This window comes from Prionailurus bengalensis, chromosome C1 (assembly GCF_016509475.1).
Source record: "Prionailurus bengalensis isolate Pbe53 chromosome C1, Fcat_Pben_1.1_paternal_pri, whole genome shotgun sequence".
In the NCBI taxonomy this organism is placed as follows: Eukaryota; Metazoa; Chordata; class Mammalia; order Carnivora; family Felidae; genus Prionailurus; species Prionailurus bengalensis.
Window position 1 is genome coordinate 803,975 of NC_057345.1, and position 106,585 is coordinate 910,559.

General features: G+C 57.7%; 4 protein-coding genes and 2 long non-coding RNA genes across 8 annotated transcripts; 3 read left to right on the forward strand and 3 right to left on the reverse strand.

Annotated features, from left to right (window-relative positions):
* The first annotated feature begins 9,038 nt into the window (after window positions 1-9,038).
* On the forward strand, window positions 9,039-11,157 carry CALML6 (calmodulin like 6). Its single transcript, XM_043573565.1, has 5 exons — window positions 9,039-9,641; window positions 10,320-10,494; window positions 10,603-10,747; window positions 10,825-10,925; window positions 10,998-11,157. Exons 1-5 carry the CDS (start codon window positions 9,639-9,641, stop codon window positions 11,042-11,044), a joined length of 471 nt encoding a protein of 156 aa, XP_043429500.1. The 5' UTR covers window positions 9,039-9,638; the 3' UTR covers window positions 11,045-11,157.
* TMEM52 (transmembrane protein 52) lies at window positions 11,156-13,265 on the reverse strand. Of its 2 annotated transcripts, XM_043573563.1 has the most exons (5): window positions 13,144-13,265; window positions 13,015-13,058; window positions 12,862-12,921; window positions 12,121-12,299; window positions 11,156-12,041 (listed from the first exon to the last, which is right to left on the reverse strand). In XM_043573563.1, exons 1-5 carry the CDS (start codon window positions 13,207-13,209, stop codon window positions 11,866-11,868), a joined length of 525 nt encoding a protein of 174 aa, XP_043429498.1. In that variant the 5' UTR covers window positions 13,210-13,265; the 3' UTR covers window positions 11,156-11,865. The 2 variants fall into 2 exon arrangements, with proteins under 2 accessions (XP_043429498.1, XP_043429499.1); XM_043573564.1 differs by lacking the exon at window positions 11,156-12,041 and having other exon boundaries at window positions 12,186-12,631; window positions 13,015-13,262.
* A 2,503-nt stretch (window positions 13,266-15,768) lies between these two features.
* CFAP74 (cilia and flagella associated protein 74) lies at window positions 15,769-82,449 on the reverse strand. Its single transcript, XM_043573566.1, has 38 exons — window positions 82,353-82,449; window positions 72,961-73,046; window positions 70,721-70,808; window positions 70,460-70,597; window positions 68,523-68,621; window positions 66,768-66,872; window positions 61,404-61,577; window positions 60,880-60,990; window positions 60,396-60,498; window positions 59,410-59,567; window positions 58,024-58,228; window positions 56,479-56,640; window positions 55,821-55,994; window positions 55,211-55,329; window positions 52,720-52,786; window positions 52,264-52,353; window positions 44,635-44,799; window positions 43,301-43,463; window positions 36,481-36,557; window positions 35,818-35,940; window positions 29,843-29,964; window positions 27,377-27,505; window positions 27,105-27,192; window positions 26,403-26,576; window positions 25,495-25,628; window positions 23,397-23,673; window positions 22,344-22,442; window positions 21,161-21,297; window positions 20,107-20,360; window positions 19,943-19,998; window positions 19,692-19,811; window positions 19,300-19,455; window positions 18,302-18,434; window positions 17,481-17,635; window positions 17,118-17,250; window positions 16,761-16,891; window positions 16,417-16,551; window positions 15,769-16,272 (listed from the first exon to the last, which is right to left on the reverse strand). Exons 2-38 carry the CDS (start codon window positions 73,025-73,027, stop codon window positions 16,171-16,173), a joined length of 4,923 nt encoding a protein of 1,640 aa, XP_043429501.1. The 5' UTR covers window positions 73,028-73,046; window positions 82,353-82,449; the 3' UTR covers window positions 15,769-16,170.
* LOC122479812 lies at window positions 49,080-50,818 on the reverse strand. Its single transcript, XR_006296442.1, has 2 exons — window positions 50,564-50,818; window positions 49,080-50,397 (listed from the first exon to the last, which is right to left on the reverse strand). It is a non-coding gene; the product is annotated as an uncharacterized LOC122479812 (long non-coding RNA).
* Window positions 82,450-82,496: 47 nt separating the features above from the next.
* Window positions 82,497-92,254, forward strand: LOC122479811. Its single transcript, XR_006296441.1, has 2 exons — window positions 82,497-82,678; window positions 91,986-92,254. It is a non-coding gene; the product is annotated as an uncharacterized LOC122479811 (long non-coding RNA).
* A 4,075-nt stretch (window positions 92,255-96,329) lies between these two features.
* GABRD (gamma-aminobutyric acid type A receptor subunit delta) lies at window positions 96,330-105,726 on the forward strand. 2 transcript variants are annotated; one of them, XM_043573568.1, is made up of 9 exons: window positions 96,330-96,504; window positions 101,150-101,262; window positions 101,559-101,626; window positions 101,722-101,942; window positions 102,686-102,768; window positions 103,209-103,346; window positions 104,026-104,181; window positions 104,416-104,627; window positions 104,944-105,726. In XM_043573568.1, the coding sequence occupies exons 1-9, from the start codon at window positions 96,437-96,439 to the stop codon at window positions 105,241-105,243; spliced, it is 1,359 nt and encodes a 452-aa protein (XP_043429503.1). In that variant the 5' UTR covers window positions 96,330-96,436; the 3' UTR covers window positions 105,244-105,726. The 2 variants fall into 2 exon arrangements, with proteins under 2 accessions (XP_043429503.1, XP_043429502.1); XM_043573567.1 differs by lacking the exon at window positions 96,330-96,504 and having other exon boundaries at window positions 99,291-101,262.
* Window positions 105,727-106,585: the final 859 nt, after the last annotated feature.

Below are 106,585 nucleotides of genomic sequence, written 5' to 3' on the forward strand. Positions count from 1 at the left end.
CAGGGTGGGACCTGGGGGCCGCGTGGCCTGGAGAAGATGGTGTGCAAGGGCAGTGGTGCCAGAGACGGGGGGGCCTGGGGCCTGAGGAGGTGGAAGAGGAAGTGGGGGGCTGGGACCTCAAGCGGCAGGGGTGCTGACAGGAGTCAGGAGCACCGCGGGCCCTTGGGCTGCCCCTCCCGGGGAGGCTGGGCCTGCAGGCACCGGGTGTTTTGGAAACCAGCAGGTGTGGCTAGGCACGTGGGGCGGCTGCCTGGTGCCAGGGGCCCTGGAGCTCTCACTGTGACGTGTGTCGGGGACCTGCTGGGCCCCGCTATATTCCCCTGGGCATCGGCCCAAGTCCCATGCCCAGACCTGCTCTGGAGTGCCCTGGTGGGGGGAGTGGCTCAGTCTGCTGGATCCCACTCCTAAGGGCCTGTCTGTCCCCCCCCCCCGCCCCCCACTGCTCCTCCAGCAGCCCCTGGTGGCCCTGGGGCCCAGGCCTTGGGTAGGCACTTTGGTGCCCAGACTTCTGAGAGAGACAATGGGGAGGAAGCCCTTGAAGAGGGTGCAGGGTGAGGGGCTGTGGGTCACCCCCGACTGGGCACCACCTGCAACACGACTGAGGCCAGGGCCAGGGGTGCCCCACCGGCCATGGGTGCTGCCTTAGGCTAAGCGCCCCCCACCCCCCCAGGGGCTTTACCTGGAACCTGTTTCCCCTCAGTGCAGGGCAGACCTTCAGGCCGCTGCCCCCCTCTGGCTGCTGGGCCCATTGGGACTCTACGACAGAAGTCTGAGGCTTTACATATGTACACACATATACACATATTTCTATTTTGTAAATTTATTTATTTTTGTGAGAGAGAGCACAGGTAGGGGAAGGGCAGAGGGAAGGAAAGAGAGAACCCCAAGCAGACTCCGAGTGTCAGCGCAGAGCTGGTTGCAGGGCTCAGACTCACAAACCGTGAGATCATAATCGGACGCTTACCCCACTGAGCCACCCAGGCACCCCTTCAACATATATTTCTTAAAGTTTATTTTGAAAACAGCATGAGCAGGGAGGGGCAGGGGGAGAAAGAATCCCAAGCAGGCTCCACACTCAGCACGGAGCCCAACTCAGGATTCGATCCCACAAACTGTGAAATCAAGAGGCCGGTGCTCAACCAGCTGAGCCACCCAGGTGCCCCAGAGGCTCTTGATACATTTGAAACCTCTTTTAGCTTTGGACACCATGTCCTTGGTGTGTTCACGTGCAAACAAGACGGAAAGGGAGCAGGAAGAGTCTCAGAGGTGTGGGAGGAGCAGGGGTAGGGAGCACAGGACTTCCAGGCGCCAGCTGAACAACACGCCCCCCCCCCCCCCCCCCCCCCCCCCCCCCCCCCGCCGACAGCCAGGAGGGTCACACAGCAGCCAGGCCGTGTCCCAGGAGCCCAAGGCGGGGCGGGGCGTGTGTGCGTGTGGCTGTGGTCCCCCTGGCTCAAGGGCTTACCTGGGGGCCTGCACATGCGGGTCGGAGGTCAGCCCAAGACCGCCAAAGGCTCCACTTTCCCACAGCCTGTGCCCTTCCCCAAGGCCCGCCACCTGTGGGGTGAATGAAAAGGGATGTTTATGTCTATTTGTCTCCTGCCAACTGTCGAATCCAAAAGCGAGGCTTTGAAGACAAGACTTTGAGACGAGGGGTAGAGAGCGGCACGCACCAGCGGCCTAGGCGGCGACCTTGGCCCAGTTCCAACGCGGGGCCGTCCGACCCCAGACCCTAAATGACCTCTAGCGGGGAATCGCGGCCCGCCGGGCTCCGCACGGCTCACGAGCGCCGCCTGGTGCCCACGCGTGGAGACGCCGCCAGCCTCGCTGCTTCCGGGCGGGAGCCGAGGGCCGGCCGAGTGACGGGCCGGGGGCGGGACCGGGGGCGGGGCTGAGGCCGAGTGACGGGACAGGGTGCGGCCGGGGGCGGGGCCAGCGCCGAGAGACGGGCCTGGGGCCGGGGGTGGGGCCTTCTCTGAGTGACGGGGCAGGGTGCGGTCTGGGGCGGGGCCTGCGCCGAGTGACGGGCAAGGGGCGGGGCCTTGGCTGAGGGGCGGACCTGGGCTGAGAGAAGCCCCGCCTCGGACCTCGCGGGGGCTTTGGGCCCCGGGTCTGGCCTTCTCCAGGAAGAGATCGGCCGTGGCCGCTGATCTCTGGTTTGTTGCAAACTTGTGTCCCTCCCCCGCCCCCTCCCTTAGCAGAAACAGCCCCCTGCCACTCCTCTGGCTGTTTCCTCTCGTCTTGATTTCGAAATTAATCGGAGTCTCGGTAGTCAGCGGTCAGATTGCTGTCGATCTCCAATGTGGAGATTTCCTTGTGGATCAATAAGTGGTCGATGTTCAGACCCAGGGGGTGCTGAGGAAGGATGCTCTGGGGCTGCGCCCGCAGACTTAGCACGCGTGCGGAGCGCGGGGTGCGGAGGGGCTCCCCGCCCCAGACGCGCCCCCTGGAGGGGAGCTGCCGCCCCTGCAGCCTGGGTGCAGCCACCCGCCCTGCCCGCCTTCCTGCAACCTCTCTCTGAAGGTTGTGTCTGAGCAGAAAGCAGCTGGGGTCCGTTTTGATCGAGTCGGACAGACTTCGGTTTATGTGACGATTGTTTTAAATGAGTTCTTTTGATTATTGACGTATTTAGATTTTTTTTTAGATTTATTTTTTAAAATAAACTTTATTTGGGGGCACCTGGGTGGCTCAGTCGGTTAAGCGTCAGACTTCGGCTCAGGTCATGATCTCATGGTTTGTGGGTCCGAGCCCCCCCCCCCCACTCCCCCGGCGGGCTCTGTGCTGACAGCTGGGAGCCTGGAACCTGCTTCGGATTCTGTGTCTTCCTCTCTCTCTCTCTGCCCACCCCCGCTCGCGCTCTCTCTCAAAAATAAATAAACATTAAAAAAATAAACTTTATTTTTAGAACAGTTTTAGATTTACAGAAAAATTGCTGACAGTACAGAGTTCCCATGCACTTTACACTTCACACCTATGATAGGACTATCTTACTAGCATGATACATTTGACTTTGTCACCATCAACCAGTATTGACATACTATTCTTAACTAAAGTCCTTGCTTTATTCAGATTTCCTTGGTTTTTAACAAACGTCCTCCTTATGTCCCAGGATCCCACCCCGCATGAAGTCATCACATCTCCTTGGGCTCCTCTGGGCTGTGACAGTTTCTCAGACTTTCTCTTTATTTTAATGTCCTTGACAGTTTTCAAGAGCGCTGGTCAGGACACTTTGTAGAATGTGCCCCTCTTGGGATTTGTCCGGTGCTGTCTCATGATTAGACTGGGGGTGTGGGTTTCAGGAGGGCCACAGCGGGGGTGCAGTGCCCTCTCGTCACATCGTATTGGGGGTGACTCATCACTGCCATGTTGACCTTGATCACCTGAGGGGGGGCAGCCCCTGGTTCTCCGTTTCCATACTCTACTCTGTGGAGGGAAGTCACTGTTGGGGCCTGGGTTGTGTCCCCCCTCCGTGAGGCTAGAATAGCTACATGAATTATTTGGAATTCTGTACGGGAGAGGTGGCTCTTCTCCCCCATTTGTTTATGAATCACTTATACCAATATGGACTCATCAATATTTATGTTTATTGTAGTGGTAAAATATTAAAAAAATTTTTTTAACGTTTATTCATTTTTTGAGAGACAGAGAGAGACAGAACGTGAGTGGGGGAGGGACAGAGAGAGGGCAAGACACAGAATCCGAAGCAGCTCCAGACTCCGAACTGACAGCACAGAGCCCGACACGGGGCACGAACTCATGAACGTGAGACCACGACCTGAGCTGAAGTCAGAGGCTCAACCCACTGAGCCACCCGGGTGCCCCAACTGTGTTTTTGATTCTACCGTTCTGACAGGTGTGAGGTGACATCTCATTGTGGCTTTGATTTGCATTTCCCTGATGACTAATGATGTTGAGCATCTTTTCATTTGTCTGTTGGCCATCTGGATGTTCTCTTAGTATTTGTCCTTTGTGACTGGCTTGTTTCACTGAGTATAGTGTCTTCCAGGTGCGTCCGCGTTGTAGCAGTTGCCAGCATTTTCTTCCTTTTTATGGCTGAATAATTGCATCGTACATTCTATGCGGGTTCTCCAGAGAAACAGGACACACACGCACGCACGCACACATGCGCACGCACTCACATGCACACACGCACATATGCACGCACGTGCACGCACACACATGCGCATGCACGCACACACGCACACTGAGCTGAGGAGACTGATCACGGGAACTGATCCACGCAGCTGTGCAGGCCACGGCGTCCCACCCTCTGCCCTCTGCGGGCCGCGGACCCGGGAGAGCCCGTGGCGATTCAGTCTGCGTCCGAAGGCCAGAGAGGCAGGACGTTCCACGCAGGCAGAGAGCAAACTCACCCTTCCTCTGTCTTTTTCGTTCCGTTTGGGCCCTCACCAGACTGGACAAGGCCCACCTGGCTTGGTGAGGACAGTCAGCTTACAGAACCAAACGCTTATCTCTTCCAGAGACGCCCTCACAGACGCATCCAGAAATACCGCTTCGCCGCTGTCTGGGGGCCCTTAGCCCAGTGGAGCTGATGCATAATTTTTATTATCACATATGTATACACTATGTTTCGTTTCTCCATCCATCCCTCCCTTGGGGTGCTTTGGGTTGTCTCCACCTTTTACGTATCGTGAATAACGCTGCTGTGAACACAGGCGGACGTGGATCCCCTGCTCGCTGTTCTCTTAGGTACATACGTGGATCGCGTGGTCATCCTACGTCTGCTTTTCTGAGGATTCGCCAGACTTTTCCACGCAGCCATTTCGCATTCCCACCGTCTGCGCACAGGATCCCGATCTCTCCGCCTCTTCCCTAACCCTTGTCGCTCTCTGTTTTTTGAGAATAGCCATCCTACTGGGTGGGAAGGGATAAGTCACTGTGGTTTTGAGTTGCATTTTCCTAATGATTAGTGACGGTGAGCAGCTTTCCATGCGCTTCTTTGCCATGTGTGGATCTCCTGTTGGAAAAATGTCTATGCAAGTCCTTTGCCCATTTTTAATTGGGTTGTTTATTTCTGTTGTTGTTGAGGTGTAGGAATTCTTTTTTTTTTTTTAACGTATTTTCTTAAAGTAGACTCCATGCCCGATGTGGCGCTTGAACTCGTGACCCTGAGAGGAAGGGTCACTTGCTCTGCCGACTGAGCCAGCCAGGCGCCCCGAGTTGTAGGAATCCCTTACGTATCCTGGACACGAATCCCTCATCAGAGATGGGGTTTGTGGGTATTTTCTTCCGGTCTGTTGGTGGCATGCTTCCGTGCACAATGGATATATGCGGTTATAATCCGATCCTGCTTGATTCATTTCTTGATCTCAGTGTTCCAGCACTGGCCCCGGGAGCTCTGTCAGGTGGCTCGGTTTACTTGTATGACATTACTTTCTGCTTTCAAGTTATGCTGCTTTTCTCAGGCTTCTGTCTTCTGTCCTGCATTTTGTTAGGTTCATTACGTTTTCTTTATTCTTTTTTCCCTCCACAGATGTGGACTTGATGCAACTTATTTCTATTATTTTAGTGGTTACCTTAAAGTTTCACATTACATTAGCAAATTTTTAAAAACTGTTTGTTTTTGAGAGAGAGAGAGAGAGAGAGCGCGCGCACACAAACAGGGGTGGGGCAGAGAGAGGGAGACACAGAATCCGAAGCAGGCTCCAGGTTCGGAGCTGTCAGCCCAGAGCTGGACGTGGGGCTCGAACCCATGAACAGCGAGATCATGACCTGAGCTGAAGTCAGCCGCTCAGCTGACGGAGCACCGCCCCCCCCCCCCCACCCCGGCCCAGGCACCCCTCACATCACATTTTCACCTCAGTCGCCGGCGCTGGCCATTCCTGAACAGGACTGGGATCTTACACTTGCATTCCTGGCCACCTGCCACGGTTGATGGTCCGGGGCTGGCTTGTTTTTACTCCCCTGGTCCAGGCTCCCCTTGCGGACCCTGAAACAAAGACTCAAGACTAGGGCACGGAATTTTTCTTGGGCGTATGAGGTAAGAGGGGGTGGGGAGGGGGCGTTCCTGGGCAACCGTACTCAGCACACTGGGACCCGGGGGAGACGTGTCACGGGTGCACGCCGTTGCCGGTGGGCGAGGGGACTGGCTGCAGGCACCATGCAGCATGTGGGTTCCAGACTGTGGCCTGCCCTGTGCTGGCTCAGGAAGCCTCAGGCAGGAGCCGCAAGAAGAAGGGGGCCTTTGAGAACCCTTGGTATGTGTAGGGTCTCACACCTGCCTGGCTCGTGCTCCGGCCCCTCAGCGGAGCCGCTGGGGCCGCCCGTGTCCCCGGCTCCTGCCAACACAGCCCATCGGTCTCTTCGTCCTCCGCTGTCCTTGAGCTGTCAGACCCAGCTCATCCCCAGCCCGGTTATGCTGCAATTTAACCCTGGGTGTCAGCCCAGTGGCCAGGAGGGGAGGTGGATGTCCTGAAGGGGACAAATGTTGCCGGGGATTGGCAAGGGGGGGGGATGATGAGGCCTCCGCATTCTATTTCGGCTGGGGGCGGGGGTGCGGCTCTTCCCAGGGAGAGGTGAGCAAACCCTGCAGAGGCAGCATGTTCCGAAGGACACCCACCGGGATGTCCCCCACCCACACGGCGAGGTCCCAGCTTTCCCTGTCGAGGTTCTGACAACGGTCAGGGGCTGGGCAGCGGCCGCCTGGTCTCTGGCCCATCCTGCCCGATCGCCACAGTGACAGCTGGGGCGGGTGGGCCACTAGGGAGGCGTGTGTGTGTCCGACCCCAGCGGCACCTCGTTGCAGCCGGGCGGCGAGGAATCCATTTCCAGTACCCCTTCTAGTTGCGGCGTGGGCCCTCAGGAAGCCGACCCCGGGATGGGGTTTGCGTTCACGCTACGCACAGGGGTCAGTCCCAGAGGCAGGGAGGGGGCAGGATCGGGTGAGGGAAGTCGGCTGTGCAGCAGGAAGCCTCAGGCCAGCCATGCGGACTCGGGAGCGATAACCCCTTCCGAGGCTCCACCTGGGCCCCGCGGCGGCACAGCTGGTCCGCCCCTGAGGCTGCCCCAGAGGGGTGGGGGGCCTCGTGGCGTCTTCCCACCGGGGACCCCGGGGAAGTCTACGGGCTCCTCTCTTCCAGGAAGGGGTCACCGGGGAAGCACGTGCAGTCTTTCACCACACCCTGGCCTGGGTTTTCAGTCTGTGAGTTCAGCTGCTCCCTGCAGGTGCCTGAGCCTCCCTTCCGGACCTGCCTGGAGGAAACACCGTGTGCCCTGCAGTCGGAGGATGGCCCCGGGGGCACGTGCCCAGGTGCCCAGGTTCTTGGAACGCACTGCCCTCGATGGCCTTATCAGCCAGGGATCTCCAGAAAAACAGACCACTAGGGGTGGGTGGCAGGGAGAAAGTGAGGGACAGGGGTGATTTATTTTGAGGAATGGGCTCCAGTTGTGATGACTGTGGGGTTGGCGAGTGCAGCTGGAGACCCAGGAAGGAGCTGATGTTGCGGCTCGAACCCAGAGGCCCTCCGGGGCAGAATTCCCTCCTCCTCTGGGGAGCTCAGTCTTTTCTCTTAAGGCCTTCAACTGATCAGATGAGGCCCGCCCACATTACGAGGGTCATCTGCTGATTTAAATGTTAATCACACCTAGGAAAGCTTCGTGTTCTTTCTGTCCAGTGGAATGTTATTCCACCTTAAAAAGGAGGAAATGCTGGCACCTGCTTCAGCATGGATGGACCCTGAAGACATCATGCTTCGTGAAGTAAGCCCATCCGAAAGGACAAATCCTGAATGAGTCCACTTATATGAAGGGCCTGCAGGAGTCAGATCCATGGAGATAGGTCGATGGTGGGCGCCAGGGGCTGGGGGGTTAGTGTTTAATGGGGAGTTTCAGTTTGGGAAGATGGAAAGTTCTGGAGATGGACAGTGGGGATGGTTGCACAGCAGTGTGAATGTGCTCAATTTTCAATGCCCCTGAGCTGTGCACTCACAAACGGTTAGGATGGTAAATTCTTATGTGCGTGCTTGTGTGTACGTGTGTGGTTGCCACAAATTAAAAAAAAAAGATCGTGGTATGTGATAGATGTTTAATGAATGTCGGTTCCCCTTTCTGAGTGATATTTTACATTAGCTTCGCCACTGTAATCAATATATGTGGAAGAACCCTTCGCGGCAACACCTTACCAGTGTCTGGACAACTCTGGGCACCGCGGCCCTGGCGAGAGCCGTGAAATCAGCCGTCAGGCCGTCCTGTTCCTGGCACCCCGACTCTGTCTTGCTCTCGGTCCCCGCTGACTTCCTCACGCGTGGTTTGGGCTCATAGATGTGACTAGTGTCACGGAAGAGCTGTCGTACTTCGGACTCCTGTTCTGGTTTGACGTCTTCGAGGGAAGGGGTGGGAAAGTCTTTCCTCCTCATCACCAAGCCTGGAGCCAGCGGGCCGGAGCAAGCAGCCAGGGCAGAGGCGGGCCACCCCCCCCAGACCTGGGGCCAGCTTTTGCTGCGCCCCTGTCCCCGAGGCCCGCTGGTCTTGTGCCCGCCGGAGCCATCCCGTCCGTCAGCACAAATCTTGCGGCCTCAGCAGCTGGCCTGGGCCTCAGCGGGGTAAGTCCCGGAGGCTTCGGATACCCGGCCAGGCCCAGAGCCGAGCGGGCGGGGCCGGGCACACCCCACCTGCTCGGATCCGTCAGGCGGGCGTGTGCCCACGTGACTCCAGGGGCCGTGCACGGGGGGGGGGGGGGGGGGGGGGGGGGGGCAATTAGGTGGGAGCCCATCTGCGACCCTCCCCGGTGCAGGGGGGCCGGAGGCAGGGACGGGAGGCGCCCCTCAGCCCATGGGGCTCTGACCAGCACCTGCCAGCCTCCGAGCCCTGTGCCCACTGCCGGTGGGTGGGGGGAGCAGGGAGGCACTCGCTGGACGTGACGGGGTGTGTGTGAGGGCTCAGCACATGTACGCAGGTGTGTGTGCCGCTGAGACATCTTGTCACCGAACAGCCTGGCCACGAGGCTCCCCTGAGAGCCAGCTTTGCTGTTCTGAGTGGAAGGGAGGTCAGGTTTCTCGGAGAAACCCCAGAATAGCCTCTGGCCGCGCAGAGGAAACCTGGTCTGGCCTCCCGGGAGCCGGTGAAGCGCCCTGGTCCCGTCTGTCCCACCCCCTCTTGCCTCCACCCCATGGCCAGCTGTCTCCTCCCTGGGCTGTAGACCCCCAGCCCCTTCTGCGAGGGGTGGGGGTGGGGGTGCTCCGGCCTGGTGTGTTCTCCCCACCTGCCTTCAGAGAGTGCCTGCGAAGCATCTGGCCCGCGGGGATACGAGAGTGTCACCTGGCCAGGGTGGGCATCCCAAAGAACCCTCGCAACTGAAGCGATGACAGGCTGAGAGGGTTCTGAGGCAGAACGGCTGAGGCTGGGGCAGGGGCCTTACCTGAGACCTAGGATCCGAGGGGGAGCTTCGGGGTGAGGGGATGCCCAGGCCAGGGCAGGCCAGAAAGGGGCTTTGTGGGTCGGGACCAAACCTGCCCCCAAATAGGGCTGTGGGATCTCCTGGCCATACAAGGCTCTTGGAATCTGGACCCTGGGGACCCCAGGCAGCTGGGCCCAGCTAAAACGCTGCCGACACCCCATACCTCGTACCGTGTGCACAGCAGATCTGGTGCCGAGAGGCGTTCTCCCAGCCAGCCACAGACATGGTAAGCCTGGTCCCGGCACCCGGCGGAGCCACGGTGGGCTCCCGGGTGGTGGAACGGGAGCTGGGGGCAGGGCCCAGGGCGAGAGAGGACGGGTCAGTGCCTCCAGGCACCGGCACGGGCTAGAGGGAAGGGGCGGAGTGGGGGCTTCGCCGGCTGCTGACACCACCCTCGCGCTGGGGGCCGGGACAGAGCAGCCCTTTCTGAAGGCTGCGATGGCAGGGACAGGCAGGGCTGTCGGGGGCTAGACCACCCCTGGAAACGCCAGAACAGGCCGGGGTCCCCCACCCTGACCTGTGTCGTGCTCCCCCACGGTGCCCTTCGCCCGGTCTCCCCTGGTGTCCCCTGCCTTCGTCCCAGAGACTGGGCCTGGCCCAGCCGGTCCTCCCTCCCGTGGCTGGCCCGAGCCTCGGTGTCCCACACCTGGTCTCTGCCCCTCGTGCCCGTCCCTCTACCCTGCCTGGCGGACTCCCGCGCCCCCCTTGAGACCCGTCGCTTGTGCCACCTTATCCGGAAGCCGCTCTGGGCCGGGGGCCTCCTTTTGTAAGCACAGGCCTCGATGGGTTGCCGGACGGACGGACGGGGCGGGGTGCCTTGCGCCACATGTGCCGGGGCCTCCGAGCTCCCTCGGACGGAGGGGCAGAGGGGGGCCCTGGTGAAGCCGGGCGGCTGTCCCTGTAGACGGAGCGCCTGACGGCCGAGCAGATCAAGGAGTACAAGGGCGTCTTTGAGATGTTCGACGAGGAGGGCAACGGGGAGGTGAAGACGGCAGAGCTGGAGCGGCTCATGAGCCTGCTGGGCATCAACCCCACCAAGAGCGAGCTGGCTTCCATGGCCAAGGACGTGGACAGAGACAGTGAGGCCGGGCAGGGGGCAGGGCGGCTGGGGGCACCCGCGAGCGTGAGCGGGGAGGGCTGCAGCCGCCCGCCCTCACGCGGCCTGGCCCTCTGCTTGCTCCCTGCAGACAAAGGATTCTTCAACTGTGACAGCTTCCTGGCCCTGATGGGGATTTACTGGGAGAAGGCCCAGAACCAGGAGGGCGAGCTGAGGGCAGCCTTCCGTGTCTTCGACAAGGAGGGCAAGGGCTACATCGACTGGAACACGCTTAAGTAGGGCCTGGGGCCGGGCAGGGGGTGGGCGAGGGCCAGAAGCCTATGGGCTGTCACTCAGCGTGGGGGCCCCGCAGGTACGTGCTCATGAACGCAGGTGAGCCCCTCAATGAGGTAGAGGCCGAGCAGATGATGAAGGAGGCTGACAAGGACGGAGACGGAACCATTGACTACGAGGGTGAGTCGGGGACAGGCCTGGGAGCTAGGTGGCTGGGCCGGGCCGGTGGCTGACCTGTCCTCCTGCTCCCAGAGTTTGTGGCCATGATGACCGGAGAGTCCTTCAAGCTGGTCCAGTAGGAGCAGGTGCTATGGCCCTGGGAGGCCTGCCCGAAGAAGGCCACTGCCTGCTGCGGCCCACGCTGCTGCCCAGCCTGCCCCCACCCCACCTGCCAATAAACACTCCAGACAGACTCATGTGTGCTTTACTGTCCATAGCCCGGAAAGGAGGGGCTGACAGAGATGTGGGTCTGGAGAGAGGAGAGGGTTTTGTCCAGGCAGCCATGGCGCATGGCGCACGGCCCGTCCCTCCCGCTGCCCAGCTCTGGGCTCTGGACGGCAGCCTGAAGGCCAGGTTGGGGGCAGGGCGAAGACTACCGTTTGCCCTGCCTGCCTGCATGGGGGAGGGGGGTGACCACCCACAGGCCCCTCCCGGAGCCCCTACAGAGGGAGATCACTTAGGGACAAATTTTATTCTGTCTCCAAAAGCCGGGGTTGTCACGGCCAGCCTGAGGCTGAGGCCTGTGGGGTTAGGGCTGAATGCAGCAGTCTTCGTGTGCATGCCTGTGTGTGTGTGTGTGTGTGTGGCCAACACGAGGCCGGCTGGCTTGGCTGCCTGGCGTTACATAGCAACCAGGCCAGGGCTGCAGCAATGTGCTGGACAGCCAGCCTTCCCTGGGGAAGGATGGTAGGGGTGTGCTGGGGGGTCCCCGGCTGCAAGTGCCCTCGCACCGGGTCCCTCTGAGCACGGGGTGGCTGGCAGCACTGGGAGGTTCAAGAGGACCCTCCTCTGCCTTTGAGGGGCACCAGGGCTACAGCCAGGGGTGCTGGGCACTGGAGCCTGGCTCCCGGGGCCCTGCTGATGTCTCTAGGCCTCAGGCCCCAGGGAGAGGACTGGGTTACTAAGAGGAGGGTGGCTCTTCCTGTCTGGGTTTGGACATCTTGACAGCCTCTTCGTAGGAGGGTGGCAGCTCAGGGGCATACGGGCTGTAGGCAGGAGGGGTCATGGAGTCGAGGTCCAGCTCCCCAAAGGGCAGAGGCAGCCGCGCGCCCAGCGGATACTGCACAGAACTGTAAGCTGCGGGGAACCAGAGTGGGTTTGTGTGGGGATAAGTCTGGCTCTCACTCGCCCCCCCACTCCCCCTGCAGGCACTCACAAGTCACAGTGCTGTGCACCGGGCTGTCACTGTCTGTAGGGCTGACCGTCAGGCCACAAGGCTGAGGTGTTGCTGGCCGGTGTGGCTGGGTGTGTGCCCGCTTCCGGAGGCAGCAGAACCGGACACAGCTGGCTGTGACCCCGCACAGCAGCAGCAGAAGGACAGCGAGTAAGATAAGCCTGTGCAGGGAGGAGCGGGAGCCCACCACTGGACTGACCCCTGGCCACCAGGAGCCTGCTCCCCAGGGGCAGTCAGGGCCCGACTGCCCAAGACAGGACAACGGGCAGGATAAAAGAAAACCGGAGAATGAGTGTCTCTCCAGGCCAGAGACCTTTCACCAGGCCAGAGCTGGGCCTGAGGAGCTGGCCCCTCCTGGCCTCTTGCTGCTGGGCCTGTCCTGGCTGTCTCCAGGGCTGGCCACAAGTGCCTTGGGCTCACTCCCAGGACACACTGTCCCAGGCCATCTGCACAATCCTGTGCCCAGACCGATGACGGCGCTCAAGGGGGCCTCCTGCAGGGGTAAGGAAGGAGGGGGTGGGAAGCAAGCGATGAAAGGAAGTCCAGCCAAGGGCCTGTGTGCCCAGAGCTGTCCGGGATCGGGGCAGGGCCCACGTGGGAGGCTGGCTGCCCTGGTGCTGAGGGCAGGAGGTCCTGGCGACTCGGTCGAGAGGGTTCGGGGTCTGGTGGGCCCGGCCAGGGGAGAACCGTCGGACCCGGCTCGCCGCCGAGGCCTCCACTTACCCCACGTGCCACAGGCTGCTCCAGCGGGCCTGGGGCGGGCACCTGCGGGGACGGCGGCACCTGGAGCAGGTGGGGCACCAGCAGGGTCGAGTGCCCCGCCCGAGCCTCCCGACAGGGCGGGGCCAGGCCCCGGCTCCCACCCCCCTGACTTACAGGTCCGAGGGGTCGCAGCTGGCGTCTCCGAAGCCCAGCGCCACCTGTGGGGACAGGGGTGAGCCCGGGCCGGGGCGCGCCGAGCTCACACCCGCCCCGCGGTGCCCGCGCCGAGCGCCGCCGACCCACCTGCGGCAGCTGCAGGAGCGGCGACAGCAGCAGGAGCCCACGGGCGGCCGGCACCCCCACTACCATGCTCGGCACGGACAAGGAGCCTGAGCCCGCCCGCCGCGCCCCTTTATGGAGGCTCCGCCCCGCGCAGACCCCGCCCCACGACCGCCGAGCCGCTTCACGAGGCCCCGCCCCTGAAGGCTCCGCCCATCGGAGGCCAGGTCCCGTGGCCACACCCCGGAGCCCCAGACCTAGAGCCCCGCCCACTAGAGGCACCGCCCCTTGAAGCCGCGCCCAATATGGGTCCCGCCGCAAGGCCGCGACCGCCGGGTCTTCTCCTCCGCGTCTCAGAACCTCGGGTCGCGGGGTGGGGGAGGTTCTCGCCCTCCGCGCGGTGCAGAGCCCCCATCCCGGCCGGGCCAGGCCTGTCCTGCAGTCAGGCTCGGTGCGGACCGGGCCAGCCCTGTTGTGGCCAGGGCTGCACAGGGTGTGTGGCCTCGGAGGGTGGCGGCCAGGACACATGTGGGCCAACTCACACACCGCGGCGCTCAAGGTGAAGGGTTTCAACAGTCAAGACTCTGGGGGGTTCTAAGCGTGTTGTTCAACGGTATTTATTTTGGTGGCGCGCTGCGGGCGCTCACTGCCTGGGGCTGCCCGGGCCAAGCCCACCCGGATTCCAACCCTGGCTCCCGGACGTTGCGGTACCCTGGAAGCAAACCACGTTTCAGGCGTACTTCGCCTTGAAAGCCATGCTCAACCCAGGGAATGTGGCCTCTGTGGTGTCTGGGCCTGGCCGTGACAATGCCGCTGTCCATTCTTCTAGGAAAGACTGGGGGCCATTTCTGGCACCTCCCCGCTCTTCTCACCAGGCTGAGTGCGCTCGTCGGTTTCCTCTCCCCTCTGCTCCACCACGGGTGGTCACGCTAAGGGAGGAGGTCGGTACAGCAAGATGCAGGGTGGTCTGTCTTGTTTGGGGAGAGTGGGGGGGGGAACTACCTTTGACCTTTCTTTTCTTTTTCTTTTTTAAAGGTTATTTATTTTGAGAGAGAGAGAGCAGGGCAGGGGCAGAGAGAGAGGGAGAGAGAGAATCCCAGGCAGGCTCCATGCTGTCAGTGAAGAGCCTGATGGGGGGCTCGATCCCACAAGTTGTGAAATCTTGACTTGAGCTGAAACCAATAATCAGACACTCAACCGACTGAGCCACCCAGGCACTCCCCCCCCCCCCCCCCACTTTTGACCTGTCTTTCTTAATTGCACTCAAGACATACTCTACATGCATCTCCCCCATTGGGAGGGCCTCCTGGGCGTGGCTCTCCCACCTGGACCTGCCAGGCACCTGCTCTTTGATCTTGCTTGATCTTGACCTGGGCTTTACCTGGAAGCTGTCCCACACCTCCAGGCCGCCCCCCCCCCCCAAGGGCCCCCTTGCTCACCCTGCTGTAGCCAAGCTGGCTAAGTTTGGCTCTTGACCATCTTTCCTCCTCCTTCTTGCCTTCACTGCCTTGGGAGGCCCAACTCAGGATGGGAGGGAGAAGGATGGACAGAAGTCCAGCCAGTGCACAGGAGTTCAGACAGAGCCTTGGCCAGTGAGTACCAGGGCCTGTTAGCAGGAGAGCTAGGCCGGGGTTTACAAGACAGTGGCTTACCCCTCCTGCCCACTAGCCAGAGCAGGACACAAGGACCATGGCCAGCAGGGAGCAGGCCCTCCTGGAGCCTGGGTTTGGCCTGGGCTGCTGGACCTGCCTTCTCCTCTTACCTAGTGAGAAAGTGGCTTGGGCTATGGCTGGACAGCACTGGTGAGGGCACAGACAGAAGTCCTGCAAAACAGTACTTTAGGGTCACTGTCACTGGCCTGAGGTTAGGGAGATGGCAGGCTTCCGGGGATGAAGGGCACCAAGGAACTGGGGCTAGGGCAGGTGGCTCCAGGCTGGTATCCCGAAGCCTGTGCCCAGGATGGTCCCCAGATGCATCACACCCTCCACTCCTGCTCTCCTGGTGGCAGGTGCGAGACTAGGCTTGGTGGGTTGCGCATGCTGTGCATGGGGGCCAGACTGGATGTGCTCTGTGGGGTCGCTGTCCAACCAGCACTATCCAGAAGGCAGGGGCTGGGGTATGGGTACATTCTGAGCTCCAAAGAGTATTGTATGGCCTGTGGGGGCTTCTACCTTGAAGGACCTGTTGGAGCCCAGAAGGCTGAGCCTGGACTCGTTCCAGAAAAATGGAAAACCAAACTCATGTTCTGGGTCTCACCCTGGACCCCAGCTTAGCTCTGAAGGAGGACACGAGAATGAGTCCCCCACATTTTGGTCCCTCCTTGCTTAGGGTCACCAGGGAACCTGAAACTCGGGAGCAGCAGAGAAGCCTAAGGGGTCACCCTGGCTTTGAAGCCGCCTGTACCCTTCTCCCTCCTTGATGCGCCTCCTAGGTCTGGGCTTGTCTCAACTCCAGCCCTCTACCCCCAGCACCCTGTCCTGCTAGCTGTTCCCCCAGTGCTCCAGGCACCCACCCTCCAGAGGGGCAGAGTTCATCATATGGACTGATCTGTGTGCATGGTGGGGTGGGGTGGGGTAGAAGGCACGGAGCTGCCTCCCCAGGGCTCTGTCCCCATCTCTCATTCAGTGTGCATCCCACACTGCAGGCCTGTACGAAGCAGCTCAGAAGGTTTATTGGCAGACTTGTGGGGGCAGCTCTTCCCCGCACCAGGGCTTCTAAAGGCTGGGCAGGAGGGTACTGGTGGGGCTGGGGGCTCTGAGGGGCTCAGGGTAAGAGTACGTGTGGGTAGGACTGGCCTTGTTGCCTTGTTCTCGGTGGGGCCAGGGAGGGGTGCTCTTGGCCTCTAGACTTGCTGGGTCCAGGTCAGCAGGAAGCAGCCATGCCTGCAGGGCTGGGGTGCCCCGGCCATAGGGCCATGAAGAGGGCTGCACGTTTGAATTTGCCCAGCAGGGGATGCCCAGGTCCCAGGCCTGTGGGTGGCTTGGCCTGGTTTGCGGACCACAGGAAGGCTTCAAGAGAGAGCAGGAGGTGTGTGGAGAGACTCCTGTGGCCTCAGGGGCCGCTCACCACCTGGGCTACAAAGAAGACCTTGTAAGTCTCCTTCACATCCCCCTTGAGCTGCAGCAGGGCTGACACCACGAGTGGATGATCCAGCTGGAACGGGCGGGGAGGAAGGAAGGAGCCCCTCAGTCGACTGCCCACCTCACCTGCCCAAGGCCCGCCCAACAGCCCCCAACCTGGGTGGGGCGGGGGTATCATCCCTCCCAGCGCTCCCTGGCCAGAGTCTGTGGCACCTACGTCAAAGTCTGCAGGTGGCAGCCAGGAGATGCTGATGGTCTTGGTCTGGCCACGCTCCACGAAGCCTCTGGAGGGCTCAATGGTGAAGCCCTTGTGCTGCAGAGATGCGGCGCCGTCCAGGCTGAACTCGACGGTCTGCAGGGCACTGGCGTTACAGGTAGGCCGGCAGGCCGGGCACAGCGCCCAGGAAGCAGTGTGACAGGGGTTGAGGATGCCCGACTCCACCTGCCCTCTCAGCCCTGACCGGCAGGCTGCCCACCCACATCCACCAAGGGGCAAGGCCAGGAGGGACCAGGCTACCCAGGGCAGGGGACGCTGCAGAGGGGCCGGGTGGACCTGGTCACCTTCTTTGGAGACAGCTGGGTGGTCCGGATGCAGCCCACCTGCAGCTCTCGGGTGGCAGGAGGGGCTGGCATGTCTGTGTCCAGCTGGACGTAATCCAGGGTCACCAGGATGGGCTTCAGCTCCTCGGCTTCTGGAGAGAGAGGACCCGGCTGGGGGCCAGCGTGTGGGGGGCTGTGCCACCCGGGGCGTGAGGGAGGTGCCTAGGGGTTAGCTGGTCCTCAGGAAATCGCCCTCCGGGGGATGGGCCAGAATGCCCACCCCACCCTTCAGGCTTCCTACGGCTAAGGGTGCAGGCGGGCAGCTCCCCTACTGTCCTCACACCCCGCGAGGGGGCTCCCACACCTCAGAGAACACACCTTCTCTGTGCTCAGGGTCGCAGGTGGGGATCACGGTCAGGGACTCCACAGGCACGTCCAGGGGGTCTCCACCCTCTACGAACATCATGTGCTCACGGGCCGCGCCCTTCAGAAGAATCTGGTGGGAGAGTTTCTGGGGACAAGGACCATAGCAGTCTCGTTCCAAGTCCCCGTGATGGGGGTCTCCAGGAGGAAGGGGGCCCGTGGAACCGGGGACAGTGGGCTCTCCACTTGACGACACCCAGCCCGGCGTGGAGCCCTCAGGCACGGGCCAGGGTCTCCAAAGGGGGGCAGGCAGGGAAGGCCGGAAGGGCCCCGGACACGCGGGAAGGGGGGGTCGAGCCGAGGCTCGTGGAGCCGCACCTTTCCGAAGAGCACCACCTGCAGCCTGTCGGAGAAGTAACGGCTCTCGTGGTCCGGGCTAAAGGTCACGGTGAAGTCCTGCGTCTTGCCGGGGTCTATGACGCCCTCGACGGGGATCACGCTGAACACGCTCTGGCCGCTGTGGTTTTGGGTGCCTGCGGGAAGGTCGGCAACGCGCGGGTCCCTTGCTCCGCCTGCAGCGCCCCTCCCCAGCCCGACGCTCTGGCCCCCAACCAATCCACTGCCCACAGCGCCCCCCCCCCCCCCCCCCCCCCCGCCCCGCGCTCCCCCCTGCCCCGTCCCCGCCCCACCCGGGCCGCGCCCCACCCCCGCCCCAAGCTCCACCCCCGTCCCGCCCCCCATGCCACCCCTGCCCCGGGCCGCGCCCTCCCCAAGCTCCACCCCTCCCCTCCCCCCCCCACTCCTGCCCCGCCCTCCGCCCCACCCGGGCCGCGCCCCGCCCCAAGCTCCACCCCCGCCCCGTCCCCGCCCCACCCAGGCCGCGCCCTCCGCCCCAAGCTCCACCCCTGCCCCGCCCTCCACCCCACCCGGGCCGCGCCCCCTCGCCCCAAGTTCCACCCCTGCCCGCCCCCCCCCGAGCCCCACCCCTGCCTCCCGCTCAAGCTCCACCCCTCCCCCGCCCTCCGCCCCACCCGGGCCGCGCCTCGCCTCAAGCTCCACCCCTGCCTCGTCCTCGCCCACCTCACCACCCGGCCGCGCCCCCCGCCCCAAGTCCCACCCCTGCCCCGCCCCCAGGGCTCGCTCTCCGCTCGCACCTGCCCTCCCCAGCAGCCGCCCAGCGCCCCCGCCCGCCAGCTCACCCACGACTTCAGTCCTCTGGGCCGGAAAGGCGAGGAACTGCGGCAGCCGCTGCTGGCTTTTGCCCCTCCTGGAGCTGGAGAGGCTGTCCAGCTGCATGGAGAACCTGATGGGCAGCGCCGAGCTGTTCTGCAGCTGTGAGGACAGGGACCTTCAGCGCATTGCCGTCCACCGCCGGCGCGCGGGTCACTGCGAAGGGGTCTCAGCTCGCCCTCGCTGGGGGTCACGCCCTGCTGGCTGTCCAGCCGCCCTCCGGCCCAACCATTTTCGCCTTGCTCCCGGCACTTTCCTGGGCTGCTGGTCCATCTCACCCAGCCTCACGTTACCCCCCTTTCCCGGCCGGTGCGCCCAGCCCCCTCCACGCGCCTCGGGGAGGGAAACTCCGTGGTGGTGCGCCTTGGGCTCCACAGCGCCCCCCCTCTGCCAGGCTCAGGCTGGCCTTCAGCTGAACCAACACCCTCGCCCCATCTCTGAGAGTGCCCCTCCTCCATAAACACTTCAGGGAATCCCTGTCCTGGACCCGGTGCCAGGTCCCGACCTAAGCGGGTGGAGGAAGCAGTTGGCTGCTTGATCCCAAGGCTGGTGAGTCCCTCAGACATTGGAGAGACATGGGGAGCCAGGCCTGCCCTCCCACAGGGGGTGGGAGGCCACAGGGCAGTGCCACTTCACCAGGAAAGTCTGTAACCCCACCCCCACCCTCCACAGCAGTGCCCGAGCTGAGCTCCTCCTCATCCCAGGTGGGGTGGCTCCTGCAAAGGCCCTGAGGCAGGAAGACAGGGAGCACTAAGAGGCGGAGCTGGTGAGGCCTGGAGGGAGGGGCACTCAGCCTTCCCCCTGCTGGACTGGGCAGTGGAGGCGGCAGCTGCTGGAGGTAGGGGCTGGATGGGGGGGGCCTGCACCTCCATTAGCTCCCCTACCAAGGCGGGTCTGACCCCTCCCAGGGTGGAGCCCTCTCCTAGGAGGCCAGGGCAGGCACCAGGTCCCCCGTGACGTGTTTCACCTTGAAGCTTGAGGACACAGACTCTCCGGCAATCACGTAACCCATGTCGAGGACGTCCCCTTCAATGGAGCACGTGATCGTGGATGCCACGCCAGTGCCCACAAGGGTCAGAGACAGCGTGTCTCTCTTGGTGATGATGTCCAGTGTTTCTCGGGCCTGAGAAGACCATGTCCATTAGCATGGAGCAGACATCTGTCAGAGGCGTGTGCTGGGGCTCTGGGAGCAGCTGGGTCCGGGCAGACTGGAGTAGAGTGATCTGAGCTCCCTAGCCTCCTCCTGCTTGCCCGCCAGAGGTGAGGCCCGGCAGCGGGGGGGAGGGGGGGCGGTGCGGGGGACCCACTGCCTCCGGGGACCCAAGCGCACGGGCTGCAGCATGTGGGCCCGGGACTCACCAAGATGCTCTCCCGGGGAGAGAAGGACAGTGTCAGGACCTGGGTCTCGCCTGCAGGCAGCTTGCCGATGGGGGTCAGCAGGATGAAGGGGCCACTGGGGTTCAGCACAGAGAACTCCACCTGTGGCCCGGTGTCAAGGAGAGGTGGCAAGAGCAGGGCTGCAGCCCCCCCACCCCCCAGCTGCTCCCTCCCACCCCCGCGAGCCACCTGGGTCCCCGCGAGCTTCCCGGGCTGGGTGTGGACAAGGATACGGTGAGGTCCTCGGGGGAGATGTTCTGGATGGAGACCTTTTTTATGCCACGGTGTCCTGAAATGGGATGGTGGAGTCAGAGGCCCGGGGGTGGGGGGCGGGCACCCAGGCCTGGGCCCCCGGGGCGGGGGTGTGCCTGGGGGGCTGGGCCCAACTGGGGCTCACCTACAGCGATGTCACCGAAGTTGAAGATGGTTTTGCCTTTGTCGGAGGTCACCACGAGAGACGGTGCCACGGCTGGACACCACAGCTCCAGGTACAGGGTATTGTGGGGACTGGGGGTGGGGCAGGGTGCGCTGAGGGAGCTGTGCTCTGCACCCCGCCCTCGCCTGCCCGCTTCAGCCTCCGTGCCCTTCCCTCCGGGCCCCCAGAACTGGTTCGTAGCAGAGGATGGACAGCCACTTTCTGGAAGACACCCCCTCCCCCACCAGCGCACTGCACCTGAAGCTCAGGGGTTCCGTCCCCTTCCTGTCTTCAGTGTCACCACTGGCAACGACACAGGGAACCACAAACTTGTCAAACCTCCCCTGGAAAGATCTGGCCAGGGTGGCCTGGGCAGCCTGGTACTCGTCCGAACTGGAATTAAGCAGCAGCGCACACTCACGCCCCTGTACCCACACTGTCCCCAGACGCCCCGGGGGGCCCTGCCACACTCTCCCGGGGCCCGGGCCGGAGGGGTAAGGGGCAGCTTCCGGGGGGCTCTGCCCGGCTGTGGCCGTCCCAGGTATGTCTGACCAGCTGGCTTTCCCACCCTTCCCTGCTTGCTGGGGGGCCCTCCCCTACCCCAGGGTGCCGATCAGGCACCTAACCCGAGGGCCGCGTTCCTGGGGCCCCAGGCAAGGGTCCAGGGTGGGCAAGTGACTCGAGCCCGTCAGCGCTCTCCCAGCCTCACTCTGCACCCGGGGAGGCTGGGGTTGCTGAGCTGGGAATACAGGGGTCAGGGACAGCAGGGTCTCCCCCAGCCCGCGGCGTGAGGCTGTGCACAGGGACACCGGGCCCAGGAGAATGCGGTGGGCAGATGCCTCGGAAGCCAGAGCTTGAGGGGCCTCGAGGCGGTGCCCAGATTCAACTGTCTCAAGCCGGCCCAGCCCTGGACTTGTGGTCACATGGTTCAAAACAGCTCTGCTCCAGGCCGTCTGTGGGGAAAGTCTCCATGGGGGTCAGGGTGGGGTCTCATCAGACGGGCCCGGAGGGAGGTGTGGCCTTCTCTTGGGCCTACCTGGGCTTGAGGTCCAGTTTCTGCAGCTTGGCGGCCTGGGTGGTGGAGGCCTGGGGCGGGTGGTCCCGGCCCTGCAGCCGCAGCGTGGAGGACTGTCTCCTTAGGTCCTTCCTCTGGGTGACCGTGTCTTTGCAGGGCTGCGGGGTGGAGGCCAGCCCTGCTCAGCCCAGCAGGGGCTATGAGGGGGAGCTGTGGCCCCCGGCGGACTGACTCCTGCAGGAACCCCAGGGGCATGGGTTCGAAGGGGATGGGGACCCGAACACCAAGCGGCTTCATCAGGAAGACTGACTGCAGGTGCAACGGAGACAGGTGAGTGTCCAGAGGGAGACACAGGCTCCCAGTGCAGAGACCCCCGTGGGCCTGTGCACCAACTCGCGTTTGCCCTCAACAACAAGGGAACTGAGGCAAAAGAGGGGTAAAGGGTTGCCCAGGGCCCGGGGTCCTCCTTCCTGGTGCCTCTTCCCCTCGCTCACTGCAGGGAGGCAAGGGCTTCTTCCCCCCCGTGTGTGCTGGAGCAGCTCAAGGTGGCACGAGACGCTGGACGAGTGTGCGTCGCCAGGGCAGCAGTGGGCGGGCGTCGCTCTAGGCCATGTGACTGTACAGCTCTGTGGGTCCGTGGGACCCCCTCTCCTGGCAGGAGCCCACGTACTGCAACCTCTCTGGGGCTGGCTGGGGCAGCGGGGCCTGGCCCTCGGTGGGGTTTATCCCTGGGCTGATACTTTCAAGTTCACATTTTTGTGTGTGTTTATTTATTTGAGAGAGAGACAGCCAGGGGTGGGGGCGGGGGTGGGCAGAGTATCCAAAGCAGGATCCGAAGCAGGTGGATGCTGTCAGCACAGAGCCTGACACGGAGCTCGAACCCACGAACTGTGAGATCACGACCTGAGCTGAAGTCGGACGCTCAGCCCACCGAGCCCCCCGGGCGCCCCTCAAGTTTACATGTGTGAGGCTGTTTTCATGGGCTTTCCTTTCCGGTTGTAAGAAGCCACACCTGCCCATCAGCGTGCCCTGCCGTGGCTCGCCCTCCCGAAACTGCCCTCTGGGGACCCAGCAGTGCTGCCGGCAAGCTGGCCCGGGTCCGGGAGCCTCAAGTGGTGCTGGTGTTCGGCTGAAAGCCTTTGTGCAGGAAGCCTCAGCCCCCCAGCCTGTGCCCCACACCCTTCTCCTCCATGTCCCCACGTACCGACTTGACCTCCGCTTCTTTGGTCAGGGTCTGGAGGGCTTCCTGGAGGATCAGCTTGGTGGGGAGCACGGGCCGGAAGGCCACCTGGACCAGGCACCTCTGCAGAGAGAGGAGCCCGGAGCCCGGAGGGCGGAGCTGGCTCCCTCCGGTGCCCCGCCCTCCTCAGCTCCCGCCGTGCCCCTCCCCTGGGTGCCCCCAGGTCAGGCTCGCTGACACTCCTGTGGGGTTTCACTGGTGAAGGCCCTTTCCAGGGAGGTGCTCCCCGAGCACTGCGCCTGGGGGCTTGGGTAGCTTCCAGTGCCTGATCATCCAGTCCACTCTTACCATGTAGGGTGGGGGGGCCGGCGACGGAGACCCCGCCCACAGCTCACGAGGCCGAGTGGGAAAGGAAACCGTGTTCAGCTGTCCACCCTAACCTGTCTCTGTGGCTGGTGCAGCTGCGGGGCAGCCCCGGGCCCCACGGAAGCTCATCCTAGGTGTCCCCGTGCTCGGGACACCATACGGCAGAGCAGGTGGCATGGGTTGGGGGGAGAGAATAAAGGAAAGAGGGAGGGAGAGGAAGGGAGGGAGCACAGAAGCCAACTGCAACACCCGTTTTGGGGACCCATACTTAGGCAGTATTGGCTAAATTTAAGGAAACGCATTTTAAAGAACCACACTAATTGAAACCTGCCAGGGTCCAGGAGTCCCCAGCACCTTCACATGCCCCTCCTTACTTGGCCCTTGTGGCAGCCACCCCAAGCCCCAGGAGGCTGGGGTGGCCCTGGGACTGGCTGAGAGGAACCACTGCCTCCAGGCCCCCTAGCTCTGTCGGGCAGAGCAGAGGCAGGAGAGCCCTTCTCAATGGAGTGGACGGACACCCTGCCCTTCTGGTGACCAGGCCCTCTGTGCCCAGCTGCTGGGAGGTCCGGGGGTCTGTGTGCCCTCAGTCCCAACTGCCAGAGCCCCCAGGCAGGTGCTTTCGGGGTCAGCCGCCCGCGGGTGCCCCTGCCTCTGGGGCCGGGCCGGGCCTCCCCCGTCCCCGCCCGGCCCACCTGGGGGGCCCACACCTGCCTTTCCTGGCAGCACGGTCCCCACCAAGGGCGAGATGGTGATGGGCGAGTCGGGGGGCGGCAGGAACTCGAAGGTCGTGGGCCCCACGGGAGAGACGTCCTCAGAGCCGACTCGGGGAGCGGAGTGAGTCAGTGAGCTCATGCTCACGTGAGAGTTGATGACGTATAGCGTGGCCACGGATGTGTGGTACAGGGACGTGGCTGCAAACTTGACCTGGTAGTGGGACAGCCCCAGGGGCGGGCGGACGCCCACGGCTCGGCACGACAGCTTGAAGCACCTGGAAGAGCAGGTGTGGGTGGCTCAGAGGCAGTGCTGGCCGTGGGGCCGGGTGCTGTGGGAGGTGGCCTCCAACGGAGACGGTGGCTCAGGTTTTGCTATCTCATTGACGAATTTTACTATCTTTTGAAAATACCACAGACCCCTGCACACATTTAAAGTGGACAGTTAAAAATTTCATCCCAATTTGCTGAGGAGGGAATTTCTGGCTTATTTTTGTTAGACACTCACTGACACTTGAAAATAAAACGGATAGGGGCGCCTGGGTGGTTCAGGCTGTGATTGCACGGTTCGTGAGTCCGAGCCCCACGTCGGGCTCTGTGCTGACAGCTCGGAGCCTGGAGCCGCTTAGGATTCTGTGTCCGCCTCTCTCTCTGCCCCTCCGCTGCTCACGTTCTGTCTCTCTCTCTGTTTCTGTCTCTGTCTCTCTCAAAAAGAAACATTAAAACAATAAAACTGATAAACTGCTCTTTAAATACAAGCACAGGAATCTATAAACCCTAGTGAGTTCATTTCTGTCATTACCTGTCTCAAACAAAGACAGGTAGTCCACACACCTCCGTGGTGTGGGTGTGTTTGTTCGTGGGCGAGTGTTCTTGGACCACGTGTGATCAGACTGGGATATGAATAAAATAAGATAACGTATTAAAAAAAAAAAAAAAAGAACAGATATTTGTTACTTTAGCTGGTGGAATGTTTACACTCCAGATCTTCGAACCCTGATTGCTACTACGCTCTCCTCGTTAGATTTCATCCTAATTACGCATATTTTAATGCCTTAAAGGCTGATGTCGACACTGCTCTGTGATGGTAATGTTGCTCATATGTTGAAATATTGAAATGTATTTTTTGTGTCGTGTGACCACAGGCTCTAAATGTTAAAACAAATCCTTGTGGGTGGAGAGACACTGGGGTTATTGTTAGGGATGAAGTGCAGGACTCAGTACATACACAAACTCTGCACTTCACCCCCTCAACTCTTCCCACCCGTGGACTCATCCCTGCTCCCCCACGAGTCTGTCAGATGCCAGGTGGCCACTGCTCCTGCCCATGGTCACATGCCCGGGACCAGAAGACGGTTTGGCCCGCGGGCCCTGGCCAGCCCGACCCCACCTGGGGCCGCCCAGGCCCCCAGGCAGGGCCAGACAGGCTGGCACGCAGGTGGGGCAGGAGAAGAGAGTCAGGGTTAGAGGCGGGTGGGCGGCGCGGCTCTGTGGGGAGGTGGTCCAGCGCCCGGGTGGACACCCGCACAGGACAGTGAGGACGTTCCTCACTGGGGACTGATAGTCTCGGGCAGCAACAGGAACCGGCCCCTCATCCCGGACCACCCGGTCTGCACCCTGTTCGATTTCTCTCCCTACCACTTCCTCTGTCCCATCTGTCAGGGTGGGAACGGGAGGCTCAGGGAAGTCCAGGGTCTGTTCCCATCACACAGCATGTCAGCACAAGTGGGGCTCATGTCCAGGTCCTCCTGAGTGCAGAGAGGCAATCTACACACCACACACACTCGCACACGTGCATCCACACACAATGCACACACGTCCACACGTGTGTGCTCCCATGCTCTCATGCACATGTACTCACACACACACACACACACACAGGCACGCGCGCACGCACGCACACAGATGGGCGAGCTGGCCCGGCGTGCGCGGCGTGCGAGGCTCCGGATCCCAGGAGCCTGTGCCTGGGTCTGAAGTCCCTGCAGCCAGCGGTGTCTCAGCCCAGCCCCGCGGTCAACCCGGCCGCCAGCGCTGGAGGACGGAGCCAGCTGAACCTGCCGAACGGGGCCCTCTGCGCGCCCCTCGCCTGCCAGGCTCACCGGTTGATCTCCGACTTGCAGACGAGCTCGAAGTTGTACTCCTTGGCCTTGGTGGGCTGGAAGATCACGTCAAGTTGCAGCGTTTCCAGCGGCAGGATTGTCCCAAACCCGTCACTGGGCTGGACGTCCACAAACTGGCGGATGGAAAAACGTCGACGCCGAAGTGAGAACACGGTGATCTGGGGCTTATCGCGGGGGCTGCGTGGACACGCGTGGCAGGGGTGTGAGCGCATGTGTGTGCGCATGGGTGTGTAAGTGCGTCTGCGAGGATGTGAGTGTCTGTCTGTCCGGGCATGTGTAAGCATGTCTGTGTGTGGAGGAGCGACCGTAGACCGGCACGTGGTGTTTGTGAGCGCGTTCGTGTGTACGTGAGTGTCGGCATGTCTGGAGCACGTCTGTCACCACACGTGTGGTCACGGGTATATGCGAGCACGTCTATGTGCATGTGTGAGCGTGTGCGTGTACGTGAGCACACCCCTGTGAGTGTGATGTTCATGCACGCATATGTGTGTCTGCGTGCATGTAAGTGGAGGGTGGGTGGGGTGGGGGGGGCAGCCTGGTCGGAGCCCCATCCCGGCTGCCCTGCAGGGCCAGGCAGGCAGGAGTTCTGGAAGGAAGGGAGGGAGGGAGTCCCGAGTCCTGGCAGGGCAGCGGGCCAGAGAGGGAGGGAGAGGCTGGGACAGAGAGAGGTGAGGTGAGGCGGTGGTGCGGGCAGTGGGGATGAGGAGAGGGACGGGCAGGGGGAGACGCCAGGCCGAGGCTCTTGGCGTGGGCGTGGGGCCTGGGGAGGGGTGAGGCCACCTGGTGCTGGGTGCCCGGACCCTGGGGTGGCAGCTGCCCCGGTACGTCCCCAGAGCTTCCCGACTCTGTCCCCGCACCCTGTGCCCCTCCCCGACCGAGTGAGGTACCTTGGGGAGCCCGACGAACCCAAAACCCTGGGGCAGGAGGGAGAGGTTGCAGAGGCTGACTTGGGTTCTGACGGCCTCGTACACGGTGCAGTGGCCAAAGTCCACTGCCGAGGGGCTGAGCTCCAGGTCCGAGGTGGTGACCACTGCGTGCACTGTAAACCCCACCGGCTTGATCTGAAGCGCAAAGGGCGAGTGGGCGCCGGTCACTGCCCATCCGTCTCCGCAAGTGTTTCCACCGACAAGGAGGGCACAAGCATTGCGTCCACCTGGCAGCCGACGGTGTGCCCTTTCCCAGACACGAGACTCTCTGTCTCGGCCACTTCCCTGTGGTGCCTGACTTGGGAGGGCACGGAAGCAGGTGCCAAAGAAGAGGGGAGGAGCCTCAGGTGGGCGGGGCGCGGGAGGGAAGGAGTGCGCACGCGCGTGCACTGTGAGTGTGCACGTGCGGCCGTGAGCACACTCGGCGTGTGCACCGGGCACGTGTGGGCTCGGGTGCCAGGGGGACGCCCCGCTGGCCCTGCACAGCCCTCAGGTCTCTCCCTCCGATCCACAAGCCCCTCCTCGTCTCCACTGGCAGCAGCAGCCGGGGTGGGAGACAGAGCCGCGGGTCAGGTCATCGGAACCCGCCAGGGCCCTGCCTTTTGGGGGAGGCGCTCGGGTCCCCAAGAGTGGCGGCATTCCTGGGAAGTGTCCCATGCAGACCTGGTCAGCCACCCGGATTGTCATTGGGGCCTCCAGGACTCTGCTTTCCTTGTCGAAATACTTCCCTGCATCTTCTGGGAGGGACTGTCTGAAAGAGACAGGATGCGCTCAAAAGTACTTTTCTCCTTATTATTTGGAGAACGACCGTAGAGCTGACCTGCGAGCGTGTTTTAGGTCACACAGGAGCCACAAATGATAGGAAATACAAGAAATCTAAGAGCCGGGAGACGTGCTCCCCCCGCCTCCCAGCCCCGCGGCCTCCGGGCGCTCACCGCGGCAGGAACTTGAGCTGCACGGCGCAGGAGGACTGGGCCTGAATGTAGCCCGTCTCCGGCAGGAGCTCCATGTGGCCCCTCAGCTCCTCGCACACTTCAAACTTCAGACGCAGGGCCGCTTTCGACCTGCAGGACACGGAGGGACACCAAACAGACGCTGTGCGTCTGGCCCCGCGGGACAGGCACACCTCTCACGGGCCAGACATCCCACAGATGCACGGTGCCTGCCCTCACAAGGCAGAGGGCGAGTGGGTTTTCACAGCTCGCTTGCTAAGGGGCAGATCTCCTGATGAGGAACTTTTATTTATCTTGCATCTCCGAAAATTTTTTTAATTTATTTTTTAAATTGACTTCCAAGTCAGTTAGCATATAGTGCAACAATGATTTCAGGAGTAGATTCCTTGATGCCCCTCCCCCATTCAGCCCACCCCCCTCCCACAACCCCTTCAGTCACCCTCAGTTTGTTCTCCATATTTGTGAGTCTCTTCTGTTTTGTCCCCCTCCCTGTTTTTATATTACTTTTGTTTCCCTTTCCTTATGTTCATCTGTTTTGTCTCTTAAGGTCCTCATATGAGTGAAGTCATATGATTTTTGTCTTTCTCTGAGTAATTTCACTTAGCAGAACACCCTCCAGTTCCAGCCACGTAGTTGCAAATGGCAAGATTTCATTCTTTTTGATTGCTGAGTAATACTCCATTGTATGTATATACCACATCTTCTTGATCCATTCACCCGTCGATGGACATTTGGGCTCTTTCCATACTTTGGCTATTGTCGATAGGGCTGCTATAAACATTGGGGTGCCTGTGTCCCTTCGAAACGGCACACCTGTATCCCTTGGATAAATGCCTAGTAGTGCCATTGCTGGGTCTTAAGGTGGTTCTATTTTTAATTATTTGAGGAACCTCCGTACTGTTTTCCAGAGTGGCTGCACCAGTTCGCATTCCCACCAACAGTGCAAGAGGGTTCCCGTTTCTCCACATCCTCGCCAACATCTGTTGTTGCCTGAGTTGTTAATGTTAGCCTTTCTGACAGGTGTGAGGTGGTATCTCACCAATTGTGGTTTTGATTTGTATTTCCCTGGTGATGAGTGATGTTGAGCATTTTTTCCTGTGTCGGTTGGCCATCTGGATGTCTTCTTTGGAGAAGTGTCTATTCATGTTTTTTGCCCATTTCTTCACTGGATTATTTGTTTTTGGGTGTTGAGTTTGATAATTTCTTTAGATTTTGGGTGCCAACCCTTTATCTGTCGTTGGCAAATATCTTCTCCCATTCTGTAGGCTGTCTTTTAGTTTTGCTGATTGTTTCCTTCGCTGGCAGAAGCTTTTATCCTGATGGGGTCCCAATAGTTCCCTTTTTTTGTTCCCCTGGCCTCCAGAGACATGCCGAGGAAGAAGTTGCTGCGGAATTCTTACAAACAGAAACACTGCCACCGAAGTATGTCTCCAGGTGGTTCTCAGAAACCTGAGACTTTATTGGGAAGACCTTTGCCGGGCAGGCACCTGGTGCAAGGACCTGGAGGGGTGTGGGGGCAGAGGTGGACCCCCACCCACCTGGAGCTCTGCCTGCCTCCTGCCCAGGCCAAGGTTCTGGGGGAGGCTGGGCCCCACAGGCCCCAGGATGACCAGGCCTTGTGGCTTCTCTAGGTTTTGTCCGCCTCCGACTCCAGAGCAGCCGGAGGAAGCCGCGTGCGCCCCCAAACACACAGTCACCTGCTTCTGGTTAGTGCCTCCGGGAGCCCCACCCTCATCTGGGCTCACCTGGAACCTTCCTATTTTCCGCCATGAGGCTCCCCATGCCCCTGCCTCCCTTCGAGTCTCTACCAAACCAAGTCACCTGGCCAACTCTGTCACACACACGCGCCCTGCATATCCAGCTGGGGTCTTCCTTTACCCCACAGGCCGAGTGCTGCCCCCCTCCTCTTTCCCTGCCCTCCCCCAGAAAGTGGCTGCACCTTGCACCCTGAGATAAACTGACTGGCAGAGGCTGGCCAGCCCTTGTTCCCAAACAAATCCACTGGAGCCCCTCTCGAGGCCCCTGACATTTGTGGTCCTGAAGCTGAGACAGGCAAGTCCCCTATGCGGAAGGACGGTCACAGAGGAAGTCTGCAGGACTTCCAGCCCTACGAGGCTGTTCTGCGGCTGGAAGCAGGGCCGGGCTACGCCCGGTGGGCCTGGTGTCAGCAGGTGCCGGCACCAGGCGGTCTGGGGAATGAGCGCCCGCTGAGCGCTAACCGTGGCATTTGCCCTCTTTTCTCCACCTAAGTTGTACTTTGGTAAAAAGTATTTAGAATTGACTGCTCTGGTCTGGACGCCTTTGAAAACATGTTTCCTTCCTCAGGCCTCTGTCCACATTTCCTTTCCTGGCTGGGCTCCCCACTCTCCTGTCTGTGTCCACGAGGGGCCAAGGGCCTGGGCGTGGAGGGGTCCCGGGGTCCCGGGCTCCCCTGCCTGCCGGGCTCACCGTGTGTGGACGAGGATGGAGTCCTGATACAGCCGGTCGTACATGCAGATCTTCAAGTCTACGCTGGGCTTTGGCACCCACACGGGCACGTCGATAGCAACGCCTGTGACTCTGAAATATAACTAAGTTTGAAGGTGTGATGTTAGGACACGCTTTTGTCCGCAAAGCAGGCAATGACAGAGAATGCCAACACAGCCCAGCCTAGGCTTTTTACAAGCCTTACGAGTGCTGGGAACTTCATACTTAAACCAACTATGTTTTGGAGTTCTGTGGCCGTTTTCATATCAGATCATTTAAACAATCCTTTTTATTATCCAAATCTTCAAACATAAAAAGATAGAATGGTGGGGCGCCTGGGTGGCTCAGTTGCTTAAGGGTCTGACTCTTGATTTTGGCTCAGGTCACGATCTCACTGTTCGTGGGTCTGAGCCCTGCATCGGGCTCTGTGCTGACAGCAAGGAGCCTGCTGGGGTCTTTCTCTCTCCCTCTCTCTCTCTGCCCCCCCTCCGCCCAGCTCACACACACATACTCTCTCTCCCTCAAAAAAATAAGTAAAGAAACGTTAAAAAAAGAACGGTATAATGGATTGTCATGTGCCCATCACATAGCTTCGTAATTATCAACATTTTTAGCTGTTTAAAAAAAAACCCCTTTTATCACAGAATATTGCATCACACGATGGGATGGACACTTCATAAAACGGTCACAGTCAACACAGAAAGGAGGCTCAGAGGTCTCGAGGGACGAGGAGGAGTGGGAACCACTTCTCTCCCCTTCCCGGCTGCCGGCTCCTCCGGCCAAACTGAGTCCTGGGTCTGGGGAGGTTGGGGGGTCTGTGGGTGTCCTGCAGGGACAGCATGTGTCCCTCGGGCTGGGCAGGGCCCTGGCAGGGCAGGTCCTGTCCTCCTGCTATGGTGGTGAGCTGAGGACTCCACATGCCTTCCTCCAGGACCCCCAGCCTGAGACGGGGCCACCTGCCCACAGGATGGGGTGGGGGCTACGGAGCCCAGGACTTGTGACACTTAGAACACATCAGCGAGCAGGCCAGAGGCCACAGGGTCTCCGGCGCCAGAGACAAGAAGAACGTGGGGAACAAAGACGGCACCCGCTGGAGAGATGGGCTGCCGGGGGGCAGGAGGGGACTCGGGCGGAAGCAGGTAGGGGGAGCGGCCGAGTGCCTAGCAAGTGGCCGGGCTGATTCATGGCATGGAGCCACCCCTGCAGAGGGTCATGAGGCCCGGGAGCCTGACTGCGCCGTCAGATAACCGTTAGGAGGAGGGCGATGCCCGTGAGCACCCGAGTCAGCAGCCAGGTGAGGTGGAGGGTGACACGGGACATGCCAGGTGGAGGAAAGACAGAGACTTGGAGGACAGATGAGGGACGTTCCGGAGGGCCCACGATGCGGGCTGACCGCAATGGGAGTCCCCGCGCGGCAGTCCAGCCGGGCTCAGTGACAGAGCCTCGCACAGGCCTGTGAAAGGCGAGCCACCCTCACTGGGGCTGTCCTTGCAGGAGACAGTGGGCAGCGTCTGTGGACCGCCAGGGGGGAGGCCCGCCTTGGAGATGGGCAGCGGGGCTCGGGATGCAGGCCCTTTCTCAGCTGGGAGGATGACGGTGTGGGGACCGCGCACGCCCCACTCCTGCTGGCGGGAGGCCAGAGGGAGGGAGAGCAGTCAGGGTGTCTGCTGCCCAGATTACCCAGCAGGGCCACCGCGACCCAAGGTCACAGCCCCTGTCAGGCCGGCTTCTTTAAGAGCTTTTGGTCACCAAGTTCTAGACTTTGTTCCCTCCTGTCACCTCTGTAGGGGCGGTGTGGGGTCCTGTGGGGTCACTGTGGGGTCCTGCAGGGTCACTGTGAGATACTGTGGGTCCTGTGGGGTCACTGTGGGTCCAGTGGGGATGTTATGGGGTCACTGTGGGGTCCTGTGGGGTCACTGTGGGTCCTATGGGGTCACTCTGGGGTGTTGTGGGTCCTGTGGGGTCCTGTAGGGTCACTGCAGGGCCACTGTGGGGCCTGTGGAGGGTTGTGAGGTCCTGTGGGGTCGCTGTGGGGACTGTGGAGTGTTGTGGAGTTTTGTGGGGTCGCTGTGGGTCCTGTGGAGTGTTGTGGCATCCTGTGGGGTTGCTGTGGGGCCTGTGTAGTGTTGTGGGGTCCTGTGGGGTCGCTGTGGGTCCTGTGGAGTGTTGTGGGGTCCTGTGGGGTCACTGTGGGTCCTGTGAAGTGTTGTGGGGTCACTGTGGGTCCTGAGGAGTTGTGGGGTCGCTGTGGGTCCTGTGGAGTGTTGTGGGGTCCTGTGGGGTCGCTGTGGGGCCTGTGGAGTGTTGTGGCGTCCTGTGGGGTCACTGTGGGTCCTGTGGAGTGTTGTGGCATCCTGTGGGGTCACTGTGGGGCCTGTGGAGTGTTGTGGGGTCCTGTGGGGTCACTGTGGGGCCTGTGGAGTGTGGGGTCACTGTGGGTCCCGAGGAGTTGTGGGGTCGCTGTGGGTCCTGTGGAGTGTTGTGGGGTCCTGTGGGGTTGCTGTGGGTCCTGTGGAGTGTTGTGGGGTCCTGTGGGGTCACTGTGGGTCCTGTGGAGTGTTGTGGCATCCTGTGGGGTCACTGTGGGTCCTGTGGAGTGTTGTGGGGTCCTGTGGGGTCACTGTGGGTCCTGTGGAGTGTTGTGGCATCCTGTGGGGTCACTGTGGGTCCTGTGGAGTGTTGTGGGGTCCTGTGGGGTCACTGTGGGGCCTGTGGAATGTTGTGGGGTCCTGTGGGGTCACTGTGGGTCCTGTGGAGTGTTGTGGGGTCCTGTGGGTCACTGTGGGTCCTGTGGAGTGTTGTGGGGTCCTGTGGGGTCGCTGTGGGGCCTGTGGAGTGTTGTGGGGTCCTGTGGGGTCACTGTGGGGCCTGTGAAATGTTGTGGGGTCACTGTGGGTCCCGAGGAGTTGTGGGGTCGCTGTGGGTCCTGTGGAGTGTTGTGGGGTCCTGTGGGGTCGCTGTGGGTCCTGTGGAGTGTTGTGGGGTCCTGTGGGGTCACTGTGGGGCCTGTGGAGTGTTGTGCCGTCCCGTGGGGTCACTGTGGGTCCTGTGGAGTGTTGTGGGGTCCTGTGGGGTCACTGTGGGGCCTGTGGAGTGTTGTGGGGTCCTGTGGGGTCGCTGTGGGGCCTGTGAAATGTTGTGGGGTCACTGTGGGTCCCGAGGAGTTGTGGGGTCGCTGTGGGTCCTGTGGAGTGTTGTGGGGTCCTGTGGGGTTGCTGTGGGTCCTGTGGAGTGTTGTGGGGTCCTGTGGGGTCACTGTGGGTCCTGTGGAGTGTTGTGGCATCCTGTGGGGTCGCTGTGGGGCCTGTGGAGTGTTGTGGGGTCCTGTGGAGTCACTGTGGGTCCTGTGGAGTGTTGTGGGGTCCTGTGGGGTCACTGTGGGTCCTGTGGAGTGTTGTGGCGTCCTGTGGGGTCACTGTGGGGCCTGTGGAGTGTTGTGGGGTCCTGTGGAGTCACTGTGGGTCCTGTGGAGTGTTGTGGGGTCCTGTGGGGTCACTGTAGGTCCTGTGGAGTGTTGTGGGGTCCTGTGGGGTCACTGTGGGGCCTGTGGAGTGTTGTGGGGTCCTGTGGGGTCACTGTGGGTCCTGTGGAGTGTTGTGGGGTCCTGTGGGGTCACTGTGGGTCCTGTGGAGTGTTGTGGCATCCTGTGGGGTCACTGTGGGGCCTGTGGAGTGTTGTGAGGTCCTGTGGGGTCGCTGTGGGGCCTGTGGAGTGTTGTGGGGTCCTGTGGGGTCGCTGTGGGGCCTGTGGAGTGTTGTGGGATCCTGTGGGTTTGCTGTGGGTCCTGTGGAGTGTTGTGGGGTCCTGTGGGGTCACTGTGGGTCCTGTGGAGTGTTGTGGCATCCTGTGGGGTGACTGTGGATCCTGTGGAGTGTTGTGGGGTCCTGTGGAGTCACTGTGGGGCCTGTGGAGTGTTGTGGGGTCCTGTGGGGTCACTGTGGGTCCTGTGGAGTGTTGTGGCATCCTGTGGGGTCCCTGTGGGGCCTGTGGAGTGTTGTGGGGTCCTGTGGGGTCACTGTGGGTCCTGTGGAGTGTTGTGGGGTCCTGTGGGGTCACTGTGGGTCCTGTGGAGTGTTGTGGGGTCCTGTGGGGTCACTGTGGGGCCTGTGGAGTGTTGTGGCATCCTGTGGGGTCACTGTGGGTCCTGTGGAGTGTTGTGGGGTCCTGTGGGGTCGCTGTGGGGCCTGTGGAGTGTTGTGGGGTCCTGTGGGGTCGCTGTGGGGCCTGTGGAGTGTTGTGGGATCCTGTGGGGTCGCTCTGGGTCCTGTGGAGTGTTGTGGGGTCCTGTGGGGTCACTGTGGGTCCTGTGGAGTGTTGTGGGGTCCTATGGGGTCGCTGTGGGGCCTGTGGAGTGTTGTGGGATCCTGTGGGTTTGCTGTGGGTCCTGTGGAGTGTTGTGGGGTCCTGTGGAGTCACTGTGGGTCCTGTGGAGTGTTGTGGGGTCCTGTGGGGTCGCTGTGGGGCCTGTGGAGTGTTGCGGGACACCATGGGTACTGTGGATGTCTTGGAGCAGTGTTGAGTTTGGAGGTGCCTGTGCAGTATGGTGACGGGGTTTTCCCTAAGCCTGGGGCTTCCTGTTATAAGTAGGCATTGCCGTCTCAAATCCCTGAGCCCTGACGACTCATTCTCCAGAGCAGAGACACCTCACGAGGAGAAGGGGGATGAGGAGAATGCGGTGATGGCGGACACGTCATCAAATGGTCACCCCTGAGCGGAGGTGGCCGTCATCCTGGCGGCGGGTGGTGGGTGTCAGGGAGGAGCCCCCGAGGCCATGGGCGCCGTGGGAAGAAATCTTAGCTGACCTGAGTGCTGAGAAAAACCTAGAAGCTGAGGGCCAGGAAAGGGGTAAATAAAAGGGACCAAGCTGCACCGTGGTCTGGTCTTCAGCACGTGAGGGCGAGCGTCTGGCTCTGAGGGCCCCTCCACACGAGAAGAGAAAGTCTCATGGGATTTGGGGGGCCCTTCGTGGAATGGAAAGTGGAATTTCCAGATAAAGGGGGAAATGGAATAAATAGCAACGTGCTCGTGCCAGGGTGGACGAGAGAACCGCGAGAGCCAACGGCCCCCTAAGTAACACAATTAGCCTGAAGTAAGAGGGACCGAGCGAAACAACTTCCTGCCAGGCTGTGCCAGGGCGCTGGGCTCTCCCAGCGGGGACTGAAGACATCAGAGGGGCCGGCAAGAAGGACGGTGTCAGGGGACGCGGGCAGCGTGGGCAGACACAAGCCCCAGCGGAGCTGGCGGGGCCTGGGCACGGTCACTGGACCCGGGAGGTCGCGCAGGGGCCGGCTGCCGGGCGGGAACACAGCTGGACGGGGACGAGGATGCAGCGGCAGTGGCCGTCTGTTGGGAGCGAGCGCCCAGAAGGCACTGAGGGTGGAACTGAGGGGAACGAGCTAACTCCTGAATCCGCTGGCGGCCCTTAGACAGGTGCCGGCGTCACATCTACAATCTCAGTCTTGCCTTTGGTTACAACGAACAACTAACTCAGGCGCCTTGGGGTTAGATCTGCCTTGGGCTCAGGTCATGATCTCACGTTCGTGGGTTCGAGCCCCACGTCGGGCTGTGTGCTGACAGCTCAGAGCCTGGAGCCTGCTTCGGATTCTGTGTCTCCCTCCCTCTGTCCCCTCTCTGACTCTGTCTCAAAAATGAATAAATATTTAAAAAATAAAAATAAAAACAAAATAAAAAAGTATGCAGATCACGTTCTCTGAAAAAATTTAATAAACGTGTAAGTAAATAAATAATAAAAACTAACGAGTAAAAATTTTAACCACTTGGAAACCAGGCAAGGCGCTTCTAGCGGTGGAGAGCAAGGGCTCCGTGTGCGCGCACGGGTGTGGGAGCACGTGCACGCTCGCGCGCGCCGCGGTGCTGGCCATCTGTGCCACCAGCTGGCTGTCCAGGCGGGGGGAGTGCGAGCGGCAGGGACCCTGGCGCCCAGGCTGGGTACTCACCGTGGGACACTGCTGATTCTTAAACACGACCTTGAACTTGGTGTAGACCGCTCCTGGGATGATGGGCGTGAAGATGACCGGCACTTTGATGGAGCCGAAGGGGCCAATCTCCCCCTCTGCCACCTGCAGGCGAAGACAGTTGCCGCAGACACAGCCAGGCTTCCCATTTCTATCAAGGCGCCTCCCCATGTCCTCACCGCAGGCAGCATCACCGTGAGGGGGAGTGTCCCTGGGTGGCCTGGCCCTGCCCTTCGAGGACTTACTGCCCAGCAACACAGTTGAACCCCTCCCGGCATGTTTCCTGCCCGTGTGTGTACTTGCTCTCTCGATGCCCCGGGGCCCTTGCACACGGGCGCGCACGCACACACACACACACACACGCACACACGCACACACGCACACCATGCTCTAGCCTGGGAGGCCCCGCTCGTGTCTTCTCAGAGTGGGACCCAGTGCCCTGCACCCAGGACATGATGTCTGCTGCTCCAGTCCTGCCTGGCCCCAGGGGGACGGGGGTGGCCGCAGGCTGACTGACAGTGCAAACTGTGCAGAGGCTATGAGTCCAGACCAGTCGAGTGGAAGGGCCACCCTGGGCCACCCTGCGGGTGGGGTGGGCAGGGGAGGCTCAGGAAGGGGGGCTGGGAGCCAGCGGGCCCGGCTGACCTCTCCCAGAGAGATCTCCGTCTGCTCCTCGTTGGGAGGTACAGTCATCACAGTGCTCATGGTCACTCCCTCTGATTCTGGAAGAGAAGGGAGTCCAGATGAGAGGGCTGGCTGGGCAGCCCGTGGGGGCCAGGGGAGAGCTGGGGTGCGGGGCAATCTGGTCCCTCCCTCTCCTGGACCACCGGCTGTCGGTTTTTTTTTTTTTAACATTTTTTTTTTTTTTAAATTTCTTGAGACAGGGAGAGACAGAGCATGAACAGGGGAGGGTCAGAGAGAGGGAGACACAGAATCTGAAACAGGCTCCAGGCTCCGAGCTGTCAGCACAGAGCCCGACGCAGGGCTCGAACTCACGGACAGTGAGATCATGACCTGAGCCCAAGTCGCAAGTCGGCCGCTTAACCGACTGAGCCACCCAGGCGCCCCCTCCCCCCCCCCCCCTGCTGTCTTCTGATAAGACCTAGGCGGGGCTGCAGCCCTCCATCTGGCCCTGCCCTGCAAGGAGGAGCCACCGGGTGGTGCAGGAGGGGCAGAATAGGGCAGGGCTTCCCTGGTGGACACGCACAGCGGCCACCATGGCCTCTGCAGCTGGAGGCTGGGGGCGGGAGGGGGGCGGAGTCGCTCAGGACCCCGGCTAGGGGAGGGCAGGCCGGCAAGAGGAGTTGGGTGGGCTTGGTCCGTGGGGTACAGCGGCCTGAGCGTCGGAGCAGAAGACGGAGCGAGCCAGCCCTTCAGGGTCTGGGGACAGGAGAGTGGGCTCAGAGGGGGGGGAACAGAAAGGCCCTGCAGAGGGGAGGGCTGATGCAGAGGGAGGGGAGAGGCGCTGGGGTGTGGCCTAGGGGTGGGAGGAGCTTTGGTGGCCAGTGGAGCAGAGGGACCGGGGCCTGAAGGTCTACGATATCGCCTCTCAAATGTCACAGCCTAATCGCCAGTGAGTTCGTTTTGTCTGTGTGCGAGCTGCTGCCATGTTCCCCACCGGTGGGGCGAGCGTTCTGACCCAGCCTGGCCGTTTCTCCGGAAGGCCCCTGAAAGCAGGTGCTAATTCCTCGTGTGAGAAGGTCTTTCTGCGATTCTGGCGTGAAGACGCCATTCGATGACAGCTGGGACGCCCACCCCGGGGGCTCAGTCGGTCGAGTGTCCGGCTCTTGATTTTGGGTCAGTTGGTGATCTCTCGGTTCTTGGGATGGAGTCCTGCACTGGGCTCTGTGCTGACAGTGTGGAGCCTGCTTGGGATTCTCTCTCTGAATACACTGGGTTATTTGTTTTCTAATTGAGTTTTCAAAGTTCTCTACGTAGTTTGGGTATGTTCTTTACCAGACATGTAATTTGCTAATATTTTCTGCCAAACTGTGGCTTACTTCTTCACTCTCTGAACAGTATCCTTAGAAGAGCAGGTATGTTTAGTTTTGATGAAGTCAAGTTACAACTTTTGTTATATATATATATATATATATATATATATATATATGATGTTTATTTTTTGGTGTTTATTTTTTTGAGAGAGAGAGTGCATGAGCAAGCAGGGGAGGGAGGGAGAGAGAGAGAGAGAGAGGGAGAGAGAGAGAGGATCTGAAGCAGGTTCTGAGCTGACAGCAGAGAGCCCGATGTGGGGCTTGGACTCATGAACCATGAGATCATGACCTAAGCTGAGGTTGGATGCTTAACCAGCTGAGCCACCCAGGCGCCCCTATCGCTTTCATTTTTATTTTTGAATTATTTTCTTTTACTTCTTCATCCGAAGTGCACCCCTCAATCCCCATTCCCTATTTCACCCCCGCCCCTGCACCTCCCACACACCATCAGTGTGTTGTCTACAGTTGAGGCTGTTTCCTGGTTTACCTGTTTCTTTTTTAAATTTTGTTACTTGCTCATTTGTTTCTTAAATTCCACATATGAGTGAAATCATATGGTATTTCTCTGGCTGACTTAGTTCACTTAGCATAATACACTCGGGTTCTGTCCACGTTGTTGCAAATGGCAAGATTTCATTCTTTTTAATGGCTGAGTAAAGTTCCATTGTACATATATACCACCTCTTCTTTATCCACTCATCAGTCAAGGGACACTTGGGCTGCTTCCATAATTTGGTTATTGTAGATAATGCTGCTGTAAACATCAGGGTGCATGTACCCCTTTGAATTCGTGTTTTTGTGTTCTTTAGGCAAATACCTAGTAGTGAATTGCTGGGTCGTAGGGTAGTTCTATTTGTAAGTTTCTGAGGAACGTCCATACTGTTGTCCGCAGTGGCTGCACCGGTCTGCATTCCCACCAAGAGTGCAAAAGGGTCCCCTTTCTCCACATCCTGGCCAACACCTGTTGTTGACTTTAGCCACCCTGACAGGTGTGAGGTGACATCTCATGGTGGTTTTGATGTCTGTTCCCCCGAGGATGAGTGATGTTGAACATCTTTTCACGTTGTCAGTTGCCCATCTGGATGTCTTCTCTGGAGAAATGTGTGTTCATGTCTTCCATACATTTTTTAGTTGGATTATTTGTCTTTTGGGTGTCGAGCCCTATCAGTGCTTTATAGATTTTAGATACGAAGCTTTTATTGGGTATGTCATTTGCAAATATCTTCTCCCATCTGGTAAGTTTAGGTTTTTTAGTTTTGTTGCTGATTTCCTTTGCTGTACGGAAGCTGTTTATTTTGATCAAGTCCCAGTAGTTTATTTTTGCTTTTGTTTCCCTTGCCTCGGGAGACATCGCTAGAAAGATGTTGCTATGATCCGTGTCAGAGAAATGACTGCCTGTGCTCCGTTCTAGAATTTTTGTGGTTTTGGGTCTCACATTTAGGCCTTTCATCCATTTTGAATTTATTTTTGGGTCTGGTGTAAGAAAGTGGTCGAGTGTCATTCTTCTGCACGTTGCTGTCCAGTTTTCCCAGCACCGTTTGCTGAAGACATTGTCTTTATTCCATTGGACATTCTTTCCTGCTTTGTCAAAGGTTAGCTGACCATATAGTTGTGGGTTTATTTTGTGGCATCCTATCCTATCCTATCCTATCCTATCCTATCCTATCCTATCCATCTAAGCATCTATTTTCGTGCCAGTGCCATACTGTTGTAATTACTACCACTTTGTAATGTAACTTGAAGTCCAGAATTGTGAGGCATCCAGTTTGGTTTTCTTTTTCAAGATTGCTTCAGTTACGCAGGGTCTTTTCCGGCTCGGCACAAATTTTAGAATCGCTTGTTCTAATTCTGTGCAAAATGCTATTGGCATTTTGCTGGAGGTTGCATTAAATCTGTGGTTTGCTTTGGGTAGTATAGACATTTTTTTAATAAATATTTTTAAAAATGTTTACTTATTATTTTTTTACAAAATTATTATTTTGAGAGGGGGAGAGTGAGGGAGAGCGTGAGCAAGGGAGGGGCAGAGGGAAAGAGAGAGAGAATCCCGAGCAGACTCCATGCTGTCAGTGTAGAGCCCAACTCGAGGCCAGATCCCGTGACCCTGGGATCATAACCTGAGCTGAAATCAAGAGTCAGATGCTTAACCGACTGAGCCACCCAGGCGCCCCCTGGGTAATTGAGACATTTTAACAGTATTTCTTCTTCCAACCCATGAGGGTGGAATGTCTTTCCCTGTGACATCTTGAGAAGTTCTTTCATCAATGTTTTATTTGTTTTGGTGCAATTATAAATGGGATGGTTTTCTTAATTTCACGTTCTGCAACTTCATTATTGATGTATGGAAATGCAACAGATTTCTGTACCTTGAATTTGTATCCTGAATTTGTGCATCAGTTCTGGCAGTTTTTTGGTGGAGTCTTCAGGGTTTTCTATATAAAAGTATCATGTCATCTGCAAATAGTCAAATTTTTACCTCTTTATTGTTGATCTGGATACCTTTTATTTCTTTTTATTGCTGTGTTAAATAACAGTGGTGAGAGTGGGCATCCTGCCTTGGTCTTGACCTTAGCGGGAAAGCTCTCAAGATTTTCCCCCACCGAGGATGATGTTGGTTGTGGATTTTTCATGTAAGGCCTTTATCATGTTGAAGTATGTTTCCTCTAAAGCTATTTGCAGAGGGTTTTTTTTTTTTAATATCACGAATGGATGTTGTACTTTGTCAAATGCTTTTTTTGTATCCATTGAAACCATCATATGGGTTTTATTCTCTTATTGCTGTGACATATCATGTTGATTGCGAACACTGAACCACCGCTGCAACCCAGGAATAAATCCCATTTGATTGTGGTGAATGATTCCTTTAATTAGTGTTGGATTTGGTTTGCTAGAGTTTTGTTGAGCATTTTTGCAGCCGTGTTCTTCAGATACGTTGGCCAGTAGTTCTTTCCTTCGATGGCGTCTTTATCTGGTTTCGTATCAGGGTAATGCTGGCCTCATAGAATGGATTTGAGAGTTCTCCTTCCTTTTCTATTTTTTGGAACAGTTTGAGAAGAACAGGTATTAACTCTTCTTTAAATGTTTGGTAGAGTTCACCTGTGAAGCCATCTGGTCCTGGACTTTTGTCCTGGACTTCTGATTACTGACTCAATTTCTTTGCTGGTAATTGGAGTGTTGACATTTTTTATTTTTTCCTGCTTCAGTTTTAGTAGTTTGTGTGTTTCTAATAATTTATCCATTTCTTCTAGGTTGTCCAATTTTTTGGCTGTAGGTTTTCATAATATTCTGTTATAATTGTATTTCTGTGCTGTTGGTGGTTATTTCTCCTCTCTCGTTTGTGATTTTATTTATTTGGGTCCCCGCCGCCCCACCCCTGCTCTTTGGTGAGTCTGGCTAGAGGTTTCTTAATTTTGTTCATCTTTCTAAAGAGCCAGCTTCTGGTTTCCTTGATCTGTTCTATTGTTTTTTAAGTTTCTAGAACATTTGTTTCTGCTCTGATCTTTATTACTTACTTCCTTCTGCTGGGTTTGAGTTTTGTCTTTTCTTCTTCTCCTGGTTCCTTTAGCTATAAGGTTAGGTTGCTTGAGACTTTTCTAGATTCTGGAGGTCGGCCTGTGTTGCTATAAACCTCCCTCTTAGAGCCACTTTTGCTGCATTCCAAAGCAGGTTCTAATTTTTAAAACATGAATCATGTTTTTGATGTCACTTCTAAAAGATCTCTGACCAACACGAGATTACACAGATTTTCTCCTATGTTTTGTTTTTGTAGGCTTATAGTTTTAGGTCTTACATTTAGGTCTATGATTTATTTTGAGCAATTTTTGTTTATAGCATGAGGACTGGATGGAGGTTAACTTTTTCCACATATGTTTATCTAACTGTTAAGGTCTCACTTGTTGAAAAGACTGTTTTTTCCTCCGAGCAATTACCTGTGCATCCCTAGTGAAGTCTGATTGGCCATGTTTGTGTGGGTCTGTGTTTGGACTCTGTTCTGTTCCACTGAGTCTCCGTGTCCCTCCCTTGGCCAGCACTACACTGTCTTCTCACTGTGGCTTCAGATGAATCTTGACATGACGTAGTCTGAGTCTTCCAACTTTGTTCTTTCTTGGAATTGTTTTGGAAATTTAAGGTCCTTGGGGTTTCCATAAGAACTTGAGAACCAACTGTCAGTTTCCCAGATAGAGGCTGGTGGCAGCTGTGCTGGGTTGCTCGGTCCCAACACTGCTGGTGGGAGTCTGAACCGGCACAAACACGCTGAAAAAGAACTTAACGTTGGCAAAGAAGAGAGGCAGCAGCAGAGCAGCAGGTGTGCCTCGCAGACGCTCACGCGCAGGGAGCCATGGTCCCGGGGATGCCGCCACACACCCGGAAGTCCCCACACGTGACGAGCGCCAGCGGGTCTGTGACTCGAGGTGTGTTCACGGAAGCAGGTGGCACGCAGCCGCGGAAACAGAAAGAACAGCTTACACAGCAGTGTCCACAACAGGCTGCCCAAGGCTCTGTTTCTATGAGGCTGGAACAGGAGGAATCCTGCCATTTCTGGATGTGTGCTGAATGAAACTGTTCAGGGAGGCAGGGAGGTGATGGAAACCATCCCGACGGTAGTCGCTGGTCCAGAAGGGGGCGAGTCAGGGTGAGGCCAGGCCTGTGGGGAGTGCTCTTCCTCCTCCAGTTCACCGGCCCGGGGCTGGGGGGAGTGGTGCCTATTTCCTGGCTCTTCTGTGAACTGTCCTCACCTGTCATAGGCACTCCTGTACCAGCAGGGCTCGGGGTGGCCCTAGACAGCCCTGTGCCCCCATGACCCAGTCAGCAGAGCCTCCGGGTCTTTCCCCACCACCCCCTCCCGCCCTCCACCCAGCTGCTACACCCCTGGAGCAGGACTCCCCAACTGTCCCAACAAGGACCCCCAAGAGCCACAAGGAAGGCAAGCCTGCTGTGGCTGACCTGGTGGTCCAAGGCTGGGATTTCCTTTAAACGTTACGTTAGCTTGGGGCGCCTGGGTGGCGCAGTCGGTTAAGCGTCCGACTTCAGCCAGGTCACGATCTCGTGGTCCGTGAGTTCGAGCCCCGCGTCAGGCTCTGGGCTGATGGCTCGGAGCCTGGAGCCTGTTTCCGATTCTGTGTCTCCCTCTCTCTCTGCCCCTCCCCTGTTCATGCTCTCTCTCTGTCCCAAAAATAAATTAAAAAAAAAAAAACAAAAAAAAGTTGAAAAAAAAATAAACGTTACGTTAGCTTAACTATGACTACAAATGTCAATCCACTCCATAAGCAGTGTTTATTTGAACACACGCACACGCACACACACACACACACACACACACACACACACACACTCTAATACACTGCTGTTTAACATCGAAGCCCTAGAAACGCCCCACACAGTCCAGCCCTCTGGCGCGTGGGCTCCTCAGAGCCTCCCAGGAGGGAGGTGCTCGATGTGCTTCCGTAACGCGGTTCACCCCCACCCCTGCTCACCTGCAGGGCGCCCCTCCTCCTGCTTCTTGCCGTCCAGCTTCCCAGACTCCTTCTGGCTTGTCATGTCTGCGGGAGGGGACTCATTGCCCTCAATCTTTTGCTCAGAAAAGCTGGTGGTGATTTTATCGTAAATACCTTTATCTCCATATGTGAACAGACTGCTCTAAAAAGAGAACATGAGACTTTCACTGGCAGTTTCCTGCTTGCCTTTCCCACTCAACTGCCCAGACCCCTGTTGTCGGGGGGCCACGTGGAAAGCCCGACCGTGATCCCCTCGCCAGCTCCCACTCTGTCCCGAGCCAGGCACCCAGATGACAGCAGGGCCTCCTTGCCCAGGGGCCCAGGGCCGGCCCCCGCCTCTCTTGTCTCTAGCCCAGGCTGGCTGGCTCCTCCTTGTTCCCCGTGGACACCGACACCCAGTCGTGAATTCTGCTGTGTGCCGGGCTCTGGCACGCGGCTCGCCGCACTGTGTGCCCTCCTCCCTTGGGAGGCCTGGCTCCTCCACCCGCGTGTGGCTGGGGCCCCAGGCTCCAGCTCCACACTCTCCTGGCTTCAGCTCCGACGCCTTCGGGCCCGAGAGCTGGCCCGGCCTGCGCCCCCCACCTCACCCACCACCCCTTCGCCCTGCTCTGGGTTCACACCCCCAGCCCCTCGCACCTCTGCCTCCACCCCATCGGTCCTGTCCCTCCTCAGGGGAGACACTTCCAGGGTCTTTCCTGAGACCCCTTAACGAGTGGACCCAACTGCAAAACAGCTCAGGGCTTCCTGTGGGAAGTTTCTCTCACCCTTCCTCACCCCTACACCCCTGAAAGACCTCCCAGCGTCCCCTGGCTGTGACAGAAGTTGCCTCCACAGATGGGGTCCCACCTATGTCCCTCAGGCTATTTCCGTTCACTTAGGAGCACGTCTGCACAGCCTTCCCAGGAGAAGACCGCGGCTCACCTCGCCCCTTTGGAAAGGTCCTCCTGGCCTGCCCACCCCGTGCTGGGACCTGACAGGTGCGTCAGGAGAAAGGTGGACCCTTGTGGCTCTCAGGCTTGGAGCTCCTGGCCACCGCCCTGTCAGTCACCGCACCCTCAAGAGGGGTCAGTGTCCCGTTGCCACCGCGCCTGCCAGGTGGCTCCAGGTGTCCTCCTTACGGAGACCAGTCTCTCCCACTTTGCCTGACGATGGCACCCCTGTTCCCCCTTCTCCTCCAGCCCTGCGCTGACAGACTCCTCCCCCTCACCACCAGCTCTACGCTGCCGGGACTGTGTCGTGGGCGGGGGCGGCATCACACCGTGCCCCTGGCTGAGTAGCCACGGCTATTGATCGGAAGCGGGCCACACACTCACTGTTTTTGCGACCGACTGGGAGATGTCCATCTCACAGGACTCTGATGCCCGAAGAAACTTGAACTTGGTGCCCAGACCTCCGACGTTGGTCAGCGTGACGATCCGGGAGGCGGTCTCACCCACCACGTAGCTGCCAAAGTCGATGAGCTCCTTGTCAAGAGACAGCTGCCAAGAGAGCCAGGGATGAGCCAGGGCGGCCGCCGAGTCTGCGGCCAGCTCTCTTCTCCCACCTGTGGCCCTGCGGCCCTGGGGACTCGGGCTCAGGGTCGGGGTCAGCATCTGGCTCCAGGCGGGGCCTCTACACACCCCAGGAACAGGGTCCGCGTCCTAGAAATCATAGGCTTGAAGCGTGACAATTTGGGAGCTCCTGAGTCCAAATTTTGAACAGTCAAGTCAGCTAAGAAGCAACGAGCTATTAAGCCCTGGAAAGACGGAGGAACCTCAAATGCACATTACTGAGAACCTGAAAAGGACATACGGCATGATTCCAACTGTGTGGCATTCTGGAAAAGGCAAAATTCAGGACACAGTAGGGAGAGCAGTGGATGCCAGCGGTTTGTGGGGAGGGAGGGATGAACAGGCGGAGCACAGAGGATCTGGGGGGGCGGTCAAAGTACTCCGTGTGACCCAGTGGTGACCGCGCGTCATTACAGCTTTGCCCAAACCACAGAGCACAGCAGCGAGCGACCCTTTGTAGACCAGGCACCCTGGGAGACCATGCCGTGTCCCTGTCCTTTGTCTGTGGCCACAGATGGCCCCTCGGAGGGGAGGGCGACGGTGGGGACAACTGTGTGTGGGCGCAGGGGCACGATCTGGCTCGGTCAGTTTGATGAAGCGCCTGATGACAGAGAGTCGGGAAAGGTGTGAGCTGAGCAGCTCCGGGGGAGAGTGGGGTCTGTGGGCTGAAGGCGACCGGGGCGCGGGCCGCAGGTGCAGGAGCCCCGCCCCCGCTATCGGACGGGAGCTCACAGGTAGGCAAGGGCAGAGGCTGGTCCGGTCGGTGCAGGTGGAAGGGCCGACGTGCCAGCAGCGGGCACACCTGTGCACGCGCCACTTTCTCACGCCCTGTCTGGAACGAGGAACTGGGCTGCTGGAGGTCTCGCTCCAGGGCTGGCACAGGAGATGGGCACGTGAGCCCTGGGCGTTGTCTGGCCAGAACGGAAGTCCTCAACGGGAAATGCTCCGAGCACAGCGTAACCGTGCGCCTGAGGGACAGCGAGCTGAAACTGCTCCCACGGTGCGGACGGGAAAAGTGTGAGCAGCGACAGAAAGTTGTATTTGGTTCTGGTCCAGAGAGTGAAATAAATCAACGATTTTATGGATTAATGAACGAGGAAGAGATCAGTGTCCCTCACAGAAGAGTTCTAAGCGGTTCACCGGGACGTCCAGTCCTCCCGGCCCCGGGCCTCCCACGGAGCGCGGTTTGGCGGGAGGACGGCAGAGAAGCGTCACAGTGAGAAGTCAGGCGGTGAAGGCCACGTCACAGCGCGAGGCTGGGGGGCAGTGCGCGCCCGTGATGGGATTCGGCCAGAACCACCGCGGCGGCCTTCCAGAAACCCGCCACCCCAGTCTACTCATGAGATAAACTCTGGACAAATCCCAGCGGGGGACATTCTACACAGCAACTGCCTGGCACCCTCCCAAACCGTCAGGCCATCAACAAAGAGAAAGTCCCAGAAACTGTCACAGCCGCAAAGACCCTACGGCAAAACAGCAGCATAAGGAACGTGGCACGTTCCTGGGGTGTGACGCCGGCACAGAAATTGGTCGTGAGGTAAAATCTAAGGGAATTTGAATATCGTGTCTTCTCCAGCTAATAATCATCATAATGCGTCAACACTGGTTAATAATTTAATAAACGTGCTACACTACATAAGATGTTTCTGGGGCAACCTGGGTGGGGAGTCAGCCAGAATCGCATGTTTTGTGTTAATGCCAAAACCATTCTAGAAAATAAAGTCATTTCAAAATGAGCCGAGCTACCACACCCCTTGCTGTGGGGCTGAGTGGACACGGTAAGGCTCAGAGGGTCTGGGGACGAGGCTGCCGTCCCTGTGAGATCAATGTGGTGCGGGCACATCCCCCAGGGCACACCTCCCCCCACCCTCATGGGCATGGGCATCTTGGCCATCTGGGCGCTGGCTAAGAGGGTCGTGTGCAGCCTGCCACCCCAGGCAGCTTTTCTGGCTGCCAGTTTTGGGGACCCAGGGGCCCCACTCTCCTCTCTGCCCCCGCGGGACCAGAGGCGGCAGACAGACGAGAGCTTCCCACAGACCAGACACGGAGCAGCCTGTGCGCATACGTGGGTGTGCACGTGTGTGCATGGGTGTGCGTCTGCATGTGGATGTGTGAGCGCGTGTGCGTGTGTATGGAGTAGGTGGCAGGTGACCCGTCTCCTGGTTACAGGTCACCAGACTTCCAGGAGCCACATCTACGCAGGATGGGAGGGTGGCCACTCCCACAGCTGCAGGCAGGGCCTGGGCAGAGGCCGGCGTGTTCTGAGCATGGGGGTGACAGGTGATGACACGCGACTGCGTGGCTAGGGGGCGACACTGCGGGGCATTCTCCCTTTTCCCTGTGCACGATGGAGCCCTGAACGTCAGCGGGACACAGAGCCGCCCTGGGAAGACTCTACTGCCCAGCCCACCTTGCAGCCAGGGCTCACCACGCGACGGTCACTTCCGGCTGGTGCAGGGGACCTGACAGGAGGGATGGTGCCTTGGAAGCCACTTGTGGAGGGTGGCAGGGCGGCGCAGCCCAGACCCTCGCATCGGAGGCAGAGATGAGTCCTTGCTTAGGGCGACTTGGTCGCGGCAGCTCCACCTGATGGTTCGATGGAGGCCAGAGGCACTCCGACCCGAGCTGGGTGTGTGACTGGAGGGCGCTGGCCTCGTGTGCACTTGGCGAAGGGCCGGGCCAGCAGGTGAGTACCCTCCGGGCCTGCCCAGAAAGGAGCCCGAGGCCACACCACGCAGGGAGCACCACGCTGGGTCCTATGTGTGAATCCTGACTCCGGCACGCACGTGCTCCTTCTGGGGGCCTGTCCCCAGCGAGCCCTGCTGCCTGGGCCACTGCGAGAAGGGGGTGTACACGCGGCAAGGGGTGCGGGAGGCCACAGCAGATGTCGGCTCTCCACGGCCTCAGCGAGGCTCGGCAGCCCCCGGCAGGGCTGCCACCATCCGGGCCACGGTACCCGGGCCGTGTGTGAACCCAGGCAGGGCCCAGGGCTGCCACGGCCACGGTGGAGCGACCTGAGTGCTGAGAACGGAGACCATACGATCGGAACATGCAGAGCACGCAGAACCCATGAGTCCACAAGAAAACAGGAAAAAGAGAAGCTAACCGGCCGTTGGGAATGATAATTGTTCCAACCCCTCCTTACACGGAGCACTAGTGAAGGAGGGAGAACATGAGAAGCAACAGCTTCATGCAGAAAACAACATCAGCGGCCTTCCCTCCGGAGCCCCGGGCGGAGGAAGCACAGCTGTCACCGAAGACCTGTCCCCCCCACGGAGGAAGGGGCTGCAGGGGGCAGCCTTGCTCTGTGGGGAGGTGGCAATCCCTGTCGTGCCCGGGTACAAGGCACAGTGATCTGCCACCGTGTCGCTGGGAGAGCCGTCACCAGGAGACCTGTCACCCAGAACTCTGTCACCTGGAGGTCCATCACCGGGAGATCTGTCACCAGGAGACTAGTCTTGGTGGCAGCACCAGCGCAGGTGGGAAGAAAGACTCAGGGACTTGAAGACAGGACAACGGGGGTGTCGAGTCTGAAGGAAAGCGAGTAGGGCCTACGGGACCGCGGGTGGACCAGTGTCCCATCACAGGGGGCCCAGGAGCAGAAAAGGAAGAATCTGGCCCAAAATTCCCAAGGGGATATGAATATCAAAGAAGCTCTATAAACTCCAAGTAAGATGGACCCGAAGAGACCCACACCGAGACGCGTCATAATCAAACTGCTGCGAGACAGAGAGACTCCCGAGGGCCGCAGGGGAGACGTGACCCAGCGCACGAGGCCTCGGCGAGATTTCAGGGGCTTCGGAGGCCAGAGGGCAGTGGGTCGGTGTATACAAAGGGCCAAAAGGAAAAAGCGTCAACCAAAAACCCTTCTCCAGCAAAACTGTCCTTCAAAAGTGAGGGAGAAACCACGACATTCCCAGATGAACAGCCCCGTGGGCACTCAGCCCTGCAGGAGACGCTCCTGCACACCAGCCAGTCGCTCGAAGCATTAAGGGGAAATACGGCCCCATCGAAGCGAGCACACAGGCAGTATAGAAGCTAGAGCTCTTATAACGATGGTCTGTAACCGCACTGTGTGTTTTCTACATGATTTCACAGTCTAATACTTTCATTTTTAAAGCAGGTATTAGTCTAAAAGCTAATGTTATCATCACTTTGGTTTGTAACTCCACGTTTTGTTTTAAGAGACTAATGCATTTGAGACGTTATTAGTTTGTGGTCTTGGACACACGGTCACAAAGATGCAATCCTATGACATTAACAGCTGAAGGGGGTGGGGACCGAGCTGTAAAGGAGCAGACGTCTCACAGGCTTCCGAATTTAAGCTGCTATAAATCCAAATCAGAATGCTTTAACTTCAGGATGTTAAACGTAATCCCTTGGTAACCACAAAGAAAATAGCTACAGCATAAACACAAAAGGAAATGAGAAAGGAACTTAAACATTTCGCTATAAAAAAATCAACTGAACACAAAAGAAGACAGCCACACAGGAAATGAGGGACGCGTGAAAACACGGGGCAACATGACGGAAGCAAGCTGGCCGATGCTGCCGCGCGGACGGCTCCTGAGGACACGTGCTAAGCCACAGAAGCCCGTCACAAAGGACAAGTGCCACGTGATCCCACTTATGTAAGGCACTTGGAGCTTTCAAATCCCTGGAGACCAGGGTGGGGAGGAGGCGCCCGGGGGCGGAGAGGGCGGCACAGGACAGAGCTTGGGTTCCGGAAGGTGGGAGAGTTCCGGAAAGGATGGGGGCGGCGCCTGCCTGTCGTGAATGTACTTAATCTACTGAAGCGCGGACCCTCGCGCGGCCAAGACGGTGCACTCCGCGCCGCGTGTGTTTTGCCACAGCGAAAGATGGAAGAGAGAAAAGGGGATGGCTTCCAACAACACAGCAGTCACACGCCGGTGCCCGGCTGACAGAGCAGAAGACACAGGAGGCGGCTCGGGCGGCTGGCGCGCGTGAACTGGACCGGGAACGGGCGCTGGTTAGGAGTGCTCACGTTCCGGGCGAGAATTCCAGACCGCGGTCGCCCTCATCCATTCCCTCCTTCGGCCCGCCCTCCCGTGCGGCCGGGACGGGGGGCCTCTCTGCTCCACTGACACAGGGCGTTGCCACGCGACTTGCTTTAGTCAGCATCGTTAGGACAGGGGACGAGAGTGGTGTGAGATGTGCTCGTGTGGCTGGCCTTCGTTGCCTGGGCGACGACCGTCGTCCGCGAGAGGCTCCCGCCAGGAGGCCCCGTCACCTGCAGCCTGGAGCCAGCCGCCCAGCCGAGCCCGGCCTGGGTCGGCCAAACCACAGTCGGCGGCGTGTCTGTGACCGTGAGACGGAACGCTTGTGGCTGTGATAAGCTGCTAGACGTAGGAGGTTTTGTTCCGCAGCATCACCGCACTCGGCGCTGACTTGCTCGCTCGGGAGAGGCGATGACGTGGCGGTTTCTGTGGCAGAACCTCCTTCTTCGAGATGCGTGTGGAAGTTTTGCGAGGGTGCGGTGTTGAGTGTTACGCTATTGCTGGTCTACTTGGAAGTGGGTCAGCAAGACAGACAGACAGACGAGGCAAATGTGGTGAATGCCAACAGATGGGATCCAGGCGGCACACGGGCGTTCACTGTGCTGTGCTTCCTGCTTTTCCTTATGTTTGAAATTTTCTTAATCAAAAGAAGAATGGGTGGTGACTACACTTACCATAGTGAGCACCAGGTGACGGAGGTGCGGAATCCCTTGTCGCATGCCTGACACGAATGTGACACTGCGTGTCAACTCCACTCCAATAGTAAAGATTAAAAATTAATTATAAAGTTTTAAAAAGAACCAGTTCTGCACTGCAGAGGCAAATAAGGCGAAAAGGCAACTTCTGGCACGGGAGAAAATATTTGCAATTCAAAATGTATAAAGAACTCACACAACTCAATAGCAAAACACCGAGCAATTTGATTAAAACTGGGCAGAGAGGGCACCTGGCTCAGTTGGTTGATGAGTGTCCGACCTCAGCTCAGGTCATGATTTCACAGCTTGTGAGTTTGAGCCCCGCGTCGGGCTGTGCGCTGACAGCTCAGAACTTGGGACCTGCTTCAGATTCTGTGTCCTTCTCTTCCTCTGCCTCTCCCCAGCTCATGCTCTGTCTCTCTCTCTCTCTCTCAAGAGAAAAAAAATTAAAGGGGTGCCTGGGGGGCTCAGTCGGCTAAGCATCGGACTCTGGCTCAGGTCGTGATCTCGTGGTTCGTGAGTTCGAGCCCCGCGTCAGGCTCTGTGCTGACAGCTCAGAGCCTGGAGCCTGCTTCCGATTCTGTGTCTCCCTCTCTCTCTGCCCCTCCCCCGCTCATGCTCTGTCTCTCTCAAATATAAACATTTAAAAAAATTTAAAAAAAAAACTGGGCAGAGGATCTGAATAGACATTTCTCCAAAGAAGACATCCAGATGGCTAACAGGTACGTGGAAAGATGCTCAACATCATGGATCATCAGGGAAATACCACTCGCAGCCACAAGGCGCGACCACCTCACACCTGTCAGGCTGGCTTCAATCAACAACACGGGAAACAACAGGTGTCGGCGAGGATGCGGAGACGGGGGGACCGTGCACCGTTGTGGGCAGTGCACGCTGGTGCGGCCCCTCGGGAGCAGTGTGGAGGCTCCTCCAAAGTTAAAACAGAGCTACCCTAGACCCAGCCATCACACCTCTGACAATACATCCAAAGGACATGAAACCACTAAGGGGACCCCCACTGTCTGCACCTTCATATTCACAGCAACATTATTTACAATAACCAGCCAGTGAGGACAGCCTAAGTGTCTGTCAATGGACGAACGGAAGAAGGTGGGGCATAGACACAGTGGAATTAAAAAAAAAGGAAATCTTGCCATTAGTAATAGCACCGATGGACCTTGAGGGCACTGGGCTAGGTGAGCTAAGCCAGACAGAGAAAGACAAACTCTGTGTGGCTTCACATAGGTGTGGAGTCAAGCCCATAGACACAGAGAGCAGAGCGGTGGTTGAGGAGGCAGGGGGGCGGTTGAAATGGGGAAAGGGGGTCAAAGGGTACAAACTTGAGTTATCGGTTCCGGGGGCGTAACGCACAGCCTGGTGACCACGCCTTAAAAGGGAAATCGAGGGGACACCCCAGAGCTGCTGAGGGGACCAGCATCTCCTGAGATGGGCCCGAGGGTCTCCTGCGACCTGGGCTCTGCACAGCACGGGATTTACCCCACCCCCCGCCCCGGCACCCCGCTTTCCAGCGTCAATGTGAGCGTTTACCTCCCCAGAACGGCCTGCGTGCTCCGATCCACCCCCGGGTCGGCCCCAGCCTGACCTGAGCTGTTCGGACCTGGGCCCAGACCCAGGATGCACGGTGCAGCCCCACCCAGCTCAGGCGTCCCTGAACCTACCATACACTTCTTCGTGGAACACTTCAGTGGAACGGAAAATCCACCCGTCTGAGCCAGAAATGAGACGCTTCCTTCCAGATCCTTGTTTATCTAAAAAATAAAACACCCAAGCACCATAACATTTGTAACTTTGCCCAGGGACACGGGCTGTGTCTCTACAACCACGGGCTGGGCCTGGGCCCGTCCGAACACTCTAACACACCCCACTCAGACCCAAGAGCACCTACAGACCCGCCTGCTGGCTACGAACCCTCAGCACGGGCCCCTAATTGCGACCAATGTCAGGTACATGCCGCCCGGAGATAAAGCGGCGCAGGGGCGTGTGTGACCCCTGCTGAGGCCCTCGCGTCCTCCCCCCGTCATCTGTGTCTGCAGAGACCCCGTTCTACCCACCACCCACTCACGACGGGTGAGAAAAATCCCTGCGCATCATCTGCTTTTGGAACAGACACTCACCATGGGCTTGAAGGTGACAAGGACTTCGCAGGACATCCCGGCTGACATGGGACCAGGGGGGTCAAAGCTGTAGGCACAACAATCCATGGGGCTCGTCATCAGATGGACGGGGGAGGCGCTGTTGGAACTTCCCAACAGCCATGGCCCCGAGCAGGCACCGAGTGGGCCTTCTGGAGCCCTCCCCGCCCATCCTGGGTGCTGTGCCCCAGTGCCCAGGCCCCAGGAGACACTCGAATAACATCTGAATGTGTGCGGAGTGAGTATAGGGGCGAGTGAGGCGCGTCCCCAGAGGGAACGGATGCCAGGGGCCAAGCGGTGGCCGCGGTTCCCTGGGGACATGCGGTGTCAGGTCTGGAACCAAGGGCCTCGTGTTTTAACACTAGCGTGAGGGCTGGGAGCCAGCTGGGAGCTAGCACGGACCCTGCACACAGCTGGCACCCTCTGAACCCCACTTTCAGTGAAGGAGCCAGGAAAAGAGCCCCTGCTTCACAGGGAGACTCAAAGGCAGTCGGTCTGTCTTGGTCTAGATCCTGGGTGAGGAAAAGCAGCTTCCAGAAAATTGCTAACGTGAGGTGTGTTTTCACAAGGTTGAATTTTACCTAAGGTGCTTGGATTAGAAATGCACAAGCTAAAAACTTAATATAATTGCTTTCCCCTGCCTGGTAATGACCCCACACACCAGGCAGAAGAAACCCAAAACCTCTCCAGGGGGGAGGGAAGCTTTTGGATACTATATCACAGAGACTCCAGGGGACGGAGCCCCCCCTGGTGAGAAGACGGGGATCCCAGGCTGGAAAGGACACGTGTAAGCCAGCCACGCACACGCAGACGGCAGGGCCAAACGCCAAGAGTCTCCGATAAGAGAATGGTTGAATGGAGACTTTCAAAGATGTCATGTTAGAATTATCAGAGATGGTGGGGCGCCTGGGGGCTCCGTCGGTGAACCGTCCGACTTCGGCTCGGGTCACGATCTCACGGTCCGTGGGTTCGAGCCCCGCGTCGGGCTCTGTGCTGACGGCTCAGAGGCTGGAGCCTGCTTCGGATTCTGTCTCCCTGTCTCTCTGCCCCTCCCCTGCCCACACTCTGTCTCTCAAAAATAAACGTAAAAAAAGTTAAAGACAAACAAAATTATCCAAGATGGAAATAGAGAATCACAGAGGTGACAAAGGAAGAAGACAGTGTCCGGTGGCTGCTGACCTGAGGCAGAGTGCAGGCTTCCGGAAACAAGAAGTATGGCCACTGAAATACGAGGCTCTTGGAGACACAAAGAGAGAAGGGCCAGTGGGGTGCTGGATTCGAGAAAATACTACAGCACACACTTCAGGGGTGGAGGACCAGGGTGGGGCTGAGAAGCGTGTAGGCTTTTTCGGAGGTCTGAATCCTCAGTGAGCCCTAAGCCCGTCTAAGCAGATCAACCCGCACTTGACACACTGCAGAGGCGCTGCCGGACCTCAGGGACAAGGGCGTCTGAAGGCAACCACACGGGAAGCCAGACAACGACCCAGGGCTGGGTCTTCCCAGCAGCAGCCACAGAAGCCAGCAGACGGAGGGTGATAATCTCCATGGTGGGGGGTTTGGGGGGTGAGACAGCCGCCAATCAGACCCCAGCCCGGTCCTGGGGAGGAGTGCTTCAGGACGCCGGGGGGCTGATACCGCGAGTCTGGGCCCCAAGTCCCACAGAGACCCACAGATCAACATGAAAAACTAGCAGACCACAAGTAAATCCTGTGCCTCCAGCACGAATGCAGGAGAGAATAAGTTAGTGACACACAGGAATTTCTGGCCACGCTCTGCCCACACGCGCCTTTGCAGATAAGCTGGCGGAAAGAGAGAAGGGGGGAACAGAGGTCCCACGTCTGAGCCACAAGCAGCCCCCGGAAGAGAACAGTGTGTCCCATGGTCAGCGAGTGCGGACCACAGGGAGAGGCCGTGGGGACGGGCGGTGGGGAGCCATCCTGGGCCATCTCGGGCCTGCAGACCCGTCTATAAAAAGCTGGCAGAACCAGAAGAAACCTTCTTAAAGCCAAAGGCAAAATGCTACGGAGCAGGAGAAAAGAGAGACACTACAGCAGACACGGCGAGACACAGAAGAACGTGAGAAAAATGAGGAAAACTTAAAGCGGGACATGAGCAAGCATTAAAGGGGCCAGGAAGAAAACGGTAGACGGGGCCGCCTCTCAAGCACCAGCGGAGCTTCAAAGAAGGAAAACAGAAACGTGGCTACACAGGGGACACGCGCACAGTGGGAGGGGACGGTCCTGAAGCAGGACGGCTCGAACCTTCACCCAGAGAAGCCCCAACAACCGCCAGGGACGTCTCACCCAGAGGGGTGGGCCCCGAAACACTGGCCCGGAAGGAGAGTCATCACGCACACCTGGGCTGGCCTCGGGCCGCGTCAGCACAAGAAGGCGGAGCGGCCACCAGAGCGAGCGCCAGGCGGGCGTGAAGGCCGAGGACAGCGCACCCGCACCCGCGCCCCGCCGGCTCTCACTCGACGCGGACGAAGTCCCTGAGGTGCTCCTCCACGCCCACCAGCTTGCAGTGGTTGGTGGTGTGGGTGGCGTTTATCAGCGTGATCTTCTTCCTGTACACTTTGCCGACGTCGAAGTCCTGGAAAAGTCAGAGGAGGCATTTGAGGCCGTCGGGGGGAAGGCGCCGTGTGAGCGCCTGGCGGCCTCTCCTCGTGTGCCCGACGGCCAGCGTGTGACCACACGAGGAAGGTCTCGGTGGCGAGCGGAGGAGCGTCCTGATAGGAGACCAGGAACAAGTCCCAAGGTTTCCTGACTCAGGAAGCGCTCCCCTGGGGACGCATGGGGAGCAGGGACAGCGGGGGCAGGAAATGGCTTCCTGGGGACCTCGGACGGTGTGGGCTCTGGGGCCGGCACCCCACTCCGTCTGAAGGACTAGGGCCCGTGTGGCATCCCAGGAGCCCGCCAGCCTCCTCCCCTGCAGAGTCTGGCGGCTGTGACTACGTGTGAGGACCGACCTCCCACTGTCCCTTTCCAGGGAGGCTGTCCCCCGGGCCGGGTCCCCTTCTGGGGCTGGCGTCTGACCCCTCTCAACACTCTCAGCACCAGGCCAGGCGAGTAGCCCCTCCTCACCTTGAAGTGGATGAGCTTGGGTTTGCTATTGAAGGGGCGACCTTTGAACTCGTGCCCGGATGCCACCTGACTGTGGGTCACCCTGCTGCGCAGCTGCTCCATGGTGCGTGCCAGGATGTCCTTGTCCATCTTTGTCCCGCCCACGGGCTTCCCGTCCACCTCCTCTTTGGGCACCTGGGTTTCCACAGAAACAGCGTCACGCTCGAGGGCAAGCCTAGGCCCAGCGAGGCGATCCGCTCCAGGTGGCCTAGGGCAGCCGGGGGCCGCAGAAGTTTAGTGGCACAGCGTCAGGGCCCAGAGCGGCCGGGGCAGGGGGAGCACGACCGCCCGGCAGGCCACTTAGAGAGCCCTGGCCTGAGTGAGGCTGGCGGTCCTCACTTCAGAGGAAAAGGAAAGAGGGACGAGCAGGCACGTCCAGGATCCCGTTGGATTTGTGGGAAGTGACGGCAGAGGCGGGGGGTTTCTAGATTTTTCAATTAGGCCAAGAGAAAGGTTTGAAATGTTTAACCGGAGCCATGTTTTCTCAGGCAGCACAAATAAAGGTGCCTCCCTGAGGGACAGGAGTGGGGAAGGGGCTCTGTCTGCAGCCTTGACTCCAGGTCAGCCGGCGTCGGGGCTGCTATCCAACTTCTCGGAATTGAGGGCAGGAAGCGCTTACCTGGTTCGGCTTATAGTCTTCCTGCCAGAGCCCGGGGATCTCCGGCTCGGCCAGCGTGTCATGTTCCCAGGTGATGTTCCCCGAGTCCCCCTGGACAGACTCATAGGAGATGGCTTCCAGTAACTGAGAGGCTCTGGGGGGTGAGACCGCTTCACTGTCCTGCTGTCGGGGAGAGAAATTCAGAGCTAATCACAGTAAGACAAGGGACTCTACAGATCAGCGAGAGAAGAACACAGCCGCCATCACAAGACCCTCGGGCACACGGCTACGGACAACCTGGCTCTTCTACGGGTTCTTTTCCTCTTTACCCGGAGACTAGAACACGGTCTGTTTCGTAACCCTTTCCCATTTCAAATATAAGTAACTTCAGACACATCATTACGTATTTTTCTCCAATACCCACGAAAGAGTCCACAGAACATGGATTTATGGGCCTACTACAATCTTCTTCGCCATCCTCAGTTTCGTGTTATTTCTAATTTTTGCTTATATAGGCCACGCCCTGGAAAAGCCCTCCCTCCGGAGGACACCGGTTCTGGCACTGGGCTTCAGAGGGGACGGCGTGGGGCCTCCCTCTAGGGAGCATCAGCCGTAGACGGAGGGGGATGTGGCTGCAATGTGTGGAGAGCTCCCGGGGAAGCAGACTGGGTGCTGACACGGAGAAACACAGGACACCTAGTGTGGACGGCAGGGCAGGCGGCTGGGCGGGCCAGGGAGGAGGTGGCAGGGGTGACGGCCCGGAGGGGCAGACTCCACAGTGGCGGGCAGGGACCGGGCAGAGACCGAAAACGCCTGGGAACAGAGCGAAGAGTCCGCAGAGGCCCAGGGGAGCCGGTGACCCGCACCTTCGGGTTTCGAGGTGCACGGGGCAGAAGTGGGAGTGCTGAACTGGGCTCAGGAGGGGTCCTGATGTCCCTGCCCCTCACTCCTGGGGACAGGTATGGGTCACCAGCCCCGGGGGTGGGGTGGGGGTGCCGGCCTGGAGCCGGCCCTCAGGAGGATGACGCATGAGCGGCGAGGGAGTACAGGACATGGCAGCGGCTGGTCTCTGGGGGGGTGTTGAGAGCATTTGGTGCCAGGGTGGTGACAGGCATGTGCACAGATAGCCCCGTGGCCCGGGACTGGGCTGTGGTCACTGCCTGTCTTTTTGTCTAGGGACAGGTAAGGCGGCCCGAGCCACTCTTGTTGCAGAGGACGCTACGGGTGTCTGCATCCGCAGTGGGGTCCGCAGAGGTGGATCCTGTGGCGGATGAGCCACCAGACACCTGGGTCTCGGCCCCTTGTACCTGCGCCGTCACCTGGGAAAGGACAGCTCCCAGGTGGACGCCGTGTGGCCCGCCATCTTGCGTGCCGCAGAGAGGAGCCGTGGGGAAGCCCGCCCGCGTCCCGCCCGCGGGGCCCCCGGGGAGCAGGGAGGCCGGAAGACAGCCTGGTGCAGGCCACACGGTTTCGGCCGAGGGATCTTAGCCGGAGATGGTCACACGATGTCTCGAGGCCCAACCACGTCCCCGGGGACTTGTGACCAGACAGGGGCCTCTGGCTCACCGGCAGGTTGCGGGGAAGGGCCACCGTGCCCCTGTCCTCGCAGACGTCCGAGATGTAGCCCCACGTCTCATCTCTCAGGGTCAGCCGGCCCGTGGCTTTGGTGGGAGAAGACCGCCTCTTCCTCCTGGTTTCTCCCGCAGCCTCTTCTTTCAGAATCCGACCTACGATCTCCTGCTTTCTGAGCCTCTGCTGCTCCTCGAAGGCGCTGTGGGAAAACGCCGTGTGGAACCAGGGAAGGTGAGTTGCGAGCTGCCTTTGGGGCCCCTCCCCCAGGAGGTGCCGCCCCGCTGGGCTCAGGGCTGCCGGGAGCTGATTCTGGCCGGGCCCCCTGGCTCCCAAGGGAGCAGACAGATGAGGCCCAGGAAGGCTGCCAGGCCGGAGACCCGGGCCTTGAAATTCCTGCCCCGCCCGGGCCCCACAGCAAACCTGACCCCACAGGACGTGCCTTTTACTCCAGGTTTCCAGGCTGGCAGCCGGGCACTCCAGCGAGGCACAAACCACGGCCTCACTAGGGCTCGAGGCCATTCACTCACGTGCTCATTCATTCCTTCACTCATTCATTCCTTCACTCATTCCAACTCTGTCCCTGGCTCTTCCTACGTGCCCGGCCTGCGCCAGACGAAGGCACGGGTGGAGCCGCCCCTGGGAGCCCCTAGCGGGACGACTGATGGCACAGCTCCTGTGGTGACAGCCAGAGCACTGTGACTCCCTGGCAGGAGATGCTGTCCCCAGGGAGAGGACCAGGAGGCCACACCTGGGTACGCACCAATCGTGCCTGTGAAGGGGGTGTGGTGGGGGGGGGGGGGAGAAGGGATGTGCCCTTCAGGAGGTGGGCAGGACCAGAACGTGGACCTCTGGATCTCAGGAAGCCCACGCCTGCGGGGGGTGTGGGGGCGGGAGGCAGGGCAGAGTGTGGCCTGGAGAGGTGTGTACTGGGACCTTGCAGGGCTGAGGGGGTTCTCAGGGTGAATGACGAGGGTACAGGGCATACTGAGAAGGCAGCACCGAGTGCCCTTTGGAGGAAATCGGCAAGCGAAGCCCATGAGGGCGTGAAGGGTGAGCCCAGACCCCCCACGGCCCCCTACGGAGGGGCCCGGAGAGCCCGGAGACACAGAGAGTGAGCTGCCTCGGGGGCTTGGGGCAGCTCCTGAGAAACCAGGAAGCCGGGCCAGGGGCCGCGCTAGAGGTGATGGGGGTCGAAAGGTCTGTGCTCTGAGGCCCACGGGAGGCCTCACCTGTTGGGATCTGGGGAGCAGGGTGTGGAGGGAGGGCTGGAGCCCCCATCTGGGGAGAAGCCCAGGGAGGAAAGCAGCTTGGCTAATTGTGAGGGACAGGCCTCCCTCGGCCCAGGCGGGCACCTCCCCCAGGAAGCCACCTCGCACTCACCGGTTCTGGGCTTCCAGCTCCTGGCGCTGGCGTTGATGGAAAAGGTGTCTGAAAGCGTCCCCACCTTGGGCCAGAATCATCTCCTTCTGGGCCTGGGCCTTCTGCTCAGCCAGCTCTGCCCTGGCCTGGCCCCATGCTTGAAATTTCCGGAGTGTTTCCTTGGGAATAGAGAAAAGTGAGAGTATACCATTGGCACATGCACACGCGTGTGCACACAAGTGCGCACGCACACACACGGCAGCTCTCGGTTGAGCCGGTGACGTTAACTCAGCCCTGAGATGCCGGAGCACAGGTTTGCAGAGCCCCACCCTTGCCTGGTCCCGCCCACCCACCGACCACCTGTCCTTAAAATCCTCAGGGGCTTCCCGCCCCCCGAGCTGGCTGTCGTCCAGTCCACAGCGCTGCAGGACTGGCGCCTCGCCTCTGCCCCCTTGCCATGCTGGGCTCCCCTCCAGGAGGCCTGCTCACTCTTGCCTCTGAGCCTTTGCAAATGCTGTTCCCCTCTCCACTCCCCAGGCCTAACTGCCACACCCTTGGGCCCCAGGGGGATATCACTTCCTCCAACAGGACCCTGGACCCCTGCACATGGCCTCGCTGAGCCCCGGTCCCCCTGGAGCCCTGCCATGGCTCCTCCCGCGGACCAGGCCCCAGGAGGACAGGCCTGCGCTGATTTCTTCCTGCCCGGCGGGGCACCTGGCTAGTGCCAGCACGGGCCCAGGGGCAACAGACCTGTGGGGGGAGGCTCTGTAACCCCCAGGAAGCGACTGAGTGGCGAGTCTGAGGACACGGGACTCCCGTCCCAAGGGGCAGGGAAGCCAGATGACAGGGCAGGGCAGGCTGAGGGGTCGAGGTGTGGACCCCCGCCTGGAAGGAAACACGCCTGCCTGGAGGGCTCCTGTAGGACTGCGTGGGGCCCCAAGGGTGTCAAGCTGTCCCTCCTGGAGTGCGATGTGCCCCGAGGGCAAGGGTGGACACAGGTCGCCTACCCTGTTGGCACTGATACTGTTCTTCAAAGCCAGCACGGCGTCCATGCGCCTCTTCATGTGCTCCTGGGACCCCATCTCCTTCTCCCTCTCCTGCTCGCGGATTCTGGAAGAAGAAGGCACGTTTTTTAACCGCGAGTACCGGGGCACGTTGACTTGCGGTTACAGAACTGCACGGTGGTCACGTCCGTCAAGGAAATAATTAAACGTGACCACATTAAAGACACATGGAAAGAGTTATGTTGAATGTCAATTTCTAGGGAACACTGAAACAGGCTTCTCTGGACAGGCCCCTGGCAACTCACCGCAGGTCCTTTTCTGAACACAAGCAGGAAGTCAGCTCGAAACTAAAAATACAGCTTTATGACGTTCTGACAGTAGGGTAATGATTTAATAATAAAATCGGGGACAGTAAAACAAAAAAAAGATTCTTGTATTTCTTATATTTCTCCTCCAGGGTATCAATGGGGGAGTCTGAGGACGCTACCTTCCCAGGGAAGCCTTCAGGAACTTCACCGCGATCTTGTGATTCTTCTTGGCGTCTTCCACCAGCTTCTGGTGCCTGAGCCCGTGCTCCTTCTGCAGGTGCATGGCCTTCCTGCGGTGGCGGGGGACAGTGGGAACGGAAACTCATGGAGCACCGGCTCTTGAGGGAACAGGTGTCCCTGAGAGCCAGGCCGGCGGCACCTGTGCCCAGGGCGAGAGCGCTGCCGGTGTCCAGGGGCTTGGCTCCCATAGAAGCGGCAGGGAAAGCTGGCAACGGGCCGGATGGGGTGAGCAGGGGGAGGGGTGGGGAGGACCCTGGACGAGGACTGGGAGGGAAGGAAATGGGGACCGCACCTGGGGAGCGGGAGTGGGCCTGTGACACACCTGCGGGTGCTGTTCTGCCCTACTCAGCGGCCTGGCCGAACAGGAGGCCCTGGGCGGGCCCTGGCCAGGGCCTCAGGTGGGGCCACAGAGGAGCTGGCTCTGGAGAAGGGCTGAGGCCCCCGGCAGGTCCTGGCCACCCACCTGACCCTCAGCAGCCGGTTCCTCTCGGCCTTCTTCAGGGCCTCCTCCTCGCGGTGCAGCTGCTCGGCCGCGTGCGCCCGGAGGCCCTTCCTGGCAGCCGCTTCCTCCTCTTGGGCAGACGCTTGGACGTCCTCGAGCTGTCCCTTCTGGATCGCAATGTGCCACACGGCGCTCCTTCAAACAAGAGGCACTTCTGTTTGTGTCGGCAAAGGCCACACCCTCTGAGGAGCGTCCATTCCAGGGGTTCCGGGAGGGCCTGGCCACGCAGTTCTGACGACCACCAGTCAAGGGCGGCTCCTCCTCCTGGAAGCCCTCTGGGCCTGCAGCCGCAGGGGAGAGGAAGGCTCCCCCCTTCACCCACGGCACTACGGGCCCCGGCCTGGCTCGAACGTGGATCTGCACTTCCTGAGTGTCCCCGGCTGGCCCGAGGACCGGTGTGGCACTCTGAAATAGGCCGGGGACACAGGTGGGAGATGCCACCTTTGAAAGAGGCTCCCTGTGGCACGGGAGCACGGCAGTGAGAGACAGGGCCGGGGGGGGGGGCAGCATAGGACATGGAGGGGAAGTGGGCTGCTGCCATATGAGCACCCTGTGTGACCTACGGGGGGGGGGTGTCTGGGCGCAGACGGGCGGCGGGAACATCTGACCGTGGCTGATGGATTGCTGGCCCCCAGGCCTGAAAAAGAGGGCGATTTGACTGACGTCCCACTTTCTCTGAATAAAGAGAAGGTGACGGTGGATGGAAGATCAGAGGCACAGAGGTGCTGCTGGCCTAGAGGATGGGGCAGGGGCGTGGGCCCAGGAAGGAGGGCACGTCTGGGGGCTGGGCAAGGCTGGAAAGAGGCTCTCCCTAGAAAAGAAGGCAGTCCTGCCAGCCCCTCGGTTTTAGCCCAGTGAGATCTGTGTGGGCATCACCTTCGGGGACGCGAGGTCTGCGTGTGCCGCCTGCCGCAGCGCCGGAAGGAAGGCCAGCAAAGGCTCTCAGCCGGGCCCCTGCGGCAGACACCCTGCCCCGGGCGTGGCCAGGCCCCTGCACGGAGCCTGCGGTGCGAGGCTGCCCGTGGCCTTTGGCCTTGCCGCTGGACCCAGGTGAGACAGAAGCTCGAGTCCAGGGACGCAGGGACCGCGTGACACGGGCCACCCGTCCCGAACTTCACGTTTGGCTGATCGTCTGCCTCCCATTACCACGAAGACAGAGGCTCCCCGGACACGGCTTTTCACTTGTTCTATTCACCGGCGAGCCCTAAATGCTTCGAACGGAGTGTGGCCTACAGCAGGTTCTCAACTACCGTTTGTTGAATGAGTGAGCGGCACTACCTGAGCCACGGAGCCACAGATTCAGGCGTCCCGCCTGCACCCCAGTGCACACGAGCCCCCTGGAGGGGCCCGCCTCGCCTGCCCACCCCTCCACCTCCTCGGAGTCCCTGGCTGACGGGGGCTTCTGCCCAGCGTGTGGTCGGCAGCGACACAGGAGGGCCTGAAGGCGCGTCATCCCTGAGAGCAGAGTCCCAAGAATGTGCGTCCGGGGGCACCGCTCGTGGAGGCACAGATCCGCGGAGACCCTGCGGCGGCGCTCGTGGTGTGGCTGGTGGCCCAGGGGCTGGTGGCGGGACTTCCCAGGATGGGCCCAGAGCATGAGGACGTCAGGACCCCACTTGAGAGAAGGCTCCTGTCGATGAGGCCGACGGGCCAGCCACGCGGACCCGCCCGCTCCAGGGCTGCGCTGGCCTCAATCCGCTGAGCGCCCTGTCCGCCCGCAGCAGACAGCGGGCCGCGCCCCACTCTGGCACACGCGCCCCTCAGGACCCAGGCGGGCGTGGCGATCTGTGCTCCTGGGAATGGTCACTTCCTCTGCGCACAGGGCTTCCTTCTCCACCCGTGTTCTTGTCACCTGCTGCGATTCTCTGTGGGGCTAGAGCCGCTCAGCTCATCTTGCGCTGCCGGGACGTCCACACGATGACATTTTACAGCGGAAGCGCAGAGGCGCGAGGAACACTCAGTGTACCGCCCCCCACCCCCAGGCGCCGCGCGCAGTAGCCGGTTTTGCTGGGGGAAGGGCCTATGTGAGACTCAGTATGAGGTGGCCAGTCCCCAGGATGACAGCCCATGACCCTGTCTCCTGCACGCACACCGTCGAGCAGGCCGCGCCCACCCGGTCTCAGGGTTGATCCAAATGCGGCAGAGGTGATGCGATGTCACTTCCGAGAGGACACTGGGGCTTTTGCTCACCCCTGGGGGCTCAGTGTCCCTTGTCAGCAGCCCCAGGAGAGGCCTGCGGGGGGTTGATCTGAGCGAGCTTGGAAGCTGATCCTCCGTCCAACCCAGCAAACCTCCACACGATGCCGTCTTGACTGACATCTCAAGCGTAACCTCCCGGGAGATCTCGAGCCAGAACCCCAGCTACGCTGCTCCTAGGTTCCCGGCCATCCAGGGACGGGGAGGTAATAATGCTTGTCGTGTTAAACCCTGGATGCACCTGGGACTCCCGCTACATAAAAATGCAGACGCGGGGCACGTGGGTGGCTCAGTCGGTGAAGCGTCCGACTTCAGCTCAGGTCATGATCTCACAGTCCGTGAGTTCAAGCCCCACGTCGGGCTCTGTGCTGACAGCTCGGAGCCTGGAGCCCGCTTCGGATTCTGTGTCTCCCTCTGTCTCTGCCCCTCACCCACTCACACTCTGTCTCTCTCTCTCAAAAATAAATAAAAACATTAAAAAACAAACTGCAGACACGCCCGGACTCCTGCTATGTACAAATGTGGATGTGGGGGCGCCTGGGTGGCTCAGGTCATCTCAGGGCTGCCGGGGTCGAGGCCCATGTCGGGCTCCGTGCTGAGTGTGGAGCCCGCCAAAGACACTCTCTCTCCCTCTGCCCCCCTCTCCTGCTTGCTCTCTCTCTAAAATAAAATAATTACAAAAAACTCAGATGCGCCCGGACTTCCGCTCCACACAAGACCACAGATGCAACTGGGAGCCGTTGTGTGGACTGGAGAAACCAGGCGCCGGGTAAACAGGTATGGTTCTGCACATTTAAAACATGTTTTTAAAATGTTTATTTATTTTTGAGAGAGAGACAGAGCGCAAGCAGGAGAGGGGCAGAGAGAGGGAATCCCCAGCAGGCTCCACGCTGTCAATGCAGAGCCCGATGCGGGGCTCAGACTCACGAACCATGAGATCATGACCTGAGCAGAAATTAAGTCAGTCACTCCACCAGCTGAGCCACCAGGTGCCCCGGCACACTGGACACATTTAATAGGAAGGGACAGAGTGTGTCAGCGGTCCCCAGTGGTCCCCTGGGGCAGGACTGCTGACTGAGGAGAGGCACAAGGGAACGTCTGGGATACATTTTCTCGTGTGTAAATTAGACTCAGGGAAAGCTGGTTAACAAGGCAGCAAATGACAGTCCGGCAGCAGCCAGGCCCACGTGAGCAGCGGCCGGCGGGCAGGCTGCTGGGGTCAGGCCGCAGGAAGAGGGTCCCAGGGCGATCGCTGGAAGGGTCGGCGGACTGGCTACACGTGGGGACCGGGGAAACAGTGAAAACGTTGAGGGTAGCGACAGGCAGGCTGGTCACTGCCACAGGAAGGAGGTGCAGACACGGCGGGGGAGGGTGGGGACGAGCCTGCAGTTCTGTTGGAACTGGTTTCAAGACAGGGACACACACAGACGTGCACGGGTTTGCTGTCCCCGCCTGCTGCAAGGGCCTGGGAGCAGCAAGGTCCTCGCGGCCACGGGCATCAGCGGCGCCCAGCTCTAGACCTCCAAACCCCACTCCTCAGTTACAAACCAGGCTGAGTCCAGAGCTGGGGCGGGAGGATGAAAGGGGGGGGCGTGGAACGCGTCCTGGTGCCCGAGAGCACTCCAAGAGTGACAGGGACAGGGACGTGTCAAAGGGCCTAGGGGCCAACTTGGGAGGACCGGAGGGTCAAGGCGAATAATGACGGAAGTGACCGTATGCTGCTGACTAAAACAGAAATCAGAGTCTACGCCAAAAAGCAAATGGACGTGGAGAAGACACGCTGTTCTTCACACCAGAAGGCCGGCCCGCGGCCGCAGAAGGAGCGCGGACTTAGAGCGTCTTTGGGGGCCATCACCGCCATCGCCATCATGATTGGCGCAGGCAAGAAACACCACTGAATTCAGACACCAGCGCCTGCAAGGGGGCGAGGACAGGATCCCAGAGTCTCTGAGGGTCCACCACACGTTACGGATTTGTTTCCAAAGGTGTCGCGCTGCGTGGAGAACCCCGGCGGGCACCACCTCGGCCCAGCCACCAAAGTCCCCCCACCGGAAACGGGACCGGTTGCCATCATGCGCCTCGTTGAGAGGCCCCCCCCCAGAAGGACATGGCATCACTCGGGGGTATTCCAGCCAACAGTCACAAGGAAGCATCACGCAAAAACAACTTAAGGGGCCTTCACTGGCCCATAATCTTCAAAATGTGGAGGCCATGAGTGTCATGGAAGGGTGAGGGGTCTTCCTGGCTGCAGACGGGATAACCCCCTGCAACCCCCAAGTGGGACCCTCTTGCTGTAAAGGATGTCACTAGGACGGCTGGGGCCAAGGGGGCTCGGGGTGTTTTGCGCCGTCAAACAAGGGCCACATAAACGTCCATCGTCCTCCCATGCTCACTCACAGATGGCCCTACCATCCCGGCCACCTCTCTGTCCTCCCGCCTCCCCACTAGATTATGCTAAAGCACCACAGGACCCAGGGCTGGACTGTGCCTAACTTAAAGGAGGGCTGGGTTAGAGACGGATTCCTGCCCCCACCCCCCGCTCCCCGAGAGGCCCTGTGGTCGGGAGGGGCAGGGGACAGCTGTGGCTTTTCCAGCAGCGGGTGGCCTGCCGCCAATGCCCTGTCCTGGCCCTCTGTGCCTTCCTGCGCGTTTCCCAGAGGCTGCCCGGCCAGCGTCTGGGGGAGGGGGCCGCTGTTGGGGGGAAGCAGGGCACGAGGGACACGAGGAATCTGATCCCCTCCTAAACCCCCTTTCTTGCAGCAGCTAGCTAGAGGCAATGCTGCTGTTTACGACCCAAACCCAAGCATCAGCGTCTTTGCTGGGGGTGGCTTCTAGAAAGGTTGTGAAACGGCGAAACACTGTTTAAACACGGTGCTGGTGGCTCTCCGGAAGCAGGAAGCAGGAAAGAGGGGAAAGGAAAAGAAGCAGGTGTCATAGTTCTCAGAAATGCAAACAAACATGGGGAAAGTGGGAAACATTTCAAAAAACGTGAAGTCTTATCCTTTCAATGATTTCATTTAACGGGCTCCCTTCCCGCTCCTAGGTAGCTTAAAAGTCGCGCGCAAACTACGTGGGGTTGCGTCCTGCCTGTGCACAGGGAGCCCCCCTTCCCCCCCCACCCCAACTCACTCGCTCTTCAGCAACGCAGCTCTGAGCTGGGACTGCAGGGCTCTCTCGTCGTCCAGCTCCGTGCACAGGCGTCTGGACACCGCCTGGAGGCGGCCCACGGAGGCGCTGCTGAGGCACGGGGGCAGAGGGGCAGAGGGGCAGGGGGGCAGGGGAGTGGGGGGGCGGGGAGGTGGCGTCAGCCTGGCCCCCAGAGAAAGCCCCCCGGTGGCCACTATCCCACTGAGGCCTTCAGCTGGCCTCTTCATTTTCAAGAGAGAAATCTGTCTACACCGGCCAGCGGGAAAGGCCTTCAAGAAAAGCTGCCCCTCTGCCTACTTCTGGCTGCTTGGCCAGGCACAGAACCCGCTAGAACACCTGCCCTGGCCACACCAGTGCCCACTTCCTTCCCGGGGTCAGGGAGCCAGATCTCCTGGTTCCAGCCTGTCCGAGTTGCGGGCCCATTCCGATCAGGGAAGGATCTTGCACACTCGCCCGACTGGAAGCAGTCAGGCGGCCAAAACGCCCCTGGGAGACTCTAGGTAGGGAGTCCACTCTGCACCCTCTTCTGTCCTGGGCTGGGGCCGGCTCAGTGCACCGCCCAGGCACCCGACCACTCAGGTATGTTCTGAGATAATCACAGATGATCACGGGGTGGCCAGTGGGGCTGTGTGGAAATAGCCTTGGGTGACAAAGACCTCAGGACCGGTGTGTGCATACCATGGATCAGGACCCCACACGTGTACGGCTGGGGAGTGGGTTTCCAGCAGCTGGTGTGGCCCTCATTTCTCGACATCCAGCCTGCTGTGTCCCATAGAATCAGGTGGATTTTAAAGTCCTACAAAAGAGCCTGTCTCTGCCTGCAGGGGGCTGGGCTGCAGGCCTCACGACGCTGCTGCTGGGTGAGCTGTCTGGCACCTTGTCCTGTCTGTCCTGTGACCCCCCCAGGACTCCAACCTCCAGCCGCCAGGAGGCCCCCTACACTCCTGGGGCCAGTGGGGCCTGGCGCTCGTCCCTTCCTGGCAGCAAGTGGGGCAGCTACATTCAGATTCTGGCTCAGAGCGCCAGGACCAACGTCCCACCGTGTCCCCGCTCAGTAGGGTGACCCCGGGCAGCTCACTTAGTGTCCCTGAGTCCCTCAAAGGGCTGCTGTGAGACCAATAGGGCCTGAAGTGCATGGACGCCACCTGGCTCACCTGTGGACACCAGCCCCGGGCGCGGGGAGCTCCAAGCAGATGTGTCCACGTGAGGTAGCCGCGCAGGCCTCTGACCCCCTGCCTGTCCTGTCCCCTCATCTGGGTAGTGGCACTACCTGGCTGGCCGATCGAGACAAAGCCAGTCCTGATGTTTCTTCCCCTAAGCTCATTGGTGTCCCTGCCCCGTCCCCACAGAGTGGCCTCTCTTTTTGGGCACTTCTACGGCTTTGCACATCCTCACCCCCAGAATGTTCCTTCCTAGTCCCTGCAGGCAAGTTGTTTTTCTCACTCAGGTTCCAGCCTGGAGGCAACTCCTCAGGAAGCCTCCCTGGCCACCTGCCTCAAAGGGACCACCTCTCCTGACCTCACGGCCACCAGCTCTCTTGTCCTTGTGACCACCTGTCTCTTTCCGTATCGGGGTGCGTCTGTTCCCCACCCTGGAGGGTGGCCAGTCTGCTTCCTCGTGCACCCGAGGGCAGCAGGTGTTAGTACAGATGACGAGTCGGGTGACCGGACGCCTTCTGCTGCGGCACTGGGGGCCCCCGCCACCAGCCCCGCTCGGCGCCCGGGGCGCACGACCTACGTGTTGTTGGCCTCTCTCCCTGCAGCCACCTCGGCCGCCACGCTCGCCTGCTGCTTGGCGATGAGCTCTATCCTCTGGCGGCAAGCACGCAGCTCTCCTCTGCAGGGAAGTCAGAATCCGCATAAGCAGTTCTCTGGGATCGAGCCTCTCCTCACGCTCTCCCTCGGGAGCCTCGGGCAGAAACCCATCTTCCTTCAGCTCCCCTAACCCAGGCCAGGGGCCGCGGTTATATGTCCCCCCTCGTCCAGGGCAGGGGTCGCAGTCATCGGCCCCCCCTCACCCAGGCCAGGGGCCGCAGCTATATGTCCCCCCTCGTCCAGGCCAGGGGCCCCGGTCATCTGTCCCCCCTCACCCAGGCCAGGGGCCGCCGTTATATGTCCCCCGTCGCCCAGGCCAGGGGCTGCGGTTATATGTCCCTCCTTGTCCAGGGCAGGGGCTGCAGTCATCGGTCCCCCCTCACCCAGGCCAGGGGCCGCAGCTATATGTCCCCCCTCGTCCAGGCCAGGGGCCCCGGTCATCTGTCCCCCCTCGCCCGGGCCAGGGGCCCCAATCATCTCTCCCCCCTCACCCAGGCCAGGGAGCCCCGGTCATCTGTCCCCCCTCACCCAGGCCAGGGGCCCTGGTCATCTTTCCCCCCTCATCCAGGCCAGGGGCCCCGCTCATCTGTCCCCCCTCGCCCGGGCCAGGGGCCCCAATCATCTCTCCCCCCTCACCCAGGCCAGGGGCCCCGGTCATCTTTCCCCTCACCAAGGCCAGAGGATCCGCTCATCTGTCCCCCCTCGCCCAGGCCAGGGGCCCCGGTCATCTGTCCCCCCTCATCCAGGCCAGGGGCCCCGGTCATCTGTCCCCCCTCATCCAGGCCAGGGGCCCCAATCATCAGTCCCCCCTCATCCAGGCCAGGGGCCCCGGTCATCTGTCCCCCCTCACCCAGGCCAGGGGCCCCGGTCATCTGTCCCCCTTGCCCAGGTTAGGAGCTGAGGTGACATCATCTTTCCAGGGATTTCTCTCACACAATCAAGCTGCCTGATCAGGGTCTTGTTTCCTGAAAGCCCTTCAGAGGGGCCACCGTGTGACCTCAGCCCAAATGAGAGTTCACGGGAACCGGCACACGTGAACGTGGCCAGGCGTGTAAGGGCACCGGGGAGAGGCCTGGGAGGGCCGCACACCCGGCACACAGCTGCAGCACCTCGTCAGCGTTCTAGAACTCCCAGACCCGACAGGACAAGCGACCGACGTGTGGGCCTGGATCGAATCCGATTCAAAACTCTAGCTCCTGTGATGAGAACAGCAGAACCAAACCCAGAGCGCGGGCTCTAAGCCAGCCTGGAGGACACGCAGGGAACCGCCGTGGTTGCGCGGCCGGGAGATGCTCACTTCCTCAGGGGAGGAACCGTGCGGAGGTCCGGTGGAAGGAGGTTTTTACTCGCTCCGGGGACAAGTAGGCAGGAGTGATGCCTGCAGGCGGCGGTCACACAACTCAGCAGACAGAAATCACAGGCACACGCACCCACAGGGAAAGAACCCACAGGCGAAGGTGGGCAGGGGCACGTGGGTCACAGCGGGGACCATGTGTTTTCCACTTTCCCGTATGGCCTTCTCTTCGCGGACGTTTGGGGAACACGCGCTACCAGTGTTAGCGCGGGTCAAGCCGGAGCGGACCCCGGGGCAGGACGCGCCGACCCGGGGCCCAGCCCCACGCAGGCCACCAGCGAGGCCCGGGCCCCGCACGACCAACGGGGACACCCTCTGCACGCCTCACGTGATGGCCAGGAGGGCAGGGGGAGATCCGTCCATCGAGGCCGGCCCCGAGGTCGCCAGGGTCGGAGGCCCGGGCAGAGCCGCCGAAGCCTCCGGAGCACGACGGCCGCCCCGCCCCCCGCTCGCCCCGCCCCCCCGCCGCAGCTCCCTCCCCGCCGCCGTCGCCTCGCCGAGCCCACCTGGTTTTCCGCACGAGCAGCTCTTTCTCCTCCCGCAGCGTCTCCAGGCGGCCCAAGGTCCCCCGCAGGCCGCAGGCCTGGAACCTGGCTGGGGCGGCTGTTTTCTTCCCACCTGGGTCAGCATCGGCGTTCCCCGGGCTTAATGCGGAAGGACAGCGGCGGCCCTCGCGCGCTGCTCGCCCCCGCCCGGCTCCACCTTTCCGCCGCCGGGGGCGCCCAGGCTGGGGTGCGGGGAGCAAGGGGCCCGCCCGGAGTAGTTACCGGCGGCGGCCTCCCGAGTCGGCACCCTTCTCGGCTGCCGGAGGAAGAAATTCAACCTGGAACTCTGGAGCCTCTAGTTCATCTCTTTCTAGAAATCCAGGCAAGAGAAAAAACACAAAGTAGAGGCAGACGTTCAAGTCTGAAGCACTGGGACGAACCTAGACAAGCTCGCATCTGCAGGCGACGATGCTGGTGGCCTTAGAGCAATGGTTGTCAAAGCGCGGCCCGGGGAACCCCGGTGGGAGCGCCTAGAACTCTCTGGGAGCGTCTGCAGTCAAAACTATTTTCCTAGCAGTACTGGAACACCGTTTGTCCTCTCACTCTCGTTTCACGAGTGTAGAATGCAGTTTCCCAAGGTCCACGTGACGGCTCGTGTCACAACGGACTAACACGCCCGAGCGGGAATCCAGCTGTCTTCTGACGAGCCACACTCTTCTCGTTACATACAACAGGTTCAGTTTTGCTGTTTTCACTGAGTACATATAAGAAGTTTTTCAGCTTTAATTTTTAATACACTCGATATTAAAGAATGTAACTGACGTAGGGGTGTCTGGGCGGCTCAGTCGTGCTTAAAGAATTTTAAGAGAACACACAAGTGGGAAGGGGCCTACTGGCCAAATTTAGAACAAATTGAGCATCAAAATAAACGGGGCAGAGGGGCCCCTGGGGGGCCCAGTCGGTTAAGCATCTGACTTCAGCTCAAGCCATGATCTCCCGGCCCATGAGTTCGAGCCCCGCGTCGGGCTCGGTGCTGACAGTTCAGAGCCTGGAACCTGCTTCAGATTCTGTCTCCCTCTCTCTCTGCCCCTCCCCTGCTCATGCTCTGTCTCTCTCTCTCAAAAATAAATAAACATTAAAAAGTTAAAAAAAATAGTAACCGACAGGAAAAACACTTTCTGGTTGCAACGATTTTTAAGAATGTAAAGGGGTTCTCTGACAAAAAAGTTGGAGAATTATTATCTTATGCAATTTCTCTCTACCCTTCATTAAATCTCAGTGAAAATGACTACAAAGGAATTCAACAAGGCGTCAGTGAAAATCACAAGGAGTACAGGAGGAAGAGAGTAGACAAAAAGCCTGTACATTTGGGAAGACGGAAAGGTGGGGACGAATTTACTACCCCCCCATACCTCACCTCACAGCTCCTCACCTCAGCTTGCCTTGCCACACCTCACCTCTTCTCACCTCACCAACCTCAGCTCACCACGCCTCACTTCACCTCACCTCACTACGTTCACTGCACCTCAGCTGACTTCACCTCACCGTATCTCACCTCGTCTCGCCACACCTCACCTCACTGTACCCCACCTCGCCACACCTCACTTCTCCTTACAACACTTCACCACAGCTCAGCTCACCACACTTCACCTCAAAGCACCTCGCCTCACTTCAGCTTATCTCGCCACACCTCACCTCTTCGCATCTCACCAACCTCACCTCACCTCACCTCACTTCACCTCACCTCATCTAACCACAACACCTAACCACACCTCACCTCACGTCACCTCACAGTTCCTCACCCACCTACCTCACCACACCTCACCTCACGCTTCACCCCACCTCACCACAGCTCAGAAACGGAGAAACGAGCCGTGCTGCAGTTAGATGGAGAACCAAGGAAACTAGTCCAGGTTTGATTGTCTTGCCTGGTGTCCAGCACTAGCCCAAATCGAGGCCTATCTTGGATTATCGGATTATTTTTAAATCTATAAACTTCCAGGGAAAGAAAACCAAAATAGGTCACAATCAAAGGGATAAAAATGGCATCCTATTTCTCAATAGAGACGCTGGAAACGAGAAAACTGTAATCTGTCGCTTTCGAGAATCTCGGCCATAATTTATCTTTTTTTTTCTTTTTTTTTTTTTCAACGTTTATTTATTTTTGGGTCAGAGAGAGACAGAGCATGAACGGGGGAGGGGCCGAGAGAGAGGGAGACACAGAATCGGAAGCAGGCTCCAGGCTCCGAGCCATCAGCCCAGAGCCCGACGCGGGGCTCGAACTCACGGACCGCGAGATCGTGACCTGGCTGAAGTCGGACGCTTAACCGACTGCGCCACCCAGGCGCCCCTATCTTTTTTTTTTTCAACTAAAGACAGAATGATATAAACTTTGAGGAAAAAAAAATAAGCCTAAAAGATATAGTCTTTCTAAAGAAAGGGAATTCAGGGAAACTATAAAGCACGTCATTTATCTTCATTGTTGCCAAAACACCTGTTATCTGTGAAAAGACTTTCATTACCATCTTCCACAATCAGGACATTGTCCAAAAGCTCCTTCGTAGGGAACTGGTTAGCGTCTTCTTCCATCTTGGGAAGCAGAAATTAGCTACAAAAAAAATTGTAACAGGTATAGATGAATAGGATCATAGTTAAAAAACATAAATATCGGATTTCATACGCATTAACACTTTCTCTTGTAAAAAGACATTAAGAAAATGGATGAGGGGCACCTGGGTGGCTCAGTCAGTTTAGCACCCAACTCTTGGTTTTGGCCCAGGTTATGATCTCATGGTTCGTGGGCTCAAGCCCCACAATGGGCTCTGTGGTGACAGTGCAGAGCCCGCTAAGGATTCTCCCTCCTTCCCTCTCTCTCTGTCCCTCCCGGGCACACGCTCCCTCCCTCTCTCTCTCTCTCTCAAAATACATAAATAAACTTTTGTAAAAAAGAAGACAAGAAAATGGACAAGCCACAGACTAGGAGAAAATATCTGCAGCAGAGAAATCTGACAACAGTCGCATATCCAGAATATATAAAGAGCCCCTGAACATCAACAACATAAAGTCCAAACTCCGACTGAAAAGGGGCAGGCATTTTAGAACAGACGTGGCAAGAGGAGGTACACAAATGGCCAACGAGCTTGTGACACTTCGCGCCGCAGCATCAGTCCCCGGGGAAACGTGAAGTAAGACCGTCACGAGACACTGCTGCACACCCGTGAGAACGCCCCAAATCGAAAATACGAACACTGGCCCGGCACGGGACCCGGAAACCCTCCTCCAGGACGTGCCCGGGAGAAACCAGAACACATCCCTCAAACGACCTTGCACACGAGTGTTTACCCAGAGGGCCCCCAGCCGGAAAACAACCCAAGCGCCCATCGTCGTGAGCACGTGCCGCTGCTCGGGAACAAGAAGGAACCGAACGGATGCGCACGAGCGTGTCGCAGGGGCCTCGCCGGAGGTGAAGGAAGCCACACACGGAAGAGAACCGGGAAACCCCCATTCAGGCAAACCTACCTGCCGGCGGCCGTGGATCTGGGGTCAAAGGCGAGGAGTGGGAGGGGCGCGAGGGCACAGCGGGGTGGGGGATGTTCTGCATCATTTCTAGCGGTGGTTGCACACGTGACGATCAAACCTCATCCAAACGAACCTTCGGGATGTGCGTGCTATATAGCACATCGCGTGTTACGGGGCAGGTCCGAAGCAACCCTTAAGGAATTTCAGAACATCCCTCACGCTTTAGTTCTTTGAGGGACCTTAGGGGCCTGCCTGCCCAGAACTCCGTGCGGAATGTTGATATTATGTAGGAGATGCTACAATTGTAGATGAATTTGTCTTTCATGTTTCACTTTACAATTGCCTCGGAATCATTGACTGAAAAATATTTTCAAAGCCTAATAATGTTTCCTGGATGAATCAATAATAAGTCAAGGCCAGCGATTCCTTTTAAAAAAATGCTGCAAAGAAACAATCACACATTACAGTTCTGAGAGGCAAAATTTCAAGGCATCTTGTCAAATGCCAACAATATTCCTCCCACTTGAGAAAACCTATTAACCCCCCCCCCCCATCTGTGAATGGCAGAGCTTTTAGAACATATTTACAAAGTGGCCGAGTCTGTTCTGCTCGCGCTCATGGACTCCATGTGCTCATCACAGCGCAGCTCAATTGTCTCCCGGACGGATGGCAGCCTGGTACGAGGTGGATCATCACACATACAGTTCCATTGAAGATGCCATTAAACCACATACACTTCTTTTTAAATTTTTTTTTTTTACATTTTATTTATTTTTGATAGAGAGAGACAGAGCACAAGTGGGGGAGGGGCAGAGACAGAGGGAGACACAGAGTCCGAAGCAGCTCCAGGCCCCGAGCCGTCAGCACAGAGCCCGACGCGGGGCTCGAACTCACAGACTGCGAGATCATGACCTGGGCCGAAGTCGGACGCTTAACCGACTGAGCCACCCAGGTGCCCCGACACTTCTTCTTTTTTAATGTTTATTTATTTACTTTGAGAGAGAGAGAGAGAGAGGGGGGAGAGAGAGAGAGAGAATGAATCCCAAGCAGGCTCCATGCTGTCGGCGCAGATCCCGACATGGGGCTCGATCTCACGAACCACGAGATCATGACCTGAGATGAAATCAAGAGTCACACGCTCAACAGACTGAGCCACCAGGTGCTGCTGAACCACGTGCACTTTGAATGTCCAGTGAAACAGGGCAGTTCCAGACAGGGAGCCTCTGATGCCTCTTAAATTCTCACTAAAACCACAGCAGAAGGATTCAGTTTTTTCAACACACGCATCTACAAGGACACGGCAAATGGGAGAATAAACAGCTTGAACAAAACAGAAGCCGGGAGTGTGAGGCGGTAGCAGCCCTGCAGGCAGAGGTACGGACCGACCTCCAGGGGAAAACTTGAGCCATAAAAACCCACGTGCGCCCCACTGCCTGTGGAAGGCCCCAGAACTCGGTGTCTATGGGGATGAAGTAGAATCGGAAACAGATTTGCTAAAACATGCGTAAGAGGCAGTTGGAAGTTCCATTTCCATTTTAGGCATGTGGCTGTCCAGCGTGCCAGCCATCACACTAAAAATAACCACAAATGCCGCATAAAATTGTATGTTAATTGCCTTAAGAACCTTGAAGACTTGACTAGAAAGTAAGAAATCATCAGGTCAAAATCTAAGTGAAGGCAAGATTGTAAACAGGTGAAAGGGCCAAGGTGTAACAAAACAAACAAACAAACAAAAGGTCTCCTTTTAAATTGGATTAAAAGACCCATAGCAACAACCAAAAAATCTAACTGTCCACTATTGGAGAGACATCTAAAACACAAGCTTACAGAAGCACTGAAATTTTTTTAATGTTTATTTATTTTTGAGAGAGAGAGAGAGAGAGAGAGAGAGGGCAAGTGGCAGAGGGGCAGAGAGAGGGAGACACAGAATCCAAAGCAGGTTCCAGGCTCCGAGTTGTCAGCACAGAGCTCGGTGCAGGGCTCAAACCCATGAACTGTGAGACCTTGACCTGAGCCAAAGTCAGACGTTCAACCGACTGAGCCACCCCGGCGTCCCGAAGCGACAATTTTACATCCACGTGTGTTCACTAATGGAGTCACAGAGGAAACGGCACAGATCGACAGAACAAGGAAGAAGTCAAAATGCAAACTCTCGTGGGAAAATTTCACACACCGCTCTCAGGAACTGATAACAAAAGCAGATAGCAGAAGTCGTTAATGACACTGGACATCATTAACAAACTGAACGTGGCAGACATACAGAGAGCATACCAGCGACAGAATTGCAAGTGCTCCCTGAAGGCACACACTGAATATTTACAAAAGCCGTCTCCTGGGCCCGAAGCAGGTCTCAATAGATTTTAAGAGACTAAAACGTACAAGGCTTTGTACAGCATAAGGAACATGGTCAGTTATACTGTGACAGCTTTGTGTGGTGGCAGACGGTGACTACACTTGTCACGGTGGTGACTCTGCAATGTACAATATCAAATCACTACGGGGTGCACCTGAAACAAACACAGTATTAATATCGTATGCCAATTATTCCTCAATAAAAACAATCATAAAAAGCTTGTTCTCTGACCAAAAGTCACCAGCCCAAATCAATAACAAATAGAGAAGTATTTCTAGAAAATAAGAAACGTACTTCTAAGTAACCCATGGGTCAAGGGAAAAAAATCATGCTGGAAACAGTAAAATACTTTGAGCTGAGTTACAAGGACAGTAGCTCCAATCAACCATAGCGCAGCTGACCCCACGCAGAGCAAACTCCTGAACTTCACACAAAAACGGCATTAGGAAAAGGCTAAAAGTTAATGCACGAAACATCCAGTTCGAGTGGCTGCAGAAAAAACTGCGAGATGAACCCAAAGAAAGTGGAAGAAAGCAGACTGAAAATATTAACAATTCATGCAACAGAAACGAACATACGTGATCGAGATGCTCCTGGAAACCAAGAGTTTGTATTTTTAAAAGACTAAAATTGATAAATATGTCAGGAAAACATTAAAGTAGTCATGAACAACTTTATGCCAGTAAATTTGAAAATGTAGACAACGGACAAATTATTAGAGAAATATTACTAATCAGAATTGTTTGACCAAAAAAACCTTCCAAAGTCCCACAAACATAAAAGAAACTCAATCAACAGTCAAATGCATTCCCAGGAAGAACACTCCAGGCTCAGAGGCTTCCCCATCCACTTGTGGGAAACACGCCGGGCGCAGACCACTGGGTTCACACGCACCCCCTCCCGGAGGGACAGGCAGGTCCGGACTTCTCTCCTGGGGCTCACACAGCCTTCGTCACCAGAGCCCGACACCGACAGGGGAGACCGGAGACGGGGAGCTCCTGTCGCTCAGAGCGCAGACACGAAAATGCAGAGAGAGGCATCGTTGGCCTGGATCCGCAGTGTCAACACGGCATAAAACTTCAGGACCACGGCGCGTTTACTTAGCATCGGAAGTCAGCTTAATTCACCCCGGTAACAGACCGAAGGAAGAGAATTATATGATCAACTCGACAAGTGTGGGGAAAAAGTATTGATAAACTTCAACATGCCACTTATGCTTTAAAAAAAACGTGGCAATCTTACATTAGGAACAGTCTCCCTTCATGTAACAAAGGCTACACGCTGCCGACAACGTACAGGAGGCATCACGCATCATCCTAGACGTTAAAAATGTTCTTTTAAGACGGAAAACAGGGGCGCCCGGGTGGCTCAGTTGGTTAAGTGTCCGACTTCGGCTCGGGTCGTGATCTCACAGTTTGTGGGTTCGAGCCCCGCGTCAGGCTCCATGCTGAGAGCTGGAGCCTGGAGCCTGCTTCGGATTCTCTCTGCCCCTCCTCCCCCCCTCAAAAGGTGAATAAAAAATTAGAAAAAGAAACAGACGGAGAACAAAACAAGGGCTTCGCTGAGCTACTTCCTTCCACGGGCACTCCTGCCTCCCAGCTAGAACCTTTGGGGTAAAAGGACCAAAAAGGCATTCAGAAATGGCAATGTTTTCAGATAACATAGCCGTGTACGTAGGAAATCCAAATGAGTATACAGACCTCCCTCATGAAAGTTATCGAGACGATGTTGTAATGTCGTTAGATATAAATGCAATAATAAAAACCAAACATATTCCCATTTATCAAAGATTTGGAAAAGATGCCATTTACAATTCCATCAAAAAATACGAACTGCGTAAGGACAAACACAACAAAAGGCTGCAGGACCGCTCAGGAGGAAATGACGGAGCCTCCCCGGGTGACGGCAAAGGAGGCCTAAATAATAAATAAACGGACCAGATGATCCTGACACCTCAACAAGTGGGTGTCATGGGGGAAAGGGGGATCGGGAGGCCTTTTTAAGTGAAAAGGTCCGGAAGACAAAAGTCCACCTCCTGCGGTGTGGGGGTCCTGTTTGGAAGCAACTGTAAAAGACGTTTTTGAGATCATGTGGGAAAGTGAACACAAATTGGCATTCGATTTTATTAAGAAATTCACGTTAATTTTGTTGGGGTTGACGATGATTTTGCAGTTATGCGAAAAGTGAGTCTTCAGCCGTTGGAGCTGTATTTACCGGCCCAAACCCACGAACCGTGAGATCGTGACCGGAGCCAAAGTCGTACGCTCAACCGAGTGAGCCACCCAGGCGCCTCCAGGGTTTCTTACACAGGACACCAAAGTCATTAGCCATGAGAGGAAAAGCTGGCAGGTGGTCACGTACATTTAAATTAAAACCTGTCATTCAGATGATGCCCTCGGGAGAGTGAGAAAAAAGTTACAAGCCAGAAGCTAAATTCAACACATTATCCTAAAGGTCCTCCGCATCAAGACCACGCAAGGATTACCCACAAATCAGTAAAGAAGGTGGCAGTCCGGGGGCAGCGGCAGGACCCACACAGGCACTTGACCATTGAGGACATTCAAATGGCCAGGAAGTGGGGCAGCCATGTGTCCAGTGTGACCGCGTGCCCCACTTCATGCCTGTTTTCCTGGCATTATTAAGAGTGTTTCCCTTTAACTCTTAGCCAAGTCGTGCTTTGGACGATACACTATTTCTTGGTAATGAACAACACCAACAACAACAACTGTCCAACCTCATTTGTAATTAGGGAAACGAAAGTTAAAGTCACAATCTCCTATCGTTACGTGGTCATCACACTTGGTAAGACATCACAAGCCCGACAGTGGCAGGTGCGTGAGTGAGGCAGCGGGAACGTTCACTCGGCCATGGCGGGAGCGTGGGAGCGAGAGCGGGGACAATCACTTCCAGAGAGTCTGGCGTCACCCGGTAGAGTTAACGAGCGCGCGCCTCCGTGCGGCTCTCCCGCCGCTGCTGCAACAACTTCCCGCAAACCCAGTGACTTCACAGATTTACTGCCTTACGATCCTGACGTCGGATTCTGAAATGAGTCTCGCTGGGTGAAAATCAAGGTGTGGGCAGGACAGCGTTCCCTTCTGGACGCTCTAGGGAGGATTTTTGTTTCCAGAGGTCACGCACACTCCTGGGCCCACTGGACCGCCTTCAAAGCCAGCAGCGTCAGTGTGGTCTTTCTCCTGGGGCCCCCTGACTCTCTCTCTCCTGCCTCCCTGTCCCACTTCTGAGGACCCTGTGTCTGCACTGGGCACATGTGGATAATCCAGGACAATCTCCCCATCTCCAGACACCTGGGTAACAACCTCAGTTCCCCTGCCGCGTCATCTAACATATTCCCAAATTCCAAGGATTAGGTCATGGATCTCTCTGGGCACCATTCTGCGCCCCCCTACTCTCTGACTCAGCGGTGCCTCTCCTAGGTGTGTGCCCTATGGAAAGTCTCAGCCGTTATGCTCGTGTCCCGGAGCTGTCACAGCATAAGCGTGGCACACCGGGCGTCTCAGGACAACAGAAGTGTATTCTCTCACACTTCCGGAGGGCAGGAATCTGACATCAAGGTGCCGGCAGGGCCTTGTTCCCTCTGAAGCACTACAGCAGGGTCTGTCCCAGGCCTCCCTCCCAGGTTCCGAGAGTTCCTGGCCTGTGACAGGGCAACTCCAACCTCCGTGTGATGCTCTGAGTGCACATCTACGTTCAAATACCTCTCTCTCTTTTTTTTTTAATGTTTATTTATTTTGGAAGGAGAGAGAAACCGAGCATGAGCGGGGGAGGGGCGGAGATAGAGGGAGACACAGAATCTGGCAGCACGGAGCCCGACGCGGGGCTCAAACTCATGAACCTCAAGATCATGACCCGAGCCCAAGTCAGACGCTCAACCTACTGAGCCACCCAGGCACCCCTTAAATACCTCCTTTGTATAAAGACGCCTGACATATGGGATCAGGGGCCCACTCTCCTCCAGTGTGACCTCATCTTACTGAATTCCATCCCCAGTGACCCTATTCCCAAATGAGGTCACATTCTGAGATGCCAGGGGTTAGAGCTTCAACCTATGATTTTTTTTTTTCCCCTGAAGAAACACAATCCAATTCACCACAGACTTAAACAACAGGAGACATAACACGACCTCAGAGAGCAGCAGCAACTCTGGGAACAAAGCCCCATGGCCACCAACAGCAGAAAACACCGACAGCGTGATCTGGCCTACAGAGTGCTGGATGGTTACGAGGAAGGAGCCGGCGCCGTGTCACAGAGCGGGTGCGCCTCTTCCACACGACTGATGGGCAGATGGCGCACAGCACTCACCCTTGTTCCCTCTGGAAGCTTCCGGACTAGGTTCCCCAGGAGGGGCAGGCAAAGCAGGACCCGGGGTGGCCCAGAGCTGGCTGTCAGGGCCTGAGTAGGAGGAAGGCAGCGCTGAGAAGGGCATCAGAGCCCGAGCAGGGTGGAGGGCGAGCCCGCGGTGAGCCGCCCAGCTCAAGCCTGGGAAGGGTGACGCGGCCACTAGCCTCAAAGTATCTCCCAACAAAATGCGCGTTCATTACAGAGGGAAAAAGGTAACTTCCCAGCGCAGACATTGGCAGACACCACTTTGATTAAGTGATCAAGGCAAACATCATCTGTAATGTGACAAATGGGCCACCATGAGCCACCTGACAGGATGGAATGGGATGAAGAAAGTTGTGCATAAGTTCTGTGACTTTCCTGCCAAGGATGCATAATGCGAATCTAATCTTGAGGAAACATCATCAGACAACCCAAATGGAAGAGCTTTCTACAAAGTCACCGCCTGCAGCCATCAAAGGTGCCAGGGTCATGGGGGCCAAAGAAAGGCTGGGGAATGCTGTGGACCGAAAGACACCGAACAAACACTAAGTCGCTATGATGACCGAGTGCTGTGCGACGTCCCAGACTGAGTCCTTTTTGCTTTTGTGACTTTACGGGATCAACTGTCAAAATGTGCTTGACTGGGCTGAGGACCAGCAGTAGTGACACATCCATGTGACTCTCTTGACCTTGATGGTCACGTGGACCATGGTCATGCCCGAGAGGGCCCTTGCAGGTAGGAAATACTCAAAAGTACGGTGGTGGTGGTGATAAAGCTTCATGCAAGCTACTCGTTCTTAAATGCTTCAGGAAAAGGAAGATTGTTGGTGCTCAACTTGCAACTTTCATGCAACTTGGCATTGTTTCAAAATTGAAAAAGAATATACACCGTATCATTCCATTTATATGAAGTTTAACAACATGTGGAATTTAATCATATTGCTTAGGAATGCACACATAGGTGGGACACCTAGAGAAAAGCAAGGGAGTTAGACTCACAAACCAGCTCACGGTCCTGGGGGGAGGTCTGCCAGGCAGGACAGGGGTGGGTTGACTTGTGCGGTGCTAACACGCTTTTATTTCTGGACTTGGGGGGTCGCCACCGATGTTCACTTTAAAACCAATGTGTACGCTGTGCTCATGAATTTCCGCACGGCTTACCCGCAGAGAGTGAGTGCGGGAGTCTTCTGAGCTGCTGCAGACCAGACTGGGGCCTGCTCACGTGCTCGGCGCCCAGGCCCCACCTGCCCCTCGCCTGCCCCTCACCTGCCCCCTCACTTGCTCGGCACCTGCTCCTCATCTGTCCCTCACCTAATAAGTGCCCAGTCCCCACCTGCTCCTCACCTGCTCAGTGCCCAGTCCTTGCACACGTTCAAGGAAGCCTCGCTCAAGCCAAAACTTCGAGCGGATAAACGAGTATCCGCTGGTGGACGACGTCGGAGCGGAGGCCCTCGCGCTTCCCAGACCCGGTTATCCTTTGCAGAACCGAGTCGGGGGGCCCTGGGGACTCCGCAGGGCGCCCTCCCACCCCGCCCGAGGTCCCCTCACCGCCGCGGCGGAGGCGCGGCGACCACGAGCGGCGGGCGCGCACCGCCGGGCGCAGGGCCCCCGAGACCCGCCGCAGCAGGCGCCGGCCCGGCAGGACTTGGGCGGCGAGGGCGCTGGGCCGCGTCCGAGGAGCTACGCGGCGGACGGACCCACCTCTCTGCCGACCGGAGCGGGTCGGAACGGCTCGCACGGCGGCTCCTCCGAAGCTCCGCGTCTGCGGCGTCGGCGGCGGGCGGCTCCATGGCAACGGGCGGCCCCAAGCGGCGGGGGAGCTCGCGCGCCGCACGCAACCCCCGTTCTCGCGATGGTTCTGTCCGGCGCGCCCCGCGCAAGCGCAGTGCGCCCGGGATGCAGGCCGCGTGCGGAGGGGCTCGGAGAGGACGGCGCCGCTGGGAGGACCGGACCCGGCACCGGGTCGGCGCTCCGGGTTTGGCCCAAGGCGACCTAAGTTCGGACGGGCTGTCAACCCTGAAAACTAGGTGTGTTCACGTAAAATCTGCATTTCCCCTGCTTTGCGCAAGGGGCGGGGGGTGAGCGGGCACAACGTGCAGGCTGCGCTGGAGCGGAATCGAGCCTCGCCTCGCTCCCCCCCTTCCCCCGTCCCCCGAGGCCCGGGGTCGCCGTTATACCGTAACTCCTGCCCGCCTTTCCTGTCAGGCGACCTTCCTGGCGCGGGGGTGTGTGTGACGAAGGGCACCTCCCGCCAGGCCACGCAGGGGGCGTCCGGCCACCCGAGGGCGTGGGTGCACCTCTGCAGAGACTTGCATGTGACTTGCAAGGTGGCTGGCCCCGCTAGCCGCGTGCTGGCTTTGACCCCTGCCTCCTGGTGCCACAGTGAGGTCCAGGAAGTCCTTTAAGTTTGTGCAGGGAAGACGATCCATCAGGGCCACCAAGCCTCGCAAAAAGCGCAGCAAAGGTGGGAACGGTGGGAGCCAGCCGGTGGCAGCACGCTCCTGCGCCCTCATCGCCCGCTGGTGTTGGCCAGGGCTTCTCCCTGCTCAGAGTGAGGGACCTCGGGGAGACCGAGGTCACCGTATCAGCCCCCGGTGGTAGCCCCTTTACCAGAAATTCTACTTCTCTTCCCCACCCACGCACATGGCGACATGGTGGGGCTTCTTTCTCCCCAGCTTTGCCTTTCTGGGCCTTTCCACATTAACCATCAATACACTTTCTACTGTAGAAGGAAAGGAGAGCAAAAGACTGGAAACACTCCAGTGTTCACCAGTAGGAGCTGCGGGAAGAGGGTGTCGGGAAAGGTGTGCAGCCGCGCCCTGGAGCAGCTGTGAAAGACTGCTCCCAGGTTCTGTCCCAGAGTGGCCTTCAGAACGTATTGTTAAGAAAGATAATAATAAAGTTGCAGAACGGCGTGTATGGTATTTTGCTAAGGAGGGGTAGAAGCAGTAAGAATGTACATGGCTATTTTCCTATCTTGAGAGGTAACGTGCAAACGGTGACCCACCAGGGTCAGGAAGGTGAGGTGTGTGCAGAAACTAGATTTCTCCACATGCGCTTGTCCCTTTGGCTTTGGAACTGTGTAATGACAAAGCCAAAAGTAAATCAATTCCTAAAAATTGGAAGCAAAATGAAACAAATGATCCGAACGGTATGTCAGGTTGGGGGCTTAACCACACAGAAAATAGTTCAAGTGACATTAAAACCCAACACTTTGTATAAGTAATAACGGCAAAAAGAGCTGCAAAGAAATCTCAAACTGTTTGCATTAATCCTGGTCTTGGTAATAATATTGCCGTTGCTATTTTGGAATTGTGTAAAGTGGGATAGAGCAATTAAGTAGTGTGGTTAATATTAGGAGCCAATAAGGGCACCTGGGTGGCTCAGTAGGTTGAGCCTCCAACTTTGGCTCAGGTCAGGATCTCGCAGTTTGTGAGTTCAAGCCCCACGTCAGGCTCTGTGCTGACAGCTCAGAGCCTGGAGCCTGTTTTGGATTCTGTGTCTCCCTCTCTCTCCCCCTTCCCTGCTCATGCTCTGTCTCTACCTCTCAAAATTGAATAAACGTTAAAAAAAATTTTTTTTAAATATTAGATGCTTTTAAATATCAATGCTTTTAGCTTGAGAGAAGAGATGGAAAATAAGTTAAAAACCTGTAATCTTGGATTTCAATGGGAAATATTAGTATGACTTAATATCTTTTAAAAATGTATTTCTTAGCTCTATCCACTGGAGAGGTCTAGAACTGTCCAATATGGTAGCCACTGGACACATGTGGCTATTTAAATTGAAAATTAAATTAAAAAGGGGAGCCTGGGTGGCTCAGTCGTTTAAGCGTCCGACTTTGGCTCAGGTCATGATCTCACGGTTGGTGAGTTTGATCCCTGTGTCAGGCTCTGTGCTGACAGCTCAGAGCCTGGAGCCTGTTTCAGATTCTGTGTGTGTGTGTGTGTGTGTGTCTCTCTCTGCCCCTCCCCCACTCACAGTCTGTCTCTCAAAAATGAATAAATTTAAAAATGTTTAAAAATTAATTAAAATTAAATTCTTGAACAGACATCTTTACACCAATGTTCATAGCAGTGTTATTCATAATAGCCAAAAGGTGGAAACGACCCAAATGTCCATCAGTGGAAGAATGGAAAAACAAAATGTGATATGTATATATAGATACAATAGACTATTTAGCCATAAGAAGAAAGGAAATTCTGACACATACAACATGGGTAAACTTTGAAGACATTATGCTGAGTGAAAAAAGCCAGACACAAAAGAAGAAATATTGTTTGATTTCACTTCTATGAGGTACATGGAGTAGTCAAATTCGTAGAGACAGGAAGTAAAGCAGTGGTTGCTAGGAGGCGGGGGTGGGTGTGAAATGGGGAGTTAGTGTTTAATGGGGCAGAGTTTCAGTTTGGGAAAATGGAAGGGTTTTGGCCATGGGCGGTGGTGATGCTTGCAAATAATGTGAATGTGCACAATGTTGTGACCTGTACACTTAAAAGTGGTTAAAAAGGTAACATTTATGTCATGTATACTTTACTGTAAGAAAAACATTTCAATTAAATAACATTAAGAATTCCATTTCTTGGTTTCAAGCGTTCAATAGCCCCGTGTGGCTAGTAGCTGCTATATTAGGGCAGATATAAAAAGTCCTCATTGTTCTCCCGGGCTGCACTGGTCTAAAAACAAACCAATTCAGGACAAGCGAGCACTCTTAGCACCCAGATTGTTGTCCCTGCATGCCATTTCCCACCAAAACAAACCATAGCTTCATAGGAAGATGACTGATTTCAGATTTGAGGCAGAAAGCACACATGATGGGGGTGCCTGGGGGGCTCCGTTGGTTAAGCATCTGACTCTTGATTTCGGCTCGGGTCATGATCTCCCGGTTTGTGGGTTTGAGCCCTGTGTTGGGCTCTGTGCACACAGTGCAGAGCCTGCTTTGGGATTCCAGACTGCCCCTCCCCCACTTGCACAGGCACTGTCTTTCCCTCATAATAAATAAATAAACATCAACACACACACACACACACACACACACACACACACACAAGATGGTCCTGGAGCCTCTTATCAACAGAAAGCAAGGAAATTATCAGTGAGACTAGCATTGCATCAGAGGATTCGCTAGCCGGAGGCGCTCCCACTAGCCAAAGTAAGGACAATTTGAGTATCAAAAAGAAAAGTAAATATAACAGATTGAAGCATGGCAAATGTGTTAATATCCATGAGCGCATTAAAAAAATAAAATCTTCATTGATCATCTTTGACAGATGCTAGGATACTAAGTGACTATTCTGTGGTAGCAGCCAGCCATGGAGGAGGCTCCACTCTGATCTCCCTTCCAGAGAGAATTTTCATTCAACTGCTAGGAGTGCAGCTGGCTGCCCGCCAGGTTGAGTACGCTGAGTTCACTCTCTTTCTGGGTTGTCTCTGGTCAGAGATGGAGCATGGCGGGGGCTCTAGGTGGACCATACCCATCAACCCAGGACTCCTCTAATGGACAATCTCTGCTCCAAAGTTCCTCCAACCCCTTCCTTTGGGTTGGCCCAAACTTCGTTAGATTTGCATTAGAGTTAGATTCTCTCTGCCCGATCCGACTTCTTCCCATTTTCCATTCACAGGCTTCAGATCAGTATGGCAGTCTGCTGACTTCCTCGGCCCAATTTCACTCCCCACCCCCACTCCTGATCTTTCATAGCCATGAGCCCCCAATGAATCTCTTGCATTCTGAATGCCATCTCACGGTATGCTTACTAGAGGACCCAAATTAACAGAGTTGGTAGCAGCAATGGTCTGAGAAAGTAGATGGTGAGGTGGGGATTTGTAACTAGATCACTCGCTGCCCAGCTGGTAGTGAGCAGCTCATCCTGCATAGTGTGTGGACGCCTTGAGCAAGGAGGCAGCCCACTGGCAACATTTTCACCAGGAATAAATTGGGAGAAGAGTGACTCTTAGTACAGTGACTGAGAAGGATGTCTGTTTGGGAGGGTGACAGAGACATGCAAGCACGATGATCTCGCTGATGCTGACTGGCACTGGCACCCCGTCCAGGGATCTGAGAAGTTGGAGACAGTTAACAAATAACTGAAAGTAAGTGTATTGGCACGAAATGCAAAGGTGACAAAAGCAAAAATGAACAAGCGGGACTATATCAAACTAAACACCGTCTGCACAGCAAAGGAAGCCATCCACAAAATAAAAAGCAGCCTATGGAATGGGAGACAATATTGGCACATCATGTATCTGGTAAAGCATTAATGTCCAAAATATATAAAGAACTCGCACAACTCAATAGCAAAAAATCCAAACAATCCAACTAAGAAATGGGCAGAGTACATTTGCAACAACGTGGATGGAACTGGAGTGTATTATGCTAAGTGAAATAAGTCAGTCAGAAAAGACAGATAGATGATTTCACTCATATGTGGATTTTGAGAAACTTAACAGATGATCGTAGGGGAATGGAAGGAAAAATAAGATACAAACAGAGAGGGAGGGAAACCATAAGAGATTCTTAAATACAGAGACACTGAGAGTTGATGTGGGTGGGAGGTTGGGAGGGTGGGAAAAATGGGTGATGGGCATTGAGGAGAGCACTTGTTGGAATGACCACTGGGTGTTGTCTGTAAGTGATGAATTATGGGAATCTACTCCTGAAGCCAAAACTACACTGTATGTTAACCATTTGACGATTAAAAAAAAATGGGCAGAGTATTTGAATAGACATTGTCCCAAGGAAAACAAAGACATACAGATGTCCAACAGGTACATTGAAAGATGCTCAACATCACTAATCATTGGGGCAATGCAAATCAAAACCACACTGAGATATCACCTCACACCTGTTAGAATGGCTACTATCAAACAGACAAGAATTAACAAGAGTTGGCGAGGACGTAGAGAAAACAGAATCCTTGTGCACTTTGGTGGACATGTAAATCGATGCAAGCACTATGGAAAACAGCATGAAGTTTCCTCAAAAAATTAAAAACAGAGCTGCCTTGAATCTCAGTCAAGGTAGCTTTGCAATGCCAAGGTCAGGGTCCTGGTTGGGAAAACCTTGACACATCCGATGAGTGTATCTGGGTGGATGCCCCTAAAGGTTTTGGCTCCTCAGACTTTTCAGGAACTTTAGAGCCTGCAACGGTTGCTCACCCCTAACTAGGAAGAGCTAGCGTTCCCTTATGGGAAGATTCTGTAGAGGCTTCGAAAACAAGACAACAAGGTCCCTTTCAGTATCTGCACCCCCACCCCCTCCTGGTTGCCAGCCGGACAACTGGGGAAAAGTTGTAGCATAGCCTCATTAAATAAGTGCTGGGCCTGATAAGAGAGAAAGGGGTGTGAAAATTAGTAGCAGAAAAAAATCGCTAAAATGTAGCTGGGAGGTTATGCAGGGGGCGCTCTCAGGCCCTACCACTCCTCATCAACTGCTCACCCAAGAAGAGAGGGACCCTGCGGGTGGATGTTTCTTGAGGCTACTTCACCTGCAGGAAGAAAGGCTTTACTTATCACCCCAGCAACAGCTCAGCCAATGAGAGACGATCGCCAAGTCCAGCCAATGAGAGACTAACAAGCCCAGCCAATGGGAGACTCTCACAGCCCAGCCAATGAGAAGACACTTCACTTCAAACTCCTAGTTTGCTCCCCTGGACTTTTTGCCTATAACCGCGGGCCCAACTTACGTTCCCCCTCTTTGCTCTTTAAAAGAGTCCGCCTGCCCTTTGCTCTTTGGACTCACCAGTGGTTTTGCTGTAGTTTGCTTGCCCACGTGGCAATTCTCTTTTATTCCCCGATAAACCTATCTTTTGCTGGTAAGGTAACTGGAAGTTTTATTTTTAAGGCTAACAGGGGCTATCTGCCAAAGGAGCTGCGAGAATGAGCCATGGAATGGATTTTGAGGGTGCTTGATCAGGGGGCCAAACATGCGACTATAAAAGGGAGAGTTTGTTGACGTAAGGCATTCTCTCAGGATATGGATTTAATACCCTGGCAAGGACCCCAGGGGATAGGAAACTTGCTGCCAAAGTGGCTGAAAATCTTCCAAACTTGATGAAAACAATAAGCCCACAGATCCAAGAAGCTCAACAAACCTCAAGCAGAATAAATATAGGAAAATCGCACCAGGGCACATCATAATCAAACTGATGAAAATGAGAATTAAAGAAAAACTCTTTAGAACGCTCAGAGAAAAAATGCATTGCATACAGAGCAACAAAGTGACGTCAATAATCTTTTTGAGTGAGAGCAACCACACCATCCAGGGACAATGGGACAACAACTCGAAGACACTGAGAGAAAAGAAGAAAAACAAATAAAAACCACTGACCATTGAAACTTCTGTACTCAGAACAGCTTCGAAAAGTGAAAGCAAGTTTATGGCATGTGAATTATACGGCAATAAAGCTGTTACTTAAAAAAAATGTTTTTAAATGACGGCAAGCTTCTGCTTTTGACTGAGATGGCGTAACAGAGACAGATTTACCTTCCTGCCTGAAACAACTAAGGAACTGAACAAAATATGTATATACAAAGTGACATCAGCTGTCAGGTTTTTGGACACCAGGGAATTAAGGACAATGATCCCTGAGAGATGGGAGCAAGTTAGGTGAGCCCTTTGGGGATCCCAACTTCTTGCCTGGAGAAAGCTCCCAGGCCACTTAGAAAAGGCGGACCCAGGTGGAGCATGAGCTATAAGGGAAAATTGACAAAATGGATTTCATCAAGATTAAAAACTTTGTGGTGCCTTGGTGGCTCAGTCGGTTAAATGTCCAGCTCTTGATTGCGGCTCAGGTCAAGGTTTGTGAGTTGCACTCTGCAGACAGTGCAGGGCCTGCTTGGGATACTGTCTCTCCCTCTCTGCTCGTGCTCTCTCTGTCTCAAAATACATACATACATACATACATACATACATACATACCCAACCTTTACCTCTTGAAAGAATAGTTGCAAAAAATGAATAGACAATGGGGCACCTGGGTGGCTCAGTCACGTGGGCATCTGACTCTTGATTTTGGCTCAAGTCATGATCCCAGGGTCGTGAGATTGAGCCCTGTGTCGAGCTCTGCATTGAATGTGGAGCGTGCTTGAGATTCTCTGTCTCTGCCCCTCCCCACCCTGCTTGCTTGCATGTGTGCATGCACTCTTTCTCTGTCAAAAGAAAGAAAGAAAGAAAGAAAGAAAGAAAGAAAGAAAGAAAGAAAGAGAAAGAGAAAAAGGGAGGAAAAATGAATAGATAAGCTCAGACTGGGAGGAAGTATTTGCAAAACATACATCCAACAAAGCACTTGTATCTACAATATACAAAGAACTCTTACAAGTCAATAAGAAGACCAACGATCTCATTTTTAAATCTTGACAAAAGATTTGAAGAATTACATGAAGAGATGCTCAGTGTCAACAGTCATTAAGAAAATGCACATTAAACCCACGATGAGATGTCTCTACATAGTTACAAAAATGGCCAAAATTAAAGACTCCTAAGCACATGTGGATAGGGAAGCAGAGGATCTGAAAATCTTATCCCTCGCTGGTGGGAATACAAAATGGTACAGCCACACCAATATAGATTGGTAGTTTCTCATAAACATACATTCCCCTTAAGATCCCACAATCCTAGAAGTAGGTATTTATTCCAAGAAAATGAGAATGTGTGACCACACAAAGACTTGCACTTGAGCATTCAAAGCAGCTGTACCCCAAATGGGTGAAAACTGGGTACAGCCCGAATGTCCATCAGCAGGTGGGCGGAGGCAAACTGGGGTATATTCGTACAAAGGAACACTCCTCAGCAATAAAAAAATAAACATCCAGTCCACACTACTATGTGGGTGAATCTCAAACATTGTACTAAGTGAAAGAAGTCTACTTTGTTACTACTGTGCTAGGAATTCATGCCGTGTAACAAACGGCCAGGGACAGGGTGGATAAAACAGCACAGTTAGCACCCAGCTTTTGTAGGTCGGGGTCCCAGCTCTGTCTCTCACAAAGCTGTGACTAAGATATTGGCCAGGGCCACAGTCATCTAGAGGTTTGTCAGCTCTGTTGGACCAGGGGCTGACAGTCCCCCGTTCCCGGCCCGCTGAGCCTCTTGCCATATCGGCTCTGAACATGGCTGCTGGCTTCGTCAAAGTGAGCAAATAGAGTGCCAGCTAGACCCAAGTCACAGCTTTTTTACAAGCTGATCGTGGGAGTGATGTTTCGTCACTGTTGACCTATCACTGAAACAAGTCCGTGGATGCGGGTCCCATGCCAGGGAAGGGGTTGCCGAGTATCAGGAGGCATGGATCGCTTAGGCGACTGCCACCATCGACCTCATGCTGTGGGGTGCCATTTATATTATACTTTAGAAAAACAAAACTAGAGTGACAGAAAGCAGACGCTAGTGGTCACTTGGGACCGGGGCTGGGGGGAGATTGACCGCAAAGGGGCAGGAGGGAACATTTTAAGCTGGTGGAAAGGTGTAATGTCTTGATCGAGATGGTGGCTATGCAATCCTACGCACAGCTCAAAACCCATAAAATTGTATACTTAAAGTTGGTGCGTTTTATTATATGTAAATTGTATGTCAACAAAACTGATGGAAAATGAAATAAAATGAAACAGAACCTAGATCCAGGCCACAACCCCACAGGCCATGCCTGACCTGACCTGGAGCCCCCCCCCCCCACCCCCGCCTTACTTGCCTCCCCTCCCTCACGTCTTCTGTGACAGCCCGCACTGGCCTGACTTTGTCTCTTTTTGAACTTGCTGGCTCATTCCAGCCTCAGGACCTTTGCATTTTCTTTCTTTCTTTCTTTCTTTCTTTTTTAATTAAAAAAAAAACTTTAATCTCTACACTCAATGTGGGGCTCAAACACACAACCCAGAGACCAAGAGTTGCACATCCACCGACTGAGCCAGCCAGGCACCCCAGGACCTTTGCATTTTCTATTCTCTACCTAGAGCACCTACCTGGGCCTCGATGTGGCTGGCTTTTGCTCCAGGAGGGATAGGATATAATTCAAGTTTCAGCTAAAATGTTACCTCACCACAAGGTCTTTCCTGGCTGCCCTAACTGTCCCCCTTCACAGCAGGCATTTCATCCTTCACAACGGTTTGTTCGTTTACTAATGGTCCGTGTTCCACCCTCTAGAAGGGGAGCTCAGTGGGGATCGGGACCTTTTATATCTTCTTCGCACCCAACATCTAGACGAATACTTGGCATGCAGCAGGCTGGATAATCCTACTAATATTGGCTAAATGAACATTGATCTGTGTGTGGGGTTTTCTTGAGGAAGTTTGATGAAGGTCATTGAATATTAAGTATAAAAAAGATTACTGTTTTTATTTTTCTAGCGTCCTGTCCAGAGGACCAGCACGGAGGACCAGTGAGAGGTGAGGGAAGCACAGTGTCTTCCTGTCACAGAGTTCGGGGGGGCAGCCTCACCCCCGCTGCCAGCGGGACCCCCTTCTCCCCAGCGGCTCCCCGAGAGTTTCTGTGTGGTTGATTCCGTGTGGCTCTATCCCAAGTGGAATGTTTTCCCCACTGGACTGACCGCCTTTGTTGTTAGGAATGCTAATTTGTGTTTAATGTTTGCTGCCACGTGAAAGAATTCAAATCACTACTTTGTTTTTTTGAGAGAGAGTGAGCGGGGGGAGGGGCTGAGAGGGAGGGAGAGAGACAGAATCCCAAGCAGGCTCCATGCTGTCAGTGCAGAGCCCAATTCGGGGCTCGATCCCACAAACCGTGAGATCATGACCTGAGCCGAAATCAGGAGTCAGACATTTTACTGACTGAGCCACGTAGGCATTCCCGAATCACTGCTTTAAAAAATACAAAATAGAAGAATAGAATTCTGACTTCGCCACATTAAATATGACCAGGTTTTTTTTAAGTTTATTTATTTTGACAGAGAGAAAGCATGAGTGGGCAGAGGGGGAGGGAGAAAGGAAATCCCAAGCAGGCTCTGCACTGTCAGCACGGAGCCTGAGGCAGGGCTCGAACCCACAAACCGTGAGATCGTGACCTGAGCTGAAGTTAGATGCTTAACCTACTGAGCCACCCAGGTGCCCCTAAACGTGACCAATTGTACTTGCGTGTCTATTTAACTCGTGTAGAAAACATTCTGAGTGGCCAAGTTCGATTGTGCATTGGTTCTCAGGGCCTTGATTACTGAGAGCAGCATCCCAGCTAAGCCCTGTTTCCTGTGGGCCCGTCCTCTGTCTAAGCAGACAGACGACCTCAGGCGACTGCAAGTAGTTTGCTTTTGATCTTTTCTGCCAAGTTTCCTCAGCTTCTCAAATGAATAGATTTCATCTGAAAATCATAGCGTTAATAATTACATCCTGAGCTCGAGAAAATTCTTCTGTGTCCCTGCCATTTCTCTATTTGGTGCATTTTTCCCCAGGAAAATAATAAAGCAACCTCACAAATATATCAGGCAGGGATTTTAAATTTAGCTAGTGCTGTTTCCCCTCCCGGATCCCTATGACTCACCTCTACCTCCCGGGGCCCATCCTGCTGCCAGGATGGGTTCAGGCCAGCTCTCCGCCCAAGCTGTAGACTTAGTGCCGTCCCTTCCCTTTATCTGTGAGCACCCGGCAAAGTGATTACCCAAAGGGTAAATAATACAAAAAAGCTGCAGGCCGATGATTTCAAGAACCAAATAGACCAGCAGACCACACTTTTGTGGCTTTTCTAGATGCAGCCTAGGGCATTGGTGTGCTCTGTCCCGGGGAAGTGTTGCCCGTGACTCCCGGGGACTAACTAAGGAGACGGTTTCCATACCTTCCAGGGCCGAATGCATGATTGTCCTGCTCAGTGCCATATGGGGAGAGCATGACGCCTCCCTGCACTAAACAGGAGAAAGAGACAGACGTCACTGCCCTGAGCTTGAGACCAGAGGGCTCTGCATGGGTCCTGCCTGACGGAGAGGTCACCATGTCGAAGGGAGGCCATGGAGAAGTTGAGTAGATGTGCAGGGATCAAACGCGTTAGGTTTGAAATTTGAGTTCTTTTTTATCTTCATTCCCGTGGTCTGGCACCAGGCCTCCTGTTCTGTGCTCTTGGTGGTACCAAGAAAGGGGCTGGGGCTGTCGGGGCGTCTGGGGAAACAGCAGAGACCTCATCTGAAACAGAGAGCCTTCCACTGGGGGAGACCTCTTCTTACGGATTTTGAGTTTCATCAGAGTCGTACTTGGAGGGTGGGTTCTCCCCCCCCCCCATAACAGGCATGGAATTAACACAGGGAGTAACCTACATATTTTCCAGAGAAGGGAGGTGGCCTGACCCAGACCTATGACTCGGGGAGCATTTCCTGAATCCTCCAAGGGAGGGGAGAAGTAGGCTGTTTCCATTTCACAGGTGTGGATGATGCTGTAGTCTGGGGCTCGCCTCAGCCAGGCCGGTGGCTGGCCAACGCAGAACCAAGGGCCTGTTTCCTGACCTTTGGTGGGGCTGCCCTGCATTGGCTCTCTGTTCTGGGGCAGCTGGAGCTTGTCTGAATGGGGCTGAGAATGAAAAAGGGGGGGGGGGGCACTACCCGGTTACATCCAGAAGTGGCCAGAAGCTAATTTTCAAAAAACTTGAAGCAGGAGTAATGAAAATCCCCATTCTTCAGATCCAAACAGACCAATCAGGGGCAATGGAGAACTAGAATGAAGCTTGCAGACTCTGGGGAAGAAATTAAGCGTTTCGACTGAAGGCCACTAAATATCCTGGTTACTCCGGACAGAGCTGCTTCTAGAGAGATCTGCGGGAGGTGCACCATACGGCAGGTGGCAGGTCGGGTGTGTGCCCGCCACTTCCTTCCCTCTTTCTCTATTCACGGCTTTGAAACATGCTTGCCTCCAGGGCTTGAGGAAGATGAGGCCATTTGGTGAGAAAACAGCCAGAGCTATGGCTAGAATACCCGTCCAGTACAGCTTTGCAGTGGAAGGTTTAAGGTTAATTTTATGCCTCAGGTAATAGAGGCAAGTGAAGAAAATAGCGATAGAGTCTGGTTCACCTTGAACTAATTGAATCAAGTGATTCAAGGTTAACACTATTTCTCAGAGGCTGTCAGCCCCTGGACCTTCTCAAATGCAGAAAGGGGTGTGTGGGTGAGCCCCGCCTGGCTGCCTGACCAGCACAGAGATCAAAACTTGGGACTGAAAGGCAGAAACCCCGAGCAGCAAAGGTGCTGCTGACCAGGCTCATTTTGCTGGCTTTTGGAGACTCTGAGCCTGTGTCCTTGCCTACATTTATTAAGCACTTGTTATGTACCAGAGGCTTAGACATGAGGGGCTCTGTGAGGAAACAAGCAGATAAGATCCCTGTTCCGGTGAGGGAGTCATAACAGTGCCAGTGGGTGCTCACAGCCCGTGCTCTGTGCCAGGTCGTCCTCTGGACACTTTGTGAGGGTTGAACTCCTTACTCTCCCAAAACGTGTGCAGAAGGACACCCGGGAATGAGGCCAGGAGGCCCCAAGACTTGTCCAGAGCACACGCACGTATGTGCAGCGTGTGGTCATTCTGGGATCAATGCTTCCATACAGAGAGAGAGCCCAAAGAGGGCTGGCACAGCCCTGCAGGGAGGCGTTCACGCTGAGACCTGACTGGCTCTCTTAGGGCCCGTTCCTGGCTTCAGGATAGAAAGCTGGGAACCAGCCCCATCCTTGGACACTTGGCACTCAAGGCTGTGCTGGAAATTCCCAGCAACAAAGCCCTTTCTCCCTGCCCCTTTCTGGCCAGCGTCTGCAGTCATGGGAGCAGACTTAATGCCCTCCGGGACAAGTTTGCCCGTTCTTGGTGTTTTCATGGGAATTCACTTTCTGTTGTCAGCTGATATGGAGTCCAGAAGTGAATAAATGAGACCCAACAGAGATTAAAGTTTGTGATGTCTTTTGAGGGGAATTGCGCACAACTTCTGTTGGAAAGAATTCAAATAGAGAATGCTTAGGGCCTTGACTTCCTCAGCGCTTCGCGGGCCGCAGAGGGCAGATGTCACCTTCCTTACAGCCCAGCCATCTGCAGTGCCCTTCCAGAGGCGGGCACAGGTGTGACGGAGCCTGACCAGGCGGGACAGAGAAGTCGCTGCATCCTGTGACCAGGACCTCAGCCAGAGGAGCAGCTGCACTGCCCCCCACCCCCCCACTTCCCTCCCCATCAGGCCCACCCAGGGGGGCAGTGGTCGCTCGGGCTCTGGCTCTGCCGCGAGTGTGAGGGGCTTGGAAGGAGCTGCGGGTTGGAGGGCGGGGGGTCTCTCCCAGTAGCCGGTAAGGCGCAGGAACGCTAGCCCCCTCCCCGCACCCGCCAAGTCTCCGGGACCTGTGACCCCCACGAACAGCCCCGGGACGAGGTTCACCGCGCCCGTCTGTCTGCAGGCGCCTGGCCAGGCAGCGGGAGGCTGCGACCAAGCGGGTCGTGGGCCTGGGTCGCCTCCCTGGCAGCGGTGGTGCGACGGGGAGTGCGGGACCCCCCCTCCCCGGGCCCGGAGCGCGGCCCGCCAGGGAGGGGGGCGCGGCCAGGACGGGCGGGAGCCCGAGGCGGGGCAGGGCTGCGTGGCCCAGGCGCGGGGAGGAATCGGCGCGGCTCCCAAGTGCGGCGGGGGCGCGGCGGCAGGTGGGGGCGGACGGGCGGGGCGGCCCGGTTCGGGGCGGGGCGGGCTCCGGGCTCCGCGCTCGGTCCGCCCTCGCGCCCGCGCCGCGCGCCCTCCCCGCTCCCCGCCCCGCCTGTGCCGCTGCCGCGGCCGCCGGGAAGAACTTCGCGAGCGCCCGCGACCGGCCGGACCCCGGCGCCGCCCCCGGTCCCCGCCGAGCGCCGAGGCCATGGACGCGCTGGCCTGGCTGCTGCCCCCGCTCCTGATGCTCTGCGCGCAGCAGCACCGCGGCGCCAGGTGAGCGAGCCGGGTCCGCGCGGCGCCCGGGGCCGCCCTCGGTCTTCCTCCCCGCCCCCACCCCGTCTACCCCCGTCTTCACCTCCCCCGTCGACTCCAGTCTTCGTCTCCCCTCTCCCCGCGAGCACCCCACCCCCACCCCATGTCCCCCGCGGGCCCCTAGCTCCGGACTCACCGCTGCCCTTGGGGCCGCCCCCGGGTGCTGTCCGCCGTCCCGGTGCTGAACCGGCGCCGCCGAGCTGCGCGCGGACGTGGGAGCCGCTCCCAATTCCCGCCCCCCCCCCCCGCCCCGGTGCCTGGGCTCGCGTGGGGTCCTCGGCCCCAGCGGCACCTGGCCGGTCCCTGGCTGCTGGTGCCCCTCCAGGCGCGGGCTGAGCGCTCGGCGCGGCACGAGCTGCAGGGAGGAAGACAGGAACCATCCCGCGGACACGGGGGAGGAGGAGGCTCCCCTTCCCCATGGGAGCCGAGCTGCACAGACACGCTTCCGCTGCAGCCCGCAGGGCTGGGGGGACGGCATGAGGGCTGTGTGTGGTCGCTAGAAAGTTCGGGCCCAGGACGCTGTGGAGTCTCCTTCCAGGGGCCATTTCAAATGGCAGCCACTCAACTCTGGAGCATGCAGGTGGGAAGGAGCGAGCTGCCTCTGGGGGTGGGGGGCGGTGAGGGGGTGGAGGACAGAGAAGACTCAGGATTTCTAACTGCTGGGGGAGGGGAGGAGGGCTCTGTCTCCCCAAGGAAGGAAAAGGCTAAGAAGGAGGGTCCCCATAGATTGTGGCTTCCTCCCTTTGGCTTCTAGGGACCAGTAGGGTCCCCAGCGTCTTCTCTGTTCTCTGGGGACTTGAAATGGGCTCCAGGTAGTCTGGCATCCCATGGCCATATGCCCGCCACCTTCCTGGGAGTTGTGAGGGCCCTTTTTGAAAATCATCTAGGTGCATGGGCTGCAGACAACCAGAGCAAATACAGCACACCCCTCTGCCCCCCAGCATTCCGGACTTCTGGGCAATCAAGTGCTGTCAAAGGCCTTAGAAACTGGAAATGGTTGAACATCAGCCTGTGTTTGGGCTGTAGGCACTCAGGCAGCATGTGACACGGAGGTGGGGGGATGTGGTCAGAATGTCCTTGTTTGTGGGGTGGGGGGCAGAGCCAGGAAGGTCTGAGTCTGGCCATAGGGTGGTCATCGTGCCGAAGGTCACAGGCAATGTTGATCTGCCCCTGTCCTCGGAAGACTTCATTCTCTTATCCGCCTCCATGGCCCTTTTCCCTTTTCCCACTTCAAGGTAAGGGGAAGGGCAAAGCATTGAGGCGTGGCCGTGGATGTATGTGCTGGAGGCCTGGGATCAGCTGTTGGTCCAGCATAGCCACGTAGCTGTGATTCTGGAGTCCAAGCTGCTCTGAACCTCAAAGCCTCAGCCCAAGTTTGACACCAAAACTCATTTGGTGGCCAAGCCTGTTCTGCTCTGACGTGAAGCTCACTCACCCTACTTTTGGGACCTGTTTGTACTTTCCTGCTGGGAAATTCTCCAGACCACCCCCGCCCCCATCCCAAGTCCATATGTACATTATATCGCCTTTCTAAAAACTGAAACATCCTGGTCTCTGTCCCACATCTGGCTTGGAAGTGGGGGTAACGGGTGTGCCCGTCTGCCCGTGCAGGAAGGCTGGAAGGCTGTGGCCCCGGCCGGAAGGAGAGCCTCTGGGCTTCTTGGGCCTTGGCGGGCGACCTTCAGACAGTGCAGTGCTGTCAATCTGGCGCCTCCTCCCCTGCCAGCTTCCTGTCCCTTCACCCTCCACTCCAGAAGCAGGTCAGCACCCTCCTTTCCCTCGGTCTCCAGGTCCTCACATCCGGAGTGGTAGGGGGACAGGAGATGCCTGTCCTGGCTGCCGCTGCTCAGGTCACATCCTGGGCTTCCCAGCAGGAAAGTCTCGGTGGGTTAGAATAGATGTGCTGTGCAGCGTTTGTGGGTTGGGTCAAAGCTGTGCCTTCCCTGAGTCTGAAGACCCACTCATGTGGCAGGGGCCCGAGCTTGCCGGCTGCACACCCTCGTGGGTGGCCCTCTGGATTGCTGGCACCTCCACCTCCCTGGAGAAGCTGTGTGTGTGGCTCCTGCTTTGCTAGCTCACCGTGCGACTGTCGTGCTGTTCCTCTTATCCTTGGTAACTGAGGGGCCAGCGCAGCGAGTGCTGCTCCGAGAGCAGAGTTGCCAGGGACTGTGGGCTTGTGTGTGCACGCTGGAAGGGTCCTTGCAGGGAGGAGGGCCCCACCGCCTTGCTCAGCTGCACCCACCTTTCCTCTCTGGCCCCAGGGGCACGGACAAGTGACAAGGGTGGGCTTGTTTACTCAAGGGGCCAGTCGAGGGAGGGAGGCCTGATGGCGCCCGAGCAGCCGCCGCCAGTGTTTCACGGCGCCCACTTCACCCCAGGAGTTTGAGCATGTGTCTCTGAGTTTCTCTGTCTGCACAACGGGAGCCCCCACCCTAGGCCATCTTGGGTTTCAAGGCGACCAGATGAGGCAGAACCTCTCCCCCAAGGTGCTGATCAGAGGCACCACGACCTCCCCCCACATAGAGTGTGTACCCCGTCCACTCCTTCACCTGCCCACCTAAACCGTGCGAGGAAAGCAGGGCTCTCCAGCACCCGGGCTAGCATTAGTACATCCTCCTTGGATGGCCCTCGACATCTCTTCACGGCTGGAAAAATGAACAGCCCCTGTGCTAGGTGAGAAGTGACACGGGGCAGGGAGTCCGTTCCCTTCACGCCTCCTGGGGGTGGCCAAGTCTAGGAAACCCACTGGCATCCTGCCACTTCAAGGCGAGCTTTGTGGCCGGGGGCTCACCTGTGGCCTTGCCTTGTGCCCGGGAGTGGGCACGGGACCCAGCTGAGGGAAGGGGCGCCTGCCTGTGCCACCACCCTGAGGCCGGAGAGGGATGGTATGTCTCCCGACAGCCTTGTTCCCGGCAGGCAAGCTGCTGCAGCAAGATGGCAGCTGGGCCAGTCCAAAAATAAAACCTAATTCGAGTCCCTTTACGTCTGATCGTTAGGGTGACCTCCATTTGCACTTTTCACTGTGCTTTACTTGGGTCCAGACTTCATTCAGTTCCTCCTTATACTTTGTTAGCAAATCACCGGCCCTACCCCCACCCTGGACCAGACCGGGACGTTGCCTAGAGGCCCTAAGGTGGTCCTACGGGATAGGTCAGGGGTTTGTGAGTGTCCTTAGCTAGGGAGCTCCTGGTTCAAGTTTGACCTTCTTCCAAGGACCAGCGTGTGGGACAGAGGAGGGGCTGGGTGCCCAGCTGCTGGTGCTTCCCTAACCCAGGCAGCCTTCCAGGTGTTTGAGAACCCACCCATGAGTGCAGCGTCATTACAGATAACACAAGAGAGTCATTCTTGAATGCCCTCCTGAATGCCCCCCTCACTTCCTGCCTGACTGTGGACGGGCCTTGCCCTGTGGGCGGGAGGGGGTGGCTGTGTGACTTCCTGGGGCCTGCAGTAACAAGTGACCACAGGCTAGGGGGCTTAATAGACATTTATTCCTTCCCAGCTCTGGAGGCCAGAATCCCAAGATCAAGTCCGAGGGCAGGGTTGATTCCTTCCGGAGGGTTCTGGGGGAGGATCCGTTCCACGCTTCTGTCCAGCCCTTGGTGTCCCCTGGCTTGTGGCTGCATGTCTCTGGTCGCTGCCTCTGTTGTCACATGTCCTTCTCCCTGTGCGTCTGCTTTCTCTTCTTACAAGGACACCACTCATTGGATTGAGGGCCACCCCAATCAAGCGTGGTATCATCTTAACTAATTATAGCCCAATTTCCAAATAAGGTCCCATTCTGAGGTTCTGGGTGGACATGAGTTTTGGGTGACCCGGTTCACCCCAGGACAGGTAAGCACAAGGAGGGGTGGGTGGGTGGACTGCTGGGGGGCTTTGGGCAGTCTGGCGTGTACAGGCCACAAGATGCCACGTGTGGAACGCCCCTGCAGCCCTGCCAGAGACGACCAGCACAGGCTGTCATTTGGACTAGTCTGCAGCCACTGGCACGGCCCCAGCCACTCTGGGGTCAGGCTAAGCCTCAGGAGCACATGACAACTGGGGATCACTGCCGCCAGGGCTGGGCCTGCCTGGAAAGGCACAGAGAGCAGGAGGTCGGCTCCAGCGTCCCCATGGGCCCTTAGCCTTGGCCTGGGTCAGGTGTGGGACCTCACCCATCCCCTCCTCCTCTCTGTTCTCACCTTCCTGGTCACACAGCTCTTCTCCCAGGTCACCTCCTACAGGACACTTTGCCATCAGAGGCTGAAAGGGGGGCCATGTGCCTTGTCAGGGTCCTCCAAGGCTCTTCATCCAGAGTCCCCAGGGGCGGGGGCTCTGGGCTGGCCACCCTCCTCGAACCAGTTGTGGAGGGAGGCTGGGGACTCTGTGTGACCTGGAAGGCTCACTCAAGGCTAGGTGGGCCGGCGGAAGCTGAGCAGAGGCTGGTGGGTGAGGTGGAAGAGTCCTGGGGCTCCTCGTTTCTGGCAGGATTCACTGGGACTGGCCAGGTCCAGCCTGGAGGGGCTCTCGCCGTGGTCTCCCCCGCCCACCCCTGGCTTAGGTGCCGAGGAAGGGAGCTGGGCTCCGTCCCTGGCACCCTGCCTGTGACCAGTGGGCCTTGCGTTTCCAGAGCAATGAATGATATTGGGGACTATGTTGGTTCCAATCTGGAGATATCCTGGCTTCCCAACCTGGATGGCTTGATAGAGGGCTATGCTCGCAACTTCCGGCCTGGCATTGGAGGTGAGGGCGGCCAGTGGGGGCACGGGGGAGTCTCCTGCGTCCGGCTGTGGGGGTGAGCCCTGCCGGCCCTGGGCTGGCTCCCTCGAGGGGTGCGTCTGTGGTCCCCAGGGCATGTGTCACACCTCGACGGTAGCCCCCCGCCCCCAGGAGACAGCTGGGAAGGTGGGTCTTCTCAGAAGGGTCTCGTGGCAGACTCTCTCCAACATGGTCTTCCCTGCAAAACCCTGGCTGACCCCTGTCCTGCCTGCCTGGGCTTGCACTGGGTGGGGAGCCTGGCTTCAGCCTCTTCCCTGCAGGGCCTCCTGTGAACGTGGCCCTCGCCATCGAGGTGGCCAGCATCGACCACATCTCAGAGGTGAACATGGTAGGTGCTGGTCAGCCTCCACCCACCCCTGGCTGTGGGCCCCCACGAGAGGAGCGGGGCTGACGGCCAGTGGCCCTTCCCGCCTCCCACTGCAGGAATACACCATGACCGTGTTCCTGCACCAGAGCTGGCGGGACAGCAGGCTGGCCTACAACCACACCAACGAGACCCTGGGCCTGGACAGCCGTTTCGTGGACAAGCTGTGGCTCCCGGACACCTTCATTGTGAATGCCAAGTCCGCCTGGTTCCACGACGTGACCGTGGAGAACAAGCTTATCCGGCTGCAGCCTGACGGGGTGATCCTGTACAGCATCCGGTGAGCCCTGGACCGGCCCCCCCAAGATGCTCAGACGGGAGCCCGGATGGGTCGTCCGTCCTCTGGCGGCGCCCCATACCGCCTGGTAACGGCAGCTGCAGAGGTGGCCGCGGGAAGAAGCCCACGGATGCAGCTCTGTGGCCAACACGGTGGCTTTTGGGTTTTCACGTGGGGGTGAAATTCACATAACATACAATTCACCATTTGAACGTGAAGGATTCAGTGGCATTTAGCACGTTCTCAGTGTTGTGCAAACATCCCGTCTGGCTCCAGAAGGTCTCATTCCCCAGGAAGGAGACCCCACGCCCATTAGTGCTCGCTCTCCATCCGTCCACCCGCCCCACCGACCTCACCTTCCGGATAAAGTGAATCATACGGCGCGTGACCTTCTGTGTCTGCCTTCTGTCCTTTACCCAGCACAGTGTTTTTGAGGGTCACGGTGTTTACCGGGATGTCATTTCTGTTTACGGCCGAGTAACCTTCCGCCACATGGTATCCACTCATCCGTCCGTGGACACTGGACCGTTTCCACTTTTTTGGCTATTGTGTGTTGAGCTGTCCCGAACATACATGTGCATGTATGAATATGTGTTTTCGGACCTGTGTCTTTTAAAAACAGAGTTAGCGGCCAACATTTTAAAAACCAGGAGATTAAAAAAATCTGGGGGGTGGGGCAGGAGGACCTCAGGATTTCGGGAGCTGGCCTCGCTCCTGGAGGCCTCACCAGCATGTTGTCTGGGCAGAATCACCTCCACGGTGGCCTGCGACATGGACCTGGCCAAATACCCCATGGACGAGCAAGAGTGCATGCTGCATCTGGAGAGCTGTGAGTGCCCCTCTGGGGCCGGGCAGGGGGCTCTGCTCAGCAACTGTGCTGCGGGGGGAGAGGGGACTCGGGCCGCCAGGGACCTTTGCAGCCGGCCTGGCTCGGGGACAGGGAAGCGTCTGGGATAGGACCCGTGGAGCGAGGAGCCTGGGCTGAAGAGAAGGCAGAGAGGGAGCTGGAAGGCCTGGGCGGCCCGACCCTCTTCCCACGGGTCACAGACGGGTGTGCAGCCCAGACAAGGCATGTATTTGTGTCATCGAGCCAGCGTGACAGCCCCTGCGAGTCACCTAGAGATGGCGGCCTGCCCTTTCTCCAGCTCTCCTGGTCCTGTCTGCCTGCCGGAGGTTGGGCACGGCCACAGGCCTTCTCCACCCTGGCTGGGTGTCCTGTGCTGTCCCCTGCCCCCTGTGCCGGGGACACCACCTGGGGCTCTCCTGCAGATGGCTACTCATCCGAGGACATCGTGTACTACTGGTCTGAGAACCAGGAGCAGATCCACGGGCTGAACAAGCTGCAGCTGGCCCAGTTCACCATCACCAGCTACCACTTTGCCACGGAGCTCATGAACTTCAAATCGGGTAACGCGGCTTCTCGCGGCCTCTTCTTGGGAGCCTGGCTCGCGGTTTTCTAGCACTTTTAACCAAGCCGTTAGTTGGCTCTGAGGACCCCCTGAGGATGCCCCTGGAAAAGCACCGATGGGCACAGGCTGCACCCGACCGAGGGACTCAGGGCGCCACGGTGCGGATGTGGGTCAGGCTCTCTCTGCCTTGTTCCTCGGTCCTTGGTTGCTTCCTGCAGGCTCTCAGTGCTTGCGGTTTGGGGGGGGGGGCACGAAGGGTGTGGGGCTCACCTGGGGCTGCCTTTGTCCTGACCCCTCCTGCCCCTTCCCAGCTCCTACTGCCTGCTCATTGGTGCCAGCCAGCCCAGCTGGCTCTTTCCTTTCGCTTGGCTGGGCTCCAGGGAGGGCTGGAAGAGCTGGCCACACTCCGGGAGAGTGCCCTGGGCCAGTGCAGCACCGGGATCTTTCTCCTCTCCTGCCTCCGGGTGGCCCTGCCTCTCTCCCAGGACAAGGCCCAGGGCACAGGAGACTCCTGATCCATCAGGCTGTGTGGGGAAAGTGGGAAAGGCAGGGGTCTGAGGCTCGAAGTGGTGCCCCCCTCCGTGCCTGCCAAGCCCTCCTCTCCACCCGCACCCCCAGACCCCCGGTGCCACAGTGTGTGGTGGGTCAGGTCCCGGCAGGGAGTGTTTCTCCCGCAGCTGGTCAGTTCCCTCGGCTCAGCCTGCATTTCCACCTCCGGAGGAATCGGGGCGTCTACATCATCCAGTCCTACATGCCCTCCATCCTCCTAGTTGCCATGTCCTGGGTCTCCTTCTGGATCAGCCAGGCAGCGGTGCCCGCCAGGGTGTCTCTAGGTACGGGGCCCTGACCTTTCCTCCGAGGGAGCTGGTGAAAGGGCGGGAGCCCAGAAGCAGGGCGCCAACCCTGCTCCCCATGAGCCCATGTTTTGCCTTCCAGCCCCTTGTTCCAAGCCAGTGGCCAGCCAGGCCTGGTCACGAGAGTCTGAATTTCACTTGGGCTTGGGGCAGGGGTGGGGAGGGCAGGGAGGTGGCAGGGGCCCCAGCAGTGGCACCACCCATTCCCGGCAGGCATTACCACGGTGCTGACCATGACCACGCTGATGGTGAGTGCCCGCTCTTCCCTCCCGCGGGCCTCGGCCATCAAGGCGCTGGACGTGTACTTCTGGATCTGCTACGTCTTCGTGTTTGCTGCCTTGGTGGAGTATGCCTTTGCCCACTTCAATGCTGACTACCGGAAGAAGCAAAAGGCCAAGGTCAAGGCCACAGAGCAGAGAACAGAGGTGAGGCTGAGCCTGTGGGCGCTCTTGTGTTCAGCACCAAGGACAGCCCCCCCCCCCCCCCCCCATGCCCTTCACACACACCCCCCGCCATCGACACAGAGGGGCAGTGCTGGTGGGGCCACTCTTCCTGGGACCAACTCAGGACCCTCTGCCTACTGCTCTGGGGGGTTCGCTTGCAGCCCCCAGGCACAGGAGAGCAGGCCCTGCCTGCTGCTGCTCACAGCGACACTTGCTGAGGGACTCAGCCGTGGCCCGGGTGGGGGGTCCTGGAGCAGAGCCCGCCCTTGGCTCAGCCCTGCCCCGTCCCCCTGTGCAGATGGACGTGAAGAATGCCATTGTGCTCTTCTCCCTGTCGGCCGCTGGCGTCACCCAGGAGTTGGCAGTGTCCCGCCGGCCCTGCCGCACACCTGGGAACCTCATGGGCACCTACAGGTGTGTGGAGATGGAGACGGGGGAGGCCAAGAAGCGGGGCGGGCGCCGCTCGGGGGGCCAGGGAGGCCTCCGTGGGCTTTTCAAGCCCATCGACGCAGACACCATCGACATCTACGCCCGCGCAGTGTTCCCTGCTGCCTTCGTGGCGGTCAATGTCGTCTACTGGGCAGCCTACACCATGTGAGGCTGCAGGTACCTATCCTGAATAGGCTGCTTCACCTATCCTGGAGCCCACGGCCACCGGGCGAAAGGCTCTCGGGTGGATCTGCCCCCTCTGCCTGTTTCGAAGGGGGCGTGACAACAGGCCGCGTGAAACAAGAGGAAAGCCTCGGCCTCCCTAAGTACCCCAGGCGCTGTCCCCACCATCACCTGGAAGACCACCCGGGGCTCTCCCACGCACCTCTCCTGCAGACCCCCGGCCCAGCTCCCCCTTAGCGGCAGGGTCCACCTGACCCAAGGCTGAGCCAGGCAGGCTCGTGGCCTCTGGGAAGCTATGCATTTGACTCACAAAACAATCCTGATTCTAGGCACTTGCTCTGTGGGCTTGGGACCGGGTCACGGGAGGAGGCTGGCAGTGGGCGGTGCTACTCTCTTGGTAAAGTGGTGGAGAAGGGCGTCCACGGGCCTTTGGTCCCAGCATGAAATAAAACAAAGCGTTTGGCTGCTGGCTGCGTTCTCTGTTGCTGCGGCTGGGCCGTGGCCGCACCCTGGCTGCCCGGAGAGCTGTCCTGGAGCCGGGGGCTCCATGGGCTCGAGACAGAGGGGCTTGGAGCTGTGTCCCAGAGGCGAGCCATGTGGCCACGTCCTTGGGCCTTGGTGGGAGGGGCAGAGATGCAGGGTCCTGGAGAGAGGCTCGAGGAGTCACCCCTCCCCCCTTGGTCTCGGTCCCGTGGCCAGGGTGCCATGACACTGCCTTCTCGGATGTGGCGATGGGTAAAAGGGGGCCACTGAGTCCCCAGTCCCCACCACGCACATGGGGCGACACGGTTGCAAGCAGGGTGATGGGAGTTGTCCGTCACTGGAGATCTGACAGGCAGCTCTTACTAAGGGTGTCCGGGTTTTCCATGGCACCAAAGCTAGGTGAGCCTTCACACTCGGAGGAAACAGGAGCGGCAGTGAGAGGACCGGACCGCTCTGCGGTCGCTGTGGGGCCCGGGAAGCCGGCTCCCACGGACAAGGTCAGCCAGGCCCGTGCCGTGCTGTGGTCAAGGAGGCAGCCGGGCAACTGCCCTGCTGGCCCCGCGGTGCCCTCCCGGTGGGCCCCAGCCCGAGCCACCTCAAGGGGAGCATGACGATGACTCTGTGTGAATCAGACTTTGTGAATCGGGTGGTCCTACCATCCGCCCCCAGCCTGCACAAACTGCCCAGGGGTCTGCAGTGTCTCCAGGCCCTGGGGACGGGACGCTAGAGGACGCCACTCACAAAAGGGCTCAGTGGACCATTGAGGTCCAGGTGTTCCAGCACGGGGGTGCCGGGCAGCCGCTCCCAGAAGACCAAGGCTGCGTCCAAGGGCAAAGGAGGGGATT

What these genes read in the sequence shown, in the direction of transcription:
- CALML6 (XM_043573565.1), top strand. An exon ending in CAAGGACGTGGACAGAGACA is followed by an intron (nt 10,495 to 10,602) that starts GTGAGGCCGGGC and finishes TGCTCCCTGCAG; the next exon opens with ACAAAGGATTCTTCAACTGT. An exon ending in ATCGACTGGAACACGCTTAA is followed by an intron (nt 10,748 to 10,824) that starts GTAGGGCCTGGG and finishes GGGGCCCCGCAG; the next exon opens with GTACGTGCTCATGAACGCAG.
- CFAP74 (XM_043573566.1), bottom strand. Translation starts at nt 73,027, where the DNA reads ATGGAAGAAGACGCTAACCAGTTCCCTACGAAGGAGCTTTTGGACAAT. An exon ending in CTTCGGTGACATCGCTGTAG is followed by an intron (nt 19,999 to 20,106) that starts GTGAGCCCCAGT and finishes ATCCCATTTCAG; the next exon opens with GACACCGTGGCATAAAAAAG. An exon ending in AGGTGGTGCTCTTCGGAAAG is followed by an intron (nt 17,251 to 17,480) that starts GTGCGGCTCCAC and finishes CCTTGTCCCCAG; the next exon opens with AAACTCTCCCACCAGATTCT.
- TMEM52 (XM_043573563.1), bottom strand. Translation starts at nt 13,209, where the DNA reads ATGGTAGTGGGGGTGCCGGCCGCCCGTGGGCTCCTGCTGCTGTCGCCG. An exon ending in AGCTGCGACCCCTCGGACCT is followed by an intron (nt 12,922 to 13,014) that starts GTAAGTCAGGGG and finishes CACCTGCTCCAG; the next exon opens with GTGCCGCCGTCCCCGCAGGT. An exon ending in AGCAGCCTGTGGCACGTGGG is followed by an intron (nt 12,300 to 12,861) that starts GTAAGTGGAGGC and finishes CTCCCTGCACAG; the next exon opens with GCTTATCTTACTCGCTGTCC.
- GABRD (XM_043573567.1), top strand. Translation starts at nt 100,797, where the DNA reads ATGTGCCTTGTCAGGGTCCTCCAAGGCTCTTCATCCAGAGTCCCCAGG. An exon ending in CATGCTGCATCTGGAGAGCT is followed by an intron (nt 102,769 to 103,208) that starts GTGAGTGCCCCT and finishes GCTCTCCTGCAG; the next exon opens with ATGGCTACTCATCCGAGGAC. An exon ending in CCACAGAGCAGAGAACAGAG is followed by an intron (nt 104,628 to 104,943) that starts GTGAGGCTGAGC and finishes CCCCCTGTGCAG; the next exon opens with ATGGACGTGAAGAATGCCAT.